This window comes from Ptychodera flava, chromosome 15 (assembly GCF_041260155.1).
Source record: "Ptychodera flava strain L36383 chromosome 15, AS_Pfla_20210202, whole genome shotgun sequence".
Classification (NCBI taxonomy): Eukaryota; Metazoa; Hemichordata; class Enteropneusta; family Ptychoderidae; genus Ptychodera; species Ptychodera flava.
In genome coordinates, this window is record NC_091942.1 from 25,149,668 (window position 1) to 25,293,846 (window position 144,179).

The window sequence follows — 144,179 nt, forward strand, 5'->3', positions numbered from 1 at the left end:
CAACAGACAGAGTGTGCACCCGTTAATCACATTCCGCCCACACCATAACGACTGTACACTGATAGCTATACTTCCTGGCGCATCTGTAAAAAGTGTGTACGTGCACATTTTTCATTCCTGACGGATCTAATTGTTACTTGATATAGTTTCGATATCGATGTAACGCAAACATGACAGCCTTAGGGGCAACGTCAAAAGATCGATGTTTGAAAAAAAACTTAATTGCTTAAGTTTGGGGGTGGGGGTTTTTGGCCAAATTAATTTATGTGCAGTCAAAAACGATTTAACGTCTTTTTGGCAAGTTTTACGATTTTAAGGCTGTTTTTTCACGCTAAAACCGATCCAGTCACCTGTATTTTTGTTACTTTATAATGATTTTCAATTTTTATTTAATTCAATGTGTCATTGGAACGTCGTTTGAAAGAATTAGTACAGGGTATGAGTCTGCGATGTTTTTCAATTTTAGGTCAGTTAAGTTAGAAGGGGGGGTGGGGGGTCTGAGGCCAAACTTAAGCAATTAAGTTAGATTTATTATATTGAACTTTTGATGTTGCCCCTAATACTGCGAAGGCACAAATATATCTCGTTCACTTTCGAAATAAAAGGGGAAAGCTGCTAACGTAAATGTCTTGTCTACCTCTATGCGCATGTTTAGTTTGCTAAAGTGTGTTGACTCTGTTTTGATTTCAGCACGGATACCGAAAGACAGTTTTGTGAAACTATAATTGGAATAGCAAAGTTCCGAACCGCAACTCCGGAACAATGACGTCATGGCGAGAGTTATAGAGGATTGTGTAGCAGATTTTATCGTTAGATTTTTTTCTTACAAATACTTACTCATATAACTAATAGTTGTCTGAGGAATAGCGGAAGGATAGGCTTTTAGAGTGGTTTGGTGATGTTAAAATCACAAGTCGATGTATAAATTTTAAACGCCTCATATCGATAAAAATGCATATTCGTTCCACAATAGGACCGAAATTCTTAGTTAAAGTGTAATAAATTGAGAGCGGCTACTCGCAGAGTGACAAGAGCTATTTGGAATCTAAAATGATTTGGTAACCAGAGCATCATGCATGTGCAATGTACACTGATGGATATCCCTGCATTACTACGTACGGTCTCTCAAAAATGTGCCTTTAATACAAAGTTTTATGTGCAAGTAAATGGGCCGATACGGAGACATACATACATACATACATACATACATACATACATACATACATACATACATACATACATACATACATACATACATACATACACACACATACATACACACATACATACATACATACATACATACATACATACATACATACATACATACATACATACATACATACATACATACATACATACATACATACATACATACATACCGTGAGACAGACAGACAGAAAGACACCCGGATAGACAATCAGAAAGACAGAGACACAGATTCGCAGACTCACAGACAGGGTGACGGACGGATAGACACACAGTAGTTAAAGTTTTGATATTAGGGGCATAAATAAAATGGCCTATCAGTCTTCATTCTTTTAAGACAATGTTACCACAAAGAAAAGCTGGAGTTCGAAAATTCCCAGGTGAACGCTGTATACTGCGTGCAAACCTTGGTTCATTACAGGGAGATATTCTAACATTAGCGTGGCACGTACGTCTTGAATATTGCAACGATAAACAGAACTTTCGAAATTTCTCACACGAAAAGTCAAATATCAATAAACGTCATGGAATGAGCCAAACAGCAAAAAAAAAAAAGAGTTTGTTGTGAAAATGAACTAATTCTCTTGAATAAATGTAAAATTGTCACTGAGCGCGACATCATATATAAGGCTATGACTTCAAATCAGACATAACTCAGTTTTATATTGCAGAGGGTTACTCCATTTCTTATCGGGTGAAGCGTTAAACGTAATTTTTTTTTGTTGTACGGAAACTTTTGCGTGGATATTACTTGTATAAATTAGAATCGCTTTCAACTGTACGACAATAAAGGCTGCTGATTGTAAAACTATCTGGAAAATTGATGATGTTCATCAGCAATCTATACTGGCATAGCTAGACCTCTGTGTGGCATCAAACAATATTTTTCTCTCGTACACGTTCGATGTGCATAAGTACTTCTGGTAGCGACTGTCTGCGGAAAACGTCGACGATGAACTTTGAAAGAATTTTAAAGTTTAAATCAGAGTCCCCGACTCAAATTGTAGCTAACCCTTGTAGACTTCGCTACAGGCAAATTGAAAAGACGGTGGAAAGTCTAACTTGAGGTGTTCTCCAGTAGTCTTATATAAACTAAAACTCTGACATCGAGTGCTGGCAAGATAGAGACGGTTGTAGATATGTTTAGAAGCTATGGTGAACAGTGCGATTGGAAGAAGTTCCCCTCGAATATATGATATATAAGGTCTTTAGTCAGTGATTTTAGGCCATCGGCCCAACACTTTTTAAAATTACAATGAAGAAGTCTGGAAAGTTATAAATTGACAGGTACACAGTACAAAACACATACTCCACATTCTCAGACCTGTTCACTTGTCTACTTTCTAAATCACACAGCAAGTAATGTATATGCTGCCAAATTTATAAGAGCTCCGACATTCTAGACCGTATCCGTTTGCAAGTGCCTTCTCGCTCTTTGCGCTCAAAACAGCAGTTTAAACCTAAGGTATCAAGAGTCAATGCTCATTCTTCAGCATTATTTACAAAGAACTATGAAAAAATTTAATATTATTTTAAACAATGAGACTTTTGATATTTTCATTTGGAACTATGGGAAATTTCGCAGAATTTTATTTAATAATGTTTATTCGTTTTAGTTCTGTTTTCACAAATGATTATTGTTTTAAGGCTATGTTGCTACTGTCCTTGTTTCTTCGTTGTGCTTTTTGTTCCAGCAAAAGACAAAATAAATAAATAAATAAATAAATAAATAAATAAATAAATAAATAAATAAATAAATAAATGAATGAATGAATGAATGAATAAATAAATAAATGATATTCGAATTAGTCGATTTCGTAAGAGAAATAGCTGTTCTCTTTGCCGGAGGAGGAAAATAAAACTTTGGGGTCAAAGGTCTCTGAAAGCCAGTATTGGTGTACTTAATTGAGCTTTAAAGTGTTCGGCTATGACACAACATCGACGTCGAAATTTTGGTGAAGGCACTTCATATGTTGATGTCGCCTTGCAGAATCACTCGGCGGCCTGCCCCAATCTAGCGTTCGTGGCTGGTCGGGGGTAGGGTGTGGCGTGGGTGGATGTAGGCTATCTAGCTCGACGTTTGCCATACCAAGCGGAGAAATTACAGACAGAACCAGCTGTCACACGTCTGAGACAAAGTAGGATAGCAGTCGGTAGCCATGGTAGAACCAACAGGACAAAGTGCCATGTGTGTAAACAGAGTAGCAGTGTAGGAACTTTTGTTTGTTTTTCCTGTTGTTAAATACTTTCATATTATGCTGTAGATATGCATAAATAGAGGATCAGTTGAGTGGTTCAGTACCAGTCTGACCATCGTTGAAAATACTTTCCGAGAGAAAAACACACTGTGGTCTGCTGAAGATGAAGCAACATACTCTCCAACTGATCGTCATTCTCAGTCTGAGTGTAAACCTTGTGCTGACAGAGGATAGCAATGTGAGTATACTCTGTACTTTGAGGTGGATTGCTACCCACGACTTTTGTGGAAAGGAGAATACCAATACGATAATTTTCGATTCTCCCCAGACGTCTTTATGAATATGCAATTTATTTACTTTTTTCTTTGGGTTACAGAGATCATCAACTATGCATATGTGAAGCTTCTTTTGGTTTGTTTATCTTTTCAAGAACTTCATTATTCTCTTTCAAGCAGTATTTTATGTACCTTTTTTGAATGAACAGATAGATAACACATTGTGTTTTGTTACGTGCAGAGAAAACGAACAAAAGGGTGAACTCAGCAGTTTCCGTTTAAACAAAATTTATTACGAAAACAAAACTAATTGCTAAGTTAGGGACAGAGTACAAGCTTTAAAAGTGTACAGACTACTTATCTCAGCTGGGACGGCAAAGCTCCAGTCTCAGAGTTGTAACAGTCAGTCGGATGAATGAACAGTCCTTTGGCTTGCAGGCTTGAAGCTGCACAAAGACCACAGTATAAATCCAGCGTTGACAGTGAAGGTCTTGAAAGTCTTGAGAATGACTACTGCTGGAGTTTAGTAACACACAAGAGACACGATCCCAAAAGTCTGACTGGAAGCTGAGCACGTCCCTTTTATAAAGGCATATAAGAACAATCTAGAACTTTTATTGACATGCTAATTACTGTTCTAAAATTATCTCCCTTACACAACTAATCAACTTTCCAGAACATTCCAAACATGACTAATTGAATTCAAGGTTGTGAGGTCATTGAGAGTAGTGACCTTGAGAATGTTCTAGACTAATTGAACTCAGGTCATGATGAGTGTGGGGGAAATGACCTACATAACACACCCCCTCTTCAAAAAAGAAAATTTTTCAAAGAAAAATCTTTCTTTTACAAATGTAATCTTAAAAGTGTGAACAACAATAAGTTCTAAATACGAGAGAGACAGTCTGCAATTAAATTGTCTCTGCCTTTGATATGTCTAATGTCAAGATTAAACTCCTGTAACATTAAACTCCATCTTAGCAATCTCTGATTTTTGCCTTTAAATTTCTGCAGAAAAACAAGGGGTTGTGATCAATATAAACCACTATTGGCTGATTTGAAGAAGTAACATAAACTTCAAAATGCTGTAAAGCTAATATCAAAGATAAACACTCTTTTCAATTGTAGAGTAGTTTCTCTGAGATTTGTTAAATTTGTGTGAAAAGTAGCAAACAAGATGTCCCATGACTATCTTCTTGCAATTTGTTGTTGGAAAACTTGAAATGGCACTGAATTTGGCATAAAGTATGCACGGCAAAGTCCGGTTATTTTACTGAGTTCGATAAAGTCATTGTTCGGCAAATACTTGGCTTCCTCCTGGAGATATTCCGCTTTCGCAGGATTCAGTCCGTCTGGATGTTGTTCCACTGGATTACTGTCGCAGACATCTTCGGTGTGATAGATGATGTTTGTCCTCGTTGAATATCTTGGAACAAATGTTCATGGATTGGTTCTTTCAGCTGTTGTTGTTGTTCTGGCTGGAGGTGTGCCAACTTTGTAGACTCCAGCTTCTCCAGGATTTCTGAGTTCTGAAGCTTGACCGAGCCCAGCTTTGAGTTTAGAGTATTTTCACTCAAGTCAGTTTCAGTATCACTATCTTCATAATGGCCAGAACTGACTGCACTGACAGGCTGAGTTATAGTAGGATTATCCCTATCCAAATATGGCTTAAGCATATTTATGTGACATAGCTGTTTTTGTTTTCGCCTGTCAGGTGTTATTATGATGTAATTAAATCACTCAATTTCTTATCAATTAGGTATGGCCCAAGTAACGAGCATGGAGTGGTTTGCCAAGAATTGGAAGTAGAACAAGAACCTTTTGACCTGGTTCAAACTTCCGTTTTGAGGTGCTTTTATCATATTTGGTTTTCATTGACTGCTGAGATGACTCAAGATTTTCTCTGGCTAATTCACATGCTTTAGAGAGTTTTGTACGAAAATCTGACACATATTGCAAAATATTCAGACAATCATCATCAGTCTGATAGGAATTTCTCTTTAACGAGCTTAAGTGGGCCACGGACTGTATGTCCAAATACAAGCTCAAATGGGCTAAAACCAAGAGACTCCTGAATTGACTCTCTAACAGCAAAGAGCAGGAAATGAATTCCTTCATCCCACTGCTTCTCGTGTCAAAACAGTAGGTCCTAATCATGTTTTTCAAAGTTTGATGAAATCGCTCAAGAGCACCCTGACTTTCTGGATGATAGGCGGATGACCTATACTGTTTAATGCCTAGCTGATCCATTACTTGTTGAAAAATTCCAGACATAAAGTTGGAGCCTTGATCGGACTGGACACATTTGGGGAGGCCAAATAAAGTGAAAAATTTGACTAAAGCTTTCACTATAGTCTTTGTCTTTATATTTCTCAGTGGTATGGCTTCTGGGAACCGAGTTGATGTACACATTATTGTCAGCATGTACTCATTTCCTGATCTTGTTTTTGGTAGGGGCCCAACACAGTCTATTAGTATCCTACTAAATGGTTCTTGAAATGCAGGAATTGGCTGTAAAGGGGCCTTTGGAATGGTCTGATTTGGCTTTCCTACCATTTGACATGTGTGACAAGTTTTACAGAAATGTGCTACATCCTGCCTGAGATTAGGCCAATAAAAGTGACTGAGAATTTTATGATAAGTTTTCCTGACTCCTAAGTGACCAGCCCAGGGCGTTTCATGGGCCAGGCGCAATATTTCAGCACGGTAGGGTTTTGGAACCACAATTTGATGTTTTATAGCCCAATCGTCATCAACCAAAACGTCTGGAGGTCTCCATTTACGCATGAGAATACCAGATTTTGTATAATAGGAAACAGAGCTATCTGAAGTTTTATCTTCATCATCTACCCTGTCAAACAAAGACAAAATATCTGGGTCTTTGTGTTGTTCTGCAATGAGATTTGATCTAGAAAATGTCTGACTTTGGTCAGCAGAAGTTTTACTGGAAGTTTCAAATCCACGAGGGATAACGGAATGATCCGTGTCAAACACCTGACTGAGAAAGGTGTCATTTAAGTCAACATCTGTGACATTATTTTTGAGAGTATTTTGATTCTCGGAAGTTTTCTTTGACATGGCTCGAGTAATGCACACGAAGGAAATAAATCGGGTATCTCTTGTTCAATTGGCTCTGGATCCTGATCTAAACTAGGATTATCAGTCACAAGTGGATTAGTAATGACCTTGTCCCCAGCAAGGTCGTTTCCAAGAAGAAGGTGAATCCCTTCAAAAGGCAAAAAAGGCCTAATACCTAAAGTCACAGGTCCAGAAACAAAGTCCGAAGACAAATAGACATTATGGAGAGGAACAGGAATGTAGTCATTACAATCTACCCCCTTAATAAGAACTTTAGAACCTGAAAATGACTTTTCAGAAAACGGCAGGGTATCTGCCAACAAAAGAGACTGGGAAGCCCCGGTATCTCTTAAAATTTTGACAGGGGTAGCGGAAGAAAAATCACTAGAAAGTGATATAAAACCATTATGAATAAATGGTTCGAAAATACCCATAATGCTATCTTGTGAAGAATTGACCTTGACCTCATTAATTGGGGATGAGAGGGGTTTAACCTCAGAAAATGCGTTGCACACATTATTAGACTCTAATTGAGTTGATGAAGAAATAAAGCCGGTGGGCTTAGATCACTTTGACCACTTTGACCTTCACGTTTTCTTTTCAATTTGAAACAATCTGACATTAAATGGCCGTCTTTCTTGCAATAATTACAAGAAAGTGTACCGAACTGTTTGTCAGAAGGAGATTGAGACTTGGGATTTGATGATGTGGAAGTGTTACTTGAACTCTGTGAACTGTTGTCATTTGATTTTCTACTGTCCTTTGAAAAATTCTTGGATGAAAAGGAGGAGTTAAATTTACCTGCATTGTTTCTGTATGAAAAGGACTGGGATGGTTTGCTGAGAAATGAAGATTTGTGGGTCAATGAATAATCATCGGCCAAACGTGCAGCAACCTCTAATGTATCTGCCTTTTGTTCATTGATAAATGTCTTGATGTCACTCCGAATGCACCTTTTAAATTCCTCAATCAAAACAAGTTGTCGTAATTTGTCATAATTCTGACTGACCTTTTCCGAAGAACACCATCGATCAAACAGTTGTTCTTTTGTTCGAGCAAATTCAACATAAGTTTGATCTTTCACCTTCTCACAATCCCTAAATTTCTGACGGTAAGCTTCAGGCACCAACTCATAGCCCTTGAGAATTAATTCCTTCAGAGAATCAAAATCTGAAGCTTGCACTACTGACAACTGAATGTAAATTTCTCTGGCTTTACCCATCAAAGCACTTGGCAAAAGCATAGACCAGGACTCCTAGGTCAATTCAGACTCTGAGCAATTTTCTCAAAATGAAGGAAATATTTATCAACATCCTTTTCTTGGAAAGGGGAACTAACCTGAAATGCTTAGTGATGTCAAACTTGTCTGAAGGGAAGAATTTTCCTGACTGTCCAAGCTCTAAACGTTTTATTTCTAACTGCATCGGTGTTCTGCTAATTCTCTTTCCTTTTCTTTTTCCTCTCTTTCTTTCTCCCTTTGTCTTTCTTCCATTTGCAATTCTTTTTCTTTCATTTCCAATTCCCTCTCTTTCTGTCTTTCTTCCATTTCTAACTGCATTTGTATTTTTTCTTTTTCTAATGCCTGTCTCTCCTTTTCCATTTGTAATTCTTTTTCTTTCATTTGTAATTCTTTTTCTTTTTCTAATGCCAATTTTTTTAGCTCGAAATCTGCCTGTATTTCTAATTCCAATTTTTTGAGTTCGAAGGAAGACTCAGGCTCATAATCTTTTAAGGCAGACTCCTCAAAATGGCCAGAATTAACTAAATGTTTTGCAATCTTGAACTGTATTTCTCGCTTGCGCATAGATCTTTTGACATCTACTTTAAGGAAATTGGCCAGTGCTATGAGGTTGTCTTTTCTGAGGGAATTAAATGTGTCCTGATCAAGGTCATCCATAAATTCGTCTGGCTTGAATTCCGCCATGATTGAATTTCGCTGAGTTCACAGTATACAGTAGTTTTGAAAAGGCTGTCAAAATGTTGTCAAACGGCTCAAAATATTCGTATCCCGGACGAGCCCCCAATTTGTTACGTGCAGAGAAAACGAACAAAAGGGTGAACTCAGCAGTTTCCGTTTAAACAAAATTTATTACGAAAACAAAACTAATTGCTAAGTTAGGGACAGAGTACAAGCTTAAAAGTGTACAGACTACTTATCTCAGCTGGGACGGCAAAGCTCCAGTCTCAGAGTTGTAACAGTCAGTCGGATGAATGAACAGTCCTTTGGCTTGCAGGCTTGAAGCTGCACAAAGTCCACAGTATAAATCCAGCGTTGACAGTGAAGGTCTTGAAAAGTCTTGAGAATGACTACTGCTGGAGTTTAGTAACACACAAGAGACACGATCCCAAAAGTCTGACTGGAAGCTGAGCACGTCCCTTTTATAAAGGCATATAAGAACAATCTAGAACTTTTATTGACATGCTAATTACTGTTCTAAAATTATCTCCCTTACACAACTAATCAACTTTCCAGACATTCCAAACATGACTAATTGAATTCAAGGTTGTGAGGTCATTGAGAGTAGTGACCTTGAGAATGTTCTAGACTAATTGAACTCAGGTCATGATGGAGTGTGGGGGAAATGACCTACATAACACATTGTGTTTCTAGATCTTGTGGCGGAGCTCAGAAACCAATATCTGCGCGAAGAGCCATATTCTCCCAGTACTTGTACACCGTGACATGTTTTTAAAAACGCTATCAACATTTCTTTTATTACTTTGCAGCAAGTCTCCAGTGATTTAAGCGTGAAGAAAAGAGGTGGGTTTCATTTCAACTAAATTAAAAAACAAGTTCTTGCTTTGCTGTACCCTTTATCCGCCACGTTCATAAAAAAAAAATTGCCAAGTGTGACTTGTCGGTGTAAAATACAGTAGTTGAGATATTGAGACACAAGCCACTTGTCTTCCCGTGAATGCTTTTAGCGTGACGGCGTGGAGAGTTTCATTCAGTTAATCGTCCGGCAGGCTAACACTCATTCTTAGCCTTATATTATCGATTGACACATTTTATTGTCATCATAAAAAATAAAAACTGGAGGATTATATTGTGGTAACCTTACACTGAAGATAAAGAAATGAAACTGACGGCTTTATAACGATAAACTTATAAATAAAATAAGCGAGGCACTGCGGGTAAACCGCAACCGTACGTAACTTGGTGTGTCGAAATAAAAGAATTGCAGCGTTTCAGTTGCCTGTGTCTGTTTTGACTGTTTCCGGTCGAAGATGCCATCCTTGAAGACTGCAATCCCGAATATTTTGGTTCGAGATGTATTATCGACTGCCCAACACAAAACGTCGTCCCTGGTGAATGTCCGCTTGGAAAGTGTTGCAAACCACCAGAAAGTAAGTTATCAGGACCGAAGTCTTCACGGTAACTGTTATCAAGTGTTGGTACCCTGCATTATCTGAGGAAGAGAGAGAGAGAGAGAGAGAGAGAGAGAGAGAGAGAGAGAGAGAGAGAGAGAGAGAGAGAGAGAGAGAGAGAGTTTGCCCGTGGTAGGTGTCCAAGAAGAGATTGACTGACGGTTAGACCATATGACTTAAAAGAATAGAACAGATTATATCAAAACGAACAAACGATAGTGGAAGCTTTGTCAAATGGTAGACGCAGTACCGCAGCCATTTATTCCGGTTCGAATTCTGTCGATTCTTATCAACACGAGACTGGTGAGTTGTGGGCGCATTACCTCTCTTGTCCATGACCGGGATACTAGTTATTGAAATACTGTGATAGATCAACGCCTTTTATTTTAGACGACAGTGGATGCACTGTCTACGATGGAGATTGCACACACCCAGCCGATTGCCGAGGTCGTTCATACACTTTACCATGGCTATGTACTGGCGGCTTAGTCTGTTGTATCCCGAGGACAGGTATGTTGTACGTTACCAACTATACTGTTCTTTTTTCAGTCAATAGAGAAAATACTATTTCGCTCGAATGTCATCGCCTAACGACTGACCTGGCACATGGCTTCATCTACATTAGTTTTCGAGTTCAAATATCAATTATGGATTCATCTGAAATTTCATTGGCACACAATGATGTGTTTTCGCGTCGTCTTTCCTTGCAACTAACCGACTACGTGAATCTCGTCTAACTATATGGTGTCACGGGGTCCAGTACAACCAGGTTGTTCTGTGCGTCAACATTTGCAGTGTTATAAAGAAGCGGTTTCATCTCAGTAGAATGTATATCAAGCAGATACAAGAAATTACATCATCTCATTTTTTATCTGTTCTGGGCTTGACTGCAAGCAAGGCGAAAAGCATATTTCAAGGTGTTATAATATGTACCTGCAAATAATGCATAATTCGCAAGACCTCTCCCTAGAGACACCGCTAAAAGTACTTTTGAAGGGGTGAAAAAAGAACCTGGTGCAAAAAGAACCTGAATTCATGTATGGTTCCACGTTTCTTACAGCCCAGCCTCAATGCGGCGACGGCGGAAGGTGCATTGTTGATTGTCCAAAGGAGAACAGGATTGATGGAGATTGTCCTGGGAATAGGAGACATTGCTGCAAATCACCAACAAGTGAACAAAAATTTCATTTTCTTCTTAGCACAAAATGTGTGGTTATGACAGCTCAACAAACAACGGAATACCTTTGACTCTAAAATTGTCAATTAAACTTTCTGCATCTCGTTATATTTATTTATTTATTTATTTATTTATTTATTTATTTATTTATCTATTTATTTGCGAAGCGTGAAGCAGCAGGTTACGCTAATTACAGAAAGAAAAATATAATTAAGTTCGAAAATAGAAACATATCTATAAAACCAAGCTATGAAAAGTACAAACAGAGATCAGGATTTGTATTAATCGAACAATACCTGATATAATCCATATCTGACATTACTAATAGAACGGCTCTTTAAAAGTTAAAAAAATATTTGACTTCGTGATAAAAAATGAAAATTTTAATAAGTTCATTCTTGAAGAAGTTGGTACAGAAAAGTCTGCGACGCCGAGCTATCGAGAGAACATCGAAATGAGTCCGTGCGAGCATCAGACATGTAATAAAATGACTATTTTAGGCTAAGAAAAATAAAAAGTTTGTTTCTCATCGTAGACATATTTCAAAAATGATGCGGTTACGCGTTTTTTTACTATCAATTATTTTATTCTTCAATCAACAAGAATGCGGAAAAAACATGAATTAAACATAGGAATGCACGCAGAGATAAATAGACAACAGTGTTGCTTTATTAGTTTTGTTGGCAACAGTTCTTCGGTTTGACTTTGAATGCAGCAATGCACTGTTTTGATAACGTAGTACAAGAGTGACATATGTATACAGTTCTGAATGGAATTTTAGTGTTCAGTATTTTGTTTAAGGTTCTGTTTTATACAGCACTGTGTTATGCACTATCATCGCTTATTTTTGCGTTTATTTTTTATTTTTTTTTATTTATTCATAAGCAGGAAAAAAACGGTTGGCGCGGCGGGTCTGAATTGACGCGCACGAGGATGAGAAACAAACTCTTTTATTTTTCTTGGCCTTAAACAGGAATACAGCGTCTAAAATTGCCGCCTGATCCCTAGTGTGGGAAGGATGGACTCTCCTTCAAATACAATTGCTGTGAATCTGTGATCGGCATAAACCTGTTTCCTTTCTCTTCCCACAAGCTAACATACCAACGATCACATCACCGCCTATCTGTTCTATTCTTTCAGGTGACGTGGCGTGCAACAAGGAATTTGGAAATTGTGTGGATCGCGATGACTGCTTAGGCCCCCCGGAATACTCCCTGCCTTGGCGGTGTGAGGGAGACAACAACCGTGTCTGCTGTCATGATCCACGTTAGTGAATCTCTCTCTCTCTCTCTCTCTCTCTCTCTCTCTCTCTCTCTCTCTCCTCTCTCTCTCTCTCTCCTCTCTCTCTCTCTCTCTCTCTCTCTCTCTCTCTCTCTCTCTCTCTCTCTCTCGTTTTCCTCTTGTATTTCGCTGTTTTTCTGTTTTTTCCCTGCTTTTATTTACTGGATTGGTGTAAAATTCGCCGTACTCTTTATTTCGAAGGTTTCGTGATGGTAATACACTGGGTAGACTGTCTTTGGCGAAAAATCAAGGCAACCTTCTACTGTCTCTCGGACAGACCTATAAGAATCACTTGCGTACTCCGCTTCTACTCGAATGGCACGGAGATAACTCGAGAAACCACACTGATACTGCCCGGTGAACCGTTCATAATGAAGGAGTTTACGGTGCCAAGCTGCTACGAAGACTACATACTTGAATGGAGAGTAAATACGAGTCCTCCCCACAGCGGCTATGTCGTCCTTTACCGATGTAAGTTATTAATTAATCAATCAATTAATTTATTGATTCATTAATCATTACCGGTATTTATTTGTTGCGATGTATGTATGTATGTATGTATGTATGTATGTATGTATGTATGTATGTATGTATGTGTCTATCTGTCTCCCATCCATGTATTGTAAAGTTGTGAATAATAATAAAAATGCCGTAACTCCACAAATTGTTTATGTTCCTACCCTCTAATTGTACAATCTGCAAGTGATAGCCAGATCGACCAATGAAAGTTTTCTATCGAGCAAAGGGGTACCTAAGCGATGGAGCACACTATAGACTCATGTTGGCAATAGCCGGGTATACGTGCTTTGCATGAGTATTTCATGATTAAATTTTTTTTTTCTTCTCAGGTGTCAACGGAGGTGGCAAGAAAGATCCACACATGCTGACATTCAGCGGAGTGAAGTACAACTTCCAGGGCTACTGTAGCTACACCTTGGTGAAGGACTGCAGGTCGAAGAGCCCTGCCTTCGACATAACCGCCGATTTCCGCGGACGCTACGAGCCCATGGAGCCACCGACGAGGATGGTCGCCGTCAGTACAACAGTGAACGGCCATGACACCTACACTTTCCGTGATGATCATTCTGTCCTGGTGAGTTTGAAGCTCTGTCTTTTGAAAGTATTGTCCCTCCCCTCAGTTTATTCCTGATATCCCGTTTCCAGACCGAGAAGGTAACCCAAAATCAGCCGTTATTTACTAACAGGGAATCTGTCAACAGTTTTGTGATTCGTGACAAATAAGTCAATTTGGAAGAAATATGTCGTCGCTCGATGCTGTTGCGCGCGCGGTGTGTTTAGTTTGTTGTTTCAGAATATTGATGTTATTACGAATATATGTATTAGAATATAAATGATTTATTGCTTGTTCTGACTTCGTCCGGCTGAACTGCTGTGTCTTGCTCACAACCTCGTATACGCTTCTGGCTCTACGTGCTTCACCGTCTTACACGCCCCGAATGTGAATAAGATTGCAAAACGCGCATCATTGAAGGAGCTAACGAAAACGAGATTTCGGGCGAAATAACACCCCCAACCTCCGGAGGTGTAGACGCCCTTTGATTAATGTTTTCGTACACACTATCAACAACAACAGAGAACGCTTGAAATTACACACATGAACAATAACAGGTATATGCTTCGATTTAGTTCCTGATTTTCACCTCAATTATGCATCTTCTCTTGATAAGCTTTATACAAGATAGATGGATGATATTGGACTGTATGTGATGAACATTTGGTCGTGTACATATTGTTCGAATAATGGTCATGTTAAAGGGGCAACATTTTCATCAGCCCCGTCTCTAAACAAGCTCATGTACTAGACATAACTTTCAACACAGGAAACTCTGGCTCCCTGTTTGCTTGTTCATAGTTGTCTATTTATTATTTAGGCATCATTATTTCCATATACAATAAAGAGTTAAGGGTGGGTATCAAGATAGGATGGTGATCGTGCAAGACATGAGTGTTTCACTTGCTCCTCATGGCAAAGATGGGGTATGCTGTATTTCATATAATGTTCTATTAAAAATTGTTTAGAGTATCATTGATGGACTTGTGAACAATTTGTATGTCACGTTCATCACACGCGAAGTTATGTAAGAAAAACGTGACATTTAATATCTGAGTGCTCATCAATGATCTCAGCTCCGTTTCATCATCACAAGACTGCCTTCTGAGTTGTTATTCTTTCTGACCGCAGCGCAACGGAAAGCTGGTACTTGAACGAGAACTCACCATCGCCGGCGGCGTGGGGCGCATAAAGGTTGAAGACGACAAAGTAGAACTCTCCCTCGGAAAGGAACAAGTTTCTCTGGCATGGGTCGCAAAGGACCACGCAGCCTCCGTCACCATCGGGAGCAACGAATTTGCCGGCAAGCTATGTGGAATGCTGGGAGATGGGAGCCGTTTAATGGGACACGATCTGGTCAAATCAGATGGTAGTAGGACCTTCAACACGACGGCGTTTGCCGAAAGTTGGATGATCCCTGGCAGGTGAGTTTTTGAATTATCTTTCAATATGGTATACAGCCTCATTTGTTATTATTGACATATTCGCCTCCTGGAATTCTAGTGACCATTACTCTGGCATGATATCAAGGGGGACGGTCCATGGAGGTCCATGGAAAACGTGAGCAAATAAAGTTTGTAATGATTTCCAGTTTTGAGAGAGTCGACTTTCAGTGTGCAATTGTTCGGAAGAAGTAATTTACTACCCAGACCAGGAAGAATAATAAAATGTTCCTTGGAATCGCCGCTTCTACTTTAGCCAATTTGTAAATATCTTATTTTACATGGTGGCAAATGTAGTGCATTTTTGTGGTGCACATTTTACACTTTTTTGGTTTTTGGGTGGCCTGGAGCATGTGGAAAATGCGCAGAATTTGTTCTATCAACACTGCCTGTATATGTAATGCCTCTATTATTGTGGACAGTTTGTAAAACCTAGAATCCATGTCATCAGTAACTATGTAACTAGTGGGAGATTTTGCTGGTTCTTAAAGAAATACAAAAATCGCTGGCCGCCTCTGTAGCTTTGCTAAAAGAATCTGATGAATAGTAATCGTTTTTCTCTAGCTCTATCCCTAGTATATTCAACAAATCGTCATACGAAGGAAATGAAGGCAACTTCACACATCCTTGCTACCTTTGTCAGTGATATACGATAGACCTTGAGTGAATCGATCAAGGAAGTTTCATGATAGCGAGACACCGGTGAATCTATAGTGCTTTGATCCTGGTCATGTGATCTGGGTAAAATCGTGTATATATTTGAGTGATTCGTCTTAATAGTGTGTCGAAACCAAAGTTTGGTCCCTTCATCAGTCGCTCGAATGGTTTCGTTTTCCAAAAAGAGAAGTTTTCTGTTTACCAAAAAGAGACGCTAGTATCGTTACGTTGTTGTCTGACTGTTGTGTGGTTTGTTTCTTAGACCGTTCGTGTTCGTCTGTTTCCTCGTGTTTGATTTTCGCTTGAACGGATTTTTGCTCTATGGGCTTATTTTTCCTGTTATATGATATTATCGGTTTTTCTGGAAAAGTTGTGACGAGTGTTTGGTCGCCCTCTTATATTTTCCAGTTTCTGAATAAGCATTGTTTAATAAGGCTGGTTTTGATGTACGGACTAAATGTCGTTGTATAGACAAATTTTGTCGTGATGTGAAAGAAAGAAGCACCATGAAACTGTGTGAAGCCTGTAAAACCCTGTGAAACGTGTGTATCGTGTTGGATCGTGATCGTTGACTGCTGAAACTGAACCAAAATCTGTCAGATTCTTCCATTTACATTGATAAGTAGACTTGCATCATGTAGTCCAGCATGTTAGTATTTCTGATAAGCTTCCCTTGTTCAAAGGTTCAACCTCGTCCCACCCATTTAAACTACAAAAACACTGCCATGTTTTGTACTTAGTATTTCTGATAAGCTTTCCCTTTCGGCTGATTTTGTTCGCAAGGTTTTCTAATTCTGTTGTTTCTCTATTCTTTATTTCAGTTGTCCGTAAAATGTGGAACTACTTGACCAACGGCACTGATTTCGTTCTGACCAGCACTGTTGAATGGAAAAATATAATTATGCCTGCAATCTTATAGCTATCCATCAATTTCATACGCTATGCCCTTGGTAAATTAAATAACGAGTAGTTGATATTATTCATTTCCCTGGTAATTCCAAACAGATTGTGTCAAATTTTGTGGCAATCTGTGAAGTTCTTCATTTTTGTTCATCTAATTGTCAAGAAATTCGTTAAAATTCACTGGTGGCTGCACAGGGCATACATCTCTTCCCGTAAGTGATCCAATTACATGTTTATCTGACTGAGTTTGATTTAAATCTGCACCAATTCTGTCTTGGGAAATATATGCATTGATTCTTCCTTGGGCAATAAAAATAAAATGGTGATTAAAAACAATTTTGCGTGATCGATATGTTCTAAATTGTATGTAAGTCGGCAGATGAATATATGTATATATATATATATATATATATATATATATATATATATATATATATATATATATATATACACACACACATATATATATATATATATATATATATATATATATATATATACATATACACACATAGTATTTGTAAGGTTTTGTACGTTATACTACTGTCTATCTGCATGTATGCGTCTTTGTCATGAAAAAAAATCAATTTTCACCAACTCTATCACACACTGTTCTTCACTTCTAACCAAGTTATTTTAGTACAACGTTTGAGGGGGCTGAACTCCACTTCATCGGGATAAAAACTAGAATAAACGAACAGAACGAACAAAACCCTGCATAAGCGCCAAAAATAAAAACGTGCGGGACTAAACGCCATCATGGCCGATAATAAAAGTACGGCCTCGGAATGGATATGCCTGTAAAATGAAGCATGATGGGAAGAGTTGACTTTGCACCTTGAAGCTTATTTACTCCCTTACAAAAGGATGAGTGAACGCTACATGCAAATTGTACAGTACAACGAAAGTCAACCTTGAATATGTTAATAAGACTAATGGGCAACAGGGGATTGGAAGATTGGAACCGTAGCTATTCTGAAGCAAAAAAAAATTGTTGACGAATTTTAATAAAAATCTAAGCGTGCTAAGAAAAAATCGGGGATTAATGAATAACAGTGAAGAAAATAAAAGTTTAGAAAACGATGGAGTAAAAATGTAGAGTTCGATGAGGAAAAGCAAACGTCTGGTTTCACAAATATATAGTTTTATTACTAAAACTTCGATGACCAACCTTTCGATCCTCATTGTGGATCTTGAATAGGGATTGAAAATGAGCAAAATAATAGTTGAAAATAAAAGAGAAATTAAAAGTGTTTTTACCTGATTTTTATCACAACGATTTTATGACTCGTCATTTGTATTAGTTTTTAAATGTAACTATTGGGTTACAAATCAAGTCATAATTTGCACTGATTGTCTCGTGCTGCAGAAAAAAGAGACAAGATTAGAGGTAAGAAAGAAAACCATTAAACACTTTGAAATAATCGAACGGAATAAATTTCACCAGTAATGACACTGTTCATTTTGTCGAGGCGATGACATTTTATGATAAAATTGAACACATTAATTTAACCAGCATGTTCATATGAAAGGCCAGTCAATTCTGACCAGTGGCGGCGCCCTAACCAAATGGGGTTTAGACTGTCCTACACAGTACAGTAGACAGTGGGCTGACGTGCAGCAGCAGTGGACAGTAGAGAAACCGTCTATGATAGTGTTGATATTCTTTGCTCAGTCAGTGGGTAACTTTGTCCCACTGAGCACAATGGACGCTGAGTGTGTATAAGAGTCGATTCTGTCAGTCATTGTGTCACGCCGTCAAGAGAATAGACACAAATGAGCAACTGAACACATCGAAAGAGTGGAATACTGTAAGTATGAAAAAATCATGATCGATGCATCATCGTCATGTCCGTTGATCGATCGGAGATCGCTCGTGCTAACCTATGTTTACGATGAGTGAGATACGGATACACTAGGGGGAGTTTGATGTCGATGTTAACACGACGGAAGAGGCGACTGTCGATGACGATTGAATTTTGGTTCTGCGCCAGAGTGAGCTAACTAACGGGGTATTTCTTGTACACTTGAAAGCAAAAATACTGCTAGACAATCAAATAAAAACGAAAGTAGCGTTTACTTTTTATACTGAGGGCAGAATTGTGACGACACTGGAAACAGTATCGTTGGCCAGCACTACATCGTAGGTAGTTAACATGTGACGAATACTTCTTTGAGGAGTTTGAAGATTACCACAACAGTGAATACATTTCGCTGTGCGGGCACAAACGTAAGAAATATCCTAAAAATATATATACAATTTGAGTAAGATGAATTGACGTGGAAATGCCCACTTAAATATACCAATTGCCTTCCACTTGACCGCTAATGCGATTCAAGGGGAGAGAAAGTCACGATTGTTGTATTGGTTGCTCCAAATGGAGAAATTTTCGGGCTGCTCACTGCACTTCCATATCTTTTGTTGAAAGGTGAGCATATCCTGAACATTTTCATCACAAACACCACATCAGGTCTTCCTTCCTCGATTTTGACTCACTTTGTTGTATATTTTTTGGAGGGGGGGGGGGGGGGTTTGCCACACTCTTTTACTAACTTCGAGTTATTCGTTTTATTCATGGATGGGACAACAACTGTAACTTTCGATATTTTCATCAGTTTTTTCATTATTTTTGTTTCTTCTTTTCCATGAGGTATGCTGTACAGATTTGCTAGCATATAACATCGTGTACATTACGCAATGCTATCGTTGACAAATGAATTCTTGCCCGGACCGAAATTAAGATAATTAACATAATTAATTTTGGATATTACAAAAACAAGGTTGTGTCCACAAGGTGAATACTAGGTATTTCAACAGGAGTTTAGAAATAGGACAATAAACTCTATTTACCCAACAACACAAAATTAATGACCGGAAAATAGAGCTTTTATAAGTCTTTTCTATGCAATACCCATCTGTCCTCTGCCATAAATTGTACTGTGAGGATAATATGGAGAAATAAAACTTAGCTGAATGTAAATATAAACAGCAAAATAAGTACATCTTTGCGAACTGAGAGGAACGATTAGCAATGTATAGCCACAATCGATCCGCGATATTCAAGGAAGTAGTATTTGTAAAGCTGGCCACTTCACCTCGTGATGTCCGGGGAGGGGTTATTGACTGTCGACAACGATTGAGTTCCACAGAAATGATGTCTTCCGCCCAGTTTAAGCGTTGTATTCATTGCTTCGCTTCGATAAACTTTGTGTGAGATGTATGATAGTGAGTGTACTAGCGTGAGTGCTTCACGAACTCTACGGCGAGTGGAGAGGGCGCAGTCATAATTGTAACATCCTTAGCTCGGTTACTGAACCAATATTTTTGAGATTGGGGATTTGGCCAAGCGGTTTTGTCTGTGGCCTCTGCGCTAGGTGATTGGGTACCGTGCGTTGTGGGTTCGAGCCCGATTGAAAGCATCGTATTCTTTATTGGATGGAAGCCGTGCTTGGACTAAAAGTTACAGGAAATTACTTGTACAGACCATGTGACAATCACATGACTACAACAATATCATCACATCTCTTCAACTTTGCATAAAAACTTCCAAGTTTCTGCATCTCCTCAACTTAGAACGAAACTCATACCTTAGTTTACAATTCACTTAGGAAAATATGAAATTTGCCAACATTGTATTAGGAAAAATTTTAAATTGTTAAATTGTTATGCTCTGTGGATAATCATGTTTTAACAAACAAACAACTTTCAAGATTACCTGAATCAGAAATTTACCACTACCAGGTAAATATCAGATATAACAGTATGTAACTCTGAACTAGGAACAGGAACTTGAAACTTTAGAATTAGAAAAGTACATAACTCCAAAAAAAAGTTCGCTTTACAGAAATTCAGTCCATAGTGTTCGTGAATAGTCTTATATCGATACAATCTATCCCTCTGGCATGAAATAGTCCTTTTGCCAAGGGAGTTAAGGTTTTACTCTAGTTGAGCGTCTCACATCAGTACTGTTGGAGTTTACATTTGTCTTAGGTGTATTTGTCCTTGGCATTGTAGTAGGAATATTTACACCAGGACGTACACCTGTTTCAACTGGTATTGTACTAGCAGGTGAAACAGAACTAGAACACACTGATATTGTTGATTTCTGACTAGGATAGACAGACTCTACTGACGAATTGTCCAGGTTGCTAGGAGTAGATAACTCTCAGAAATTGGGATCAAAGGATGGAACATCATTTTGTATTCCGGTTGGAATTTGAGGTTCCCCATACATCAATTCTTTGAAGTTCCATCCAGTGCCCTGGCAGGGAAATTCCGGACTTTCCTGAACATATTCCTTTACATGTCCCGTAGACCTTCTTTTGACACCTTTGGAATTTTCCAAGACTAAAGCAACCCCATCTTTCTGAATGACTCTATATGGTTCTGTCTCAAAATAGGGAGTAAGTTTGTTTTGCCTAAATGCTTGCTGGAGCAAAACCATATCACCTTCCCTAATATCAGAGGAAAATGCATTGTTACGTTGAAGAAAACGAACAAAAGGTGATCTCAGCAGTTTCCGTATAAAACGAAATTTATTACGAAAAATAAAACTAATTGTTGAGTCAGGGATAGAATACAAACTGTAAAGTGTACAGGCTACTTATCTCAGCTGGGACGGCAAAGCTCCAGTCTCAGAGTTGTAACAGTCAGTCGGATGAATGAACAGTCCTTTGGCTTGCAGGCTTGAAATTGCACAAAGTCAACAGTATAAATCCAGCGTTGCTGTGATAAGGTCTCGAAAAGTCTTGAAATTAATACTGCTGGAGTTTTCAAAGTCTTGAAGTAACACGCAAGAGACACGATCCCAAATGTCTGACTGCAAGCTGTACCGTCCCCTATTTATACTCATGCGGTTATGTAAGAGCATATAAGGGCAATCTGGAACTTTTATTGACATGCTAATTACTGCTCTAAAATTATTTCTCTTACACAACTAATTAAATTCCCAGAACATTCCAAACACGATTAATTGAATTCAAGGTCGTGAGGTCATAAAGGACGGTGACCTTGAGAATGTTCTAGACTTGTTCTAGGTCATGAGTGTGGGGGAAAATTGCCACATAACAGCATGTCTCCTGCTATCTGCATAGAACTTCTGTCTTGATTTTATTCTATTATCTCTTTCTCTCATTTGATCTGCCGATCAGACTCATTGATAGTCTTGGATGTAATTCTCAACCTAGGAGTCTTGTCCCTAAACTCTCTTCCCATAAGAGCCATAGCAGATGATACGCCTGTCACAATATGGGGTGTATTTCTATATTCAAACAGAAAATGAGTAAAATCCTTGTACCAACTTTTCTTTTGCAATTAAGCAATTCTTACAGATTTTAAAATCACTTCGTTCAGCCTTTCCACGCTCCCATTACTCTGAGGCCAGTATGGGATAGAATATTCATGATCAATACCTAAGTAATCAAGAAACCCCTAAAACTCGGCTGAGGTGAAAGGTGGTCCACTGTCAGTCTTAACGCAGTAAGGTAATCCATGTGTTAAAACATGGCTTCCATGGCTTTTTTGACATGACCAGCATCTGTTTCCTTTAACAAAACTACTTCTGGCCATCTAGAATATACATCAGTTACCACAAGCAACTTTTCACCATCACATACTTCTAAAAGATCAACAGCTAAATAGAACCATGGTCCTTCAGGCAACCGTGGGGATGATATCGGCTCTGGGTTTGTCCTGGCACTAACCAATTAACATGGATGACAGGATCGTATCAGCTTTTCTACCTCCCTGTCCATCGCAGGCCATCAAAATCTGTCACATAAGAGAGCCTTAGTCCCCAAAATTCCCTGATGACCCTGGTGTGCAATTTTCAAAATTTTTCTTTGCAAAACCTCTTGCACGACCAATCTGTTACCAGGCATGATCAACCTGCCATACAACCATAACTCGTCTTTCACATGCCAATAAGGTGAAGACTTCAATTTTGACCAATTTTCAGAGGTAATACACTTTTCAACCAGTTGTAAGCTCTGATCTTTTGCAGATACTCTCTCAATATCACATGCAGTGATAGCAGATGGCCTAGCCTCTAAAATAACACTGTATGCAAAAATTTCAGTTTCTCGACAACACTTACCAGATGGTTCATCCATAGTCAACCTACTCAACATATCTGCTAATTATTCTTCCCCTTGATATGGGTGATATAATTATCAAACTGCTGCATATACAACAACCATCTCTCAATTCTAGCTGAGGGGGGCCTGGAGTTGGGGTGAACACTTTCAATAAAGGCTTATGATCAGTTCTGATCTCAAAACGACTACCTAACAGAAACTGCTGAACTTTCTCAAATGCCCATTTAACTCCAAGTGCCTCCCGCTAGAACTGAGAGTACCTAGACACAACGTGTGTAAGCTTTCTGCTGATATAGTATACTGGTTGGTATGAACCATTACTTTGCATTTGTTCAAGGATAGCTCCAACACCGACAGGTGACGCATCAGATGTGACTCGAGTTTAGCGCCCTGCTTGAAGTAAGCTATGAACGGACTTGTGGTCAACTAATGTTTGATGAGGTTGAATACCTGCTTATGCTTGGGAAGCCATTCCCATTTCACATACTTGCGAGTCAAAGCCCATAGTGGGCTAGTCACTGTAGCAAACTTATCGACATACCTTGAGCAAAATCGTGATAGCCATTCTGATTTCTCAGTTGGCGTTCGAGCTTTTACAATAGCTTTGACTTTCTCATCAGTGAGTTTCATACCCTGGGCTGTCATCAAGTGACCCATGAATGTCATACTGTCTCCTATGTTGCACTTTGTTAAGTTCAATGTTAAACCATGCTCACTAAATGGCTTGACCACTTTCTCAACTCTGGCACACAGCTGCTCATAACTCTCAGCTAATACTCTAATGTCATCAGGCATGTTATGGGCACCTTCACAACCTTTTAAGACCTGGCTAATTAAATTTTGAAACTTTTCAGTCACCATGTTCACACAAAAAAACAAACGCCTGTAATGATACAAAGAGTTCGGCCCTGAGAAAGTTGTAATATCCCTGTTACTTCCATCGAGTTTAATTTGATGAAAGGCCATATTCATATCAAGCTTGCAGAAAACCTTGTCCCTGATATTTCTTCTAGCATTTCATCCATGGTGGGAACAGGTTGTCTTTCCCTTATAATGGCTTGATTTGCTTTTCTCATGTCAAGACAAAGTCTAACATCTCCACAAGGCTTTTGAACTGTTACAAGAGGGTTGACTCAAGAGATCAGATCTGAAACCTTTTCATATCACTCCTAGTCTTTCAAGTTCGCTAAGTTTAACAACTTTAGCACGGCAGTTGAAAGGAATTCGCCTGTACTGGACTGTAGGTTTGACATTTATTAATATGCAAATGGAGCTGGTAGCCTTTTAACTTACCCAACCAAGTGAATACCTCAGGATATTTCCTCCACAATTCTGCAAGAATTGGCGAAGGATTATCAGCAGAAACTGAATTCATTGTGCAAAGGTTTACATTTCCAACTCTCAGCATGTCCAAGTTCTCAGAAGTACTACGACCCAGTAAAATCGGCTGATCAGCCTTGATCACTATGAAATCAGCAAATACACTTCTTTTTAGTAGGTGCTTTGACATGTATAGCACATTTGCCCACTATTTCTAACGATTTACTAGAACCATAAGGAAACACTTTGTTATTGTAATTTCTAACTTTTACAACACGCTTTTCATCAAGTTTGTGAAATTGTTTTTCACCGATGAGATTACACGTAGCACCACTGTCGATGAGAACTGGAACGTATTGATTCTCGATTTGAATACCTTTTTCGGTAAGATCCTTTCCACTTGAAGCACACAAAGCTTTCTCATCTTTTTCTCATCTCATCTTTCTCATGCTTTCTCATCGTCACTCTTGACTTCTGTATGGCTATCATAGGCGTTTGCATCAGTCGTCTGAGCTACTTTGTGTTTACAGTGACCGCCACCATGGCTATGCCCAAGCCCACGTGTACTGTGGCTACCACCACGGCCTCGACTACTGCTATTATCACTGTCTTTGGACGGACAGTCTTCCCACTTAGCACGACAGTCTGCAGCCCTGTGTCCCAGCTTTTAACATCGGAAACACCGGTTGGATTTTTGCTTGGCTTTGCGAGTACTACTGCCAGTACTGGCTTGACATTCACATTACATGTGACCTTCCTTTCCACAATGGAAACAGATCAAGTCCACCATTCTGCCTTTAGTACATATACGCTCACCGCTGACGTTGACTGCATTTGCAGTGTGAGTACTGGGAACCAGAACTAGTGCATCCTTATCATGATAGGACCGTATGATTTGTAGCAGTTTAATAGTGTTCAAATCGTTTTCACGCTAAGGACACGGTGTCTTATCTGGTTATCTTATTCCATCTCGGGATAGTCACAGTCTTTTAATAAAGTCTTGAGACGTATTACGTACTTGTCGACCATCTCCCCTGACACGGGAGTTTCACTGTAAAACTTCTGTCTCGCCAAAGGAATTTTTTTTTGTAGTTGGAAGTGTTTATTCAGACACTCTATCAACTTTGCACAGTTAGTGACGTCACCAGTTTCATCAGCAGATTTATGCAAATAATTTCTTTGATACCAGTTCCAGCCATGTGTAAAAGTAAGGCATGCTTCTGCGCATTATTTGAAACACCAGACGCTGCCACAAACAGTTCAAAATCCTGAAGCCAACGCTCCCACCTTTGTTGAAGAGCCTCCGGTTCACCTTCACAGTCAAATCCCGCCACTCCTGGCAGTCAGGACAAGGTCACGGGTGTAGATTCCGTTTCTGGCATTTTCATACACTCAAAACACGGCTATAAAGTCACCAAATCTTGCAAAAGTTACTTGCGTACGTTCTTTTCATAGTTATATTAGATAACTATATCCTCGTCGCCATTGTGTGATGATCGGGAGGGGTTATTGACAGTCGACAACTACAGAGTTCCACGGAAATGTTCTTTATTGGACGGCAGCCATGCTGGAACTAAAAGTTACAGGAAATTACGTGTACAGACCATTGGACAATCATGTGACTACAACAATATCATCACACACCTGAGCAACCTAGTTCGGTTATGGGGGAATACAGCCAAGGATGTTCGCTACACACAATTTCACCATTATCAAATCAACGCAGATTACTAAATACTTTTTTCTTTCTGTTCGAGGAGGTATTGAATATATCAGCCATCAGGTTGTCCGTGTTAAGTGCCTCTAAATTAGAGGAAAGAAAATCGCAACCGATGAAACGTACAAGCTGTTCGTTTCTAAGCTTTTCAGGAGAATTCAAGTAGAATACCTTCACGGCGAGCTGTGCTACGGATTTCTTCCTCTCTAACAAAGAAGTGAAATGAAATGAATCCATCTTGCTAAAATGTTTATTCACCTTTGTATTCAAAATGGCCGCTGACAGAAAACGTCAGGCTGTGACATGGCTGACACTTTTTATGATCTCAATAGTTAGTCTGGTACCCTGTCCCATTTCGACCGCTAGCTGCGATACTCACGATAATAGGGTCCATGTTTTCGTGCAGCGCAGCCAGCAGTAGAAATTGGGCAGGGGACCAGACTACTTAATCGTAACTCGACCATTTCCACGATAGTGAAGAATTTGGTCGAACAAATTTATCCTGTCATCTTTTCTTTGATTTGCGTAACTTAAAAAAGAATGCACAGCTGAGTCAATTTATTTCAAATGTATTATAGTTGTTGCAAAAACCTACCCGATCCGTCTCTTCTTTGTCTTTGATATTGCTTGGCCAAGCTCTGCGTTCTTGTTGAAGTAGTCGAGTCACGTTTTAGGTCATAAAACGTTTAAGCCAATCACAGCCTTACGTTTTTCTGTCAGTGGCCATCTTGAAAAAATGGATCGAAAAGCACTTTGACCAGACTCTCATATCCGGACGGAGTGCAATCGCACGGCGCCTGCAGTCAGAGTGATTTGGTGAGCAAAGACTGATCCGAGGAATGAGGGATGCTTGGACAGTTTAAGTGCACAGTATGCGCTTGGATAGGAAGTTCCCACTTTCGTGGTATTTGCTAACCCATTGAAACCTTGCCGTAGTTCTCGTCTTTTAATAGTGGTAGACGTAGAGTGGATGGACTTTTTCTGCAGAGGGCTTGACAGTGGTTGTTTTGGTGAAATGCATTATAAATAATTGTCTTTTCATAAGAGAAAGGATCAGAATATTTAAGATATCAGTTTTAAAGTGGATACAAGTCCCGTTACAGGAGAATTACACTATATTCAAATTCCAAAATGACAGTCACCTTGGATCTGGTTGTAGGTAAAGTGTAGGAATCCTTGATTTCCTATAATAGAAAAAAATGATAAGTGGGGAATCTATCGATCATAATCACAATGTCTGTGTTCATATCGATTAAGCGAGTGAATCACCATCATCTTCATCACCATCATCATCATCATCATCATCATCATCATCATCATCATCATCATCATCATCATAAACTGCAACTGCCAAGCACATGAGGGCGCTCTTGGTGTTCTGCTCAATGATCGGAGAAAGATGGTTGCTGCCGAACAGGGAGGCTTTTTGGTACAAACACTGTTACATCATCACACCAGCAAAACATGTTTGGGCTTTCGCGTCAGCAATCCAGACAGTATTTATTTTCCCTTGCTACGTTTCAGATTTTGCATGTTTATGCAACAGGATTTTCATGACTTGTTTTATAGAAAGCGAAAATCTGAAGTGACTTAATACTAACTTATTTCAAATAACTTGAACTACTTTGATTATAGTTGATATAAAACAACGAACCTAAATCAGAGTAACCATGAATAAAACAAACCCAAAACGCAATTTGGAGGATTTCATTGAAGATTTAGGGGACTTCATGAGATGAAAGGTTTTATTTTAGTTTGTTAAGAAACTACTTGGCCCGTAAGGTAATAGACATTCGCTATGATAAAAAAACATGTCAAACATACAGATCATCCCCAGGAACCTTTATACTAAAATCAAATCGATCGAAAATGATAAAAACTAGTGAAGATTTGTTACAAAGAATAGTAAAAGTGTTAAAAAATATACTATTGCATATATCACGAAACATTGTAGCAACCTTCCTAGGAACCTATATACGAAATGTCAAATCAATCCGACGAGCGGATTCTGAGAAGATTTATTTTATCAAAAAATAAAAGAAAATGACCAAAAATGCAATATTGCAGATTTCGTCACGATTCGAACATATCTGACTAACTTCATCCCTACTGACCTGCACAGAGAATACCAAAGCTTTGTGACCTATGGTTTCTCGGAACAAGTCAATTGTTGGCGAACGACAGACGGGCCAATGGATGATAACGGACGATCAGCCTGATACACTGCATGTCTCTGACAGCGGAGCCTGAAAATACGTTCTGCGGGTACATCGACTGTAGAATTCAGTACATACCATTATAAATGGTTAATGCTAAGATGAACATCTTGTCCAAAATTGAGTACGGGAAACTTGGCGAGGATTATATTTTATAAAGCAACTATAAAACACAAATCTACATTTTCTGTGTATGACTTTTCATAGTTTATTTTAATGAAACAAAACTAACCTGACAAGGCTGGTGACAATTTCAAAGATTTCATATCAATGTAACTTTAAATTTATACTTTTTTCGAGACTCATAAGCTCGTTAGGGTCTATCACTGGATCGTGTCACATAATTGGTAGTGGAATGTCTATCATCATTCTCCATTGGTAGATGCTACTCTCTCCTACAGATTTTTTCCAACATGGTCATATGAGAATCCATGCCACCAATTTCTAGACAAGACATATAAAATCTTTGGAAACTATTGAGGAAATATGTAAGTCACATTTTATGAAAGAATGAATCTCGGGTGAAATTTCTGGACGAAATACATTGCCAACTGCTTGCCTAATAATGAAAAGGTGTTCTACTATTGGCATGAACACAACCCAAGACAATTACATAAGCACAAATACTTGAGTTGATGGGGCCTTCAAAGAAAGTTTACATTTGCATGCTTGAGCCTAACAGCTTCAACATCGCCATAAACGACTGGCCTCTTTGCAGCAGCCGGATAGCCTAATTTACGCTCCACGAAGTGGATAGTGGCAACTAAAGACGGTATATATTTATTACTGTTGCAATGCCACATGTGCCAGATGCTCTATCATTGCATATTGTAGTCAATGGCTAAAATAGCTTTTTTAATTAAATTGGATAACCTGGAAAATAGGTTTATTAAAAAACTGTTTGCTCTTCTACTCAGTGTGACATCGTGCAGAAGAAAAAAATAAAGCCCTGGCTCGAGAGCATGGTTTCAACCGAACAATCCGTTTGCAATTGGTGGGGTGAATCAACCTCCTTTAGGGCCTTGTCAGAATAGCATCATTGTCTGTGATGCCACCTGTGCTAGACGGTCCATAACTGCATATAACAATCATTCGCTAGAAGACAGCCATTTCAATTATTCGAGAAAACCAGAGAAACTATTTTCAAGTACTGTACGCTTTCCCATTTACTGTGATATCTTGTTGATTAGCATCGAGTAAAAAATGGAGTTCCCTTACTGTTCTCTGGAATTTTCAACCCTCCCCTGATTGCCCTTTTTGCCACGCCCACACTAATTTCTCTCCCGTCCATGCCCTTAATTGTGCTCGACTCTTAAAAACAAGAATTTACCAAATTATGATTAATATATTAATTGATAAATAAAAAAGACGGTCCCGACCTATCTCCCTCATTATTCGGAGTTATAGTGTTTTACATTCCTTTGGTCGAAACTAATAGCAAAACTCATCGAAACCTCTTTTGGGGCACCAGGACCAAACATTCACAGCGTAAATCATACAATCATATCACTACAAATGAAATCATAAGTCCAAAGATTCTTTTTGGTATCCTCGACTGTTTTGGCTTTTTTTTGCATTTTACTGACCATGATTAACCATCTGAAATTCCTATTTTGGAGCATTTTGGAGATAAATCCCTCTGAAGGACGCCCTCAAACCGCTGAACTATTTCATGTTTTGATATGCAGTGGTCTGGTAGGGTCGTTTCAGGAAAGACAATTTACCAAGGTATATGTAACCTGTGAACAGTTGACAATTTGTGGGGTAAAGATTGTTATCTTGTTTCTGGTATGCGTTTTAGGGAAAAGGTTCCAAGAGCACTGTTGTTCCCTGTTCTATATAATTTGGCAACTTTGATCTGAAAGAGTAGGAAAATAAAATTGGCTAAGGTTAAATTAATTGTATTCCTGTAAAATCAAATCAACGTACGTTCATATGTAACAGCAATTCTCGAATAAACAGTCGAACGTATTTTACTCGACCTCCTAATTGAGTCCGTCAGCTTTGATTCCAGAAAAATGCGTCACTTTTTACTGTCATGATTTTTATCACTTCTTTTATTTAAAGGGAAAAAATGAATTTCGAATAAGTTGAACTACTTTGATTACAGTTGATGTAACACAACGAACCTCAATCTGATGTCCCTGGATATAAAACAAACCAAAGCACAGAGGATTTAATGGCACGGGATTTTGGCGAAAGGTCTTATTCATTTTGTTAAGAAATGATTTGGCACAAGAACTGAACTTTATGTTTTCGAATCTTTTCTTATTATCAACCAAGGTGGCCGGAGGAGAGGGAAGGGTCAGATTTAGAAACACCACAACTACACTTATATTTCAAGATTTGCTTATTTAATTTTTAACGAGTCACAAACTTTCACATCTAATTAAAGACAGAAATTTTAACACAAGGCGGCCCAGCCTGATACGCTCCAGCCTTACATAATGTTCTGCTGGTACATCGAATGCAGTTAGTGTTAAGATGAACATCTTGACCAAATTGAGTTAAGGAAACTTTGTCAGGATCACATTTTAGAAAGAAATTACAAAACATAAGTCTACATTTTGCTTGTGCTATCCAAACAATGTGACTTAACAAGGCTGGTGACAATATCAAAAATTTCATATAACCGTGATTTTAAATGTACTCCTTTTTCGACTCTCTGGCTCTAGCTTAAGGGTTTATCACCGGATTGCATCACATCATTGACCATTGTGACAAACTTCACTGAAGCTGTCCATACATGTGGATGGAACTTTTAGCAAATTCAATGCTTTATTCTATAGTGTCCCCAAACCAGAGTGTCACCGTAGAAACCATGGTCCCAAACAAGCATGTAGAAACCCTCGTTCGACGTTCGATGGCTGGTTTGACGAGTGTCGAAATGCCAGGAACAAAATCTTTGCCAAATTAAACATCTATAGACTTACACATTGTCAGCAAGATCTTTTAAGTTCAAAATTGTAAACTATAGAAAATTTATTAAAGAAAGAAAAGAAATTATATTAAAGAAAGAAAAGAAATTATACAGTTGAGCTGAATCAACGAAATCAAGTCTCTGTTAGAGGTCAACGATTCGTCCAAATTTTGGTCCTTTTCCAAGCTTCACAGAGTTCTCCCCAAACTCAATTACAAACAAAGACTGGTTCGAGTATTTTTATACATTTTTCAGTCCGGAACAGACTGATCAAAGTGATACATATCATCAACTTTGGGAAGAAATGAATAACGTTGATCAGGGTGTTATGAATGGAGATGCACCGTATACTCCGATGAGTGATTCTGATAACGTCATCGGTGATATCATTAACCAACCCATTTCACAAGAAGAATTAGTGAAAGTATTATGTGTCTGGAAAACAACAAATCTCCTTGTATTAATGGTATTTCAGCAGGAATTACAAACAATGTAGTGATGTTATTGTTCCGAGTCCCCTATTACATACTTTGTTTAAGCATCTTTGCAGTAACGGTATATTCCGAGTTTCATGGTGCCAGGGTGTTATTTTTCCTATTTGCAAGAATGGCGATGAACCTCTGGGTAAAAATGTTCAAGGTATAACTTTTTTACCTGTCATTTGGAAAATCTATACAGGTGTTTTGTATGACGGTAAATTTTTCGGGAAGAAAACGCCGCTCCACTTAGAGAAGAACAGGCTGGATTAAGGGAAGGGCATAACCGTTGATAATATTTTCCTTTTGTATACTTTTATTCAGAAATATTTAAGCAGTAAAGAATTGCGTTTTTACCGTGCTTTTATGGATTTTGAGAGGGCCTTCGACAGAGTGCACAGAACGGCCTTGTTCTTTAAATTGGGTAAATCAGGACTCCAGGCTAGGATGTTTAAAGCCTAGATGGTAGTGTATACTCAAGGTAAAGCATGTATACTTGGTAACGTTGATTGTCCCTTAGGTGTTAGGCAAAGCTGTATCCTTTCACCCTTAATTTCTTTCTTTTTAAATGATATCTATGAAGAGTTTAGTAGCTCTATTGGGATCGTTAAACTTTTTTCATATTATTTGCTTTCGATTTGGACCTCCTGGCTGAAATTGTAATTAAGTAACAGATATTGATAAACCAATTGTCGATGTATTGCAAAAAGTAAAGACGAAGGTCAATGTCGACAAAACAAAAATTGTAGTTTTCAGAAATGGTGGTCCACTTCGTAGCTACGAAAGGTGGTACTATGAAGGAAAAACAGTAGCTGTTGTTTCCTGTTTTAAATATTTGCATGTTGTCTTTTCTTGTAGCGGTATGTGGAGCAAAACGAAAGAGGTATTGGTAGATCATGCATCTAAAGCCCTCTTCCCACTTAACTCAGAATTAAATGCATAATTGAAGAGACAGTGCAATCGCTATATGTTGCAAAATATTCTAAACAAAAAATACTACCTATGTTAAGTTACAGCAGTGAGATTTAGGGTTATATTGAAGGCAAACGTTTAGAAAAAGTACACGTTAAGTTTTGTACGCATTTATTACGCATTACGCCAAAGAAAGAATGACTTAGATGTAGCAGCCAGAGTTGAGCTTGGCAGACCATTCGGACACAGGCTAGCTATAGAACAAGGGAGACACGAAAATTTACCAAGAGTACAAAGAGTGTGCTTATGTGACCAAAGGACTGCGTAGGACGAATTTCATTTTTTATTGGTTTGTCCCTTATATGATAATTTAAGAGTGAAATATATAACCCGCGTTTATCGAAATCCTCCAAGTTTACCTAAATTTACACGCTTGTTACAAGTTTGAGACTATTGAGATTATTCGCAATATCAGCAAATTTCTATTTTTCGCTTTCAAAGCACGAAATGAACTTCAAATGAATACTGTACAAACGTAAATATCTATATGAACATATTTTCACTTGTTCCTTTGACTGAAATGTATTATTGTGTAATTACTTTTATCATATAGGGCTAGAGGCGATACTGCAAATAAACTTCATCATTATTATTTACACTAAAATCAAAGCAATCGGAAATGATAAAATGAAGATTTGTTGCAAAGAATGGCCAAAATTGTCAAACAAATTATAATATTGGATATATCGCGAAAGATTGCAGTAATCGAATTATCACCCTTCCTAGGAACCTGCATACAAAATGTTGAAATCAATACGACGAGCGGATTCGGAGAAAAAGATTTATTTTATCAAATATTAAAAGAAAATGATCAAAAATGCAGTATTGCAGATTTCGTCACAAATCGAACAAATCTGACTAAGGTCATCCATACTGACCTGCACACAAAATTGTTTGACCAGTGGTTTCTTGGAACATGTTTGCGGACGATGGATGGACCAATGGACGATGACGGGCGATCAGCCTGATACGCTCCATGTCGCTGACAGCGGAGCCTAAAACAACGTTCTGCGGGTGTATCGATTGCAGAGTTCAGTAAATACCATTATAGATGGTTAGTGTTAAGGCGAACATCTTGGCCAAAATTGAGTAAGAGAAACTTGGTGAAGATCACATTTTAGAAAAAAATTATAAACATAACTCTACATTTTTGTTTGTGCTATCTAAAAAATGTGACTTAACGAGGCTAGTGAAAACTTCAAAGATTTCATATCACCGTGATTTTTAATGTTCTCTTTTTTCAAGACTCTCTAGCTCTGAACGATTTATCACTGGATCGCATCACGTCATTGACAGTGAACTGGCTACCATCAATCTCCATCGCGACTCTCTCCTACAGACTACATCCCGACAAGGTCATCTGAGAATACATGTCACTAATCTTAAGACAAGGCATTTTAAGCGAAACTATTGAGGAAAAGTATGTCAAATTTTATGAAAGAATGATTCCCGGAAAAGAGTGCAATTTCTAGACAAAATACATTGTCCACTGCTTTTCTAATAATGGTAACGTGTTTTAGTAAACAGGCGTGAACATAACCCAAGACAATTACCAAAGCACAAATACTTGAGTTGTTAGTGCCTTCAACGAACGTGCATATTTGCTCGCGTGGGCCTACTAGTTTCTACAATCGACATATATGACTGGCCTCTTTGCAGCAGTCGGAGAGCCTTATTTACGCTCCACGACGTGGATAGTGGAAACTAAAGAAGGTAAATACTTATTACTGCCACGATGCCACATGTGCTACATGCTCTATTATTGCATATTGTAGTCAATGACTAGAATAGCTTTTTCAATTAAATGGGATAACCTGGGGAAATAGGTTTACTAAAGAATTGTTTGCTTTCCAATTCACTGTGACATCGTGCAGAAGAAAAAAAACAAAACCCTAGCTCGTGAGAATGGTTTCAGCCGGCAGATCCGTTTGCAATGATGGGGGTGAATCACCGTCTTAGGGGCTTGTCAGAATAGCATCATTGTCTGTGATGCCACCTGTGCTGGACGCTCCATTATTGTATATAACAATCAATCGCTAAAATGCAGCCCTTTCAATAACATGGGATAACCAGAGAAAGCATTTTAATGAAATAACTGCACGCTTTCCGATTTACTGTGATGTCTGTTTCTTATTATCACGGAGTATAATATGGAGTTCCCTCACTGTTCTCTAGAATTTTCAACCCTCCCCTGACTATCATTCTCTTTTTCACGCCCACGCTAGTTACTTTCCTGGTCCATGTCTGTAATTGTGCTCGTTTCTTAAAATAGAAATTACCAAATTGAGATTAATTAATACATTGATAAATTAACAAGCAGTCCCGACCTAAGCTTATATTCCTCATTTCTCGAAGTTATGGTGTTTTATGTATATTTTTCATCGAAAGTAATTGTAATTGCGAAAATCATCGAAACTTATGTGAGATACAATCGAAATAAGTTGATCGAATTTTCTTGATAGAAAATCTAGAATAAACCAACAAAGATTACTCTATCTTGTGCCGTCAGCGTTCATTCTTCGTAAGTCTACGTTTATTTCAAGGTTTTCCATGAAGTCTTCTTGTACTGAAGAAGAAAGTAAACAGCTTGAATGTCTCTTCTCAAACCTCTTCGATTGATATATGACATTAGAATATATATAGCCAATTCAGTCTCACACCGATCAGCATTTTACAGATACCAATGGTTCTAGTGGGAGCTAGGCTTTGAGTATCTTATTTAGACACAGCTAGTAACACTCTTAATATCACCATATTTCAACATTATCTGAACAATATTAACGAAGATCATTTTAAGGAACCGACACGGGTAATGCAAAACAATAAGGCCTGTTGTTTCTTAGATAATATTTTTACCAACAAACTTAAAATATCAATTAATTAATTATTTCATTATTATTTCATTATTCCAATAGATGTACATGGGAAAAGCTGTAGGAACCTGCAACCAAATTTGAAGCAATCCAACGACTTGTTATGAAATTTGCCATCCAATCCGACCATCCAATCCAATCAATCCATACATCCATCCATCCATACATCCTTCCATCTACGCATGCACACGCATACATACAAACATACATACACACATACATACATACATACATACATACATACATACATACATACATACATACATACATACACACATACACACACACATACATACATACATACATACATACATACATACATACATACATACATACATACATACATACATACACACACACACACACACACACACACATACATACATACATACATACATACATACATACATACATACATACATACATACATACATATACATACATACGTGCGCTTATGCATACATTTTGTAAAGGACTGTTAAACAGACTTGCCGATTATACAGGCACGGCAGTTTGATGTTTGATATTCCGAAATGCTTTAAGAACCTATCAAGGCGTTTTTGTTTCTTAAATCAACGTCTTGAGAACAAAGATGAGCTTAAAATTTCCAAATGAAGGCTTTACTATATCTCAGCGCTTGAGCTTTTATGCAAACTTTAACGCACCGACTCTTTGATTAGTTACAGTGAACACACACACCCGCACGGGGCCGCTCTGTCTAGACCGAGAAATGATCAGTTGATTACAAAGTAGTTGTTTTTACAGTTTCAGTTAAAAGCTAAAACACACACAGGAAGTGCTAAATTACTTATCAAGTTGATCATAGACACCGAAGTTAATTAGGACAGCGCTCTGGCTAAACAAACCATAATCAACGTATACTTACTGATGCCAATCTGTTTTTATAGACACACAAGGATAAACAGTGGAGTGGAGTGTCGCCTGATAAGTATTTCGGTACCTCGGTTGTGTGATTTATCCAAACACTCAAATGTGTCGGTTCTTTTTATCTACAATATTATCTATAGAACTTGTGTGCGGCGTACAAAAAAAGTAAACGTAATGTATATGAGACTGTCCAGCCATCCTGTTTTTGCTGTAGTTTCAGCTGAGAAAACATCTTTATCTCTTCAACTCTCAGCTCAACTGTTTATCTCTTAGTCCAGACAGAGCAGCTGCCCAATGCTGGTTTACTGTAATTAATCCACGAGTCGGTTACTTTAAAATGTGTCTTGATACCCAAACGTATCGTTCGTTTTGTACATAGTATGTGCCCGTCTCATACACCGAGTTGTGGCACCGAAGTGAAATGCACTGTAACAGTGCGTTGTAGTTACTGTTCGGCGTGTTACAACATCAGGGGGTGGGAGTGGGGTCCAACCCGAGGTTTACCCTACGGGGAAAACCCAGACAGTGCGAGCTGTCACACATAAGACACAAATTAGAACATATAGAACTGTTGTCGGTTGCTATGGTAGAATCAACAGTACGCTGTACCATATGTGCAAAAAGGGAGTATAAGAACTTTTGTTTTTTAATGAATTTATCATACTTCAATATTATGCTGCAGATATGCATAAATAGAGGATCATTTGAGTGGTTCAGTACCAGTTTGACAATCGTTGAAGATACTGTCCGAGAGACTCACACTGTGGTCTATTGAAGATGAAGCAACATACTGTCCAACTGATCGTCATTCTCAGTCTGAGTGTAAACCTTGTGTTGACAAAGAATATCAACGTGAGTATATCGTGTATTTTGAGGTTGACTATTACGATGAGTCGGATTTTATCAAAAGGACTATTCCAATACGATCATTCTTCACTTCGTCACCGACTTCGTATCTTAAATCAGCGATTTATATGATTTTTTTCTGTTGGGGTAACATCTATTTCTATGAGAAGCTTCGTAAGTTTTGTTATCTTACCTTCTCAAGAACCACCAGTCTTTGTTGCATACCACCATTCTTTAAATATTCATTGCCATGGTATGTTCTACCTTCTTCAGGTAAACAGAATAGAATGACACCACTCGGCAAATTGTTTCTTGGACGAAAAGCGGTGCTCAGAAACGTTTTTTTTTTACATCATAGCCTAAACGTATGTGTACGTATGTACACATCTTGACACGATTGTAAAATTTTGTCAACAGTTTCATTTCTTTGCAGCAAGTCTCAAGTGATTTAAGTGTGGAGAAAAGAGGTGGGTTTTATTACAACTAAATGAAATGCTAGTTTTCTTACTTTGCTGGACCACTGCACTACCGCGTTACTACGATAAATCGAATATTGAGTAATTGTTAGTTTAAGATAAAGGAACGGTACAAGCCATTTTGAGCGTGCGCAACAGGGAGATTTTAGTTTCACCATTACGTACTAGAACTTAGCAACCGGCCTACGATCAATTGACTATATTAGCCATTTGAAGTCATACATTACCTATTATCACATCTTGTTATTGTGGAAACTTGAGGAACGCGTCAGATTTTCACTTTGAAAACTTTCTCTGTTTTTCGCTGTTTTAATCGAAGATGCCATACTCGTGGACTGCAACCCCGACTCACCGGGCTCGAGATGTATTCTCGGGTGCCCAAGAGAGAACAAGATACCTGGTTACTGTCCGGTTGGAAAATGTTGCAGACAACCACCAAGTGAGTTCGGGACCTACAGGGTATAACAGTAAACATGTACAGGTTTTGGTACAGAGAGAGAGAGAGAGAGAGAGAGAGAGAGAGAGAGAGAGAGAGAGAGAGAGAGAGAGAGAGAGAACTTCAACCATTTGCTCTAAGTTAAATGAAAACAACGCTAATGAGATAATGACAGAAAAGGATTCACTACTGTTGGTCTTTGCCTTGAAAGAGACAGACGAATAGATAACTTGGCTGAGAAGGATAGGCAAAACAGATGTTGCGATGTACTGTGAATCTGAATGTTCCAAACATATGCCAAATGTGGTACCGCTGATTTTTGTCCGTGTCAAATTTCGTCACCGACATGCATTGTTACCCACGCTGTTACTACTCTCCATCCCGTCACTGGGACACAATGATTGAAACACTTCTGTGACCCTCCACATCGCCACATACACAAGCTCACTTACCCTCCTCTTCACTATAGATGACTTAGCTTGCACTAAATACGGTGGAGATTGCATAGACCCAGCCAATTGCCAAAGTCCCGGATACACCTTACCGTGGCGATGTGCTGGCGGCAATGATAGGGTCTGCTGCATCACTCCAGGTTTGTAGTATTTTGCAAGTACTCTTGTCTTTCTTTAAGCCAATTATAAAACCTGTTCTACGATTCCCTTGATTGGCCACAATCTGATCTGCATAAGTTTCAAGTTTAATCGATGGAAATTTCAAACCGAAGTTTCAGTTTTTTCCATGTTTGTTTTATATTGTGTGAAATAAACATGTAATCCACTTGTAATCCACTATGGATCTTGTCTAAATGTATGATATGATTGGGGTCTAGTACAATCCAGTAGAACTGTACCCCATCGTTTGCAATTGCAGATAGGTAAAGCAGTTGTGAGCTCAATAGAATGTATATCAGGCAGATATCGAAACCATATCATCGATGCTTCATCTATTCTAAGTTTAATCAAAGCCTAATGCATATTTCACTATGTTGAACGATATAAAGCAGAATATAATGCATAATTCAGATGACATAGCTTTAAAGTCATTGCTTTTTACACTTTCGGTTAACTTTTCATAAGAGGGGAACAAAGAACCTGTCTCCATACATATGGTTACGTGTTTCTTTCAGAGATTGAATGCGGCGATGGTGGACATTGTATAGTCGATTGCCCACGATTGAATAGGATTGAAGGAACCTGTCCGAGGAACAGTGGGAAATGCTGCAAACCACCAACAAGTAAGAATATCTCATTTACTTATCTATACAAAAAATGTTGTTCTGTATGCTCGACTGCGAGTATCTTCAGTATTGCATCTTTATTATTTCATGCTGTGAAACACCTGTGCTGCCTTCAGCTTGGTTGTTGACAAAGGAAGCGAATATCCGTTCATTCCTTATTGTAAACCAATGTCTGCACAAACATTTTATTATTTTCTCAAATTAACACATTAAAGATCACATCAACTCTCTGTTCTCTTCCTGCAGGCGACGTGGCATGCTACAAAGAGTTTGGAGAATGTGTGGATCGTTCTGATTGTGCGCCACCTCCGAAATACTCCTTACCTTGGCGGTGTGCCGGTGACGAGGACCGCGTTTGCTGTCATGATCCACGTTAGTGCATTTTCCCGAGACGTGCATGCGATTGGGTCCCCTAATTTCCATGGATGATAGGACGTGTACTTCCATATTTGGCTTTGTTCTGTTGTTAGTCGCGAGCAATAGGCTCAACAGATGTAGTATGACTTGAACTGTACACATGGTAGCGTCTTCCAATTTCTTTATTGTTTTCGATGATCTTTGAAATCAGCAGCAAGTATTACCCGTTTTCATGTCTTTTTTATTACATAGTCAAGACATCTTCTCGAAAATAATATTTACTGTGTTGTTTCCTTCCAATGGCAATGAATGAGTGTTGAATATAATAATAATTAATGTTACAGATTCTAAAAATGCATACCAATTAGTCACATACTGCTTCAATTGTCTTACTAAAAAAATCTTAGTATTATGTTTCTGGCCTCATGACAGATTTCTAAGTCGTACTCTGGATTGGTGTAAATTGCATCATGCCGTTTATTTTGAAGGTTTCGTGTTGGTAATATACTGGGTAGACTGCCTTTGGCGAAAAATCGAGGCAACCTTCTACTGTCTCTCGGACGTACCTGTAAGAATCACTTGCGTACTCTACTTCTACTCGAATGGCACTGAGGTAGGTCGAGAAACCGTACTGTTGCCGGCCGGTCAACCGTACATAACGAAGAATTTTACGGTGCCAAGCTGTTACGAAGACTACCTGCTTGAATGGATAGTTCATTCGGATCCCGAACACACAGGATATGTCGTCCTCTACCGATGTAAGTTGCTTATTAAATAATTAGTCATTATTTGTCTGTTGCTATGTATGTATGTATGTATGTATGTATGTATGTATGTATGTATGTATGTATGTATGTATGCCTAACTATATATATATATTATTTTCTATCTATGTGCCTTTGTTTTATCAGATATCGTAAAGTAGAATAAAATATATCTCAACTTTACAAATTGTTATCTTATCGTATATCACATTTTACGTTATATACAATCACTCAGATCTTTGTGTTTTGATCAAAATGATATATATATATATATATATATATATATATATATATATATATATATATATTTATATTTATATTAGCTAGTCGGTCACTCGGCTGATTTAGTAATTTTTGTACATAACAACAAGGTACCTCAAATGCACAAAAGCATTATTGATTAAACCTGTGTATACGAGCTTTGCAATTAGCTTTGATAATTTGTTGTTTGACTCTATAATATGCTGTTCTCTGTAGTTATCTAATGTTCACCTTATCACTGTCACTTACCGTAATGTGACGTGCTTCTTCCCAGGTTCCAATGCATGGGGCAAGAAGGATCCACACATGGTGACCTTCAGTGGACATAAGTACAGCTACCAAGGCTATTGTAGCTACACCTTGGTAAAGGACTGCAGGTCGAACAGCCCTGCCTTCGACATAACCGCCGACTTCCGCGGAAAGTACAATCCAATGGAACCACCGACGAGGATGGTCGCCGTCAGTACAACATTGAACGGCTATGACACCTACACTTTCCGTGATGATCATTCTGTCCTGGTGAGTTGATGCACTCTTTTGAAGATACAGTCCTTCTTCCCCTGTGTATACCCTGTAATCACGTTCCCTGGCCCTCAAACCCTGTCCAGCGCAATCAGCCAAACAACATGTGAAATTATGCCAAAATTGTTTTTTCATGTTTTGTGATATATGGTGAATAAACTAGAAGATATATTTGTGGCTAATGTTGTCAATGGTTAGAGTTGTCCAAAACAAACAGACTGTTTCGAGGCGACTTTCATTCCCTCGGGAAACAAATGTGTGTATGCTGTTACCCTTATGGCTAGTCAATAGTTAACACTTGTTTATTGCACTAAAGTTTCAATGAAAGAGAACTTAGCGATCTGACCATTGTTTGTGTTTATATTATCATTTGTAATTAAATCGAATAATCATTTATTGTTGCTGTTGAAAAGAAACACAAGTTGCACAATGATTCGGCTACTAAATGATACAATATAGGACCGAACGTAACTCTCCCTCCCATACGTTGGTCCAGTGGTTAGTGCAGATTTGAAGTTTCAATTCTAATGTTTCGAACCCTTTTGAATAAACGCGACATCATCTGAGATCGATCATCACCGATCACCGTTTCATTCTCAAAAGATTGTCCTTTGGATTTGATTTTTCACGACCACAGCACAACGGACAACTGGTACTTGAACGAGAACTCTCCATCGCCGGCGGCTTGGGGCGCATTAAGGTGGAGGACGACAGCGTAGCACTCTCTCTCGGAAAGGATGGAGTTTCACTGGAATGGATCTCAAAGGAACACGAAGCCTCTGTCACCATCGGGAACGACGACTTAGCCGGCAAGCTGTGTGGAATGTTGGGAGATGGGAGCCGTTTCAACGATCTGGTCAAGTCAGATGGTACTAGAACAACAAATGTAACGGAGTTTGCCAAAAGTTGGGAAATCCCGGGCAGGTAGGTATCCAAGGCTTTGTCTAATACAAAAACAAGGATTATATTACCATGCCCTGTCCATCGCGTTTTGATTGGTCGAGCTGAGCCACGTGACTGCCCACAAATACACAGTAATGGTTTGTTTTCTTGCCCGTGAATATGAATAATATCGTAAACATAAGAACTTTAAAGCTAAAACGAAAATTGCGATTTGTACTAAATTCATAATCAACCACAAAATAAAATGGAGCATTTGTCGATCAAGTTTAGACGCTTTTTTACAAAAAATTCTCCGGATTTGCAAAATTTTGGCAGCGCGCAGTACCCACTGTCAGGTTCTCGGGCCCCGTTGGCGTTCACACGGGAAATTTTGTAAATTTTGACGGTTTTTCGGCGTTTGTTGATAATATAATGGAAATAACAGACTCCGCGCTGACCATTGACGTTTATTTATAGGCGCGGGCGAGAAGAAAGCCAAATAAACGGGCTCGGCAAACCTCGCCCATTAATTTTTGGCTTTCCTCTCGCCCTTGCCCATAAATAAACGCTAATGGTCAGCGCGTCGTCCGTTATTTCTTCAATAACTAGTGTCTATGACACAGTATGATGTGCTTTTACAGACACATTTTAAAGTTATGAAATAGTTGTAGCAGAAACATTACATACCATTACTCGTATACGACAAGGGATATGGTTAAGATAGGAAAACCTAAGCAACAACATGTAGAACATCAATTTTTATTTTTTAATTATATATATATATATATATATATATATATATATATATAGAGAGAGAGAGAGAGAGAGAGAGAGAGGAGAGAGAGAGAGAGAGAGAGAGAGAGAGAGAGAGACAGACAGACAGACAGACAGACAGACAGAGAGACAGACAGACAGACAGACAGAGAGACAGACAGACAGAGAATGAGAGAGAGAGAGAGAGAGAGAGAGAGAGAGAGAGAGAGAGAAATTTTGCATATTTTTGAATGAAACATGTCAACTGGTTAATTATGCAGAGTTCCTTCAATAAAACTTTCGTTCACGCGTGTGAAACAATATCAAACAGTAGTGCGACACTTCATATCATACAGTGATGTGATTCTTTGTATAAGGTCGTTGACTGATGAAATTTAGGTTGTGGTCCATCACATAAATTAGTAGAATTCATTCATGTTATTTAACATTTAGTATTTCTTATAATTTTGCCACTTTATTGAACTCTTTTGTGGATAGGATTGCTCATTTTTTCTCTATTCTATATTTCAGCTGTCCGTAAAATGTGGAACGGTTTGACAAATGGCACTGATTTCGTTTTCACCAGGAAAAGGATTAAGTGGAAACGGAGCATGCCCAAAACTTTTAGCCATTCATCGAGTTCATGCTAACGGATATTGCTTACTAATTAGCTAGGTTGAGGATCTATTCAATTCAATGGTATGTTCACATAAATAACAGCTTCTATAAAATTTTATGGTAATATGAAAATTGTTCATCAACGTGACAGTCAGCTGAATTAAAATTTTGCTGGTGATGGACAGGACATTTTTTCTCTTATTGGTTTAATCAAAAGTTGTAAATGAGAGCAATTTGAATGGATTCGTTAACTTGTTTATTTAGAAATAAAATGGCGTAGACAAGTTGTACAGGTGTATTGCTTGGACTGTCCTGATTGTAAGTATGTTAACACATGTCAGGCTCCTCTAACAGTGGCGATCATACAGACACCACCACTACCACTACTTTACCTAAAGCCAACACTGTATATCTGACGATATTATTAATTTTTGGGATGATTTTGGAAAGTCCTAAAGGTTATTTAGCACAAGGTTTCTGAAACTGTCTACAAATCTCTTTATCACCACCCGGTTGAGGTACCATCCGTTTGCCCACTAAGAGGATTGAAATCATTTAATGAAAGTTTAGCTCGTGCCACCTGTAGAAATTCTGAGTGAATAGTTCCATAGGATATATATATATATATATATATATATATATATATATATATATATATATTATATATATATATATATATATATATATATATATATTTATTATTATATATATGCATAAGCATATTACAAGAAACTCAACTTGTAGCAAAAGAGACTCTCTCTCTCTCCCATACATACACATACATATGTTTACATTTACGTATGTTTGAGTACAAGTGACCCTTATAATGAACGTCGTTATGCATACATGCATCTTCAACTTGATCGAATTCGATGGTCAGGCTTCTTGCTTGAGTGAACCAACTGAAAACCTACCTATATGTAATAAGTAATGAAATCCTTTAAAGAAAGTGTAGCTTGTGTTCTGTGAAGAAGTTCTTAGAGAGTAGTTCCATAGGAAAAAGATATGGGTGTATGTTACACGAATATTTTAGGCATTTGACAGGTAATTCAGGCATCGATCATAGCAAAGATGTTTTTAAATGTATAGTACCAGAATAGCAATAGCAATTTAAGAATGGACCATGCGAACTGTTCAGTTCAGATTTTTAAATTTGAGTCTCTTTGGGTACATGTCGTGGTGTCTTCTCTCTCTCTCTCTCTCTCTCTCTCTCTCTCTCTCTCTCTCTCTCTCTCTCTCTCTCTCTCGTACATGCACATACATGTTAAAATATGTGTGTAAGTCAAGTCGTCTTATAGTGAACGTCGTCATGCACGCTGCATCTTGAAATCTCTTACATTGAAAATAATTTGGCCCTTTCATCATATTGATAATTACGAAATCCGACTTCGATGGTCAGGCCTCTTGCTTGAATGCAACAACTGAAAACCTACTTATATGTGTCAGGGACGGGATGTGAACGTTGTGAACACACAGATGATGTTCTATTGCCATAAATTATGTACAGTTAACCTAATATGCAATAAGCGTACATGTTACATTGAAGCCATTGCAAAAGTATCACTTATTGGATTAACGTATATAACTGATGATATAAACAGTGAAGTTGTTTTTCGACAATTATAACATGTAAAATCGGAAAATCTGAGACATTAAAAGCTCACTGACTCGTACAGTGAGTGACATGCCCGGAATAAATTCCGTACCAAATTGTACCAAATTTCCGACGACACCCTATGGACCTGTAAGGTAAAATGACAGCAACATTATCCGGGATACTAAAAATGTTACGAGAACAGCTTGTCAATCTCAACGAGCCGAATCCCTTGCCCGTACGCGACACTATATCCTGATATTTTGGTGGTATGTCGTATTGGCATGTTGAGGGAAAGACCTATCATTCTCTGCAATTTTCATAAAGCTTAGCCATTCTGTCGAGATTACTTGGCTTCTGTTCATAAATATACATTCACAAATGGAACGCAAGTCTATGGCAATCTTCCAAATGCCCGAACCAAGTTAATCTGAATTGGAATATATAGTGTTACTATTGGAAATAGATACAAAATCTTTTTGAAACGATGTCATTTGATACGGGATATCCTGTGCTATGCTATAGATTGAAACATAAAAGAAGGATGCAACAAAGGAAAACAATAAGCACTCAAATTTGGTACATGTCATTTAACACTTCATTTTCTTACCCATTTTTGAAGAGGTCGCGCCAAATAAAATTTCTGTCAAAACCAAATAAGAATGAAAAATGAAATTGATTTAAATGTTATCACACTTGTGTTATTGTTTGTAAAGTTTTTCTAATTTGCCTCAAAATTTAAGCTGACTTGTTGTAACTGCGGTGAAAATCAAAGAGCTTTTACGGACTCATTATAAACACACACTAAGGAGTACACTTTTCGGTGCACTTCATATATACGGAATCATATTACATCCCTTTACCACCCTGAGTTACAGTGTATCACAGCTTGGTCAGCGTCAAGTTATTCTAAGACTCTTGTCCTTGTCTGTGTATGGTTTAAGGTTATTTGAGAAAAAACTCCGTACGAAAGAGGTGTACTTTAACCAGAAGCTATAGGGAAGAAAGTTGTCACAATGTACATGGGCTATCTGCTAACGGTTTGTGAACACTGAAGGTGAAGTGACATGCAGGAATTAAGGGTACATAGCTATATCTAAAAATATCATTGGAAGCCTACAGTGAAACAATACGATCATCCATCTGTTGTTTGCCGCAACTTAAGAACAAGTACTGATATTGCAGTAAATTTTGGAAACACTTTACAAACAAATTACACAAGTGTGGTAAAATTTAGATCAATGACAGTGCCCATTCTTATCCGTTTTCGACAATAAAGGTACAAAAAAGGTGATCATGTGTACTCATAGATAGTAGACGCAACTTCTGGTGATGTGCCATTGCCGTCACTTTGCAGGATCTACCCGAACAAAAACTGACATTACCAAAGTTACCTAGGTTGACAAACCTGAGAAGTTGTCTACATTATTTCTGGTGGTCTTCAAGCAGAACATGCTTCTATTACTCCCAAAATAGCCCGTGAAGGGTGCCTGCAAAAGGTACCCTCCCCTTTTCTTTTCAATAACACTATCAAACTCCTGCATCACTTTCTTCGGGGAATCTCTGGCTTCATCATGATCCAAGCATATTTTTTTTGGCGTTGATCTCTGCCTTTTCTTTAGTTTTACTTTATACCATTTCTAATGTCTGCCAATGTGGAGAACTTCTCATATGGGGTACAGATAATTTGACTGGCATGAAAGATTTTATGAGTGCCGAAATCTCTGAAGGACGACACAAATTATCCGACATCTGTAGAAAGATGGTTTTCTTGTCATTGTCTCGTTGACAAATTCTGAAATGTCATGAACAATCTTGTTTCACCTAAACGTATTTCTGTATAGTTGCCTCACTTTGATGATGGGACTTTATGAGCAGGAAATTCAGCTCCAGGTGTTGGGTGATCTATCCATTATTTTTACAGAGAATATAGAGTACAGATTTTGTTGCCTCAAAGCGTGCACTAGAACCGCATGCATCTAATCTCAGGGGAAAAGATCGCTATTGGGGTTGAGTTTAGTAGATACATGCTTGGTCGTTGTACCTTAGAATAATGTGAATCTTCTGGCTGAAAAAGTTGTGGCCCAGCAACTTAATTAAGAGCGGATGTACCGGTATAGTTGGCACTGTACAAATATTCTGACTATCGCAGATGTGTGGAAATGTGGCCTATATTAAATGTCGACTCAAAGGTTTGGTTATACTGTGTAGTTGTTCATCTGGTTACGTTTTGTTACACACACTGTCAATGCGTAATCATATGTGTGTCAACGGCATACACATCCTTGATAGGGTCTGGTTCTGTGTTGTAACGGCCATAGGCGCACGGCGGATTTTAAAATCACTTGTCAGTAATGTAAATGTTAATGGTGAAATATACATTTCAGTAATAACTGTGCTAACGGAAATCGTGCGGGCAGCTTGTACATATTATATCCCAGTTTTGTTTGGGAGTGAGCCCTCGATTTTTTTAGAGCCAACAAGAGGTAGCATTACTATGAGCATCCTTTGTAGGGGGAAATGATAGTACTCAAAACCAGAGTACATCGGCAAAAGGCGTTATTTTTCATAGGAAAGTGTAAAATTGTTTATGTTATTAGTAAAATCATAAATATGAACATTATTATTGATGAAAACACGATGTTTCTGTCATTATCATACATGCTATGCCCGTATTGCCATTCTTCTATTGTTCAGACGGTACTGATATGAGCCCATATTTTAACTAGTGAAAATACGAATTATATTTTCACTGTAACCGAACTACTTACAGCGACGCGGACGCGTGACCTTCGCTGTATGCATGACCTTCGTTGGTATATACATATAAAACAGCTGAGCGAATAAGACAAATGACAATCCGAAACGTCATTATGATTATATGGTCAAAATTTTGTTGTTTGCAGTCACTTCATGGGCATTGCCCTTAGGCACAAGTACAGTTGTACCAAAAACATACAAACAAACGTATTGAAAATTTGTATAATTTGCCGACCCTGTCAATTCACGGCCGGTCCTGCGGCGGTGCAGTGTTTTCGTGTCATCTACGCTGCTGAAGATTACACCATGGAAGTATCATTACAAGTAAAGATATCGGTTGACAGAGCATCATGATAGAATCGGTTTACGACAAGTTCCTGTTGATGAGCTTAAAGTATCTGGATTACATCGTTTACAGTCGTAAATGAGCCATGAAAATCCAACCGCACTGAAAATACTCGCGACAGACAAGGTTGAAGGTGCACATGATATTTCCGATTTGTACCTGTCAGTTCACATGTCATGATCGTGTCTGGTGGCCGGTGGCACCGATGCGGTGCGGGTTTCAGATACAATGTGCCATCTAGGGAAAGTCAAACTTTCGCTTCGGTTGTTAAAGGAAGTTTAGTTCTATTTAGGCAAGCCAGGAAGGAAAATATACGAGCAGAAGACGGAAAAACCTTTGAAATGTACTTTTTCGTACAGCAACAAAATCACGAACGAGTAACGACACTACAGCTTATACAGTGTACTCACTTCATGTTTTCACTAATCCGCCTACTGAGATGGTAAATTCGGCATATTTGACGTCTGGGAACATGTATAATTCTTCGAGATAAACTGACTGGTAGTGGTACGGGTATTATATCCACTGTATGTGCATTCATAGATGTCGTAGAGCTTCTGCTCTGTGCTCTAAGCTGTTCATACTCGATAAGAGTTTGAGCGTGGCGCGAGTGTTTTGACCCGATTTGGCGGCCTCATAACTTTTACGCAGGGATGAGGTTATGTATTAAAAACAGAAACACACCCATTTTGTGAACTTCCGCCTATGTTTTACATCCACCGTCATTTTAAACTAAAGATAAATCTTCTTCAAATTGTGAAAACCTGTGTCGACATCGTAATATTTAAATTGTTTGCTGTAAAAGTGCTCCATAAACCCTCCTTTGCAGTGGAATGGCCCAATAGCGGAATAATATCAAGAAGTGATACGGTTGTCATCACTCCTTAGCAACCAACTTTTTATAAGTACAGCCTGGAGGAAGCAAGGTCGATTTCAAGTTGATTTCGTTGCTAATTTCGGAGCGTCTGTAGGAAAACAGTCATAACCAAAGCATGCATGTATGATAAAGGGGTTATTACACGAAGTTAGGGCGATACCGCGTCGTATTCGAGTGATGTGTCCGTATTTTGACTCGTTGCTGCGCAACTCGTCAAAATACGGACACATCACTCGCCCAAACTTCGTGTAATAACCCCTAAATATTACATACTTTTATAAGCACCTACAAATGCACTGTAATCCTGACTGATGTTCAGAATTTATACCAAAATCGCGCGGTTGTAGGGCAGACTATAGGAGAGTCTATAGTTGCAGCATGGCACTGTAATGGGCGATGACTGTAGTACTGCCTTGGCAGTAGCTGTCTACGATATATAAAGGGGTGGGGCGTTCCTATATCTGAGGTTCTGAAAAGCCATTTAACTTCATTCATGGCACATCGTAAGCCAACTATTACGACACAAACACTTGCGTTGTTGGTGCGCTTTCTGCCGGGTGCATGCACGGCTACATATGTCAGTCCTTTTCGGCAAGAGTTGGACGATTTTGTTTTCGCTGTACGATGTTCTACATCGTACAGCATAAATCAATCTCTGTCTCCTGAGAACGGTTTTACTTACCTGAATCGTTTTCATTTACGGTAGAAAATCCCGTTTTAATGGCGTTGTCAGCATAACATCATGTTCTGTGACGTCAATCTGTGGTATTTCAAAGAACAGAAGACATTATGTTGTTGGTTTGTATAATTGTCTTACAGAACAGTTATGTAGGCACACCTCCACCACGACTGTGCATCGATCAACCCATCTTTTGAAAGACATATTTATGTCCACAATTCTCATCCCAGAGAGAATTAATTTTTATGGTTTAGTTTTGATATGTATGTAACGCACAGATGATAGCAATTACTGCAAAGAAACAAAGACTAAATGACATCTGACGTTCTACGATTTAAATGTTTTCGATGACATGCATAGCATTTCATTCCTCCATGTATACAAATACTGTGACAGGTTCAGACAGAAAACCGTTCACTTTGTATACTTCCCATTAATATATATATATATATATATATATATATATATATATATATATATATATATATATATAATACATATATATATATATATATATATATATATATATATATAATATATATATATATATATATATATATATATATATATATATATATACATACAATATACACCTTAGCATCTGCTATCTAGCTACCAATCTTTCTTGCGCACGGCACTTGACCTAATCCTTGCTGCAAGCTTCTGGTCCAAGTTCATTCATTCTAGGCCATCAGGCTGTCTGCCAAGCTATTACAACACTCCCTGCTGCTCGTTTCTAGTCACTCCCGGTCTCCTTTCACTGCCGTATCTACCGGACCACAGCGCCAACAATGCCTCCTCGAAAACGAACCAAGAAGTCTACGCCGCACGTAACGCCGTACTTCGTCCATGACCCGTGCACGACCAGGGACGTGAGGGCGAGGGGCGTCCCTCCTCGCTGCCGAACAAGGTCAGACCGCTCCAACTGCACCGGCCACCGTAGCGACGGCTGCCACGGTCTCCCACAACCTCAATCAGTTGCCGTTACCAAACCGCAAAGCGAAACTCCAGTATCAACAAATCAAGTACCACCTCAATCGGGAGTCGTGACGATGGAAATGTTTTCCACCCTGCAGACTTCGATGGACAACATGGCTGCCAACATGGTCAACATTGCAAATCTACTGCAACAACGCCCTCCCACCGACCTGCGGGGAGAAGCCTTCACTTCCGGCAACAACAGCACCCCCAGCAGAACCAAGATGGCGGCGCCCAGGCAGCTCATGATCCGCCCGTTCAAGCAACCCCCCATGGGTAAACACGGTCGCGCTTGCCTCCAACTTTTCTCCCAACAACCTCCTCCAGGGCGCGGTATACCATCCGAAAGACTGCCAAACGTCGAACTGGTTTCACCTGCTATTCACCGCGAAATTCTTTCAGGTAAGGATATCAATCTTGCCTGCTTACTCACACCCGACTACAATTACCACAATGGCGAACGACATATCATCATCGGCAATGAAGCCCTGTCCAACCTTTGCAACGTCTGCAATAGCGCAGTGCATACCACCGATGTCTGCCCGTACCTTGAGAGTAAGAGACCAAACAGCAATCCATATTAGGTTCCAATCGCCTTCATCGACCATCGATAGAAGCGGGAGAAGACGCGTCACCTACCAGGGTAAGGGAATCTGCAATAACTTCAACTCCCAGCCTGGTTGCAAACGAAGTAACTGTGGTTTTTCCCACGTGTGTTTGGTATGCTATCATCCGATCACTCATCAGAACAAGGAAAATGTCGACCTAAAGACCAAGCTAACAGAGCCTGACTGCACGATACGCCATCCACATTTAACGCTGACACTTTTGCACCATCAACACCAATTAATATTGGCACCCTTGCTCCGATCTTTCAAATCACCCCGACAAAGGATTCGTCAAGTACCTGCTTACAGGACTTTCGAAGGATTTAACACAGGCCTACGCTGTCAACTTTCCTCATCGCTCATCTGTCGCAACCTTCTCTCAGCCCAACAAGATCCGGATTTTGTGTTGCACCAAATTAACTCTGAACTGCAAAAGGGCTATCTTATCGGCCCTTTCACCACACCACCATACGCCAATTATCGCTGTAGCCCGCTAGGTATCGCAGAAAAGAAATACTCAGCCAAAAAAGCGTCTAATCGTCGATTTGTCATCCCCTCACAACAATGAAGACACACCCAGCGTCAATGACTTCATCGACAAACAGGAATTTTCGCTCTCCTACGTAAAGATAGACGATGCCATCGCAGCCATTCAAAGGGCGGGCCGAGGAGCATGGCTGTGCAAGACTGACATTGTCGATGCTTTCAAGCTCATCCCTATTCACCCCTCGCTATGGCATTTTTACGGCATCCACTGGAAAAAACATTTCTATTTCTTCACCCGACTGCCCTTTGGGTCACGCTCCAGCCCTAAGATCTTCAATCAGCTTTCCAAGGCCATCTGCTGGATTGCTCAAGAAAAATTACGGTATCGAGATAATTTTCCACCTGCTAGATGACTTCCTAACAGTTGACAAACCATCATTTGATGCGGACCGCACTATGGCCTTAATTACCCACATCTTCAGGAGACTCTGTGTACCCATCGCGCCACACAAGACTGTAAGGCCCCGTTATTATACTAGAATACCTTGGAATAGCGCTTGACACTGTGAAGATGGAAGCGCGGCTCCCTCACGATAAACTGTCTAGAATAGCCGCCCTCAGCCAGTCCTTCTTATCTCGCCCACGTGTACACACGAGAACTGCTAAGCCTCCTAGGGCACCTCAACTTTGCATGCCGTGTCATTATACCCGGGCGAGCTTTCATATCACGCCTAATCAAAATCTCAAAAGGAGCACGGAAACTCCACTACCACATCCATTTGACCGCCGACAGCAGACTTGACCTTCGAATGTGGCACGTCCGCTTTCTCTCCAGCTGGAACGGAGTATCAATGTTCCTCGACTCCCACGCTACAAGGGCCTCAGCAATACAGCTTTTACAGATGCCAGTGGTATTGGTTTTGGCGGGTATTTCCAAGGGCAATGTGTTAATGCACGCTAGCCCCCCATCTCAAGCTTGACGCCAACCGTGAGCTCTCCATTGCTTTTCAGGAACTCTACTCAATCGTCATCGCAGCTCTACTTTGGGGCCAATCATGGACCCGCAAACGCTTGGTGTTCAACTGCGACAACATGGCCACGGTCCATATTCTCAATAAAGGCCGTTCCAAGTCACCAATCAATCATGAAACTGATGCGCACCCTCGTGCTTTGCGCTGCCTCCCATAATTTCATGTTCCATGCCGACCACATACCAGGCAAACATAACTTAATTGCTGATTCTCTTTCTCGTTTCCAGATGACACGCTTCCGCCAAGGGGCTCCCTTGGCAATGCGACACCCTGCCAACTACCCTCCAACATCATGTTCAACTGAATAGGGCGGCCACCACCTTCAAGCAAGCTGCACTGGGCACCCGGACAATTGAATCTTATGCAACCGGAGTTCGCTCGTTGGTACATTCTCTGCAAGGTACGGCACTCATGTACAGATGTCTCATTATCCACCCATCTCCGAAGACCTGCTAATCTACTTCATCGTCCACTGCGCAACCCACCTTCACCTCAAGTACTCCACCATCAAGGTTTATCTCGCCGGCATCCGTCATCACTACATAATGGCGGGTCTGCCAAACCCAGTCACCTCAATTAACAACCAGCCACAGCTTCGTCTCCAGTACACCTTATGGGAATTCAACGGCGCACGGACCATCGTCACGTCCCCGGCTACCATAACATTTGATATCCTGCAACAACTGTGCTTGCTGCTCCACTCGACTGTGTATGGACCATATCTAGACCTCCTGCTGGAATCTGTGTTCGTCTTAGCCTTCTTAGCATGTAACCTGTGTGTTCGCGACCTCAACGTCCAAACAGACACTCAGGGCTATCCGGATGCTCTTTCCGTGAACATTAAGGCATCCAAAACAGATCAAATGCGCCGTGGTTTTAAGCTTCGTCTATTCGCCACCAAGTCAACGATATGCCCAGTCACAACAATCCACCGTTTCCTCAGAGTCCACCGACAAATGTGTTCTTTGCCTCAGGAACTACTCTTCATCCTTCCAGAAAGAGTACCGCTAAACCGCGAGACATTCATTGCGCTGCTTCGTTCCTTACTTTCGCGCCTTGGCTTCCAGCCCCACCTGTAAGCTGGACATTCATTTTGCATTGGGGCAGCCACCACGGCCGCACACGCCCACCTTCCAGACCACCTTATCGAAACTCTCGGCAGGTGGTCCAGTGACTGTTACCGTACTTATATTCGGACACCAGAAAGCCTTCTGCGTCATGCATCTCAATCAATGTCTATGCCATAGGGCCTTTTTAGAGATACTAGCCACTCGGTAGCCACTTTCTTTTCGGTCTCGCACGTACACCACATTTCGGACCTGTCGGGACCGCGCAGGGCCACCTGCAACCTCCATCCCATGCAGGGCCACCTGCCACCCACACACCACTTCATGCTGGGTCGCACAGGGGCACCTGTCCCCCCAGATCATTACTCCCCCCGAGCCTTGCTGCCAGCCCCTCGGGACCGGAGTCCATTGAGCTTCACCCACATTTCACCCCTCATGCTGGGGCCGCACAGGGGCACCTGTCCCCCCAGCTGCAGCTCCTTGGGCGGGAGCCATAGCTCCCCCGATCCGTGCTGCTGGCCCTCAGGGCTCGTATCCCATACTTTATTACACACGCACCAGCCGCCATTGCACCCCTCTTGCTGGGGCCGCACAGGGGCACCTGTCCCCCCAGCTGCAGCTCCTCGGGCCGGGAGCCCATACTCCCCCCGAGCCTGCTGCCGCCCCTCGGGGCTCTTATCCCATACTCTTATCTTGAACCAAGCGAGTCAAAATGGTCTCGAGCGTCACCACCCATTGCACAAGCACCAAACATCATTGCACCCTTATGCTGGGGCCGCACAGGGGCACCTGTCCCCCCAAATCATAACTTCCCCTGAGCCATGCTGCAGCCCCTCGGGCCATGAGCCCACGACTCCCCCGAGCCGTGTTGTTGCCCCTTGGGCCGCGAGTCACATACTTTCATATCCAACCAAGCGAGTCAACTTGGTTTTGAGCATCACCAACCCATACTTCCTACAAACATACACTCATACATACACTTTCATGGGGTCTCTCCGTCCAGTCTGTTTGACTGTCCTCCGCTTGGGCCATCCATTGCATGTACCCCCACTCAAGAAGGTGGTCTCCACCGGCCCGGTGGAACCACTTTCACTTTCGGCTTTCCAAAGGTCTGCAAACACAACTTTGCAACCCAAACCTTTGCCAAGGAAGGAGACTGGCGGAGACCCCTCACCCAAATCTTTGAGTTATTTTGTGCTTAGTTTTGAAATGGTTTTTGCCTAGATTTATACTTTCGTAGTTTTTGCTTGACATTGTATTTTCCGTAGTTAGGTTATCACTGCTTTGTATTTGTCCACTGTTGCTTATTAAATTCTTTTAACACCATATCCTGCTTAGCGGTGCGTGCTTACAAAATAAGGAATTGTGTGTTAACACAAATCCAGTTGTAAGTCCACGGAGCTAGGCTGCCTGCAGAACAACATGTCCTGAAGTCATTTTGCATTGCTGACGTAGACATCTTATACTGGTTATCTAACTACTCATCTGCTGACATAGACACCTTAGCATCTGCTATCTAGCTACCATCTTTCTTGCGCACGGCACTTGACCTAATCCTTGCTGCAAGCTTCTGGTCCAAGTTCATTCATTCTAGGCCATCAGGCTGTCTGCCAAGCTATCCTGCCACCAACCCCATCTCCTCCTAGGTTCTACTAGTCTGCTTCCCACTGTGGGCCGTCCCATTGCATGTACCCCCACTCAAGAAGGTGGTCTCCACCGGCCCGGTGGAACCACTTTCACTTTCGGCTTTCCAAAGGTTCTGCAAACACAACTTTGCAACCCAAACCTTTGCAAAGGAAGCAGACTGGCGGAGACCCCTCACCCAAATCTTTGAGTTATTTTGTGCTTAGTTTTGAAATGGTTTTGCCTAGATTTTACTTTCGTAGTTTTTGCTTGACATTGTATTTTCCGTAGTTAGGTTATCACTGCTTTGTATTTGTCCACTGTCGCTTATTAAATTATTTTAACACCATATATTGCGTAGTGGTGTGTGCTTTGTGTGTGGGAAGTTACAGTGCTCGATGCTAAAGCAGAGCGTTATAAACAAATAATAATAACGTTCTTTAACTGGCAAGTAATACTTAAATAATAACACATGAGAGCGAGGGCAATATCACGATTTATTGCCTGCCCAAGGGATGGTGGTCATGATCGAAATACTGATGATGCCCGAGCCGTAGGCGAGGGCATCATCAGTATTTCGATCATGACCACCAGCCCGAGGGTAGGCAAAAATCGTGATTTCGCCCTAGCTCTCATGCGTTATTATTTTTATTACACCGAACAAGCAAACATGCAAAGAAACAAAAACACGAAGACTTCTTCGAGTACAGTTAGCTTCTGAGTCCGGACCTCAGCGTAAAATGTTGTCAGTGCCTAGTCTAGGGTTGCCGCTAAAGTTTGCCGATCTCCTCGGTGGCGTATCCAAATTGTTGCTTGCGTAGTCGCTGAACACAGAAATTGCATTCCTTGTTGCCATTTTCGTTCGTTTGCTGTTTACTTGCATCAAAATATCGTCTAACTGTGCTGGTGACAGCTCTGAATGACGTTTCACAGCCATAAGTTGCCAACTGCAAAGTACAACAAGCGAACGACAATTTGTTTTGCGCAGAAAGGATGCGCAGTAAGTAAAATGACGTCATCCATATAATATCAAATGCAGAGGGTGTCATCACATTCGCAGAGCGCATCATCACGTTCTTTTACATGTCACGTGAGTCGTGTTTAACCAATGGCAGTGCACGCTGAATGAGTGAGGTGTAATAATATCTGTTACTTAAGTTTCATGTACCCTGCAATCATAGACCCTCGCTTCTCGAGGGTCTATCCTGCAATCACCTCATTTGTCCAATAATTGAATGAAGCATGAAACTTAAGTAACAAATATTATTGCTTTGCACTTGAAGTAATTTGTAATATATATATATATATATATATATATATAATATATATATATATATATATATATATATATATATATATATATATATAATTTTAATGTAATTGCATAAGAACAGTTGTACAAAAAAAAGTCAAAGCAAATCTTGAATCAATTTCTGACAAAAGATTTTATCCTCTGAAATGGAGAGAAATTCGCTGAAATACAAAATTTGTAGTATTGCTATGAAACGAAAGTGTACACTGACTTTAGATATTTATCTGCCTATAGTATATAAAGTAAATATTAGAGCAGTCTGACCCGTGATTTTAAAACTAATTTGAATTAATTTGAATTAATTAACTTTGGAGTGTTACATGCAGCGGTCTCCGAGTTTAGATAAATAGATACATAGATGCATACATAGATACAAAGACACACGGACAGACAGACAGACAAACAGACAGACAAACAGACAGACACTGGATATTCGATCTTTCAGAGAAACCCGCTTATTATATACGTGTGGCAATACGGAAGCGAAAATCTAACTCAACGACTTTGTGATTTATATTTACAACATTAGTATCAGTAAAACTGACTACTTGGTCGAACCTGATTAAAACTAAATACGTCAGAGCGATCGAAAAGCAACGTAGTCCGGCTGATCAGAGATCAGATGGCACAATGATATTTGACAGCGCATTAGAGCACTCTCGGAGAAAAGTACCCTTTGTTGCTGTTTGAATGACTAATATGTTTGGGGTATTTTTCTAATATTCCCGTTTCACACAAGACATGTGAAATCTGGAGACTTTTAGCTATTACGAGATGAGGTAGGCCTTTTGCATATTTAAACAGAATCATCTGCATCAAATCACAATTGTTTGTAACGCCATCTAAGGAATTTTAAAGAAAGCAAAAACAATCACTTTTCTCTCTGCTGCTATAGTTGGCAGTGTATCAACTGGTCACAGTCCCTCCCCCACGACTGTCTGAGCAACGTCTGAGAAAATGGTTGACAATTAAAATTGGAGGCGTGGTTTAACAAATTTGCTTTTGCAGGTGAAACTTTTCTATTTCGCGCCACTATTTAATGTGACAGTTGGTGTTTTACTTGACAAATTTAGTGACAGCTAGGAATGACTTACAGTGAGACGCGCTGGTGGTTGGGCCCTTGTTTTGACGTTTCTAACACACCATCAGTGATTTCAGTGTGTACGTTACAGCCCCACTGTAACTCTCGAAATTTGTTGACCTATACAAGACTTCCTATTTTCTCCGGTTTTCTTTAAATGTTACCTATTTGAAGGATATAGTCTTTTTACTACTTTACAAAACGATTCTGTACTGAAAAATTAAATAATTTAATTTTAACCGTTATTTTGATTTTCCGCCAATTTTTAAAAAAACTGGTACTATTACAAAGAAACAAAGCATATGATGTCCCAGTGGAAATCATTCAGCACTGTGCATTACATTAGACTAATATGTTGTTTCCGTGAAGATTCCGATGCACATAATGCATGATGTGCACTATTTTCGCTATATTTGCATGGGGCGCCATTTTACGTTAGGGCACATATTTATTATTTATTTTGTTCAAAATTGCACATGCAGTCCCACTGGGCATTATATTTGTATACATATCCCTCAAGTACAAAATTCCAAAGAACTTGTTTTAGTTATGGAAGTAAAATCACAAAAAATGCTAAAAGATAAGCTAGATTTGTCTATAAACCAAGGCTACTTCCTGCCACTTCTACACCCAGATATGAGCTGAATATGCTCACGTGTTTAACAACAGGTTCATTAATAGTCAGTATACAGACTAGAAATTTTAGCATCTACTCAGCAGAACAAATGTGACCCCTGAATGGAAGGAATTACTTTAATTTTGAAAAAACTTACAAACTTAGTTATCAAGCATTGAAATTGACTGCTGATGGCTCGACATGTAGTGACATTTATCAGACACTACTGGACGCATGAAATAATACAATATGACAAGAATTACAGCATACTTTTTGACTGTTATGAACTTGTGTAAATTAATTGTACCTTTGGCCTGTATTATATGAAAGTGACAAATCAAACGAGAAAGGAGATGTTACGCAACATTTGCAGACCTCATGATAATCACTAACCAAAACACGAGAACAGAGACAGACATTGTATATTCTGACAGCAGTTCAATTGAGCACACGACGCAGGGTGGAAGACAGATTTCTGATAAGACTAGACGTGCATACGGTCTAGTGATATAGTAACTATCTCTGACGAGGATTTATTGTATTATGTTCTTATCTGTAAATACCAAATTGACTGTCAATAACCAAATTCATACCAATATAATCTACACCCGTGTGAGGCGTGTAATAAGAACAATCACATATCTGTTATATCATTATATGTAGAAGGTTTCATCAATTTTCGCACAGTACTCTCAGAGTTAAATCACTAACTACCAAACTTTATTTAATTATGTAAATGAGCGAATTATTAACTTGACACACCAAATGCTTCTCAGTACAAATAAATATATATCAGATCAATATCTGTAGCAAGTTTCATCAAATGTGATGCTGTAAATTTTGGAGTAATAATCACTAATTACAAAGTTCATTGAATATGCAAATGATCCCTTACTTAACTCCACACAACTAAATGCTTTACACCACAATAAGCTTTTTTCGGATCAGTATCTCACGTAGATTTCATCACATTTGGTCTAGGTGTTACGACCACAGGAAGTCGGCAAGGCAAATGGAAATGGCTGTCTAAAATTGTCTTTAGCAAAGTGGTACAATTCCAAGCGGACCCGCTGGCCGCAACAAAAGATGGTCAAATAAAGGAAACTACACGCAAGTTATTGAGAACATTTCCTTATTCTTATTGAAGAACGTCATGTAGTGACAGCAAGAAAATAACTTTACAATATTGAAATTATCTCTACTCTAAGCGTGACCAAAAACGTATTAGTTTTAGCTTTTAAATAAATAACAGAAAGTGTCCACAGGCGCGACGACGAGAGCTCTCTAAACATGAAACACGCTGGTCCACAGTGCCAACTCCGTCCGGACGCATCAGTCCAACGAGAACAGCCACGTAGCAGCTCGACGCACAAGTACAATAATCCTCGTAGAAAGTCACAGCATGAAACTCCTACCACTAGGACGTTTCCAAATAACTGTAATGTACTCACAGGAACTCTGATACCAGAACTTCCTCAAGCGTCAACAGGCACACAAAGTTTCTAGACTGCAGTCACAATTTTGGCACCAGCGGGAAAAGTCCGTAAAGTCGGCCTCGGTCTTCAAAACTGGGAAACTCAGTGGACGTGGACTTCCGACGATCCCAGCACTTGCGGAAGTCAAAGTGACGTGGAAATGAACACGTTTATATACGACAAAAACACATTATTCATAAACCACCTGGTCACGCAAAATAAGCAATCGAAAACAAAAGGGATTCAAACTATGTTACCTGGTCACTAGAAAAATGATAGAGGGCGTTTATCTCGTAAACACAGTTATTTCGAGTTATATGACTAATTACAAAACTTCATAAAATATTCAAATGAGCTATTTGTTAACTTAACACTGCCAAATGCTTGTCAGTTCAATTAGATATTTATCAGATCAATATCTGTACCCGATTTCACTGACCTGGGTGCCGTAATTTCAGAGTTATATACCTAATTACAAAGTTCATTGAATATGCAAATGAACCCATAATTAACTTTACACTACTAAATGCTTTACACCATAGTTAGATATCAGTCGGATCAGTATCTGCAGCAGATTTCATCACATTTGGTGCAGTTATATCGGAGTTATATGACTAATTACAAAACTTCATAAAATATGCAAATAAGCTATTTATTAACTTGACACAGCCCAATGCTTCTAAGTATAATTAGATATATATCAGATCAATATTTGTTGTAAGTATTATCAAATTTCCTGCAGGAATTTCAGAGTTATGTCACTAATAACCAAAGTTCATTACATATGCAAATGAGTAGATAATTGACATGACACTCACAGTATCATGATAATGTTCTGAGATTGTCATCTGTGAAAAAGTTTCATGAAAATTTTGTGCAGTGTTTCTTTGATATATGTCTTCACTGTCATTACCGTCTCCATAGGGAAACCATCGTACGGAAAAAGCGATATTGCATAACTTCATTAATATGAAGCCACACTAACCAAAATCTAATAAGTTCTTGCAAGGAGCATATGGTACCTGTCTACCAAATCCGATATGAATCCATTCAGGCGTTTTTGAGTTATCGTGTAAACAGACAGACAGACAGACACACACACACACACACACACACACACACACGGACAGACAGACATCGCTATGACATTAGACCATGTGTTCACACACGTGAGCTAAAAATATCTATGAGCACAGATTTCACTTTTACACCAATTACTGGTAATCCTTCGATGATAAAGTTACGATATCGATGTTTCTCATGGGCTCTGGCAATAATGCGAGGACACTAATACTCAATGATGCATACAGTTTCATTTTTCTACAAACAAAGACGTTTCCTGCAAATGAATTGTCTCCTGTAAACTAGTTTACTGTACTATAGTGTGAGGTGATTGTTTTTATTTGAGCAAGGGCGTCGAAAAAGATCGTTTGGTTAGGAGGGTTCGCATAGCTTAGACCGTCAACTCTTCAACATGTTACGTCATAGCACTTGTTGTAGCGGATAGCGTCGCAGGTTCCTGTCATGCAGATTGCGATGTCTTCCCGATTAAAAACAAGAAGTTACAACTACAAAAGAAGAAAATCACCGTTAAAACTGAGGATATCGCCAATTTATTATTTGTAGTTTCCTAAATTGAGTATTTTTCCATTTTGTTTAATTTAAATCATTCTGAAATTGACGTTTCATCTCTTCGAGTGGGGACCACTGATGGACCACGTCTAAATCCATCCACGATCTTGGTGTTTATTTAAATCGCTCTGCAGATATGAGTACTCACATGCTCCCCATTGAATTGGTCGACTTAGAAATGTTTGTAACAGATCGCACAAACACTGAAAGACTCGTTCATGCATTTGTAACATCACGTCTCCATAATTGCAATATCTTGCTGTTCTGTATCGAAGGTAAGCGTCTCTATAAACTCCGTTTACTTCAAAATTATGCTACACGTCTTGTCATACGTACAAAAATGCATGAGCACATCACACCTGTAAGGTGGGAGCTATACTGGCTACCTACCCACGTTAGAATTGACTTCAAAATTCTTCTTTATTCTAGAAAAATCTTGCACAATCAAGCACTTGGTTATCTTTCTGATCTGATCACAGTTCGCATTAATAAACATTTGACACGCTCAGCGTTCGCACCCGCTTTGGAGCCAGTAAAATGGAAACAGAAACATTTCGGCTATCGTTCTTTCTCCAAAGCAGCTCCGATTCTGTGGAATGTCTTACCAAAAGAAATTAGGTTGTTCTTATCTGTTGCTTCTTTTAAAAAAGTTCTTAAAACACATCTCTTCAGTAAGCACTATGACTATGTCACCATTTTGTTTTTCCTTTGTATTTTTTATCACTTTGCCTTGTCGAGTGTGCCTTCTTATCAGTGCGTTTTTATTATTGTACTCTTGTAAAAATTGTAATTTTTATTATTGTAAAGCGGTTTGATATTTTATCGTTGGTAATCGCTTTGGAACAATAAATTAGTATTAAATATACGAGGGTTTAATTACTGCGCGGCTGCCACGACTGCATCATCAATTGCATACCCCGTACTTCAGAAGGGAGGAGATTGGGATTCATGATGCTATTCATGTCAAAGAGGACAATTTGAGGGCAACGATCTAAAAGAGGCTATTAATAGGTTGACACACAGAACACTTGAACGACAAACTTTAAGAACGCATTGCTTATGGCAAAATCAAATATCGATGTACAGATTTGAAACGCCAAAATTGTGAAGCAAAAACATTCTTTTTAATATAGAGTCGAAATCCCTTGTCAGAAACTAATAAAGTGAGATGCCTCCTAACGGAATGAAACATAGTAAGATATTTAAATATTGAGTAACAGTACCGCTTTGCACTAAACGCGCCACTATAAACATGCATGCCAGCATGCATGCGTACACACGTATATAGATACATACGTACGTACGTACGTACATACGTACATACATACATACATACATACATACATACATACATACATACATACATACATACATACATACATACATACATACATACATACATATAACACCGAAAGTTTTAGCAGCCCGACATCGAACTATGCGGGGAATGTTAGAGATAATAGACAGGTTTGGCTACACATTTAATGTGCACGTGAACGCGTAACGTCACGAACATCTGCGATGATGTCATCGACTTGTGGGTATGTTCTCCACGTTCACAGAGAGGGCATCGCGTATTTACGTGGAGACAACTGTTTTCACGCTATTTGTGAACGTGTAAATTCATTGTCATCTTTAGGTGTCAAAACATCATAGAACTGTGAATCATTCATGCACATGGTTAGTTAGATATATGATAGTGACATCCTTAAAGAAATTTCTGAATTTTTTGCGAATTTCCTCGTCGATTCGCAGCATACCGGGTAACCTTTGAGCCATCTCAGAAACAGACTACGGGAACTCGAGCCGAACAGAATCATTTCTTGCGCGTGCCACACGAACGGGTTACCTAACGCGTAGCCAAACTGATTTTTGTACGTGAACGTTTACGCCAACGCCAACGTGGATTCTACGCATTCACGTTCACGTAAAAGGTGTAGCCAAACCTGTCTAATGCACTATTCACGGCATCCATTCCCATCATAACTTTAAATTACTCAAAAAAAATAACAAAAGTTAAAGCAATAGACCCTTTTCATAAGTCTAGCGCCCTCCTGTCGCCTTAATAAATTTGAAGTCAAAGCGAGGCCACTGGGGAAAACCCTCCAGGCCCTGCCCAGTGGCCTCCAGGCCCTGCCCAGGGTTTTCCCCAGTGGCCTCGCTTTGACTTCAAATTCACAGTGGCCACAGGAGGACGCTAGACTTATGATAAGGGTCAATTGTCTCTTTAAATAGGGTTACTTTATTCCTTTTTCCTGTACTGAAAACGGAACAATATTATAGACAGCATTGATGAATGGTTTTTTTCTGCTTGTACAGTCTATTACAAATGCATGTGATAAATGAGTAGGGATTTTGATTACGCGGTACTTCTCGTTCTGTAAGAGGCAAAAGGGGTACATATTGTGTGTGGGTAGAGGTGGATATGAAAGGGGGTGTCCCGGCTGCTTCTGCGGAATTGTTTTGAAATTTTGAGTCAAAATGGTGTTGTTTGTGCATTATGGGACGGATGCCGGTACAATTTTAAGTTCGCCTTACTAACTTAGTATTTCGATACCACCCAGGCATAGCCTCAAACCTTTTTCAAATCTCTCATGGTCAATTTTTTCTCCATCAAGAGGTGTTCGGGGAAAGAATTTCATCATTCTTGAAATGAACGAGTTTAAGTCGATGTTTTTCCCCCATTGTGGTGTATTGTATAGTAGTATCGTCACTGACTGATGACATAACGAGGAGTATTTTATTGAATCATATAAAATCGTACGTAAAAGTGTGCCAGTCAGCACTCTAACAAATTAGAAAGGTGAAGTCTTTCAAATTGCTTTGTCAATAACTTTTGGACCAGTATTATTAATTGCTCACTCAGCATGTGTGGTGTCTGCAGACTAAAACATGTACAGCTTATCATAAATATCATCCAGTGCGGATATTATTAAAATCATCGCCATTAAAACACCACAGAATGGCCTAGTATATATGTAAGACATTAATAAGGATCGCTTTTCTCTGATCTTTGCTACATTGTTGATAGCAAAATGTAGGCAATCTGTTGCAAGACTCCCTAGTACCTGTGCAAAATTTAACGATTATTGTCTGTTTCCTAAATTGATTTCTGAATATACAAAAACGAATTTGAATTAGTCATCATAAAGACAACACCAAATTCGAAAATTGCGTCAGATTCTAATTGGTGAGTACAAGAACATAAAATATCTGAATTAAAGTAGCCCCAAAAATTGAAACTACGCTAAGGCCGCGTTCAAAAAGATGGCGAGGGGGGCTGTAGGAATTCAGGGGGGATTCGAAAATTTTGGGGTAATCGAAGAGAGACTTGAAAGTTTTGCTCTGCCTATAAGGGGGACCTAAAAATATTTTGATTCCCAACACTTTGATTTCGTGCGATGGTTCTAATGTTAGTAATAATTGAACAAACTGTAGAACCGTTTTGTTGCATTTTTTGTCTTTAATTTCGAAAAAATCTAAAAATGTATGAATGCCATTAAATTTTCGTAAAACAAGTTGGCCTTGTAATGGGACAGGAGCTGCAACTGTTAATAACTTTTTGAATATTTCTTTGCAATGTATCAAACACAGTTTCTTTGTGTCTCTGTGCAGCATGCTGGGAAACACAATATTCAGTTTGTCAACAAAGTCCGTTTGTCTAAATATTGGTGATAATTAAATGATACAAATGCACTTTACACGTAAGCTGTAATAGCAAGCTGAATACTGGACAGCTCAACATGCTGTAGGGAGTACACCAAGAATGCAATTGTATATACTGAAAAAAACTATTGTCAAAATAAAAAGTTAATACAACTACTACACTGCTACTACATACTGGCAGTGACAGTGATACACGTAGCTCTGACTTTGATGTAGTTTACGAAGATTTTCGGTCATAGGACACTCAATTGACAGTGAAACATACATCTACTTGTACACAAGATCCAGCCAGAAACCAACACATAGAAGACTAGGGGACTAACAGTTACCATGGATTTTTGAATTCTGGCATATGAGAACAATCAAATATTAGAGAAAAGAAATGGGGTCACCATACTTGATCTTATACAAATGTACGATGAAAAGTCAGTTTTTCTAAAATCACTTAAAATCAATATATAAAGCCATTTATTTCAAGTTCATGCAGTGAACGAAATTTTCACAACTCGAAGAACAATAACACAAAAGTAAAACGTTCAACCGTAAAGACTGTAATTTAAATGGAAAAATGTATGACTAAATGAAATCGTTTATTTTTAATCAAATTGCCATTATAACACCAAAAATTTTTGAGATTAAAACATTCATTTGATGGGATATTCTAACCTTCCAGGATTGTCAATTTTGTAAAACATTTATGAGTGGCATCTAAGTTGTATATGTCTTGTACTTTTGAAAAAAAATCATTAGGTCACTGTGTTCATTTTTCACAATTTGGTAAAACGTAGCAAGGAATACAAAATTTTCACACTCTCGCATGATTGTCATTTTATGTGCTTTTCACCTTGTGCCATTGACTTGGCCAGAGTTGGATAAACTCAAGTCGGCTAGACAGAGAAATCCAAACGTCCAATGATGCATTTAAAAATGAATCAGTTAAGAACTTGCCCTAGGTATATGGCTCTACAACCTGCTGATAAGAGGTAGTGTTTCAACATCTGCATGCAGAACTACACAACACATGTTTATTTTCACTCTGCGTTCATTCCTAAGAAATATGCGGCTATATGGTAATAAGGGGGGGGGCTCGAAATTTTGAGGTTATTAAGAGGGGGGCCTGAAAATTTGTGAGTGTATTGAGGGGGATTTGAAAAATAATACGATTTCAATCGCGATTCCTCCAGCCCCCCCCCCCTCACCATTTTTGAACGTAGCCTAAAAACGGATTCGTCGATGCAAGAAAACCACATAGAATAGAATTTGACTTGGCCGTCAGCAATAGACCGGGATGGGGGTTAGCACGACGCTTCCTTTTCAGAAACGTCAGACAGTGCCAGCAGTCACAAGTCAGAAACAAAGTAGGTATATGGCTCTACAACCTACAACTGTACGGATCTTTCATTTCTTCGAGTAGGGACCATTGATGTTACTACGTCTAAATCCATCCATGATCTTGGTATTTATTTAAATCGCTGTGCAGATATGAGTACTCAATGCTCTCCATTAAATAGGTTGACGTAGAAATATTTAATATATCGCACAAACACTGAAAGACTTGTGCACGCTTTTGTAACATCACGTCTCCATAACTGCAATATCTTACTGTTCTGTATCGAAGGTAAGCGTCTCTATAAACTCCGTTTAGGCTACGTTCACAAATAACGATTAGGGGGGGGGGATGGGTGGAGGAATTGCGATTGAAATCTTATTTTTTTCAGACCCCCCCCCAATTAATACCCTTAAAATTTTGGAATGCCCCACTCTATATGATCAAAAATTTTCAAGTCCCCCCTCAACTATCACAGACCAACATATTTGTAAAGGATGTGCACGCAGAAAAAAATAAACTCGTATTGCGCCGTTCCGCTCACAGGTGTTCAAGACTACCTATTATTAGCACTTTGTAAATCATATTCCTAAGGCAAGTTCTTAAATTGATTCATTTTTAAACGCATCAGTGAACTTTTTGGATTTATCAGTCTAAGCCAACTTGAGTTAATCCAACTCTGGCCAGGTCAATGCTCCTGCCGAAGAGCACACAAAATGACGATCATGAGAGCCTAGGCAAATTGTGAATTCCGGCTAATTGCCATATTGTAAAAAGCTAACCACAGTGACCCAACAAAAATTTGTTTCACAAGTACAATACATATATGGATTAGATGCTATTCAAAATTGCCGATACTGGAAAGTTACAATATTCCATCAACTAAATGTTTCAATCTAAGAAATATTGGGTGTAATAATGAAAAATTTTATTAAAAAATAAATAATTCAATTGAGTCACATATTCTTTATTTCGTCTTTACTGTTCAAAGTTTTACTTTTGTATTATTTATGACGAGAATTTGAAAATTTAGAAAACAAGCATGCCTATCTTTTTTCTTTAATATTTGATTATTTTCATATGCCAGAATTCAAAAATCACTGGTCTTCCATGTGTTGTCCTCTGGCCTAATCTTGGGAACAAGTATTTTTCACGGTCATGAATGTCATTTGACCCAAATTCTTATTCAACAACCATGTACATCAGAGTCAGAGCTATCTCTATCACTGCTCAGGTATGCAGTGACAGTGCAGTAGCAGGGCAGTATGTAAGAGTGATACTGCCCGTAGGAGTAGCTGTATTAACTTTGATAATTTTGACAATATTTTAGTTCAGTTTATACAACTGTGTTCTTGTTCTACTCCCTACAGTATGTTGAGCTGTCAGCTTGCTATCACAGCCTGTGTATGTGCACCATGCATTTGTATCACTGACAACTGACTGTCAGTCTGGACTCTAATAAACTATCACCTAATACATATTTATATATACAGACTTAGTCGACAAACTGAATATTGTGTGTTTGAGCATGCCTTAGGGAGACAACAAGAAACTGCGTTTATTACATAGAAATATTGCAAAAATCATCAACAGTTGCAGCTTCTGCCTTACTAGGCTCAAATTTGGTTTTTTATGACAAATCACACAAGTTTAGATTTTTTCGAGATAAAAGTCATGAAATGTGACAAAATGGTTCTAAATTTTGTTCAATTATTACTAACATTACAACAATTGGATGACATAAAATGGCATTCGTTTTTCATGGAATTAGGTACAAAAACTTTGAAAATGTAAAACACAAAGGGAACCGAACAATTTTTAAGTCCCCCTACTACCCCAAAAATCTTCGAATCCCCCTTGTATTCCTCCAGCCCCCTAACCTTTTTTTGTGAATGCAGCCTTACTTCAAAATTATGCTGCACGTCTTTTCATACGTACAAAAATGCGTGAGCACATCACACCTGTAAGGCGGAGCTATACTGGCTACCTACCCATGTAGGAATTGACTACGAAATTCTTCTTTTATTGTATAAAAATCTTGCACAAACAAGCACTTGGTTATCTTTCTGATCTGATCACAGTTCGCGTTCCTAAACGTTTGACACGCTCAGCGTTCGCATCCGCTTTGGAGCCAGTGAACTGGGAACAGAAACACTTCAGCTATCGTCCTTTCTCTGATGCAGTTCCCATTCTATGGAATGTCTTACGAAAAGAAATTAGGCTGTTCTCATCTGTTGCTTCTTTTAAAACAGTTTTTAAAAACACATATCTTCACTATGACTATGTCACCGTTTTGTTTTTTGTTGTATTTTTTTATCACATTGCCTTGTCGTGTGCGCCTTCTTATCAGTGCACTTTTTATTATTGTACTCTTATAAACATTGTAATTTTTATTATCGTTGTATTTTTATTGTAAAGCGGTTTGATATTTTATCGTTGGTAATCGCTCTGGGACAATCAATCATTATTGAATTTTTGACCGTTTAATTACTGCGCGGCTGGCACGACTGCATCATCAATTGCATACCCTGTACCTCAGAAGGGAAGAGATTGGGATTCATGATGCTATTCGTGTCAAAGCATAGATATATACATAGATACATACATAGATACATACATGGATACATAGATAGATACATAGATACATACATACATACATACATACATACATACATACATACATACATACATACATACATACATACATACATACATACATACATACTTGTGTACATACATATGTACATACAACCTACATACATACATGTACTTGTGTACATACATATGTACATATACGTAACGGCCAAAATTTGGGAGTGCGTGTGTCTGTCCTCGAGGCGTATTTTACCTTAATCAAGACTTTCAATTTTAAAGTCGACTCTCTAAGTTTAGTACACTGCGAAGACCTCGGTCCTATTTCTGAGGATAGTGTATTGCATTCCCAATTAAAGGACCATATATTTGTCACACAATTAATTACATTACTTTCTGATTTTGCAATGCATGCTACACATTAACCCTTCAAGTGCCAAAGTCAATTTTGTCACCTTTTGTAAAATAAACAGAATGCAGACATTGTTTTTCAGATCCAGGCCATTTATTTTCAGTTTTCCCAAAAATTTTGATAAAAAACAGTATGAAAGAAACGTTTGTCCTTCTGGTCAAAAATTATCAACACAATTACAGGAAAATTTATAAAAAATTGTAAAATGTTGCTCTAAAATTTAGGTGGGAAAAATTACAGCACTCAGACGGTTAATTGCCTCATGATGACAACCTATGAGAGGTTGCCATTGGCCTCTCCCACTGATGACATGCAAGAACCACCGTTCCCAATTCCTCGTTTCGAAAGACAAGATGGCCTAATCCCGGGACCCAAGCAAGGCGATCGAATATCTCTGATTTAAAATCATATAAAAATACACACAAATTCTAAATTTACGCAACTGCACACCTTACATGAGCATTGACTTCGGTTCGGACAATCACATTCTTATTTTATAGGTTGTAATTTGTCATTTGTGTAAGAAATAACTAGTGTGAACAACACGAACGTATGCAACAACCCAAGCGATAGCATTTCGTTCTATAGTAACGGTCTAAAACGTTGCTGCTTGAAGATTCAACCCAAATACCTAAATACACCAGTGGTCCACTCAGTTCAATGAAAATAATATTTTGCCACAACCTAGCATGTTATACGTACACATGAGGAAGAAAAGAGACGATGCATGGTATCTGCACTTTGCAGGAAGCGAAACTGCAGGATGTGATCGTATCATTAATGCTATTACCCTATAGGCAGAGCTTCGGCAACTTAGCAAAAGAAATTCAGATGTCAAGGAAGTGTCTAAATTGTAAAAATCTGAATTATTGTGACTGCGACAAAATAGACTAATTTTGCCGCATAAAGTACATTACAATCTTGACCTGATTCCACATCAAGTAGAGTTTAGTCTTTGGGTCGAATACGATATATTTTCACATTAGCTACAGTAGTAGACACTCTATAAAGTCCACGGTATATGTAGATGTTTGCTCTGCACCTAAGGACAGTCTACGACCCTAAGCTTATATCACTCTTAAGCCCGGCCCTCCGTATTGGATTTACATAGGCAAATGGAAAAGAATTTAAGGTCTGGAGTGAATATATAATTTGCAAATTTTGCAGTTTTTCAAGTAGTCTGATAACAACCAAAACTCTGACATAGTGTGCAGGAAGTATAGAGATTGTCGTGAGAAGATTTGGAATACATAGTGTTGCAGCGGACCGAAGAAAAACACTCATAAGATTATTATACCTGAAAGCCCTGATATCTGACTGCATATCTGACTAAGTTCCAGAGGAAACGGATTTTGATGCAAATTTTAGATACATTTGGTGATGTCACTAAGTATCTTAATATCACCGAACCGTGCATTGCAGTTATCATTCCGTATGCCCCGATTTCAGACTTTGGGTGTGGAGGTTTTCCTGGCGGAGAAACGACAGACAGTACCAGCTGTCACACGCTAGAGACAACGTAAAACCATTGTCGGTTTAGATATGCTGGAACCAGCAGTGCATGGTGCCATATGTGAAAGCAGAGTGGGAGTTTTGGGACTGTTCAGTTTTTACGGCCGGGGGGTGGCAAAATCCAGGGGGTCATCGTAATTTTGTAATCCGCAAAGGGGGGGGGGGAGTTCATCGCTTTTTCACTGGTAGGAAGGGAGGGTCACCACATATTCAAAAACATAATACCTACAATAAAGTTCACTTTATGCCATGGCCATGATCGACCCCCTTTACCGGCGGGCCGGCTTCGGCGGCCCACTACAATAAATTGACTTTATGTAATGCCCCATGACCCTCTTAACGGGCAGACGCCTTTGGTGCCCCACTCCAATTAGGTTTAATTCATGCAATTGCCATGATCGACCCTCTTTACCGGCGGGCCGTCTTCGGTGGCACACTACAATAAATAGGTTTACTTCATGCAATGGCCATGATCGACGTGTGGCCCATGACCCTCTTTACCGGCAGGCCCGGACTTTGCCAACCCACTACAATAAGCAGCAGGCTGCCTTCGGTGGCCAACTCATATTACAGTAGTATCTGGTTAAGTGCCTATCTCATCTTTGAAAGACCATTTACATGCTCACGACCCTGAATGGTAGCACTGAGACAAAAAGGGGAATTTGCATAACAGTGTGATGGACATAAGTTGTCTATGGAAATGAAGTTAAAAATTGCCTTACAGTTGTCCTAATTAACAGACATTTGCATGGATGTGGCTGAGAAGTTTGTGCACTGGCATCTCTGCTACACGGATAAAGTGCGCTGCATACCGGAGTTCAAATCCAAACCGTGCGGGTATTTGACATATGGGTTTTGGTTATTTTCAGCTGGGGGGGGGGGGGGTCATCAAATTTTTTTAGTCTGACAAAGGGGTGGTCATCTTTTTTCACAAAAAAGCAGGGGGTCTATATTTTTTGAAAACCAGCGACAAGATTTTACCCGCCCCCAGGCCGTAAAAACTGAACGGTCCCTCAGCAGGTTTTGTTTTGTTTATTCTTGTTTTAATAGTATTATATTATATTGTAGATATACGTACATAGAAGATCAGTTGCGTGTGAATCAGTACACAGTACCAGTCTGACCACCGTTGAAGATACTTTCCGAGAGACTCACACTGTGGTCTGCTGAAATGAAGCAACATACTGTCCAACTGATCGTCATTCTAAGTCTGAGTGTAAGCCTTGTGCTGACAGACGATAGCAATGTGAGTATACTCTGTACTTTGAAATGGAGTGCGACTGCTTTTATGAAAAGGAGTGTGCTATAGTCCAATCTGATATTCTTCGTATGGCGATAGATTTTTCAAAGAAAATCGTCGATTTATTTACTTTTTCAATATATGGGTAATAACACAGAAAGTAAAAAATTAACATGTGAATCTTCGTGATTTTGATGTGTTACCTTTTCAAAAACTAAACATAATCTTATTTTTACACCATTACTCTTAATATTCATTTATTTAAAATTTACTCTACAATATTATTTTTCTGCCTGTAAGTAAAAAACGCTGCGCTCAGATTTGTTCTTCAATAGCATCACAAACGGGATTTTCCTAATGAGCGGTATAGTTCGATCTGGCGACCGATTCATCTGTTTTCTTTCACCCTATGTGGAAATGAGTAGACTCGACGGGTACGTCCCCCACCCATCCGTGAACTGCAATGTAAGGCTCTGTATGTTGAAGGTTATAAAATATTTTGAGAGAAGTGCAACTTTTAATTATCGTTACATGTCATTTTTAATGTGATGGTTTCCCTACCATCCGCAAAATATTAAAATTGATGATCACCACCTTCCTCAAAGTTTGACCATACATGCAACGTTATGAATGGCCTCGGGGAAACCAGACCAGTTCGCCAAGTACCAACATGTACCCTGACATGTGTGTTACTAGATGTAAACCGAATGTCCTCACGTGTTTTACAACAGGTTCATTAATAGTAGTGCGCTTCACAAAAAAGCAGATATCTGTTATATCATTATGTGTAGCAGGTTTCAGTAGCAGTTAAATCACTAATTACAAAACATAATTTAATATGCAAATGAACTATTTATTATTTTGACACTTCTCAATGCTTCAAGGGACAATTACATATCTCTCAGATCAACATATGTGTTGAGAAACGTTATACAAAGATAGCTACGTTTCTAAATTCCTTGACAATGAAGACAATATATATAATATGTTGCACGTTTCATCAAATCTACAGTAATAATGTAATTTTGGAGTAATATCACAAATTCATAAAATATGCAAATAAACCCTTAATTAACTTGACACTGCTCGCTGTTTCATAGCACAATATCATATCAATATCAGTGGCAGGTTTCACCAAATTTTGGTGTCGTAATTTCAGAGTTATATACCTAATTACAAAGTTCATTTAAATATGTAAATGAACCCTAATTAACTTTATACTACTAGCTGCACTACTCGCTGCTTTACAACACAGACAGACAGATACACACATACACATTCACACGGACAGACAGACAGACATCGCGACGTTAGCTCACATGTTGGAACACGTGAGCTAAAAATGTTAACATTTATGCTACTTAATTTTACAGCAAGTGTCCGGCAATTTCAGCGTGGAAAAAAGAGGTGGGTAACATTTAAACTAGACGAAGCGGTAGCCTGCTTACTTTGCTGCGACCCTGAACTGTTGCATTAATACAACAAGTCTTCATGTGCACGTATTACTTGTGCAAAATACAGGAAAATACAAACCACTTTCCTTCCTTTTGATGCTTTTAGCGCGAACGTATCGGAGATTTATCATAGAGTATGCAGCATAAATACTTATATATTCTACCAACGTGGGATCCCTTGATAACATTGGCAATTTGAAACCTTTAAGGTTGTATTATCGATTCAGATTCACTATGAACACTCGAAGATTAAGGCTTATAAATTGCAGAGATAAAGAATGAATAAATTTGCGATCATACGTTTTATTCTAATTGCTGAATATATGCTGAAGCCATATTGTAACGATAGCAAACGTCTCAGCAGTACAGCAGCACCGTTTTTGAAAAAAACTCAGCTTTTATAGTGAACCCTACGGACTTCCCACACTGAGTCATATTGAGGCTATTCAGATGTTACCATGACCAGCGCTCTCACGCAAATACTCACAAAACTTTTTTTTGCCACTGAATGAATAAATTTACGATCATACATTATATTCTAAAGACGTCTAATTGACAAAACGAGATATAACGGTAAACAGAAATCATTCTAGACTCTGCAGGTAAACTGCAACTGTACACAACTTGGTGTGGAAAATGAAAGAAAGCGTTTAAATTAACCATTTCTGCTATAAAGAGTTTTCGGGGAAAGATGCCATTGTCCAGGACTGCAACGCCACGTCACCAGGTTCGAGGTGTATTGTCGGATGCCCAATAGGTCAACATGTCGAGTCTAGTGACTGTACTTTTGGAACGTGCTGCAAGCAACCAAAAAGTGAGTTATTAAGACTAAATGTTATAAAAGTAACCATTATCAAGTGTTGGTACCCCGTAAATAACAGAGAAGGAAGGCAGAGAGAGACAGACAGGCAGGCAGACAGACAGACAAGGAATTTCCACTAGAGAAAGTTTTAAAGAGAGCTTACCAATGTCAGTTGTCAAAGAGCACTGAGAAAGATAGACAGAAGTTACAGACACACGACTACCAAGTAAATATTTATAAATAAAATACGTAATAGACGAAGTACCTCTCATGTTTTCTCTGATCAAAATCTGAAATTCTGTGTTGTCATGTCGCTCATAACCAACCACTCCATGACTGGGACACCATTATTAAAATACTGTCATCCTTAAAACCCTGCTGTTTGCATCAGATGACGGACCTTGTACTAAGTTTAGTGGAAAATGTGTAGAGCCAGAGAACTGCCAAAGCCCAGGATACACCTTACCTTGGCGATGTACTGACACGTATAACATGGTCTGCTGCATCGCGAAGCCAGGTATAGTACTCTTTAAGTGATACTGAAGAGTGCATATTCAGTCAATTTCAAAAACACTTGTGCTCTATCTTTTGCTTGCACGTCCTTTACCTAACGAATAATCTGGTGTACAACCTGGTCAGTGTACGTTTCAAGTTTAATAGATTGAAATTTCAAACTGTAATGTCAGATTTTTTTGTTTTGTATGTCGACGTCATTTATTCTTGTAACCAAATATAGACCTCGTCTAAATGTATGATATCTTAGGTTAACTATAGCCGTGCTGCACCTTACGCCATCATTTGCATCTAGGTTATTGCAACAATTGCTAGCTCAACAGGATATACTTTGGGGGGATATTACATTATCATGTATTTTCATGTATTCTGACTATAAGCAAGGATACATGCATATTTCAAAATGTAAAATAATAGTAAAAAAGCAAATAATGGATAAATAACATAATATCATATTAAACAACAGCGCCTTCGCCACTTTAATCTCATTGTCTATGAAGAGATGAACAAGAACCTGTCCTGATTCATACACTTACTTGTTTCTTACAGGAGATAGATGCGGCGAAGGCGGAAATTGCATAGTTGGTTGTCCAAACAAGAATGTTATTGCTGGACTCTGTCCTAGAGCCACTGGGAAATGCTGCCGACCACCAATAGGTATAGAAGTATTCCACTTAGACCTCTTTTCACAAATATATTATTTTGACTGCTCATCTACGAGTATCTACTTTAAACTTTCATGCCTTGTTCCTTCATGCCTTGTTCTTGTAAATACGTTTCTTCATAAAATCGATGTTCGGTACTAACTTTCTTTTTCGTTACATAAACTAACACATTAACAATCTCATGGGATCCCTGTCTTTTGTCCTGCAGACGACGAGGTGTGCAATATCGGGCCTGGAAATTGTGTAAGTCGCAAAAAGTGCTCGCCACTTCCGAAATACTCCTGGCCGTGGCGGTGTGCCGGCGGCGATGACAGTGTTTGCTGTTATGATCCCGGTTAGTGCATCTCTCTCTCTCTCTTTCTCTCTCTCTCTCTCTCTCTCTCTCTCTCTCTCTCTCTCTCTCTCTCTCTCTCATATATGCATGCATTTATGCATGTATGTATGTATGTATGTATGTATGTATGTATGTATATGTATGTATGTATGTATGTATGTATGTATGTATGTATGTATGTATGTATGTATGTGCATCGACAAATGACTTAGTACATTAAAATATCTCAGTCTTAAAAATAATAATCATACCGTAAATCACAGGTTTTCTTATGTACGCTAATTTATCTTCTTTATGTTTTGTTGTTTTGCCCAATATGAACTCTCTGATAACTAGTTAATATAGCGACTGGCAGATTTTTTTTCAAACCATCGAGATACAGTGAATCTTGTGAAAACACGAAACTCTTCTTGATTATACAAGTGCTTTGGCATCAGATGAAGAGCAAACAAAATGACAATCATGACAGAATATGAACATTAACAATTCCTCGCTACATTTTGACATATTGTGAAAAACTGATCACTTTGATCTACCGAAAAATATTTTTTTCAAAAGTACAAGACATATACGACATGCTACGTATAATTATTTTACAAAATTGACAATAGTAAAAGGTTAAAATTTTCCATCTAATTAAACGTTTTAATCTTAGAAATTTTCAGTGCAATAATTGAAAAATTTTGTAAACAGTTATTGATTCCATAATCACATATTCAAAATAGAGTCTTTACTTTTCAAAGTTTACCTTTGTGTTATTGCACAATGAGATGTGAAAATTTCATTCACTGTATGAACTTGCAGTTTGGTTTTATGTTGTTACCACCATAGAACTCATTCTTGACTATTAAGCCCCGTCTGTGTCGTAGTATTTTTAATCACAGACCTAATATTGAAGGATGGCCAATCCTCTCCAATGACTTGTAATTAAATTACCCATTAACAAGTTGGGACTGTGTCATCAATGATAACTTGTTCACTCTAAAATGAGCGTCTTGCGACCCAAACTCTTCTTCAATTACATCAGAGTCAGAGCTATCACTCTCACTGCCGGTAGTTAGTAGCAGGGCAGTAGCTGTATTAGCTTTGTGTTTTGACAATTTTTGTTCAGTTTATACTACTGCATTCTCGTTTTACTCCCGACAGCATGTTGAGCTTTCCAGTATTCAGCTGGCAATCACAACCTGTGAACTTTTATCGTGCATTGCATTATTGCATTATTGACAAACACTTTCTATCTCTACTCAATTCAATATAACCAATATTAAGACATACAGGCTTTGTTGACAAACTAAATGTGTTTCAAGCATGCTGAAGACACACCAAGGAAATGTATTGGACGTATTGCATAGAAATGTAGAAAAAAATTATCAACAGTTGGAGCTTCTGCCACGATACAAGGTCAACTTGTTGTTTTTACGAAAATTTAATGGCATTCATTCACTGGTGTGTTAATACTAGAAATCTTCATCTGCACGTATAACTAGTGTAAAATACAGGAAAATACGAGCCAATCCCCTTCCATTTAATGCTTTTAGCGCGAAAGTACGGAGATTTATCATAGAGTATGCAGCTTAAACAGCTATATATTCTACCAGCGTGGGATCCCTTGATTACATTGAAAATTTGAAGCCTTTAAGCTTGTATTATCGATTCAGATTCACTATGAAAGTCGAGGATTTAGGCTTATAAATTGCACGGATAAAGAATTGTAACACAGATATTGCAATAGACTGACGTTTATTACGGCAGCTAACTTCTCAGCAGTACAGCAGCACCGTTTTTGAAAAATAAAACAGCTTTTATAGTGAACCCTATGACTATCCCAAACTGAGTCATATTGAGGCTATCCAGCTGTTACCATGACCAGCGCCCTCATGCAAATACCCACACAAACTTTTGTTTGACATATTATTTCCCCACAGAGAGGAAGTGTCCTCCAGGACACTTTAGAAAAATATACAACTTTTTGTTTGAAAATTTGTAATAAAAACGAAAGCCTCTGAATTGTTTATAAAGTTAAGATCAATGCATTTTGCCCATTTCGTCTGGAAAAGTTAAAGTTCATCAAAAGCTAATGTTCCAATTTTCATGAAAGGTCACTGAGTTCACAATATCAAAAACACAAAACATCGATTTTCTAAAGGCGAACTTTTTTTTTATTCTGCATATCTAACTTGCACTTTTATAACTCGACCGGATCTTGTTACCTGAGAGCGTAATAATGGTTCAGTTTCTGTCAACACAATGTCCTGCTTTTCCTGTACACTGTCAATGTCACTCTCATGGCTTTCCAGTGATGCGATATCCTCCAATCCCTGGGCAACGAATTCAACATCCTCCTCAGATTTTCAGTACCAGAAATTATAAATCCCTCGCGTTGCAGAGGGAATTGCTCATCCATTTGTTTCTGGGTATTGCGATGATCTGTTTGTAAACTTCAAATTGGCCTTGACTGCTGACTGCTAGTTGCATACAAAGTCTGACCTTGATTACCATGACACAACGTCAGTCGACTGTGATGCACCCCCAGTCTTCTGAATTTTGATCCCCCCTCCTGGATATGTACACGGCCTGAGGGTTTCATCTGGTCCCAGAATTCGTTTCTTTGCCAAATATGGCCAAGTCCATGGTAAACCAACTCTATGCGCTCGACCCATCCTTGTTCTTAGATCATATAACAAGACTCTACCACCCTCACTATATGGGTGATGGTGAACCCAAGTATCATATCCAGCCTTTTGTCTTCGCTGAGATTTGTCTAGTGTTTGACGAGTTTGTCTGAAAGCACTTCTCAAGTTATCCTCAATTTATCTGGCATAATAAGTGGAAGGTGTCTGAGCATTATCTGATGGTGTATTACCATAAATGATATCTAGGGGTAAACAAACTTCCATGCACAAGGAAATACGGAGTCTGCCCCTTGCTTTCATAACCACTGGTATTGTAGACTACTGCAACTTGGATAAATGTTCATCCCTATCACCTCCACACTGTTCTGCACACTGTGCCAAAATTTCCTCCAAACAGAGATTAAACCTCTATACCATTCCATCTGACTGAAGATGATATGCAGAGGTATGAGACTTGTTAATCTGAAATATGTCGCAGTTTCTTAACCAGATTAGCCTCAAAATTACGTCCCTGATCAGTATGCAATCGTTCAAAGACTCAATGCTCCATTATAATTTCATGTCACGTCCGGAAGAGCATAAATATCAACATACTTTGTGAAGGAGCATACCTATTATCTCTTTTGGAACGAGGTAACTCAATAATGTCTGCGGCAACCATCTCACCTTGTCGAGCCACCGGTACATTTTACAATGGTGCCCTGACTTTTGGTGCTGGCGATTTTCTTCTTTTGCATAATTGACAATATTTCTCCCAGTTTTTCACATCTTGCGTCTTACCTGGCCAATAGAATCTCTCTCTACATCTTTCAAGTGTTCTCTTGACTCCCATGTGACCAGCTACGATACCATTATGCAGGCCTTCTAACACATCAGCGACCATTGCATGAGTCATCAGTTTCAGGTAAGTCATTTAGTTTCTGCCGAGGGATGGGGAATGCCAATGTCCCTACAATATACCATAACTAATTATTAATTTCCTGTAGTTGTGCCACAAAACTTTCAATTGCCAACTTGTTCCTCTAAGAGTTTGCTTCTCAGGTTTCTTGCCTAATTGCATCCATGAGAGAACTGCTGTTAATATAGAATATTCCCGCTGTTTTTGTGTCAGTTCACTCATAATACTGTCATCACAGAGTTTTGTTCCGTTTTGGGTATCAGCTCTAACATGAGCTTTAATCATATGTACATCACAGGATTTCTTGGAAGTTTCAGGTCGCAATTGTTCAGTCCTACCGAAATGTACTTCATCCTCATCTTCCTCATTTAATGTGTCATCTTTTGGTTTGAAGCACGGCTGCAATCGTAACATAGTATCAGCATTCAAGTCCATTTGCCCTGATTTATATGACACAATAAAATCGTACATACTCAGCTAAACAGCCCATTTTTCCCTGCGTCCTGTTGGGTCATTTCCAGCCTTAATTTCTTTCAAACCTACCAAGGGTTTTATGGTCTGTAATTACCTTAAATTTGGTTCCACACAAGTACGGACGAAAGTATCTGGTACCCGACAAAATTGCAAAACAATTCTTTGTCATATGTAGCCAATTTCCTTCGTGTTTTATTCAAACTATGACTTCCATAGCCGACTACCTTCCCTCCATCTGGCCAAGTTTTTGACAAAACCACTCCAACTGCCGAATGAGAAGCATCAGCATGTAGCAGGAATGATTTTTCAAAGTCAGGGTATGCCAATATAGGATGACTTACTAAAGCAGTTGTTAAAATGCAGAAAGCAATTCTGCATTCTTCTGACCAGTTAAATTTTACATCTCTTTCACATAAATGATTTAACGGTGCAGCGATAAATGAAAATACCTTCACAGTTTTTCGATAGTATGAAGCTAAACCCACAAACTATCATACTTCCGTTGCACAGGTTGGTGTTGGATAGGAATATATCCGTTCAATAATACCTGGATCAGGTGATAGCCCATCCTTGAAACCTGTTGTCCAAGGAAAATAACATTACCCCTGCACAGTTTACACTTACAAGGCTGAAATTTAAGTCCACCTTCTTCAATGTCGGAATACTTCTTCAAGACTTTGCAAATGCTCTTGAAAAGTTCTACTGAAATAATCGCTATCATACCAATCCATAATCCAATAACACTAGGTCAGAATTGTAAGACAATAGTTGTAAACATAGACACAAAACAGCACAGAACAGACAGTAAATAGACGGTACACAAACAAAGTCATCTAAATATACCAAGCAGGTACGCAAGTCAAAACCTGCCAGAACTAGCTCCATCAGTCTGTGAAAAGTTGGTGGTGCATTAGTTAAGCCAAATTGCATTACTTTAAAGTTGTACAGGCCGACACCTGTAGTAAAAGCAGTCTTGTGTCTCTCATCCAGATAAACCTCTTCTTGCCAATATCCAGACGCTAGGTCGAATTGAAAATAAGGTTGATCCGGACATTGCATCAATGTACCATCAACTCTTAGAAGCGGACGTGCGTTACCAAGTGTCAGAGCGTTAAGTTGGCGATAGTTTACAAAAAAAACGAATTTCGCCATTCCTTTCTTGCTAATACCATCAGAGAGGCCCATGGCGGAGAGACTTTCTTATATGACATTACTGTCCAACTTATATTTTACCTAACATTGTACTTCTGCCTGTAAATGCACGTCTGGGCAGTTGCTTTATTGGCACCGCATTGCCCGTTGGTATTCGGTGATGGATGGGGTGTGTTCGCCCTCTGTCATTAGAATGTTTACTAAATATGTTATTATACCTGTTCAAAAGTTCTGTAACCTCAGTCTTCTGTGACTCAGAATCCTCAGTAATCCCGCATCATGAAGTGATACATCAGGCATAATTTTACTGTCAGTAAACACCATATTAGGCTTTGCGTCAATTTCCAAAACTGTCACAGGCTTTGGTATCTCACCAAGTTCATAAGTATGTATGCGAGATACTGTACAAGTCTCTTCCCCAGATGTGACAGCTACAAACCTTCCTAGTCACGTATCTTTGCAAAGGTATATTGGCTGTTCAGTAATTTTCATAACCAGAACAAATTCAATGTCACTATTCACCTTTGAAATAGTTCTCGCCACAGATAACCCTCTAGGATCCTTAAAAGAGTCATCAGGGTCAAGAATCCCTGCGTAGCCATGTGGTTTTTCCCCAGTAGTAGGCTCGAGCTCAATCCAAACCTTCACTGGCATTTTAGTGCAAGCTGGTATGGTGATGTTATCGTTCATGACTGCACCACATACATCTGGTACCAACTGACTTTTGCGTAGTAAAGGTGTTGACTGGCAATAGATCGACAACATACCATGTTCAGTATCTACATAACCGGCATGTTCCATAACGAAATTCCAACCAGGAATTACTGGGTAAATCATCCCTCCAACAACAAACATAGTGGGATATAGTTGATTATCATATACCCATGCCCATATTGTCACATCCTAGTGACGTTCAACGTAAAATATCAGCCGTGATATTTCACGGTAAACGTCGAGATATGCACGATGAACGTCATCAGTTTTAGAGTTTTCCCGAACTACATTAGCAGTTTGTTGGTAAACAACGTAAACAACAAAATGGCTGCCGCTCCCCGCCTGCGAAGCGATATCGCCGACGTAAAAACTTGAAGGGCTTCGAAGAACACGGGTATTTCTGGTTGCAAAATACGGAAATATTACGTTTAGTCTTGAAATGTTTTCCCATGGTATTTTTTGGGTCAAGTTCTAGCAAACATTCTGCCGTTCGCACGGCGCCGGCACTGTGCACGGTCTCCACCGAACAGGTAGTGAGCGCGTGGCATGACAGCAATGACGCGCGGGCGACGACTGTTGACATGGCAACTCTATAAAGGTAAACTAACAAAATGGCGTCCTCTCCGCGCGAGCTCCGTGCCATACGACAATCGAAATCAGGATAGATTTAAAGCTGTGCAGTTTTTGATCGGTTATAGTTGTAATAGCATATTGCACCTTAAAATGTTCCTTCTGTATGATGATTTTTGTATCCTGGTGTCTTTCTTCTTGGGTTTCATTGAGATATGGACGACTTGCAGCGATGTCGCGCGTGATGTTGACATCTTCGTCATATACTTTATGAATGAAGCCTGTTCACATAAACATTCTGATATTTATGCGCAAGGCGTAATAAAGTAAAGCCTCAAAATTAAAGGTTTTTCGTTCTTAGTAAAAATTCCCTAAAATTATGGGCATGGGTATATGATAAATCGGTTATTACCCAATATCGCCTGTTCCTTGTGTCGTATCAGCATTCGTGTCATTTTTGCTGCGTCAGACACTCGACTTCGTCTCGTGTCTGACGCAGCACAAATGACACTCATGCTGATACGACACAGGAACAGGCGATATTGGGTAATAACCTCTAATTACTACCTACACGCACTCTTGTTTGTAATGTTCCGACAATGTCCAATTTTTGGCCTTGAACTTAAGTTGGAACAATGTTCACAGAAGAATTTAAATTTCTCTTCTTGAAATAAGAACTCTTCTTTCTAAAATCCTCATGAATAAATGAAATTCCAGAACCTGTGTCAACCTGAGCTCTGAAATCTTTGTCTCAAACAACTATCATTACCGTATTTATAAAGTCTGTTGGTTGAAGAGGTCTCATAGTCTCTCCTTGTATTTGGGCGGTTTCTTCTGCTGCCGATGACTGGCCCTCAACATCAGCAGCTAGTAATTTGCTTGTTTTTGATGTTGCTGATTCAGTTGTGACTGCCATGTTATCATCGGCGTATACTGCATTTGTCCTTTTTGAGTTCTCCCATCATGAACATAAGTATGTTACATATCACTTTTGGTCTTTTTCGATATTGTGACAAAGTGTATGAAACGAGAGGGTTGAATCAAATTTGGATACTAAAAAAAGTCAAAGGAATTGTTGCTTGATTTAAGAGTCAAGAAAAACAAGTACAGGTCAATCCGAACATTTGACTTTTCCATACTATACACCACGATGCTCCACGATAAATTTAAAACAAGGTTGTCATCTCTTGTTCAACAATCTTTATTGCATAAAAACTGCAGTAGAAGGTATCTATACATTACCATCAAACATAGGTCAGGCTTTTTTAGTAACAACATGGATACTCTGCACAAATACACAGATGAAGAAATTATTAACATGCTTAATTTCTTAATCGACAACATATTTGTTAGGTTTGGTGGTGTGACCTTTCAACAAACTATCGGCATACCAATGGGTTAAAAATTGTGCAGCACTTCTTGCTGAATTATTTCTATATTCATATGAAGCAGAGTTCCTACAATTTCTCTACAAAGCAGAGTCTAAAAAACTTGAAAGTCTTTTTAAGAACACGCGTGCACAGATATATTGATGATCTGATTAGTCTAGTCAATCAAGACATATCAAATTACTTACATCATATTTATCCTGATGAGTTGGAAATCAACGAAACAACTGAGGGTAAGAACTAAGCTTCATACCCAGTCTTTATCTGGTCTTACAAGTGGGCTACACACCAAGCTGTAAAAGGGATGATTTCCATCTTAAAATCATACATTATCCCCATTTATCAAGTAATATTCCATCTGCACCTGCTTATGGTGTGTACGTGTCTCAACTTTTCAGATATTGTAGAGCTTGCGATTCCCATGCTGATTTTCAAATGAGACACAGCTTATTGGTGTCAAAACTAATGAGACAGGGATACACATCCTAAAGATTCGTGCGGACTTTCAAAACGTTATGACGACATTGTGGCCGAATATGACACCTCGGTCACTCAAATGATAAGCGATAGCATTCCTGGCTTTGCCTTATTACAGTGATTCATATACTTCATCGTAAGATGCATTAGAATCAGAACTTACATTCCCGAATTTCATCTCTTCTATTTTCTGCAACAGTCTTTTCAAATTTTTCGAATCGCTTATCAATCAGTCCATTCACACTAACAGCATCAATCTCATTACACCTTGTGAATAGTCAGTTTTTCTCACTGCAGAACTTTCAGGAGTAGACATCGTTTTAACAGCCTTACTAGCTGCCTCTATCTTGCTCACAAACAACACTACTTCATCGATTGTCTTTTTATCAGCATTCAAAATTTTCACCTACAAGGATTTATCTTGAAGTCCAGAAATAAACTGGTCCATTATCAGGTCTGATTGAAAACCAACGTCTAATGTTGGGTAAGCAATATCAGCCAACCATGCAAGTTCTGTCTGGTACTCATCAGGAGACTCACCTTCTCGACGTGTACGGTCTCTAAATTGCAAGCGATATAAACTTAGATAAATAATCGCAACTATACCAATCCATAATCCAATAACACTAGGTCAGAATTCGTAATACAATAGCTGTAAACATAGACACAAAACAGCACAGAACAGACAGCAAATAGGCAGTACACAAACAAAGTCAAATTTATGAAAGAAAGATATATGTACCTCTGGCCAAAAGACCAAGAAGTGATGTCAGGTGTTTCAAAAATAGTAAGCACATCCTGCCCCACATATAGCACCCATCATATATCAATCTGTTAGTCAGATAGCTAGTGGTCACTAACTAAGGCCCAATGTCACCGATGCCATCAGTGATCATTTGTCGAAGAGAGATATTGTATTTATCTAACAGCTTGTGATACCTGTCAAAAAAACGTTCACCAGTCTTGCTCTGGTGTAAGCTTGATTTAACAGTTTGTAAAGAGAGATGCCATGTCTCTCTACAAAATCACTATATGAACTGCATGCTCTTGCATGTCGAATATGCTGGGAAATGTATACTTCATAAGCTGGTGGGAGTGGAATATTACTGATGAGGTGTGAAAATTGATTGGACTAAAGTTGAAATCATCTCTCTTGTCATAGCCTCGTAGAAAGGTGACCATAAGGGTCAAATGCAAGTAAAATGTCCAGATATGAAGCAGAAGAGGCCTTTCTGTAGTTTCTTAATCTCCAATTCTGGAGGATAAATCATAGCGAGATGGTCACTAAATTCGGAGTTATTCATTGAAATAACATCGTCTATGTATCTATTAAAATGTTCGATGGAATGTTCTAGCTACAGAGACCTTTTTCTGTAAGATTAGGTTCTGGATAAATTCTGCCTCGTATGAGAACAGAAATAAGTCGGCAATCATGGGAGTACAGTTAGTACCCATAGGAAGTCCTATACACTGTTGGAAAATGTGTCCTCCAAAGTCAACAGATATGTTGTCAACGGGGAAATCAAGCATACTGATAACGTCTTTCTCGGTACAAAAAAATTAGCGTTAGTAATATTTTAACAAAATATTTAGAATTATACCCTAATACTACATATTTGTAACGGTGTGAACCGTTTTTGTAGAAAAATGCTTGGTTGATGATGTTTTTCAAGCGTTTTTTTCAATTTATCATGTGGTGTTGTGGTATACAATGTGGAAAAATCGAAAGTTTTAAAAGATGTTATCAAATTTTCCGAGAGTTCCTTTTTTTAATATATCCACATTTGATTTATACTACTCCGATAAAAGACAACATCACGGTATGCTTGAAGTCCCCGTTTAACAGTACAAAGAACAGAAGTCAGTGTCTTCGATAACTCTGTTGTTGAACATTTGAAAATCCTGCGATAAACCTAGCTTTGTAAGGTGTTTTGTGGAGCTTTGGTATCCAGTATAAGCTAGGCAACTTATTATGGTCTTCCTTTGTTGTAATATTAAAATTATCCATGAATGACCTATAGGTTGCCAAAATTTCAGATTTGTTGAACATTGATTGTCTGTAAGTGGAGTTGGTAGAGGTCTTAGTTACACCAAGTTCGTCTATAAGACATAAGATTTTTAAAAAAGTAAATAGTAAAATTGCTTTGCTCAGGAGAATAAGACAGTTTTTACCTATGAATATTAAAAAACTTTTTTTATAATAGCTATACTTTACAACACTTGGATTACTGTTGTCATTTATGGGAGCATCACCGTTTATGAAAGGATTGCATAAGATTTAGAAACGTACTATCAGAGTGATATGTGATGCAAGGTACAAGGCTTCGACCAAGCATTAATTCAAAACAATGCATATAATGCCATAACCAGAAAGAATAGTATATAAAAATGTTAGTATGGTTTCTAAATGTTTAAATAATCTTGCACCGCAATAAATGACAAGAAGTCTTTTTACCGAAATTGATCATTAAAGAGTTACAAGATCTAAGATGCAAATATTGTTAGTGGTTCCTGCAACAAATAAGGATTTTTTATCGAAAAGGGTTACTGTAAATAGTACCAATCAGTGGAATAATGTCGATTTAAATATAATATCTAGTAACTCATTGAGCACTTTAAAAACTGCTTACCTTAAATCTTATTGGGAATAATGTTGTGTTTGTGAGTTTTAGTTTTCTTTTCAAATTGTTTTTGTCGTCTAGTATGATGTGCATTTATTTTCTCTTATGTGCAGGCTCACTCCTGGCCACTTTTTTCTGTGCATTGTACTGTGCTAGCTTTATTTGTCATGTTTCATGTTGTTCTGCTTTGTATCAGTTTGTATGTTCATCTGAGAGGCATGGGGGAAAGTAAGGCTTCTTAACTGAAGCTTACCAGGCTACCCTCGTTAAACAAGGTTTAATAAAATAAATAAAAAACTTTCAGTCTATCGTAATCATCTTTGTCATTATCATGTAACTGTTCATACACTTGTAAAGGATTTCAATCAAGCAAAGCCAATAACAGCCCAAGTTTTGCTTCTTTCGTAGTTAAATCTTTCGTAGACTTTGCTAAAACTTCAAATTTTCTCGACCATTCATGACAATCTTCACTTGCTGTTCCACAAAATTTATTCGGTAGGTGAACATATACTGAAGCCATGTTGTAACGATAACAAACTTCTCAGCAGTACAGCAGCACCGTTTTTGAAAGATAACAACAACTTTTATAGTGAACCCTACAGGTTTCCTACACTGATTCATATTGAGCTATTCAGATGTTACCGACCAGCGCCCTCACGCAAATACTCACAAAAACTTCTGTTTTCCGCGGAATGAATACATTTACGATCATACATTTTATCCTAAAGACGTCTTATTGACAATATGAGCTATAATGGTAAATAGAAGTCATTCTAGACTCTGCAGGTAAACAGTAACTGTACACAACTTCGTGTGAAAATGACAGAAAGCGTTTAAATTCACCGTTTCTTCTATAAAGAGTTTTCAGGGGAAGATGCCATCGTCCAGGACTGCAACGCCACGTCACCAGGTTCGAGGTGTATTGTCGGATGCCCAATAGGTCAACATGTCGAGTCTAGTGACTGTACGTTTGGAACGTGCTGCAAGCAACCAAAAAGTAAGTTATTAAGACTAAATGTTATAACAGTAACCATTATCAAGTGTTGGTACCCCATATATAAATGACAGAGAAGAAAGGCGGAGAGAAACAGACAGGCAGGCAGACAGACAGACAAGGAATTTCCACTAGTGAATCGGAGCTGGAATAGACGAGAAAAAGAAAGTGTTAGAGAGAGCTTACCAATGTCAGTTGTCATACAGGAGGAAAGACAACATCACTGAGAAGGCTATAGACAGAATTTACAGACAGATGATTGCAAAGTAAATATTTATAAATAAATAAATAAAATGAATTAAATTCTGTAAATTCTGTGTTGTCGCTCACAACTAACCACTCCATGACTGGGACACCATAATTGAAATACTGTGATCCTAAAAACTCTGCTGTTTACATTAGATGACAGACCTTGTACTAAGTTTAGTGGAAAATGCGTAAAGCCAGAGAACTGCCCAAGCCCAGGATACACCTTACCATGGCGTTGTCCTGACACATATAATATGGTCTGTTGCATCGCTAAGCCAGGTACGTAGTACTCTTTCAGTGATACTGAGCGTACATTTTCAGTCAATTTCAAAAACACTTGTGCTCTATCGTTTGCTTGCACGTCCTTTGCCTTACAAATAATCTGGTATACGACCTGGTCAGTGCACGTTTCAAGTTTAATAGATCGACATTTCAAACTGTAATGTCAGACTTTTATGTTTTTATATATCGACGTCATTCATTCGTATAATCAAATATAGACCTCGTCTAAATGTATGGTATCTTTGGGTTTACTATAACCGTGCTGCACTTTACGCCATCGTTTGCAGTTAGGTTATTGCAACAATTGCTAGCTCAACAGGATATATATCAGAAGGATATTACATTATCATGTATTTTTCATCTATTCTGACTATAAGCAAGGATACATGCATATTACAAAATGTAAAACAATAGTTAAAATCAATGGATAAATCACATAATATTATATTAAACAACAGCGCCTTCGCCACGTTAGTCTGACTGTCTATGAAGAGATGAACAAGAACCTGTCCTGATACATACAGTTACTTGTTTCTTACAGGAGATAGATGCGGCGAAGGCGGAAATTGTATAGTTGGTTGTCCAAACAAGAATGTTATTGATGGACTCTGTCCTACAGCCACTGGAAAATGCTGCCGACCACCAATAGGTACAAAAGTATTCCACTTAGACCTCTTTTCACAATATATAATTTTGACTGCTCATCCACGAGTATCTCCAAATTATTGATTCTTTATTCTTTCATTCTGTGAAACACCTGTGACGCCTTGTTCTTGTAAATACGTTCTTCGTAAAATCGACGTTCACTTCTAACCTTTATTTTTCGTTTCACAACTAACACATCAACAATCTCATAGGATCCATGTTTTTTCCCTGCAGACGACGAGGTGTGCAAAAACGGGCCAGGAAATTGTGTAAGTCGCAAAAAGTGCTCGCCACTTCCAAAATACTCCTGGCCGTGGCGGTGTGCCGACGGCGATGACCGTATTTGCTGTTATGATCCCGGTTAGTCTCTCTCTCTCTCTCTCTCTCTCTCTCTCTCTCTCTCTCTCTCTCTCACACACTCTCTGTATGTATGTATGTATGTATGCATGTCTGTCTGTCAGTATGTATATGTATGTATGTATGTATGTAATGTATGTATGTATGTATGTATGTATGTATGTATGTATGTATGTATGTATGTATGTATGTATGTATGTGCATCGACAAGTGACTTAGCATATTAAAATATCTGAGTCGTACCAAATCATCATTCCGTAAATCACAGGCTTTGTTATGTACGCTAATTTTTATTCTTTATGTTTTGTTGTTTTGCCCAAATTGAAACCACTGACAACTAGTTAATAAACCGACTGGTCGATTTTTCGACAAACCACTGGGATACAATGAATCTGGTGAATATACGAAACTCTTCTTGATAATGCAAGTGCTTGGCATCAAATGAAGAACAAACAAAATAACAATCACGAGAAAGTATGCAAATTGTGAATTCCTTGCTAAATTTTGCCAAATTTTGAAAAACTGATCACACTGACCTACCAAAAAAAAATTTTTTCAAAATGAACAAGACATAAACGATTTGTAATTGTTTTACAAAATTGACAATGCTTAAAGTTTAAATTTTCAATTTATGGACGTTTTAAATTGTAAGTGCAATAATTGTAAATGATGTAAAAGATAATTGATTCCGTAGTCACATATTTAAATTAGAGTTTCAAAGTTTTACTTTTGTTTATTGTACGATGAGATGTGAAAATTTCATTTAATGTACGAACTTGAAATAAATGGTCTTATAAATTGATTTTAAGTGATTTTTGAGAAAAACTGTGACTTTTCATCGTACATTTGTAGAAACCCAAGCATTTTGACCCTATCTTTTTTCTATAATATTTGATTATTCTCCTAAGCGAAAATTCAAAATCCCTGGTAATTGTTAAGTCTCCTACACTGTAAAGTTAAGTGTTCAAGGATAGAACACCAATTAAACGCCTTTTTGTAACACTTTTTGAACGCCTCTAGACGTTCAGAAATTTAACACTACGTGTTCAACCAACGTTCAATTTTTGAACACACGTGTGCAGATTTTGAACGCTACGTTTTCATCAGACAGTATATTGAACACCATGGTGTTCCATATCTGAACACTCGTTGCACAGGGAATATGTTCAAAAACTTGAACGCTTTTACGCGTTCAAAGGGCTGTAACACTTTTTGAACGCATGGACGCCGTTCAACGATAAGTGTGTTAAAGGCTAGAACACATGATGCGCGCTTGTTGAACACCTTAAATTTTGGGCGTTCAGGGGGTGTTCAAGCCTTAAAATAACATTACAGACAATTGATATATAGTAAAATTATTTTATTCTAAAAATACACGATATATTTCTGGAGTAAAATACAATAATTTACTGTAAAATGGGCAAATAAACATTGCAACTTTGTATGTAAAGTTTGTCAGAGGAAAAAAAACCAATAGTGTCAACACCTTCCTATCAAAACATAAGCAATAAAAATCACGTTTTATGTTCATACTTGTTTAAAACGTACAAAAATCATCTGAAAAGCTCAAAATTTGGCATACCTATTGTGTTGAAAAGATGTATATCTATGAAATGCATACTCCATTTTGTAAGATGGTTTCTTGAAGACATTTCCTCTTGTATAGACAATTGTAAATTTTGAAGAAAAAAGAAGTTGGTCAAGGCTTCTCTGGTGCACATGGTATATAGTTGTCCACACTAAAGTAAACACAACATGTCAAGTTGTCAAAGTGTCACAGTAAGGCACAACATGCAGAAAGTGGGGAAAGTGGGTCCTTGGCAGGGTAAAACCTATTTCCTTGTCCAACAAAGTCCTTCATAAACAAAGGTTTGTTTGTTTGTAATATCTTTAAATAAACCTTGAAATAAATGGGTGACATTTCAAAACTCTACTTCTCAGAAATTAAAAATACATTAACTAGTTTGACTTCGTTTGAAGTTTTTCTGTGTGTTAATAAGCATTTGCTGTTGAACTGGAAAATTCAGTCCTTACTAAAATTCACTTATAAAAGGAAACTTCAGTCTGAAACCAATGGCAACAACCTAGTAGCCATTCCAACACCAATATAGCAATATTTCTGCATAATTTGATCAATCTGAAAAAAGCTATACGCAGAAACTTATGTCCCGAATATCAAAGCTGTTCAATTAGCAGTTTTGAAGAAGATTGTTAAAGATTTTTTGACCAAAAAACAAAAATTGCCATTAAAAAAACTTGAATATTTCATCACAACTAGCACAATTTTGACGAAGGTCATTCTTAGGGACATGTTTACAGAATATCGAAGACGTCAAACCACCAGTAAAGGAGAAGAAGATTTTTGCAAAACAAATAGCATAATTAGCCTCAAAAATACAATTTTGCGTATTTCATAATAACTTGAACATATATAATTAGGGTAATCCCTGGGAGCCTGTACTCCAAATATTAGAGGAATCGCAAAGGTGGTTTTGAAGAAAAAGCTTGGGATGTAAAACTTTGAGAACGATGCCACACATTCATCTATTTGATAAGCTCTTCGCGTCGCTAACGGCAAAGCTAAAAACAGTAACAAATCGAGAACAAAGACGTGTTGATCTACAATACAAGTAATGTAAGATTTGGTAGTAGGCTATGATCAACTAAATATTACGAGAGCATAAGCCTTCAAAGACGTGAAGTCTTCTTCATCAGATGCAAGGGTGGAATGATGAATTGAAGCAGAAAGCGACAGAAAAGTCAGAGTGAAAATTTTCACTCTGAATTTTCTGTCGCTTGCGGCTTTAATTCTTCATTCCAACCTTGCATCTGATGAAGAAGACTTAACGTATTTGAAAGCTTATTCTCCGGTAACATTTAATTGACCATAGCGTTCTACCAAAGCTTAGATAAATTCAGAACAAAAATACAGAAACTTATCAAAATTCAGTTACTGACCCTCGAAAGTTTAAATCTACATTAGAGATGAACTGAGGTTCTCAAGCTTGTTTTCTTCGATTACCAGGTAAATCCAACTTTTTACATCCTGAAAATAATGCAACAATAGGTAATATGGCGACATGAGACTTTAAATAAAAAACAAGGTAGCCTTAGTAGATTAAGGAAAGGGGTGACTTTGGTATACAGTGCCTCTCTTCGATACTGTTACAAAATATTGGCTTGTTCTTGTTATCAACTTATGAAAAGTAAAAATTAAAGCGAACTCTCACATACTGAAACAATAGAGTGTACACTCTGCTATGTTTAACTAATGTTTTACATGCGATTGTGATTACTAAAAGACATGTGTTAGCTGTGATTACGCAGCGGTAATGTGGCATATCGATCGCTCTCGGATCAAGGATCATCGATCGCGACACAGTTGTGTGGTGATAACCCTTGACCCGAGTGCGATCGATACGCCATCGCCCAAAAACAACGCTGCGTATTCACAGCCAGTGCATGGTATACCTGCCACTGAAAGAAAAACAGGTTTCTTCACGTATTTTAGCTATTCCAAATTACTTTATAAATAATTTCAAAGGATAATAATACAGATGCTTCAAAATTTGACACCTTTTACTATTTTGGAGAGAAAACTTACCCTTTCTGGTCTAGTTTCCGCACGATCACGACTTCAGCGTGCGTTTACAAGAAAAATGTCGCAACTTCCGTTTAGATGCATGACGGGATAAGAAAAGGCACCAAACTTGAACACCAAGTGTTCAGAAGTAGAACGCCTCTTGCACGCCGATGTTAAAATTAAAGCGTTCAGGGTGGTTATCTGATTTTCTTTTCAAAATTTCAAAATTTTAACCCGTAATAAACGTGTAAAATTATTTTGTATACTTCCTTTTTTAGAACAAACATACTTTCAATAATTTTAGACCGGAGATATTTTTCACTAAGTGGGAAATTCGTTACATCAAAATCAGTGTACGTTTGCCGGACAACAATGCAGTAGTAAATTTAATATTGCCATAGTAAAGTGAAAAACACTAAAGATTGTCAATTGTTTTGTAGTATTGTAAAATTTCTGTATTACTGAGTTTTTGAACACTTGAAGGAGATGGTTGTTAACACTCCGTGTTCAGGTTAGAACATCACTGTTAATAATATGAACACTAGTGTTCACAATATGAAGACTAGAAGTTCAAATTTGAACACCGACGTCTACATTTTGAACGCGTAAAGACGCGTCTGGCGTCCGCTATTTTTACAGTGTAGTCTTCAATGTATTGCTCTCTGCCCTGATCTTGTGTACAAGTATTTTTAGTACCCACACCGTACGGGGAAACTTATAGGTATGCTCATGTCCGTTCACGCAGATAACTGAGAAATGCCTGGAGTGATTTCATTCAAACTTTGTACAAGGATTACTTCATATGTCATACATATGCACGTCGATTTTTTGTGATACGATCCAATATGGCCGCCGTGCGGCCGTTTTTTTACGATATTTCCATGAACGGAGCCATAACTCAGGCACATCTCTACTGATTGTCTTCTACTTGGTACAAGGACATGACCCATGTCATACATATGCAGGTCAATTTGTTTCATGATATGATCCAATATGGCCGCATGGCGGCCATTTTAATACAATTTCTTCATGTCCTTAGGCATAACTCAGGCACGTCTCCACTGGTTTTATTCAAAGTTGGTAAAAGGACATCGACATATGTCATATATTCATATGCAGGTTGATTTTTAGACGGTAAAATAAGGCTGTGTGGCGGCCATTATGTTACAATTTTTTCATGACCGCTGCCACCACCAAGACATGTATCAATCGATTTTATTCAAAATTGGCACAAGAACATTGACTTGTGTCATAAACATACATATACATTTGTTTCAAAATCCGATGCAATATGACTGCCTGGTGGCTATTTTGTTATGTGTTTTTTTTCATGTCAGGAGCTATAACTCAGAGAGGTATCAACCGATTTTATTAAAATTTGGTACAAGGACATTGACCTATATGCGTGACAAAAATATGCATGTCTATTGGTTTCACAATCTAGTGTAACATGGCTGCCTGGTGACCATTTTTGTAATTTTTTTCATGTACAGAGCCATAACTCAGACATATTTCCACCAACATCATTCAAAGTTGGTACAAGGACATTGACCTATGTAATACATTTACCCATCAATTTGTTTCACGACATGTTGCAGTATTATGTAAATAATTATATTTTCGTAAGTAGGCTGATATCTCAAAAATACTGCATCAAATTTCATGAAACTTGGTACAGATGTTAAGCTCACATTGCTTTAACAGCGAGTAAAGACATTTATCAGTGTCATGTTAATCAATTTGTAATTGCATATGTAATGAACTTTCCTAATTAGAGTGATATATCCACAAATGCTGCATCAAATTTGATGAAACTTGGTACAGATGATGATCTCATGGTGTTGTTAATACAATTTAATGGTATTTAGCGGTATCATTTACATTTATTGCCAATTTGCATTTACATAATGAATTTTTGTTTTTAGGGCGAATGTCGAGAAGTACTGCATCAAACTTTATAAAATATAGTTCCGGTGATAATCTGTCAGTGTTATGATAGGATGCAAAAATGTTTGGCAACATTCTGTCCATAAATTACTAATTCATTTAATGACCTTTTGTAATTAGGATGGCGGCCTACATTGGTTTTATGGTTTCATCACCATGAAACTTATTCTTGACTATTAAGCCCAATCTGTATCGTAGTATTTTTAATCACAGGCCTAATTAATGAAGGGCGGTCTATCCTCTCCGAGGACTTGTAATTAATTACCCATTAATAAGTGTGGACTGTGTCATCAACGATGTCTTGTTCACTGTCAAATGAGCGTCTTGCGACCTAAACTCTTTTTCAGCTACATCAGAGTCAGAGCTATCACTGTCACTGACGGTATGCAGTGATAGTAGCAGGGCAGTAGCTGTATTAGCTTTGTATTTTGACAATTTATTGTTCAGGTTACACTAATGCGTTTTCGTTCTACTCCTACAGTATGTTGAGCTGTCTAGTACTCAGCTTGTCAACACAACCTGTGTACTTGTACCATGCATCGCATTATTGACAAACACTTTCTTTTACTCAATTCAATTATCATCAACATTAAGATATACGGGCTTTGTTGACAAACTAAATATTGCGTGTTTCAAGCATGCTGTAGACACACCAAGAAAATGCATTGGACATATTGCATAGAAATGTAGAAAAAATTATCAACAGTTGTAGCTTCTGCCGTGATACAAAGTCAACTTGTTGTTTAAAATTTAATGGCATTAATACATTTTTAGATTTTTTTTCGATTTTTTCATAAAATGCGTCAAAACGTTTCTCTATTTTGTTTAATTATTACTAACATTTGAAACGTTGGATGACATGAGATATTTTCAGCTCCGCTCTTATAGGCAGAGCAAACGTTTGAAGTCCCCCTCGAATCCCCCTTAACTCTTCTAGACCCCACACCATTTTCTTGTGAACGCAGCCTTACTGTCATGCGGCATGTTCCTTTTCAGTTGCCCACGGAGGCGGTGAAAAGGATCCGCACATGCTGACATTCAGCGGAGTGAAGTACAACTTCCAGGGCTACTGTAGCTACACCTTAGTGAAGGACTGCAGGTCGAACAGCCCTGCCTTCGACATAACCGCCGACTTCCGCGGACGCTACGAGCCCATGGAGCCACCGACGAGGATGGTCGCCGTCAGTGCAACAGTGAATGGTTATGACACCTACACTTTCCGTGATGATCATTCTGTCCTGGTGAGTTGCAAGAACTATAAAGTACTACACTTGGGTTACTTGAGTTGAAACCACTGTGCTATGAAGGCACTGTCCCAATACTTCGTTGTATCCCTGATATTCTCTTTCCAGACGCTGCGACTTCAACCTTGAAGTAACTAGCCAAACGACAGACTTGGTTTTATATATGGAATTTATCAATATTTTTTTCACTTGTAGTAAATACACTCGAACATACATTTGTTGTTACTGATGCCGTTGTGTATTGTTCTTGTTTCAGCATTGTCGCCGTTACGAATACATGAATTCTACTCACTGTTCAGATTTTCAACAATGCGTGTTTACACATAAAATGCACGTCTTTTACATTTGAATTATAGTCCACAGCTGAATTCATTTAACAATGTTTATTCAGTTAATTCTGTTTTCACCAATGATTTATTCTTCTTAGCTCTGTTTTTGCTGTCCTTGTTTCTCTGCTGTGCTTTATGTTAGTTCTTTTTAGCTCCGCTGTCAGCGACGCGAAGCTTATAAAGTACGTTAATTTTCCGTCGTCGTCTGTCGTCCGTCGTCAATCGTCGTCCTTCGTCCGTCAACAATTGCCTTCTCCTCTGAAACCGCAAGTACGATTGCTTTGAAATTTTATATGCAGCTCACTTGGGATGACCTCACTTAAGTTTGTTCAAATAGTGGTAAAATTTGCATATTTCTATTTTGGGGACATTTTTTGCTGTTTTTGGTAAAAAAATCTTCTTCTCTGAAAATTGCTTTGAAATTTGATACGCAGTTTATTTAGGGTGACTTCAGTTAGATTTGTTCAAATCGTTGTGAAATTTGCATATTTGTATTTTTCTGGCAATTTTTGTCGTTTTTGGTAAAAAATCTTTAAAAATCTTCTTTTGCCGCTGTCACGAATACATGAAATACCCACTGTTCAGATTTTCAACAATGCGTGTTTACACATAAAATGCACGTCTTTACATTTGAATTCTAGTCCACAGCTGAATTCAATTGTCAATACAGGCTGAGGCGCAACCGAACACTATCTCAAAATGCTTTGGGGAATACAGCAAGATATTGAAGTTGACCTTAAATGACAATCAGAATTAAAAATATAGTGGAAGACGTCATCGAAAATTACAGGTACTGGTCCCTCAATGTATATTTTAGTTGCCGTGACTGCGTCCAGTTAGGTTACCGTTATTCTCACACTCTGAAACTCTGTAAGATTCATCTTCATGCTTTGCTCTCGGCTCTTTCTCCGAGCGTGTGAATAAGAGTGGAAATTGTTTATCAATGAAAGTGCTATCTAATGCGATATTGCGGAATAAGCTTATTCGTGGCCAAGTTCATTCTATTTACCTTGATTTCAGCAAAGACTTCGACTCAGTCAATCATAGACCTCTACAGTAACTGCATAAACTCTCACACTTTGGCATTCATGGTAACATTTTGAATTGGTTCCACTCAGATCTTAGTGATAGAGTGCAGCCTGTGACCTTCAAGGTCACTTCTCCTGCTGGAGTTAAATTTCTACTGGTGTACCTCAAAGGTCTCAGTTAGATCCGTGGATATTTATTCTCTATGTTTATGATATCAGTTCTTCAGTTTCAAGTTCCATACTATGTAGATGACTCAAAACTGTATCAGCAAATTTTTCACATATCAGATTGCAGCTCTCTTCAACAAGAACTAACCACGTTGAGAGATGGTGCACGACATGAAAATTTAAACTGAACTTTAAAAAGTGTATGGTTATTTCCTTTACAAACAAGAAAACTCCGGTTCTGTATGATTATAGTTTTAATGGTAACAATTTATGCTGAGTAACATCAGTAAAAGACCCGGGCACTCTTGTCACCCCAAATCTGAACTACTCTGTTCATATTAATGTGGTTACTGTTAAAGCTTTCAAGCTACTAGCTTTTATATAACGTATCTCTCGTAGTTTTAGCAATATGAACACTCTCCAAACCATTTACATTACACTAGTCCAGATCCAGTTTAAGTATGCCAGAGTCAAGTACGGTCTTCACACCGGCTGTATCTTATTCATCGTATTGAAAGAGTTCTGTTTGAATTTCTTCAATACATCTGTAGTCAAATTGGCATAACCTATTCTTCTGGTAATTACAACCCACTCTGTACCTTTCTCAACATCACACCTAAAAAGAGCTTACTGAGTTTCTGGATGCGACCATCTATATATGTTCGTCTCCTTTTATAACAGCTCCAAAATTCTAGAGCGTATCTGTTTTCATGTGCCTGCTCGCTCTTTGCCTTCAAAACAGCAATTTGAGCCTAATGTATTTACAGTCAATGCTCATTCTTCAGAATTTTTACAGAGAACTATGAAAAATTTGAATATTGTTTTAAACAATGATCGATCTTGATATTTTTAATTGTAACTATGGGCAATTTCGCAAATTTTATTTAACAATGTTTATTCAGTTTAATTCTGCTTTTACCAATAATTTATTCTTCTTAGCTCTGTTTTTGCTGTCCTTGTTTCTCTGCTGTGCTTTATGTTAGTTCTTTTTAGCTCCGCTGTCAGCGACGCGGAGCTTATAAAATACGTTCATTTTCCGTTGTCGTCTGTCGTCCGTCATGTGTCGTCAGTCGTAGTCCGTCGTCGTCCGTCGTCCGTCAACAATTGCCTTCTCCACTGAAACCGCAAGTCCGATTGCTTTGAATTTTTATATTCAGTTCACTAGGGATGACCTCACTTAAGTTTGTTCAAATCGTTGTGAAATTTGCATATTTCTATTTTGGGGGCATTTTTTGCCGTTTTTGGTAAAAAAATCTTCTTCTGAAACCACTTGTCCGATTGCTTTGAAATTTGATATGCAGTTTATTTATAGGTGACTTCAGTAAATTTTTTTAATCGTGGTGAAATTTACATATTTGTGTTATTCAGGCAATTTTTTTCGGTTTTAGTGAAAAAATCTTTAAAATCTCCTTTCAAAACTACGAGTCAGATGGCTTTGATATTTGGTACATAGGTCCCTAGCGATGATCGTTTTCAGATTTGTCCAAATTGTGCAGAAATATGCAAATTTTGCATTTTTCAGGCAATTTGTGCCATTTTTGGTCGAAAAATGTGTTTCTCAAAAAGTACTGGTCTGATAGCTCTAAAATTTGGTATACAGGTTTCTATAGCTGAAGAAAAGTAATATATTGAATTTTTGATGAAATTCGTGATTTTGAATTTTTGAGGCAATTTTTGCCATTTTTGGTAAAAAAATGTGTATTTCCAAAACTACTCATCTGTAGCTTTGAAATTTGTATGCAGGTTTCTATAGATAAACTAAATGATATTTATTGAAATTATTATGAAACTTGCAATTTTGTATTTTTTTGGCAATTTTTGCCATTTTTGGTCAACAAATGTGTTTCTCAAAAAAAGTACAGGTCTGATAGCTTTGAAATTTGGTATACAGGTTTTTACAGATGAACTTAGCATATATTGAGTTTCTTATGATATCTGTAATTTTGTATTTTTGGTGCATTTTTGCCATTTTTGGTCAAAAAATGTGCATCAGAAACTAGTCATCTGATAGCTTTCAAATTTGGTATACAGGTTCCTACAGATGATCTTAATGATATTTATTGACATAATGATGAAATCTGCAATTTTGTATTTTTTGGGCATTTTTTTCCATTTTTGGTCAAAAAATGTGTTTCTTAAAATGTACTGGTCTGATAGCTTTGAAATTCGATATGCAGGTTCCTACAGATGAACTAAATGTGATATTTTGAAATTATGATGAAATCTGTAATTTTGTATTTTGGGGGCAATTTTTACCATTTTGGTCAAAAATTTGTTTCTCAAAAACTGCAAGTTGATAGCTTTGATATTTGGTACACAGGTTCCAAGGGATTATTTTAATATTATGATATATTGAAATTACGGTGAAATCTGCAATTTTTATTTTAAGGGGCAATTTTTGCCACTTTTGGTCAGAAAATTTCATTCTAAAAAACTACTCGTCAGATAGCTTTGGTTTACATGTTCTTAGGGATGATCCAATGTGATATATTCAAATTATGATGAAATCTTCAATTGTGTATTTTTGCAGCTATTTTAGCCACTTTTTTCTGGCCACTGAAATGAGCTATCAAAGATTTCCACCTTCTTCATCAACATGTGTTAAAAATAGTTATTCTCTACATAAACACAGCAGAGCTATATCGGCCCTCAGGTCGCTTGTTTTGTCTTTTGCTGGAGCTGTAATGTGGCAAAAGCCCGTTCTTCCAGGCCAGTAAATAATAAATAATAATAACAAATAGCAATTCAATCCAGGACGTATGTTCGCACGTACTCTGATCGGGAGAAAAGTATTTCAAAAAGCACACGAACAAACACAATGTTAGCTTCAATTCATTTCTTAAATCCACCAAAATTTTGCACCTTAAGCTTTAAGTTATTGTATCACATGCATGTTTTTGTGGTATAGTTCTAATGATGGTGACGTTAAAAACTTTGAATTATTCCTCTGATTTTTTGGTCAACCTCAGGATCACAGACAAAGAAAATGCCAGTAAATGTAAGGCTATCCGGCACAATCAGCGGAAAATATTGTAAACCTAAGTTGTGCATGTTTCGTTGGGGAAGATTATGTTCGTTCATTACACGCAATGACATGAAAAAGTATGACATTGTCCGAGATCGGTCAGCCATGATCGCTGTTCAATTTTAACATGATTGTTTACGGGTTCTTTTATTCTTCCCGACTACAGCACAACGGACAACTGGTACTTGAACGAGAACTCACAATCGCAGGCGGCGTGGGGCACATCTACGTCGAGGACGACAGAGTAGCACTTTTCCTCAACATAGAAGGGATTTCTCTGGAATGGGTCGCAAAGGATCACGCAGCCTCTGTCACATTAGGGCACAACGAATTGGCTGGCAAGCTGTGTGGGATGCTGGGAGATGGTACCCGTTTGAAAGGACACGATCTGGTTAAGTTAGATGGTACTAGGACCTTCAATACAACGGAGTTTGCCGAAAGCTGGGTGATCCCGGGAAGGTGGGTTTAATTGGCTATTTCAAAATGGTAGTGATTTCAGTTTCGATTAAGGATAAGCCGTTAAGGAACTTACCAAATATAGTAGATTAGGATTTTTACTATATATATAGTAATTTTTCATCAATATGAGGCTATGACCTCTGCCATAAGTTCGATCTAGGCTGTTGCTAATCGACCGGTACTAACCGTACGCGTCAGTGTGAAAGGGAGGCTCATGTAAAACGTGATTTTCTGTTGATTTCCATCACTAAATTAAGTTAATCTGTTTTCTATTCGTGCTCTGAACCTTACAAAAGTTGCTTTTCTTATGCATCGTCACATGCAGATATTTACTATATTTACTGAGACCCGGAACTGACAACTAGTATCTCTGATACAGCCTGTTTTGCTATTATAGACATATTCGCCTCCTTGAATTTGAGTAACCATTACCCTTGTATGAATAGCATCTGATTCAATGGGTACGGTTTTGCAAAGGTCCATGGAAAATATGAGCAACAAAGACTAAAAAATGGTTGTGTTTGAACGAAATACTTCTCCACTTTCCTTGGTCATTTCAATAAATATTCTTCTGTAAGGGATTAGGCAGAAATTACAAGGGGCGGTGTTTTTAAGAATGACGCTGCGCGAAAAAGAGTGAGCCTTCAAAGGTGTTTGCAAGAAAAAGTGACCCTCCCGTATATAATTTCTCGTTTGATTTTTGAACTTTCAGTAAATAATTTTTATAAATCATCACTTTTATTCAAGGTTTGAAGTAGTTCGATGACAAAAGATAACATTTCATAAAAGGTAATTCTATTAAGAACTTGCAGTAGTCTACAGTTGGCTACTCAAAGTCAAAAGGGACAATGGTTATGCTATAGTTTTGCTTGTAATTGTACAGAGAGTACTATTATTGTTTGTCTAGAAATTTATTACAGCTTATAAGTCGCTATTGAACAACATTTAACTATAAATTCACAGATATAACAAGTTTTGTCGAGGAAATGTTCAATAGTTTACCCCTAGACTATCATGAGAAGTAAATTGATATTTTTGGGTAAATTCCAACATCATTTGTTGTTCATATCTGCACCTTCAAACACCATATTCTGATCAAGCACATTTGTATCAATTGTCAAACACTTATAAAAGGTACAGATTTAGTTAGTTAAGTTTGGTAAAACATATTCGTAGATTTCTCATAGACTCCAATGTATAGTGAATCAACATTTTCAGTGAAATTATTTCAAAATCAAAGTTCTTGATTTTGTACACATGTGCACTTGCAACCATCCTTTTCTAATCAAGGGCATAGATATCAATTATCCAAAGTGTATTATGCACAGATATTGTTGGTTGAAAAAATGTTCAGGTTTGTGATATGTCATACCCACATTTTTGGCGAAATTCCGAAATCAAATGTCTTATACACATATGAACTTATGAATATGAACATATAATGATCCTATTCTAATCAAGTTCGTTTAGATCAATTATCCAATGCAAATAAATGAGCAAATATTGCTAGTATTATTTTGGAACAATATTGTTCGTAGTTTTCTCATTGACTACCATGTAAAGTAAATGAACATTTTTGGATGAAATCTAATTTCTTGTGTTACCTCCTACTTCAAGCAAAATACATTTGCATAAATTATCAAAAATATATAAAAAGTACAGATATTACATGTTTAATAGTTGAAAATTGTTATTTGTTCAACGTTAGTTCGCCCAATAGATTCCCACTATTATATGATTTGACATTTATGGACGAAGCACCATAAGTTCACATCTAGACTTTATTAATGTTTTACGTGAAAATAGCGACCAACCTCCGAAAATTACCGGCCTCCCCTCCGTTATTTCTGTCCAGTCCCAAAATGTGAAAGAATGAAGCATACAGCCGTGTGAAACTTCGATGTCGAACATACCCTTGTGAAATTATGAGTATACTATCGGGTCGTATCGTGGTCGTTGATTACTTACACGGAACTAATTTAGGAGAATAAGATATTATAGTAATGTTTGTTAAATCAGCAAATATAAGCTCATCTATTTTCCTCTTTCTCTCTTTCTTTCTTTTTTTCTATATTTCTTTCTTTCTTTCTTTTTTTCTTTCTTTACTTACACTTTTTATGAGCGACCGATATACTCTAATGAGTAATATCCTTCGGGGCTCACGCCAATAAATACAGCAAACATAAGTTGAAAGCTAAGGATACAAAAAAATAAAATAACACAAAAACAAAAATACAATTCTATTACAACGAAAGGTATGTCATAACAAAGTCTTTCAATAAATTGTTTAAACTTATTTTCATTACATGCGAATTTTACGTCAACTGGTAGTCAATTCCACGCTTCTGTCGCTCTATAATGGAATCTTCTTTTGCCAACATTTGAAATACAATGGACCGCAGAAATTTAACTTTGAAGCTGACCATGTGGGACACCCATTTACGTGACTTTGCGGAATAAAAACATTACAGAGCTAAGGTGGAGCAGTATTTGAAATACATTTGTACACTGTGAGGGAGAGGTAGTACGCTGAGGGCGAGGTAATACGCTGCCTTACTGACAACATATCAAACGTAGAAAAGAGGTCTGCAGACTGATAAACATAGGGTATAAACAAGACATGCATAGCTCTCTTTAGTAAAATGAAAACCTTATCCAAATTATATTCTGTAGTGTTTCCCCAAACAATGATACAGTAATCAATCGAACTTTGGATTAAACCATAATAAAAAATGGACGAAATCTGCGACTTAGACCAATCCGATGGCTTAGTTTCTTACGTAAATTATCGACAAGATAGCTACAGGATAAATTGTCATCAAGAACCACTCCTAATACAGGGGAACCATATCGTACACTAGAGATTTCACAACCTCCCATCATTACAGATAAAGAATTGACATTTCTGATACGACCTAACTTATGAGGAGTTGTTATAATAAGACACTTGGTTTTAAAAATATTAATACGCATAGAATTTGAGGTTATCCAGTTAGAAATTGGACGAATTTCAATATATATTGAATCATTGACTTCTGTAATATTTTGACCTGTAGCAAGAAATGTTTGATCGTCTTTATACATGTGTAAACTTGAACAGTGGACAGAAAAGGGCTCATCATTGATAAAAATAATAAACAAGAGAGGTCCCAAAATTGAACCTTGCGGTACACCAGTATTGACGTTAAATCTCTTTGAGTTACAGCCCATATAATTTACAAACTGCTCTCGATTTGAGAGGTAGGATTTGATAAACTATACATTGACAACTTATCCAATAAAATATTATAATTGATGAGATCAAACGCTTTCGACAAATCTAGAAGAAGAGCATCATTTATATAATCATTATCAATATTGAATAAAATCTCATCAGTTAAACGAATCAAGGCAGTTTGACAAGAAAATTATTTTCTGAAACCAGATTGATTGTAGAGAAGCAGACCCATACCAGGAAAATAACTAGATACAGCATCGTGGATATGTCCAGTATTTTTGAAAGTGCTGGTAGCACTGAAAGTGGATGATATTAGACATGTCATTAATATTACCCGTACCTTTGTAAAGTGAAATAACCCTGGCACATTTGAAGGCAGCAGGAAAGACAGAATAAGTAATGTACATATTAAATAAGGATGTCAAAATATCAGAAATCAAATATGCTCCAATTCTTAAAAGTTTACTATTCACTTTATCTGCAGCAATAGATTTTGCTTGTAACAATGAATTGTATACAAATTCTTTTCTTATAGGAGGAATTTCAAAGAAAGGGAATCCTTCAAAGTGACTCTCTGTAAATTGCCACAGTAAATCAAATTATCAGCCCAACTGGAAGGTAAAAACAATCAGTACAACGTGTGAAAAGGCGTATAAATATCACCATGTTTTGTATAGGTAATATTTTCGTGGGTAAAAGCTGGCTTCTCGAGTTATTTGAGTTTATCACACTATTGTAGACCCTCCAAATTTTAGCAGATTTAGATTTATTACTGGTCAACATATCATGAAAGTGTCACTGTCTAGCCTTTGTGATGAGATGCACTACATAGTTACGGTTCCGTTTATAATCTTTCCACAAAACTGGTGATGATGACGTCTTGGCGTATCGAGGAGACGAATCTCTTCGATTTGCAATTCACTTGTTTTATAGGTACTTTGTAATATTTAATCTTTCAGCTATAGGGCACCTGACACTTTTTATTGCTGGCGCAAATAAACTTGGAACACCGAAGTCCCTATATACATAGGAAAACCGCTGGCGATATCCCTATATCGCCAAGTGATTAGCCAAAGCGGTATCGCTAGTGAGTTAGATCATCTTACAGTTTGTTTATCGAAAACACTGCGGGGTGCCCATACTGCATGTGTTTCATAGACAAAAAGCCATAGCAGAGGCCGTTCAATTTGCGTGAATGATGGTACAAGAAAGGATTGACGTTTTGAGTAAAGTTACTTGGGTAAATTTCGATGAGCAGGGAACCTGTAGAAGCAACCGTTTTGACAGACTTCCCTCAAAATGAAGAAAGAGTGTAGGTGAGAAACAGTAGGTGTTGTCATTGAGCTCGCTATCGTTTGGCTTCGTTTCGTTGTGCAGGCGTGTCATCATAAATGCCGTCATTTCCACTATCTCACAAAAATTGTAAATTACGCCCGGTATTGTGGTTAAATCTGTATTTTTAACTTTCATTTTTATAAAGTGATCAGCTTACGTTGAGGTTTACAATGTGCGTCTCTTTCTTATATGTTGTACATGGACCTTTATTCACGTTTTACACCCATCGAGCGATGTATTATATCTCGAGCATGTACTTCGACAATATCCATTCAAAGCGACAGTGTTTCCTTGAGTGAAATTCAAAGTCGCTAAATTTCTAATTTCGTTTCGAAGAAACCGGTTTGTCCATAGACCCTCGTTTCTCGAGGATCTATGGTTTGTCGACCGGTGTAAAGTAGATGCGTATTCTAAGTGAGGAATAGACGGTTGTGAACATAACCAATGGTACCGGTACGTTACCGGTACGTTATCGGCCGTGCGAGTTGCTGGGTAAAACTTCCTGGCTTTGACGTTTTTTTATCCGACATGTCGTAGCGAAATTCTGTGAGAACTAATACTGGCAAGGTTTCGGTTTTCGGAGAATTTCAGTGTATCAGCTGATTATCAAAGTTGAAGTAAAGCGCGAGCGTGGATGGTCCGACTTGTTGCTGCTGGCGCACGGCGTGGTGTGGCGGGGAATCTCTGTTACAAGCATCCAACTGTCGGCCATAACCTCTACGGTCGCCATCGACGGCTTTCGTGATTTTGAAGAATAAACTAAACCGTAGATAAAGCTAGACCTTTTCTCGGCTTTGTTTCTGAAAACCTCTCCTCAGAGGCAAAGGCGACGTAAACCGTGTCCGAGTCTCGGCCTTGACATGACACAAGAAAGTCATAGGTCAATCACATTTATTGCGTGCGTCATACAGATGATATCATTATTCATAGGGGTATCCGATTGAAGTGGGTACATACTATTCTCAAGAAACGTACGATGAAAAAGGACAGGCTAAATAAAAATGTTTCAATCATATCATCAATTGCAAAGAACGCCGAAATGCTGCAGATTTTAATCGCTATGGCAAAGTTTGTTTTTTGACCTCAACGTTATCCGATCGAGAACGTAAACTTAGTTTGACCCAAAGTTTGAAAATGTATTTTCTGATCTCCCGCGGCATGGCCAGCAGCCAGTGACGTCGACGTTTCGTACTTCGAATTCTGAGAGCTACATCAAATCGCCACGGTCAGCGGACAAGAAATTACTATTTTCAAATCGCTATCACCAAAAAATTACAGAGAAATGAGACAACACGGTGAGAAAAAAGGCATATCATCAATGATGTTGATAACCTACATTTTGCTTCAAAACGGGTACCTTTTCAAACCACCCAGATTCCCGATACCAACTCGCCCGAATTCATTGACAATTTGTTGGGCGAGCCAACGATATATTTTTCCTGCAAACGTAAACAGATTGCACTGAGCACTGAAAGGAATAGTTGGCGATATCTTTACCGAAACTGAAAAAAATAGCTGAAGAAGTAGCCACCTCTCAGGCAGTACACGGCCAAGGTAAACCTGAGCGTTCATATTCGACTAATGCCAAATGGAGCATTTTCAACGAAAACGGCGATGTCTAGGCGATGACTTATTTTTAAAGTTGAAGAAAAATGCTTAAAATTTTGTTTGTGTTAGTCAATCTATCGAAATATTTTTGTTCCAACTGATAAAATCATAGACAGTCTCGATTATACCATCCATAATTAATATCTACAGACTATATCGGCAGGGGGGATGTGATTTTTGACACAAGGAACGCGGTACGAACGAACGTGTAATCTCAAACAACGGGCGAGCGCGAGTTGGTTTCGGGCCAATATGACTAAAATCAGATGTAGGTTCCCTGGTCATTGAAATTTACCAACGTAACTTTACTCAAAACGTCAATTCTTTATTGTACAATCGTTCACGCAAAATGAACGGCCTCTGCTAAGGCGTTTTGTCTATGAGACACAGCATGGGCACCCCGCAGTGTTTTCGATAAACAAAGTGTAAGATGACCCAATGCATTAGCGATACCGCTGTTGGCTGATTACTTGGCGATATAGGGATATTCCCAACGGTTTTCCTATGTATATAGGGACTTCGGTGTTCCAAGTTTATTTGCGCCAGCAATAACAATTAATAGAGCCTATATTTATTGGACAAAAACCGCTGAGTTCTTCAAACATTAACTAGTATTGCATCGTGTAATCTAACATGTTATTATTTCTGATAAGCTCTTTTGGGGATTGGTTTTATTCGTAGGGTTTGCTTATTCTCTTGTTTCTTTATTCTGTGTTTCAGTTGTCCATAAAATGTAGAACGACTGGACCGACGGCACTGATTTCGTTCTGACAAGCATGGTTGAAGGGAGGAAAAAATTATGCATGTAATCTTAGCTATTCATCAAGTTCATGCGCACTGCCATTGATAATGAAATAACGAGAAGGTTGAATGTATAAAATTTGTTCATCAAAGTGACAGTCAACAAATTCGTTAAAATTAACAGGTGGCTGGACAGGGCGTTTATTTATTCTCCTGAGTGATGTCTGCATTAATTCGTCATTAGGAAATTAAAATAAAAATGGAAATTAAAAGTAGCCTTGCGTAATGTGTTCTAGATTTTATGTAAGTTCGCATATTATAGGAGAGAGAGAGAGAGAGAGAGAGAGAGAGAGAGAGAGAGAGAGAGAGAGGAGACATTTCTATGATAGTACGACGTATTCTTTGCTCAGTCAGCGTGTAACTTTGTTCCATTGAGCACAATGGAGGTTGTGTAGGCCATAAGGACAGACTGGTATGCATGTCGTGTGGTCAAATGTGTCTTGATTCTGTCAGTTACCTATGTCTCACGCCGTCAAGTGAATACATACACAGGAGTAACTGAACGCATTGGAAGAGTGGAATACTGTAATTATGAAAAAAGAAACACACTAGCGAGGCATCATCGTCATGTCCGTTGATCGATCGGAGGTCGCTCGTGCTAACCTATGTTTACGGTGAGTGAGATGCAGATGCAATAGGTTGGAGTTAGATGTCGATGTTAACACGAAGGAACTGGCGACTGTTGATAACGATTTGAATTTTGGTTCTGCGCCAGAGTGACGCAAACGAACGGGATATTCCTGGTATTTAAGATAGGTTCAGCTGAAAGTAAAAAGACCTGCTAGACAATCAAATAAAAAACGAAAGATATCGTCCGTGTTTTTTTTTACTGAGGGCAGAATTGTGACGACACTGGACGTTGGCCAGCACTACACTGTAGGGAGGCTACTTTGATGAACTTAAACGCATCATGCAGCAAATGTATTTAACATGAGACGAATACTAATTTGAAGATATTGAAAATCATAGCTACAGTGAAAATACTTTTCGTTGGATATCCTAAAAATATATACAAGCTGAGTAACATGAATTGACGTGGAAATGCCCTCTTAAAGATACCCTTTGCCTTTCACTTGACCGCTAATGACCATCCGATGAGAACACAAATGGATCCCAGAGGAGAGAAAGTCACGACGGTTGTATTGGTTTTTTTAACTGGAGACGTTTTCGGGCTGCTTACTGCATTCTCCTGTCTTTTGTTGAAAAGGTGAGCATGTCTTGAACATCTTCATCAAAGACATCACATCAGGTCTTCCTCGAGTGTCACTTGCACTCGCAAGGTCGAGTTATTCTTTTTCGTGGAAGGGACATTACCTGTAACTTTTGATATTTTCATTATTTTTTCATTATTTTTGTGCAAGACAACACATACTTTCTTCTTTTCCATGAGGTACATATTTTCTAGCAGATAACATTGTGTATAGTATGCAATGCTATTGTTGACAAATTAATTCGTGCCCGGACCGAAATTTAGATAATTAAAACATAATTAGCATAAGATATTACAAATACAACGTTGTGTCCACAAGGTAAATATTAGGTATTTCGGCAAGTTGGAGTTTGGCAGTAGGACAAGAAACTGTATTTAACCAACAGCATAGAATTAATGGCTGGAAAATGGAGCTTTAATTAGTCTATTCTACACAATATCCAACTGTCCTCTGCTATATTACTTGTACTGTGAGGACAATATGGTGCAATAAAACTTGGCTGAACCTAAATATAAACAGCCAAATTAGTACATCTTTGCGAACTGAGAGGAAAGATTAGTAATGTATAGCAACAATCGATCCGCTATATTCAAGGAAGTAATATTTGTAAAGCTGGCCACATCACCTGAACAATATAGTTCTGTTGAGGAGGAATAAAGCCAAAGATTTTCGCTACACATAATACCACTGTAGATTACTACGAGGATGTATTGGAAACCAGCCATCAGGTTTGCCGTGTTAAGTAAGTCAAGGTTGAGAGTGACTTAACATTTTAGTTGAAAGACAAATCACATCAAGTGAAACCTATAAGCTGTTCGTTTCTAAGTTTTTTCAGGAAAATTCAGGTAATGCCTTCACGGCGAGTTGTGCTTCGTATTTCTTCCTCTCTGACAAAGAAGCAATTGAAATGAATGCATGTTGCTACAAATGGTCGGAAACGTTGCTGGCGATCACGCTAGGAATCCTTGTCGACTATACCCCAAGGTTGGGCTTCCTATCGTCCGAAATATGACTGTCTGGCGAGACACAAACTGGACTAACGGGAAGAAATATCAGTTTGAAACCAACGAATGAAGATATGGTTCACTCGTTTCAAGGGTGAGGGATTTAGCCGATCGGTTTTGAATGTGTTTTCTTCACTAGGTAAATTGATGCCAAACGTTGTGAGTTGGAATTCCATCGAAAATTGAATTTGCTGAATTATCGTGATTTAAACGTTAATGAAATTTATCCAACCTTCCGAGCTATACCGAGAATGTAAAAGCTACGCTGTGGAAATCATCGCACCACTGATGCGAATGGTCAACAGAAGAAAACAAATTTTCTAAAAACCATTCATTCAAGATATATTTTCAATCACCATGCAGATCGCAGCGAAGAAATGTGAATTGAACAATAGCTCAATCCCTTTCTTGCTGTTCAAATATTTTCATCGCCTTTGTTTTCAAGATGGCCGCTGACAGAAAACGTCAGGCTGTGAGAGGCTGAAACTTTTCGACCTCAATAGTTAGTCTGGTAACCTACCCCATTTTTACCGCTGGCTGCGCTGCTCACGAAAACAGGGACCCTACTTTCGTGAGCAGCGCAGCCAGTGATATAAATGGGGCAGGGGACCAGAATACTAAATCTAACTTAATCGTAACTCGACCACTTACACAATAGCGAAGAACTTGGTCGAGCAAATTTATCCTGTCGTCTTTACTTTTCAACAAGAACAAAGGGCTTGTCCAGCAATATTTAGAATTTGTTATACTTGTTGGAAAAACTCGTGGAGACTATGGCGCAAACGTTGTTACGTCATCACACCAGCAATGCTCTTTGGGGTTTCCCTATAGCAATCACGACAGTATTTACCCCTCGCTCCCTTTCCGATGTTTCATGTTTTACAACAGGATCCGCTGAGACCAAACAGATATGACCATGGAACCAACGCGGTTTTTGTACGATTCAGCCCGTCTATGACGGACGGGGGTCACTGTCGAGCCGTTGGATGTTGTTGTCGATGAATGCATCACGACATAAAGGGGAAACAGGGGACCTAACAGATATTATAGAAATAACGGACGACGCGCTGACCCTTAACGTTTATTTATGGGCAAGGGCGAGAGGAAAGCCAAAAATTAATGGGCGAGGCTTGCCGATCCCGTTAATTTGGCTTTCCTCTCGCCCGGGCGGAGTCTGTTATTTCGATTATATTATCAACGAACCCCCGAGAAGCCAGCAAAATTGACGAAAATTTCCCGTGCGAACGACAACGGGGCCCCAGAACCTGTCAGTGAATAGTGCGCGCTGCAAAAATTTCGCAAATCCGGAGATTTTTTGAAATAAAAAGTCTAAACTTGGCCCACAAATACTCCATTTTATTTTGTGGTTGATTATGATATTTGTACAAATCACAATATTCGTTTTAGCCGTAAAGTTACTATTTTTACGATATTATTCATTTTCACGGGCAAGAAAACAAACCATTACTGGGTATTTGTGGGCAGTCATGTGGTTCAGCTCGACCAATTAAAACGCAATGGACAGGGCAGGGTAATATAATTCCCAATATTGCATTCGTATTTATAAAATGGATGTGTTCGTGTAACAGATATATGTATCTATGCTACACTATTGCACACATACATCAAGAAATAAAACAGACACGTTGTACATTGAAGACATAGTAAACATGCAGATATAGTATGTGCCCATGTTCCCAATGACAAGTCCAGAGGCATAGGCTGTAGCTTTAGAATGATAAGTTCATTTCTGTAAATGTGAAAAAGTGAATATGTGCAGCATAAGCAAGGAGTAGTACGAACCTAAAAATTGTTTTGTTTCGGCCAGTAAGCAGAAATTTTTAAGCAACGAAAAAACCCATTGTAATTACCGGAAGGCACTTTCGTGATGTGACGACGTTTGGTGATAAATCGCACTAAATGACGCCTTTAAACCTGTTAACTTGTTCATGTTTTGATGCAGTGTCGACGTGAATACGTGTGTTGACATTTACCTCGGTACATGTAACTTGTGAATAATTGACAATTTGTGGGGTTAAGATTGCTCGAGACTCTTGTTTCTCGTATGCATTTTAGTAAAAAGGTACCGAGAACTATGGAAAGCCATGACTGACTTATGTGGTCTAATATCATGAGTATTATCATGTTGTAATGGTCATTAAACATATTGTTTAAAGCATTTCAAACGTTGTCCTAGAAATTAACAATGTTGCTCTGGGCAATTATCATGTTTTCCTAAGCAATAAATATGTTTTCTTATAGGTATCGATATGCTGTCCTATAGGCATTTCATATGTTGTCCTAGGCATTTAGAATATTGTCCTAGGCATTTGATATGTTGTACATGGAATTCAATATATTCTCCTAGGCATTTAATATGTTGTCCTAGGCATTTGATATGTTGTCGTAGGCATTCAATATGTTGTCATTGGCATTCAATATATTGTCCTATCAAATGCCTAGGACAAAATATCAAATGCCAAGGACAATACTCTTAACGCCTAGGACACCATATCAGATCTCTAGGACATATGTCAAATGCCTAGGACAATATATTAAATTCCCATGATAGCATATGAAATGGCTAGGACAACATATCGAATGCCTAGGACAACATTTAAAATGCCTATGACAACATGCTAAATGTCTACGGCAACATTGTAATTCCTAGGAAATGCTTTAAACAATTTGTTAAATGTGCATCACAACATAATACTCATGGCAACATAATATTAGACCACTTAAGTCAGTCATGGCTTTCGTTAGAGGACACTGTTGTTCCTTGTTTTATATAATTTGGCAGGTTCAATCTGAAAATGTATGGAAGGTAAAATGGTCTGAGTTTAAATTAAGTTTATTTCTGTAAAATCAAATCAATCTACGTTAAATTCTAGGATAAACAGCTGGACATAATTAATTCGACCTTCTGAATGGAGTCTGTCAGATTTGATTTAGCAAAAATGCGTCATTTGCCGTGTCATGATTGTCAACACTTCGTTATGGAAAGCGATAAATGGTGTTAATTAATATTGACAGTATTATTTTTTTATAACTTGAACCACTTTAATAATAGTTGATATGACACAACAAACTTAAACCAGATTTACCCAGAATAAAACAAACCAAAACGCAATTTGGAGGATTTCATTGAATATTAAGGGGATTTCGTGAGGTGGAAGGTTTTATTTTAGTTTCAAATTGTTAAGAAATTATTTGGCACGTAAAAGGTAACAGACATTTGCTGTGATAACAAAGGAAAAACAAACATATATTTCCTTCTCCTTGTATCCTAATATAATCATCCCAAAATATTTCCTATGATGTTCCACTGAGACATCATAAACCAAACATTTCGCTGATAACTGCAGTTGTGTCAGTTTAATGCTTGTTTATCTTTCACTTTTGGTGCATATTCTGGGATCTCTTTTTTTTGTAGAATTCAGATTTTCGTTCTGCGAAAGAAATCATGTCAAAGTGAATAGTGCAGTGTTCAAATGTCCAAAGAGGCAGAGTGTCTTTAATAATCCATATATTTGCCGACAATTATATTTTAGCCCAGACAAGAATTCACCTGTCAACAACAACTATGCATAATTGTCACAATGTATGAAAATATCGTCAAAAGGTTACAGCTTTTGTCCGCTTGAGATGTGCATTAGCTTTTTAGTGTGCGCAGTCCTTTTTGTATGTCTGAAAATTACGCATGTATAATGGAAAACTACGTGTCTGCAATCTGGTTAATACATTCATCTGTATGGGTTGTATGGCTTTCATTTTTCAAACCACAGGGCCTTAACTTGTATCGCCTTTTTATGCTTTAGAATCTTCTCTTGGTATCATCCAGGCGCATCAGAGGAGAGGGAAGGATCAGACTGAGAAATACCACAAATGCCCATCTATTCTGTAATTTGCTAATTTAAATTTTTGTCGAGTCAAAAAACTTTTACATCTGATTAAATAAATAAATTTTAATACAGTCGACCTAGCAGTCGATAGAGTCTCGCTTTGATATTGAATATCAATAAGGGATATTTAAAGCTAAGTGAGACGGGTAGTTTTTCAGAGACTAACTTCTTGTATGGATGAGTCACTGGAATAGGTGAAAACATGGATTTCGTTTGAATAAAATAATAAATAAAACATATGCGCTTACATACACACACACACACACACACACACACACACGCACACACATATATATACACATATATATATATATATATATATATATATATATATATATATATATATATATATATTATATATATATATATATATATACGAAAATGGTTTGCTTGTCAATACAGGCAAAGTATAGTGCTCAATGCATTTCTGCAGGGCGGTAATACTGAGAATCTAGGAACTTGTAGTTGTCACTCTACAGGCTGTTTCATGCAGTAAGCAATCATCAGTCCTGATGATTGCTTACCGCATGAAACAGCCTGTAGAGTGACAACTACAAGTTCCTAGATTCTCAGTATATATATATAATATATATATATATATATATATATATATATATATATATATATATATATATATATATATATACATATAATGATGTATATATATTATTTGCAGTATATATATGTATATAATGATGTATATCATATATATGTATTTTATATATAATGTTTATATTATATATTTTATATATAATATGTGTGGGGGGCCTGCTGCATGCGTGCGTGCCTCTGTGTAATATTTATCATGTGGTACTTTGACCAAAGTTGGCGTAAATGCCAAAAATACGAAATTGTAGAGTTCATTAAAATGTCAGCAAATGTGATTGCACTTGCATTCTACATACCATTGCTATCATACAAGAAGCCTTTGATACGCTTTATTGACCAAAACCTGCAAAATTTCCCTCATATACAATGTTGTATATTTCACAATTTGAACACTTCAAAAATACAGGTCATCCATAGGAACCGTTATACTAAAATTCAAGCAATTGAAAACGATATAATTGAGATTTTTGGATAAAATACGAAATGCTAAATACTTAAAAAGTTCTATAATTGCATATATCGCTAAACATATTATTGCAATGTGATTGAGACCCTTCCCAGGAACCTGACAGGTTGGACACAGCGTACAAAATATCAATCCGACGAGCTAATTCGGGGAAGAAAATAATACCAAAAGTTAAAAGAAAATGGTACCAAAACACAATAATGCAGATTTCGTCACAATTCAAACAAATCTGACTAAGACAATCCCTGCTGATCTACACACAGAATATCAAAGATGTACGACCGGTGCCTTCTCGGAAGAAGTCTATTGTTGGTGGACGATGGATGGACCGATGGACGATGACGGGCGATCAGGTTGATACGCTCCATGTCGCTGACAGCGGAGCCTTAAACTACGTTCTGCGAGTACATCGACAGTAGAGTTCAGTACATTTTATTATAAATGGTTACTGTTAAGATGAACATCTTGTTCGAAATTGAGTTAGAGAAACTTCGTGAAGATCGTATTAAAGCAATTATAAAACAAAATTTTACATTTTGTTTGTGTGTAACTTTTCAGAGTCGATCTAAATCTAAAAAGCTGTGACTTAACATGGCTGGTGACATATACTCTGTTTTCGAGACTCTCAAGGGTTTATCATTGGATCGCATCGCATCATTGTCACTGAACTGAATACGATCACTCTCCATCCTTAGCCACGACTAGATTTTGTCCGGCATGGTCATATGAGAATTCATACCACCAATTTCGTGACAAGACATATTTAAAATCTAAGGACGCTATTGAGCAAAAGTAAGTCACATTTTATGAAAGAACGAATCTTGGTACAGCGTACACATTCTGGACAAAAGGCATGACTTTCGCTTTCATAATAATAATAATTGTAGTATTTTGCCATAGGCATGAACACAACCCCAGACAGTTACCATGGCACAAATACTTGAGTTCTTTTGGGCCCTAAAAATACGCGCACATTTGCCCACGTGAGCCTACCAATTTCAACCATAGTAGTAAACGACTGGCCCCTCTGCGACATGTGGAGAGCATCATTTACGCTCCACAAACTGGACAGTGGCAACTAAAGAAGGTAAATATTTATTACTGTCGCGATGGAACATGCGCTAGACACAAATTAATTGCATATTCTAGTCAGTTCCTAAAATACAGCCTTTCCAATTAAATAGAATAACTTGGGAAAATAGGTTTATTAAAGGATCGTTTGCCTTCCTATTCAGTGTGACATTGTGCAGAAGAAAAATAAAAACCTGGCTAGTGCGAATGGTTTCAACTGGCCGATCAGTTTGCAATTGCTAGGGTGAATCAAAGTCCTTAAGGGCCTTGTCAGAATAGCATCATTGTCTGTGATACCAACTGTGCTGGACGCTCCTTTATTGCATATAACAATCAATCTTTAGATTGCATCCGTTTCAATTAAATAGGATAACCAGAAATATTATATTTATGAAAGAACTGTACGTTTTCCCATTTAATGCGATATCTGTTTATAAGAATGGAGTAAAGAAGTAAATATTACAGAAAAAAGATTTGGTTGTCATGCATGATTTTCTAAATTTTCTCATTCTCATTGTAAAATAACACAAGAGTAAAACTGTTTACATTAAAGACCCTTATGAAAAAATGTGAGACCAAATGGAATTATCTATTTTACCAAACTTGTCATTCTTACACCAAACATATCAGAGATTCAAACGTTTATTTGATGGAATATTTTAACCTTCAGTATTGTCAATTTTGTAAAACTTTTATAACTAGCATCTAATGTAGCCAGGAATTCATAATTTGCATACTCTTTTATACTCTCTGCATACTTACTATTTCGGGTAATTCCGAGCGGTGGACACATATGGGTGCTTAATATTCCTCATGGCAAGTGTTGGGCATTCAGAAAAATTATAACAAGTTAGCTTTGTTAATGAGCCAATCTTTTTGAGGTCGAGAATTTGGTGGAGCGGTTTTGTCTTTTTCTTCTCCGCTAGGTGTGGGATGTTAGAAACTATTGAAAGTGAAATTTATTGACTTTATTTGCAAACAAACAAACACCGTTCTTTATTGACAAATATGAACACAAATAAACATATAAACGAACAAACAAACAAACAAATGACGAAAACGACGAGCCTGAGTCCCCTGAGTGTGCTCATTTTTGTGTTGTATGAAATTACGCATGTAAATTGCACAAATGGGTGCCTGCAACCTGGATGTTATATTCATCTGTATCGGTTGCATTACTTTTATTTTTCAAACCACATGGACTTCACTTGGATAGACTTTTTTTGAAATCTTCTCTTATAATCACCACAGGTGCGCCAGAGGAGAAGGAAGGGTCAGATTGATAAATACCACAACCTCACACATCTCTTGTGTATTTTGCTTATTTAGTTTTATTGCCTTGTCATAAACTTTCATTACTGGTTAAAAAGAGAAATTTAATACAAGCCATAAAGTAGCCCTAGAGTCTCGCTGTGATATTGATATACAACACGCGGCAATCGTTTGTGAAGAATGCCAATAACAAATATTAAGAGCTCACTGAGAAAGAGGATACTCTTTCAGATACTAGACTAAGTTTACTTAGTGTTTGGATGAATCACTCGAACTGATGAAAACGTGGTTTCATTTAAATATAATAATAATAAATACAGCATATCCATATCGTATGCCAATCCATTTTATATATACATATTTCATATATATCTGTAATAATCATCGTCTGGTAGGCCTACTTAGACCAAAATTGGCATAGACGTAAAAAAACTCGAAATTTCTTGCAGAATTGTTCACAATTTCAGGAAATCTGACCTACTCTATCCCGATGGACCTATATTCTAAGATACATAAAGGTTATCGGACAAGAAGTCTTTTTGAAGTGTGAAAAAATAGTAAAATTTCCCTCCAAATACAATATTGTATATTTCGTCACAATTTGAACACTTCACTAGGAGATCATCCCGAAAGATCAGTATACTAAATCATAGCAATCGCAAGAAGGATGTAATGACGACTCTTTGCCAAGAATGGCAATTGTTTTCCGTTTCGCAAAAAAACTTATAGAAATCAGATGAAGATCGTTCCTAGGAACCCGTATGGAAATTTTCACTCAATCCGACGACCGGATACTGAGATTTATCTTATCAAAAATTAAAAGAAAATGGCACGTATACACAATATTGCAGATTTCGTGATAATTCGAACAAATCTGACTAAGATAATACCCACTTACCTGCACATAGAATATCAAACTGCTGTATGATCAGTGCTTTCTTGGAGCAAGTCAATAGTTGTTCAGACGATGGATGGACCGACGGACGATGACGGACGATCAGCCTGACAAGCTCCATGTCGCCGACAGCAGAGCTTAAAATTAATGTCCCCCTGTACATCGACTATAGATGTCAGTACTTACAAATGTAAAAGGTTGCTCGTAAGATTAAAGTCTTGGTCAAAATTGAGTAAGGGAAAATAATCGCAATCATACCAATCAGGTCAGAATTCGTAAGACAATAGTTGTAAACATAGACACAAAACAGCACAGAACAGACAGTAAACAGACGGTAACAAACACAGTCATATTCATGAAAGAAAGATATATGGACCTCTGGCCAGAGGACCAAGAAGTGAAACTTGTTGAGGATCATATATTTTAAATCAATTATAAAACACAATACTACACTTTTTTGTGCTAAACTTAAGAGTTAATCTAAATCTCAACAATGTGACTTAACGAAGCTGATGACAATTTCAAACATATCATAACCGATAAATTGATTCTTTTTTCGAGACTTTCTAGCAGTGTACCAGGATTTATCACGTGATTTCATCATATCATTGCCGGTGGAATGAGTACCATATTTCTCCATCAGTAGCTGCAACTGTCTCCGACGTTTTTGTCCGACGTGGTCATTTGAGAATTTATGCCACAAATTTCAGGAAAAGACATTTTTTAAATCTAGGAAAGCTATTGAGCAAAATTGCAAGTCGCATTTTAGAAAAGAATGAATGGGGAACAGTGTACACATTCTGGACGAAAAGCAGGACTTTTGCTTTTATTTTATTTTTTATTTTATTTTATTAATCTCGAACCAACAGGTTGCCCCAATAACAGGTTCGTTTGAAAATAAAAATATAATACAAAAACGAAAAATATATAACAGTTACAACGTAAACAAACAGACAGGAGAATTCACATAAGAAATAACCAAAAAACAGCAACACAGCGAAAGACACACAGAAAAACATCCAGATAAAAGTAATCATTCAGAAAAAAGGATCTTACATAATCCATGACGAAAATTACTTAAGTTATTAAAAATATCTAAATTTTGCTTGTTACAGATAGAATTAAAATATGTCTGAGATCGTGATAAAAATGAGGTGTTTTAAGATATTCGTACGTGCTGACACTGGTCTAAAAAGAACAGCACGACGCAATGTAAAAGAAGGAACGTTAAAATGAATCTGTGCAAGGACATCTGGTACACTATAAACTGAGTGAAGGATTTTATAAAGAAAAAGAGTGTCTAAAAATTTTCGCCTAAAATAATAGCGTGTTTTACCATAGGCATGAACACAACCAAAGACAGTTACAACAGCACAAATACTTGGGTTCTTTTGGGTCCTCAAAATACGTGCAGATTTGCCTGCGTGGGCCTACAAGTTTTCATCGTCGAAAACGACAAGCCCATTTGCGGCAGCTGGAGAGCCTCATCTATTCTCCACGACATGCACAGTGGCAACTCAACAAGGCAAATATTTATTATTGTCACGATGCCATATGCGCTTGACATGATTTTTTTGCATATTCTAGTCAGTTGCTAAAATGCAGCCTTTCCAATTAAATTGGATAACCCAGGGAAATAGGTTTATTAAAGAATAGTTTGCTTTCCTATTCAGTGTGAAATCGTGCAGAAGAAAAAAAAGACCTGGCTCGTGAGAATGGTTTCAACCGGTAGATCAGTTTACAATTGCTGGGGTGAATCAACGTCTTTATGAGCCTTGTCAGAATAGCATCATTGTCTGTGACGCCACCTGTGCTAGACGCTCCTTTATTGCATATAACAATCAATCACTAAAATGGAGCCGTTTCAATTATATAGGATGACAAGAGAATTGATATTATGAAAGAATCGTACTCTTTCCCATTCACTGTGATATATTTTGATTAGCAGGGAGGAAAAAAGTAAATATTAAACAAATAGATTAGGTCATCATGCCTACATTTTCCCACTATCATAATCGTAACATAACATAAAAACAAAACTTTGTACTGTAAAGATCCTTCAGAAAACATTTGAGACAGAATGGAATTATTTTTATTTTACCAAATTTGCCATTATTACACCAAAAATTTCAGATATTAAAACGTTTATTTGATGGAATATTTTAACCTTCAGTATTGTCAGTTTTGCAAAACTTTTATAACTAGCATTTAATGTAGTCAGGAATTCATAATTTGCTTACTCTTTTATACCTCTCTGAATTCCCACGCTTTCGAGTAGTTCCGAGTTGGGGACACACATGAGTGCTAGTAAACCTCATGGCAAAGACGGGGTATGATTTATTTCATATTTGGGATTGTATAAGAAACTTTTGAAAGTATCAATTATTGACTATTTTGTAAACAAACAAACACCATTCTTTATTGACAAATATAAACACAAATACAACTCTTTATTGGTTCTTTGTGGTTTACGCAAATAATAATGGCTAACAAATAAACAAACACATATATAAACAGGCAAACAAACGCGTAAAAAAACAAACAAAAAAACAAGTAAGGAGCCTGAGTCCCTTGTATTAGAATTTGAGTGTGCGCATATTTTTATTGCATGAAATTACGCATGTAAAATGCAAATTTGCGTGCCTGCAATCTGGTTGATATAGTCATCTGTGTGGGTTGTGTGACTTGCATTTTTGCAACCACAAGGACTTAACTTGTATCGACTTTTTTGAAATCTTCTCATAATCGCCACAGGTGCGCCAGAGGAGAGGGAAGGGTCAGATTGAGAAATACCACAACTACACACATCTCTTGTGTATTTTGCTTATTTAGTTTTATTGCCTTGTCATAAACTTTCATAACTTAATAAAAGAAAAATTTTGATACAAGCGATCAGCCAAAGAGTCTCGCTGTGATATTGATATACATCACGCGGCAACCATTTGTGAAGAATGTCAATAACAAATATTAAAACCGCACTGAGAAAGAGGATACTCTTTCAGATACTTCTTTACTTAGTGTATTGATGAGCCACTCGATTAAAACATGGCTTCATTTAAACAAAATAATAATACATAAAGCCAATCGAGTGTAACTATCCATTTTATATATACATAATCATCGTCTGGTAGGCCTAGTGAGACCATACAAAAGGCCACGAAATTCAGTGCAGAATTGGTAAAAATTCCAGTAAATCTGACCTACTCCATGCCGATGGATCTATATTCCAAATATATAGAAACGACATTTGGATCGGTCACGTGATTTGGCCGCCATCTTGGATTTTACGAAAATCGCAATTTAATCATTAAAATCTTCTTCTCCAGAAGCAACACACCGATTGAACTGAAATTTTACTCATATCATCCTTAGAGTGATCTCTTTCAAGTTTGCGAAAGACATTTCGATCGGTCTCGTGATCTGGCCGCCATATTGGATTTTCGAAAAAATACCAATTTAATCTTCAAAAATCTTCTTCTGCAGATCTAAAACACCGATTGAGCTGAAATTTTACTCATGTCATCCTGAGAGTTATCTCTTTCAAGTTTGCGAAAGACATTTGGATCGGTCACGTGACTTGTCTGCCATGTAAAATTATATGTGATAATCAGAGATATTATGTTTTGAAGAACTGTACGCTTTCCCATGTACTGTGATATCCGTTTATTAGCATGGAGTAACAAAAGTAAACATTAAAGAAAAAAAAATTGTTTTTTCTAAATTTTTACATTCTTATCTTTAAATAACACAGGAGTAAATCTTTGTACTCTAAAGACCCTTAGGAAAAATATGAGACTAAATGGTAATATTTCAATTTTCACCAAATTTGCCATCATTACCACAACAATTTCAAAGATTAAAACGCTTACTTGATAGAATATTTCAACCTTCCAGTATTGTCAATTTTGTAAAACTTTTATAACTAGCATCTAATGTAGTCAGGAATTCATAGTATGCATACTCTTTTATAACTCTCTGAATACTCACTCTTCCGAGTACCTCCGAGTGGTGGACTTGCATGGGTGCTTAATGCTCCTCGTGGCAAAGGCAGGGTATGATTTATTTCATATGTGGGATTGTATTATAAACTTTTGAAAGTATCATTTATTGACTATATTGTCAACAAACAAACATCGGTCTTTATTAACAAATAAACAAATATAACTTTATGGATTCGATATTGTATATGCAAATAATTATACTTAACAAATAAACAAAAAAACAAACGCATAAACAAATAAACAAACAAGAAAAACAAAGAGCCTGAGTCCCTTGTGTTGGTATTTGAGTATGCTTATATTTTTGTTGCATGAAATTGCACATATGAAATGCGAAATTGCGTACCTGCAATCTGGTTGATATAGTCATCTGTGTGGGTTGTGTGACTTGCATTTTTGCAACCACAAGGACTTAACTTGTATCGACTTTTTTGAAATCTTCTCATAATCGCCACAGGTGCGCCAGAGGAGAGGGAAGGGTCAGATTGAGAAATACCACAACTACACACATCTCTTGTGTATTTTGCTTATTTAGTTTTATTGCCTTGTCATAAACTTTCATAACTTAAAAAGAGAAAATTTCATACAAGCGACCAAGCTGCCCATAGAGTCTCGCTCTGCTATCGATATACAACACGGTTGTGAAGAATTTCAATAACAAATATTAAAAGCTGACTAGGAAAGATGATACTCTCTCAGATACTAGTTTACTTAGTGTATAGATGAGTCACTCGAACTGATGAAAATGTGGCTTAATTTAAACAAAATAATAATAAATAAAGCATATCGAGTATGCCTATCCATTTCATATATACATATTTCTTATATATCATATCTGTAATAATCATCGTTTGTAGGCCTACTGAGACCAAATTGGCATACATGCACAAAAACACGAAATTTAGTGCAGAATTGATTACAATTTTAAAGAATATGCCCTACTCCATCCCGATGAACCTATATTCTAAATATGAAAGTAATCGGACAATAAGTCTTTACGAAGTTTGAAAAAAATATTAAAATTTCTTCCCACTCAGAGATCATCCCGAGGAATCGGTATACGAATCAAAGCAATCGCAAGAATGATGTAATGAAGATTTTTTGCCAAGAATGGCAATTGTTGTCCATTTAGCAAAAAAAATTATAGAAATCAGATGAAGATCGTTCCTAGGAACCCGTATGCAAAGTTTCAATCAATCCAACGACCGGATGCTGAGATTTACAATTATTAAAAATTATAAGAAAATGGCAAAAAAACACAATATTGCATATTTCGTAACTATTCGAACAAATCTGACTGAGATAATCCCTACTTACCTGTACACAGAATATCAAAGCTGTAAGATCAGTGCTTTCTCGGAGCAAGTCAATTTTTGTTTGGACGATGGATGGTCGGATGGACGATGACTGACGACCAGCCTGACAAGCTCCATGTCGCTGACAGCTAAAGTAACGTCTGCCGGTACACCGACTGCAGATATCAGTACATAATAAAGTAAAAGCTTACTCTTAGATCAAAATCTTGGCCAAAATTGAGTTTGGGAAATTTGGTGAGGATCACATATTAGAAATCAATTATAATTATTATTTTGTTTGTGTATTACTTTAGAGTTAATCTAAATCTCAACAATGTGACTTAACGACGCTGGTGACAATTTCAAACATATCATATCACCGATGAATTGACTCTTTTTTCGAGACTCTCTAGCAGTGTTCCAGGATTTATCACGTGATCTCATCATATCATTGGCGGTGGAATAACTTCCATCATTCTCCTTCGGTAGTTGCAACTGTCTCCAACGTTTTTGTCCGGCATGGCCATCTGACAATTCATGCCACCAATTTCAAGAAAATACATATTTAAACTCCAGGGAAGCTATTGAGCAAAAGGATAAAAGGATATGAAAGAATAAATCTGGTAACATAGTACAAATTCTGGACGAAAGGCATGGCCTATTGCTTTCCTAATAATATTTATAATAGTGTGTTTTACCATAGGAATGAACAACAACCCTGACCGTGATGAGATTGCCTATTGCTTTCCTAATAATATTTATAATAGTGTGTTTTACCATAGGAATGAACAAAACCCCTGATACCACGGACAAATACTTGAGTTTTTATGGGCCCTAAAAATACGTGCATATTTGCCCGCGTGAGCCCACCACTTTCCATCGTCGTAAGCGACTAGTGCCTTGGTGGCAGCTACAGGGCCTCACTTACGCTTCACGACGTGGAGAGTAGAAACTTAGTAAGGTAAATGTTTATTACTTCTCCATGATACCACCTGTGCTAAGCGCGCCATTATTTCACATAATAGCAATGGCTAAACTACAGCATTTCCAATTAATGGGATATCCTGGAAAATAGGTTTATTAAAACGTTGTTTGCGTTCCTATACAGTGCAATGCGATATCGTGCAGAAGAAAAATAAAACCCTAACTTGTGAGGCTCGTTTCAACTGGCATAACCGGTTGCAATTGTGGGGGTGAATCACCGTCTTTAAGGGTCTTGTCACAATAGAATTATTGTCTGTGATGCCACCTGTGCTAGACGATCCATTATTGCATAGAACAATCAATCGCCAGAATACAGCCGTTTCAATTACATAGGATAACCAGAGAAATTGTATTCATAAAAAGAACTGTACGCTCTATTAGTCACTGTGATATCTGTTTCTGATTAGCATGGAGTGAAATATGAAGTCCCCTCACTGTTCTGTAGAATTTCCAACCCTCCTCCACATTACCTTTCCTTTTTTACGCCATCGCTAGTATCTTTCTCCATGTCAATGTCTTCAATTGAGCTAGTTTCATAAACTCAAATTTACAAAATCTCGATTAATTCATAATTTAGTTGATAAATGAACAAGAACATTACATACGTATCTACCTTATCTTTCAGAGTTATAGTGTTTTAAATTATTTTGGGCAAAATAACAACAAAAATTGTTGAAACCGCTTGTGAGGCACCAGGACTAGAACATTCACAGCTAAAATCATGGTTTTATATCAAAACGAATTTGAACTATTTGTGTAAATAATCGTTTTTGCATCCTGGCTTTGTTTATTTTTACTTTTTCCTGACCATGATGACATATCTAAAATTACTATTCACTCAGTTTGTTTTAAATTTTATAGTTCAAAAATTAGAATCGATGTCTCTGCTTGCAGCTATACGGGAAGAATCCTGACATATGAACAGAAAGTATTCGTGTCTTCTTTTTATTTTCACGACACGTCTCATTCGAGTCATATATTATGGCAACCTGAAATGCTAACGATCCAAAGAGGTCGTCCACTTACATTTTCCTCCTTGGCAGAAATGTTCCCTGTGTTTTTTCTGCTCTAAGCGACTGTCGATATCAGTGGCAAACTATGCAAGCCTTGTATTGGCCAAAGGACTGACAACAATTTTACATTTTTCAAATTCACACAGGCGAAATGTAAAACAACAACGGAAGTTAAAACTTTCACTCCATAGTTTCGACTCAACGTTATTTTGTCCGTATTCTAAATATGTAGTACAAACTAAGCAGTTTGATTTTTGCTATTATTAAAAAAGTGTAAGGTCCTATTCTTAAATTAAAAGTTTCCAAAAGAAAGAGAGATCGATTTGAATTTCCAGATCTACACTGAATTGTATCTCGGGACAGGGGCTTTGATGTAAACTTTTATGGATTTCATCAGATACAACGAACCGCACGTTGCAAATGTCGTTCAGCGTGTTGCGATCTCAGACTCGGGGCGGGGTTGGGTCCTAGCTTGAGGTTTACCCATGCCAAGCGGAGCAGCGACAGAGAGTGCCAGCTGTCACATGCGTCACAGACAAAGAAGAACATGTAGAACTGTAATCGGTAACTATGGCAGAACCAACAGGACGCTGTACCATATGTGCTGACAGAATAGGAGTGCAATATAAGAGCTTTTGTTTGTATTTTTAATGAAATTTTCATACTTTTAGATTATACTGTTGTTAAATACATAAATAGAGGATCAGTTGAGTGGCTCAGTACCAGTCTGACCATCGTTGAAGATACTTTCCGAGAGAGAAACACTGTGGTCTGCTGAAGATGAAGCAACATACTCTCCAACTGATCGTCATTCTCAGTCTGAGTGTAAGCCTTGTGTTGACAGAGGATAGCAATGTGAGTATTCCGTGTATTTTAAGTTTGATTATTACGATGAGACAGATTTTATCAATGTGAGTCAAGGATTATTCCAATACGATCATTATTCGCTTCGTCACCGATTTCGTATCTTAATTCAGCGATTTATATCATTTTTTTCTATTGGGGTAACATCTATTTTTATGAGAAGCTTCGTAAGTTTTGTTAACTTTGTTATGTTATCTTCTCAGGAATCACCAGTCTTGGTTTCACACCACCATTCTTTATATACTCATTGATTAAATACAACTATTGTACATGGTATGTTCTACCATAGACCCCGGAGAGAATGGTTTTACCTTCTTCAGGTATACAGAATAGAATTACATCACTCGGCAAATTGTTACTCGGACGAAAAGAGGGGCTCAGAATCGATTCTTTTCGTCACAGCCTAAAACGGATTTTCCTAAGATGCGATGAAATGCGCATAGGCCACTGACTCCTACATTTCATTTTACCCGGTATGAAGATGAATGGACTCGACTACATATCTATCCTCCCCCAAAAAATACGACATTGCGCAAAAATACAATGCAAGGTAGAGTTTTCTAAACGTGACGAAACACTTAGGGACATGCGTGTATCGAATCACCGGTATATGTCCCTTATGATGCGATGGTGATCCTACCAATTGGAAAATATAATAATCACCACTTTCTCATCCTTGTTAAAGCACCTTGAAATTAAACAGACACGCGTGCTATACTATACTCTCCCAATACGTACATATCATGACTCGATTGTGAAAATATTGTCAAAAGTTTTATTTTTTTGCAGCAAGTCTCCAGTGATTTAAGTGTGGACAAAAGAGGTGGGTTTCATTACAACTAAATGAAATACTACTTTTTCTGCACTGTCGTGTTAGTACGATAAATCGCACATTTGAGTTTTGTGAGTTTAAAACAAGGAAAAGTACACGCACTCGTCTTCCCCATAATTCTTTAAGCATAATGACAAGATTTTTCACTCAGTGTGCACTATAAAAATCTGTATCTTTCCTACGGGCTTGCGGTCATTTTACTATATTGGCCATTTGAAGCCATGCATTACCGATTATTAAATGTTACTATTGTGGAAACGAGGATTCTGACTCGCAAATTACAGAAACAAAGAATTGACACATGAGATGTGTGGCGATACATTTCGAAATGAAAGTTACAGAGAGAATGTGACGATACGATAAACCAGTAAACCGATTACATTCGAGGCACCGGTGGAAAACTCAAACCGTCATAGCTTGATTTAAAAAATAATGAGTTTAAGTTGGCAATGTCTGTTTTTCACTGTTATGGTCGAAGATGCCATACTCCGGGACTGCAACCCCACCTCATCGGGCTCGAGATGTATCATCGGGTGCCCAAGAGAGAACAGGATACCTGGTAACTGTCCGGTCGGAAAGTGTTGCAGACAACCACCAAGTGAGTCATTGGGACGTATAGGGTATAACAGTTATAACAGTTAAGCCATTGACTAGTATCGGTAATTTGTGGGAAAAAAATATTATATATATAGATGTGTATATTGTGTATATATTATATATATATATATATATATATATATATATATATATATATATATATATATATCGAAGTATACAGCCGTCGTCGTGGGAAATTACAGTGCTCGATGCTAAAGCAGAGCGTCATAAACAATAACACAAATTACTTTAAGTACAAAGTAATGATATCTGTTACTTAAGTTTCATGCATCGTGCAATCTTCAGAAATAAGAAGAGAAAGGATTCTTAGATCAACAGTCCTGCATATGTAAGATTGAGACGTACCAATGTATTTGTAAGTGGTGTCAAAATTTGATATTTAATATTTCTTTTGTTGGCAACATTTTGAAACCAACTCAAAGCGTTTGTTTAACAGCGGAGATATGTAAGCACACACACACAAACATATATATATATATATATATATATATATATATATATATATATATACATGTATCTTTGTGTGTTTGTGTGTGTATGTATGTATATAAAGCAAAGCGTTATAAATAACAATATATTATAATATATATATATATATATATATATATATATATATATATATATATACACATATATATAAGAGTGAGACAGACAGAAAAGAACTTCAAACATTTACTCTTAGATTAAACGAGAAACAAAGCTTATGAGAAGAAGGATTTAGTACAAGTGGTAGTTGTCTTGGAGAGAAAGCTAGATGAGTAGATAACGTGGCTGAGAAGAATGGATAAAACGGAGGTTGATCCGGACTCTGAATATGAATGTTATGATCACATGCTGGACGTGGTAATTCTACTATTTGTCCGAGTCGAATTTCGTCAATTCGTCACCGACATGCGTTGATGGCCTTAGCCACCCCAAATTGTTGAAATACTGTAAAGCTATGAAAGCCGCAAAACACACGCGCATACTCACACCTTTTCTCTCCACTTTAGATAGCAATGCCTGCACTAAATACCAGGGAACATGCATAGATCCTGCCGACTGCAAAGACCCTGGCTATGCCTTACCATGGCGATGTCCTGGCGGAAATTTCAATGTCTGCTGCATCGCCGTTGGAGGTATGTAGTACCCCATGAGTGAGATCAATAGTATTTTTTCAGTTAATCGAAAAACATATGCTCAATGTTTCACTTGAACATCGTTTGCCTAACGAGCAATTTGGCGTACGACCTAACCTGCAGAGGTTTCAATTTGAAGATTATCAAGTCGATGGAAGTATCAAATTAAAAGTTTAAATGGCAGTTTTTCCCGCCATATTTTTTAAAAACTTCATCTTTCTATGTAATCTACAGTCCATCTCATCTAAATGTGATATCATAGCGGTCTAGTACAACATTGCGCACGCCATCGTTTGCACTTTAGTAAAGAGGCGGTTAGCTCAACAGAATGTACAACCTACTGTAGATATCATCTTAATGTATGATATCTTTTGAGTCCGTACAACCTTGCTGTACAAATACTCTACCCCATTATTTTTCAGGTGGGTAAAGCATTGGTTTGCTCGATAGGATGGATATTTAGTAGACTATATCAGGCAGATTTAGTCACACATTTTTGTATTTAAATTAGAATCTTTACTGTTCAAAGTTTTACTTTTGTGTTATTGTACGATGAGGTGTGAAAAATCCATTCACTGTACTAACTTTAAATCAATGGTTTTATTTTAAAGTGATTTTCGAGAAAAACAGTGACTTTTCGTCGTACATTGATAGAAAATAAAGCATGGCTACCCCATCTTTCTAACATTTGATTCTTCTCATATGACAGAATTCTAAAATCCCTGGCAAAAGCCTCCTAGTATTCCATGCGTTGCTCTCTGGCTTGACCTTGTGTACAAATATGTTTCACTGTCATGAGCGTCCTATGACCCAAACTCATCTTCAACTACATCAGAGTCAGAGCTATCACTGTCACTGACGGTATGCAGTGACAATGACACTTCTCGTATAGGTAGTAGCAAGGCAGTAGCTGTATTGACGTTGTATTTTGACAATATTTTTGTTCAGTTTGTAGAGTTGTCCAGTATTCAGCTTGCCAACACTGCCTGTGTATGTGTACCATGCATTAGTATCATTGACAAATAACTTACAGTCTAGCCTCTAATTCACTTATCACCAATATTTAGATATGAAGGCCTTGTTGACAGACTTAATATTGTGTGTTTTGGCATGCCGTAGAGAGACACCAAGAAACTGCATTTGATACATTGCAAAGAAATTTTGAAACATTATCAACAGTTGCAGCTTCTGCCTCGTCACTAGGCTAACTTATTGTTTTTAATAAAAATTTAATGGTATTCATACATTTTTTTTAGATTTTTTGAAATTAAAGACATGAAACGTGACAAAACTGTTCTATATTTTTCAAATCATTACTAACATAAGAACGATTTGATGACACAAAATGTTGGGAACCATATTTTCAGGTGCCCCTATAGGCAGAGCAAAATTTTCAAGCCCCCCCTCGACGACCCTAAGAATATTCGAAACCCCTACTCCCCGAATTCCTCCAGCTCCTCACCATTTTTGTGAACGCAGCCGTAATACATATAATTTCATTTTTCTCAAAGCGATTGCATGCGGCAACGGTGGAAGGTGTATAGTTGATTGCCCACGCCACAATAGGGTCATTCCAGGAGAATGTCCGAGGAAGACAGGGAAATGCTGCAAACCACCAACAGGTAACAGAATATTTCACAAACCTATTAACAAAATTGTTTTTCTGACTGTTTAGGTACGATTACCTGCATCAATGCATCTTTATTCTTTAACACTGCAAGTGAAACACAAATGGCGCCTTGTTTTTTCATATATGTCAATGCGTTATTATAAATCATGGTGCCAATGTTCTGTCCCAACGTTTTTATTATCCACAAACTAACATCAACGATCACATCACTTTTCTGTTCTTCTCCTGTAGACGACGTAGCGTGCAACAAAGAATTTGGAAACTGTGTACAGCGTGCTCAATGCGCGCCGCCTCCGAAATACTACTTACCTTGGCGGTGTCGCGGTGATGAGGACCGCGTTTGCTGTCATGATCCACATTAGTGCATCTCTCTCTCTCTCTCTCTCTCTCTCTCTCTCTCTCTCTCTCTCTCTCTCTCTCTCTCTCTCTCTCTCTCTCTCTCTCTCTCTCTCTCTTTCTCTCTCTCTCTCTCTTGTCTTTTGCTATTGATCTGTTTTCGCCCGACTCGACCCCATATTGGCCAATGCATGCAATAGGACCTTCTTCCCTCCATAACATCCTCCAGTAAAATTTTTAGGTGTATAGTGGCGACTTGAACTGTACAAGGTGAAGTCAAAGAATTCTTCCAATTTTGATTGTTTTCGATGACCTTTAAATTTAGCCGCAAGTGTTACCCGTTTTCAAATTGTGTTTTTATTACATCGTGAATACATCTTCAAAATAATATTGAGTGCTCGTTACCTTCCAATTACAATGACTGAGCATTGCATATAATAATCATTAATGTTATAACAGCATGTTAATAACAGCAACAATCAGTCAAACTCTGCTTAAATTGTCTTACTAAGAAAATCTTAAAAACAATATATTTCTGTTACTGGCCTTACGACAGAGTATTACGTCGTACACTGGATTGGTGTAAATTGCGTTGCATTGTTTATTTTCAAGGTTTCGTGTTGATAATAAAGTGGCTAGACTGCCTTTGGCGAAAAATCGAGGCAACTTTCTACTGTCTGTCGAATGTACGTGTGAGAGTCAGTTGCATACTCTACTTCTACTCGAATGACACTGAGGTAAGTCGAGAAACCATAGAGTTGCAGCCTGGTCAACCGTTCATAACGAAGAACTTTACGGTGCCAAGCTGCTACGAAGACTACCTGCTCGTATGGACAGTTCATTCGGATCCCGAACACACGGGCTATGTCGTCCTCTACCGATGTAAGTTGTTTATTAATTAATTAATCGTTATTTGTCTGTTGCTGAGTATGTATGTATGTATGTATGTATGTATGTATGTATGTATGTATGTATGTATGTATGTATGTATGTATGTATGTATGTATGTATGTATGTATGTCTATTTCCCTATATCTACCTCTCTATATAATTATCTATCATCAACCTATCATGTGCCTATGTGTTATCATATATCGTAAAGTAGAATAAAATAGTTATCGACTTTACAAATTGTTATCATGCCGAATATCACATTCTTTGTTACATACACTTACTCAGATCTTAAATTGTGTTTTCATTAATATGAAGTTTTTATCAGCTAGTTGGCTGCTGGGCTGATTAAGGTATTTTTCTATCTAGCAACAAGATAACTTGAATGCGCAAAACCGTTATTGATAAAACAACAAGCTTTGCAATGAGCTTTCATAATTGATTGTTTGACTCTCTAATATGTTCTCTGTAGTCAACTCCCTCTCACCTTATCACTGCCACTTACCGTAATGTGACGTGCTTCTTCCTAGGTGCCAATGCATGGGGCAAGAAGGATCCACACATGGTGACCTTCAGTGGACATAAGTACAGCTACCAAGGCTATTGTAGCTACACCTTGGTAAAGGACTGCAGGTCGAACAGCCCTGCCTTCGACATAACCGCCGACTTCCGCGGAAAGTACAATCCTATGGAGCCACCGACGAGGATGGTCGCCGTCAGTACAACAGTGAATGGCTATGACACCTACACTTTCCGTGATGATCATTCTGTCCTGGTGAGTTGATGTACTCTTATGAAGACACGGTCCTTCTTCCCCTGAGTATACCGTATATCACGTTCCCTGGCCCTCAAACGTTGTCCAGAGCAATCAGCCAAACACAAGATGAAATTATGCCAAAATACAAATTTCATATTTCGTTATTCGTGGTGAACATAATAATATACGAGATATAAATAAGATATGTTTGTGGTTAATATGGTGTTTGTGTTTATTGTTTTAACATTGTTACCAGTACCAGAATATGTACTGGAACAGAATTATTGTAACACGCCTTGTCCAAATTTTCCATCTGCTGTGATCTTTAAGTTACAGTCAAGTAGTACGCATCAAATTGCACACTGATACGTGCCAAGAGGAAATTACAGGTCAACAGTTTCCAAAAATATCAACCGTTAACAGTTCGCAACAACTAGCAGCTGTCGACTGGAGAGGCTTGAAAGTGTCGCCTACACGTACACTCATTTTGGAATGCGTAAAAAATGTTGCAGTGTCGTCTGCGACCAAGTTAATCGCCATGACAGCTGAGGAACTTCTAGATTTTTTGGCAAGAAATTGTATGAAGTGTCTTACAAAACACAGATTGACTGGCCGTGTTCAGGCAACAGCATACGTGTGCTTTTCCTCAAGAGTTGTCCAGATCAATTTGATTTCCTCGGCCCTTCGGCCTTGTGAAACAGACTGTTTCGAGGCGACTTTCAGTCCCTCGGGAAACAAATGTGTGAATGTTGTTACCCTTATGGCCAGTCAACATGTGTTTATTGCACTAAAGATTCAATGAAAAAGAACTTAACGATGTGATCATTGTTCGTGTATATATTATCATTTGTAATTAAATCGAATACTTATTCATTGTTGCTGTTGAAAAGAAGCACCAGTGGCACAATGATTAGGCTACTAAATGATACAATATAGGATCGAACGTAGCTCTCCTTTCCATACGTCGGTCCTGTGTTTCGTGCAGATTTGAAGGTCCAATTATTATGTTTCTCCATATTGGAATATACGTCACATAATCTGAGATCGGTCATCAGTGATCACCGTTCCATTCTCACAAGATTGTCCTTTGGATTTGATTTTTCACGACCGCAGCACAACGGCCAACTGGTACTGGAACGAGAACTCACCATCGCCGGCGGCATGGGACACATAACGGTGGAGGACGACAGCGTAGCACTCACCCTCGGAAAGGATGGAGTTTCACTGGAATGGATCTCAAAGGAACACGAAGCCTCTGTCACCATCGGGAACGACGACTTAGCCGGCAAGCTGTGTGGAATGTTGGGAGATGGGAGCCCTGTTAACGATCTGGTGAAGTCAGATGGTACTCCGACATCCAATGTAACCGAGTTTGCTAAAAGTTGGGAAATCCCGGGCAGGTAGGTATCCAAACCTCTGTCTAATACAAAAACAAGGAAAAACTAGTGTCTATGACAGTGTATGATGTGCCATTACAGACACATTTGACATGTATGAAATATTTGAGCAGAAACATGACACGCCAATACTCGTATACGACAAAGGATAGGGTAAAGCAATAACATGTACAACATTAATTTTTATTTTTAATTAATCACACACACACACACACACACACACACACATATATATATATATATATATATAGATATAGAGAGAGAGAGAGAGAGAGAGAGAGAGAGAGAGAGAGAGAGAGAGATCAATTGTGCATTCGTATGAATGAAATATGTCAGCTGGTTAATTCAATAAATCGTTCGTTCACGAGTGTGAAACAATATCAAACAGTGGGACACTTCATATTATACAGTGATGTGAATGTATGTATAAGATCGTTGACTGATAAAATTGAATGCTAGTTTCTCCATGACATAAATTAGTAGAATTCATTAATGTTATTTAAATTTAATATTTCTGATAATTTTGCCACTTTATTGATCTCTTTTGTAGATAGGGTTGCTCATTATTTCTCTATTGTATATTTCAGCTGTCCCTAAAATGTGGATTTGACAAATGGCACTGATTTCGTTTTCACCAGTAAAAAGGTTGAGTGGAAACGAAGCATGCCCCAAACTCTTAGCCATTCATCGAGTTCATGCTAACGGACATTGCATATTAATTAACGAGGTGGAGGATCTATTCAATTCAATGGTATTTTCACTTAATAACAGCTTCCGTCAAATGTTATGGCAATATGGGAATTCTTCGGCTTTTGTTCATCAACGTTACATGCAACTTAACTCCTAAAATTTTGCTTGGGATGGACAGGACATTTTTCCCTTATTGGTTTAATCAAAAGTTGTAAATTACAGCAATTTGAATTATCGTGGATTTATTAACTTGTTTATTTAGAAATAAAATGGCGTGGACAAGTAGTAAAGTTGTCTTGCGTGGACTGTCCTGATTATAAGTATCTTCACACATACAGATGTCTAGCTCCCCTAACAGTGTCGATCATACAAACACCACCACTACCACTACTTTACCTGAAGTCCACACTGTATATCTGACGATATCATTGATTTTTGCGATGATTTTGGAAAGTCTTAGAGGTTATCTAGCACAAGTTTTCTGAAACTGTCTAAAAATCTTTCTATCACCACCCTGTTGAGGCACCATCCGTTTGCCCACTACGAGGATTGAATCATTTAATGGAAGTGTAGCTCGTGCTAGCTGAAGAAATTCTGAGTGAATAGTTCCACACGAAATATATATACCGGTATATATATATATATATATATATATATATATATATATATATATATATATATATATAATATATATACCGGTATATATATATATAGGCAGGCATATTGCGAGGAATATTTGCCATTTGACAGGAAATCCATGCATCTCTCATGGCAAAGATTGTGTAAATATCGTACCATCCATGGTTATAGCGCTTAAAGAATGGATCATGCGTAAACCTGAGACACACATATACTCTCTCTCTCTCTCTCTCTCTCTCTCTCTCTCTCTCTCTCTCTCTCTCTCTCTCTCTCTCTCTCTCTCTCTCTCTCTTTCTCTCCGTATATACACCTGTCAGACATAATAAAAAAATATGTGTGTACGTCAAGTCACCTTATGGTGAACGTTGTCATGCTTACCGGTATCTTGAACCTTCGCACATTGAAAATAATTTGGCCTTTCATCATATTGATAGCAATTACGAAATCCGACTTCGATGGTCAGGCCCCTTGCTTGACTGCATCAGCTGAAAAGCTACTTATATGTGTCGGGGACGGGGTGTGAACGTAGTGAACACATAGAAGATGTTCTATTACTCTAAAATATGTACAGTTAACCTAATATGCAATAAGCGTACATATTACATTTAAGCCATTTCAAAATTATCACTTGATTGCAAAAGTGTCATTTGATACTGAATATCACCAAAATTAGATTAACGGTATATAACTGATGATATAAACAGTGAAGTTGTTCTTCGATAATTGCAATATGTGAAATCGTAAACTCTGAGAGATTAAAACACACTGACTCGTACAGTGAGTGACGTACTCGGAATAAATTCTTTTGATCAATATTTCCAACGACATCATATGGACCTGTTAAGTAAAATAATAGCCACATTATCCGGTATATAAAAATGTTAAGAGAACAGCTTGTCAATCTCATCGGGCCGAATCCCTGGCCCGTACGTGACGTTACATCATGATATTTTGGTGGTATGTCGTATTGGCATGTTGAGGGAAAGGCCTATCATTCTCTGCAATATTCATAAAGCTTAGCGATTCTGTCGAGATTATTTGGCTTCTGTTCATAAATGTACATTCGCAAATAGATCACAAGTCTGTGGCAATCTTCCAAATGCCCGAACCAAATTGATCTAAATTGGAATATACAGTGTTATTATTGCAGAAATGGCAAGATATTTAAGCATGGTTGACGCAAACAGAAATTATTTTTGAGTACTAAGTAAAACAGCACCTTACAATATCTATTTAACAAAGACGGTTGTATAGTCTACATGGAGTCGGCCAAAAACTGTAATGAAGAATGCGGCGCATTCGTTTTTTACTTTACCTTTTACAGAATGCAGAATTCAGATCAGAGAACCAACCAAGCAAGTCATGTCCAGTGTCGCTTTGTCCGCGTTTTACAATTAAATAACGCTAAAACCGTAAACGTAATTTCATTCTGCGTTACAAATGAACCTTCTTTTCCCTCTTCGGAACGATAGCAGATGTAGTTGGTGTTCTCCGTCGCAAAGATGATATTTGAATGAAAGAACGGTTGTTATGTCGATCATTCTGTGGTTTGTTAAGGTGATGGTGAGTGTTACGCCAAAAAGACTAGTGGTTATTTTTGCCGCTGTGTCCCTTTTCGTTTGTTACTTTTTACGCATACTGTCCGGTAAGAATGTAATGTTACAGTTTCCAAACATTACTGGTTACATGCGTCTCCGCTTATTTGGAAATTGTGGTGGGCTATTTTCTAGGTTTCACTATTTATTGTCCTATAATCGTGTTATTTTTTGCTTGAATCAGATTCTGTTTACTGAGTAGCAGTTCAGGTTATTTGCTGATATTGTGGGCTTTTTGCCATAAATTAAGATTCATTTTACACGCCAAAATTTTAAAAAATTGGCTGAAGGTCTCTTTCTTTCTGATATCGTACCGTTCACCTGAAGCAGTTCAAATATGCTCGTGTTTTGTGATATTTGACAATAGTTCTGGTGATTTGCTACCATTTGGGTCAGTTGCTGATATTTCATCCATTATTTGGGTTATTACTCAACCTTTCATTGTAATTTGCTTCTATACTTCGGCTTCTTTATCGACGATCGGATTAATTTTGAATGTTTGCGGGCACGTTATTTTTTCAGCTTTTAATTTGCAAATTTTTCCCGTAATTTCTCTGTGCCATCGAGAAACAAACAAAGCAATTTGGGGCATTCGAACCACCATTCATAATCACGGGGGATGTCTTATTCGTCCCCACTGTCACAGCCGTAACCAAGTTGTAGTTCCATACCTTTTCTGGTTGACGTGTAAAGTCGTCCAAGTCAAAATCCAAGTCAAAACCCTCCAGAAAACAGCAACCACATCTGTGGAACCACAGCCAGGTCGTACCACAGACTCGAAGAAAGGTGGTGCAATTCAGTCACGGTTTGAAAAGCACAAATACGTGCAAAAGTAAATGTGGTCAATATAGCTTTCGAAGCTACGATGAAATATTTTGATATTCCTTAATTCACTGTGGTTCTCTGAGAGAGAGAGAGAGAGAGAGAGAGAGAGAGAGAGAGAGAGAGAGAGAGAGAGAGAGAGAGAGAGTCTTCTGCTACATGTATGAGATATATGGAGTGATACTAGAGATCCCACATTTGACAAGAACAATGTATCTCACATTCCTGGCCGCTGGGAGTGCGGGATCGAGAGTGTGGGATAAATCGATCCCACACTCTCAGAAACCGTCCCACACTCTGCAGTAAATATTACACGACCTCTGATTGGATGATAAGCAGTCTGTTTGTTCCACGCTCAAAATGTTATCCAATGGCACGACGAGTAACACACGGACTAGAACTACAAAGTAAGCAGGTCAAAGTACAGCGGCAGACGACAGAGTTGTCACGATTTTTGATAATATTGTACGTGTCCAATATGAATTTAACGCATTTTTGTGGTCATGTGAGAAAAACAATCTCACACCCCCAAGGACCTGGGATCAGATTTCTCACACGAGTTGGGGATATTTTGTCTCACACGAGCCGCAGGCGAGTGTGAGACAAAATATCCCCAACTCGTGTGAGAAATCTGATCCCAGGTCCTTGGGGTGTGAGATTCTATTTATCTGCAGCTCTACAATTGTGCCAATTTTAGAACAGTAAAGTAAGCTCATACTTAAGGCACTAACGTTATATTTCAGGCATTGCAAGAGTTCCATATATCTGCGAGCAACATTGGGACACTAGCAACAACTCGAGCAGGTTCGATTTAAATATATCCGTCATCGGAGTCATATCAAGCCAGGCAGCTCTATAACGTTGCTGTTTCAGTCGTTTGGTTTCGCCTTCCCGAATCTAACTTATACTACATAAGTTTAATTGATTCAAGGCAATTGTAGAGTACGCCTAGATGATACATGGTCGACAGAAAATTAAAAAGTGTTCAAAGAGTTCTGACGAAAGTTGAGACTCACCGTCTAATGGCGCTTCGGGCAGCCATGGCGGTCAAAAAACTTTCCAATCGAGTTTTAGTGTTCGCCAGCAAACGGTCTAGCTCATCGGCTGAACCTCAACAAGACAAGCTATATTTTTGTCAAGAGGCTTACCAACTGGGACAAAGTTACCGTCCTTGGCAAAAACATGCTCTATAATTATAAATCGGCCCTCAGAGCGCCACAGTGGCCGCAGGGAAAGTAGTTTTTGCCAGGTATGAGGACATTGTTCCTAACCAAATGCTATAATCGTAACGAAGGTTTTAAGGTAGAACGCTTCTCGGGGACAAACATTCGGACTCTCAAAATTTTACAATTCTCTTCTGATATACCACATGTGGGGGTTCATTTTAAAGCTCTTGGTGAAAGAAAACTTTTCACCGGTTTAGTTTTTCGAAATTCGAAAATTTTTATTTTTCTCCATAGAGTTAACACAGAGATTGCGGCCATTTTGAATTTCTAATATCGGTAAATCTTGGATAATTTGTTTCTCTAGTACCAAAATTTGCACGTTGACCCCCTTTTTTATTCTTGATTCTGAAAGAGAATGACTGAAAGATTCCTTGAGGAAAGTTAGAGGAAAAGTTTAAGTCTTTCACTTTCGAGGTGCATACTACCTTAACCCAATTCCTCGCCCGGAATTCCTCGCCCGACCGGATGACGGAATGGGTTATGGCCTAGACCAAGGAAAGCCGATCTGTGTATTTCGGAACCACCCGCAACTCTACGCCCGTCGTAGAGCAATGGCACCGCCAACTTCCTATATGAACTGTGATGACATACAGAATAAGTTTTACCCGTTCATGAACGTATTCGGCTATGTCAACATTCTCTAAGATTCAGATCTGACAAATGAGGCTTTTAACTTTATTAGGGACTGGTTAGTTTCTTCAGCCTATGGCGATAGATCCATGGGAGATCAACTTATATGTTTTTTACTTTGGTGATGAGATTGCCATGTTTTTGGAATGCTCAAAAGGGAGTCAGTGTGTTTTTGAATTACAATACGGGCTCATACTTGCCTAAAATACATCGTATCAGCCACGAATGCACAATTTAGTTGCATTTTTCGGCGCACCCCAAGGGCGCTTAACTTTAGTGAACCAGATTTATATATAAGAGATATCTGGATATTTGCAAAGTGAAAGTCTGTTTTGTTAAGTGTAGTTCGTATGAAAAGCATGATATTTCTGATCCTTTTCTGTTTTCTAAATGAAAATTCAGTATAAGAAAGCAACAGGTACCAATATTCACAAGATATGGATACAGTGACATATGTTAGAGAGAAAAATGACAAGATAATTGTTATGTTTTCATTGATGCAACTATTTTCCTTCCTGTCACAGGTTTTCAAAGAAAGAGTATAATGATAGTAAACAATAGGCAGTTTTTGTCATTATTAGCTGTGCTTTTTTGGTTTCGACAATAAAAGAAAAGGTCCTCTCAGACGCTGTGCACATCATATTTGCCTACAACTCATAAAAAGCTCTCTGGGGCTTAATTCTCAGGAAATGCGATTAGATGATTGCATAAGTTTTTGATTTACTGATGTTCTCTCTATAATATTAGTGACTGACATCAATTTATGTACAACAGTTTTGAACATCTGGTTATACATATGTGTAGAAAGTATGAAACACATTCACAGCTCATTCAAAATATTGTATTTAAACAGTTTTCAAAATTTTCACAAAATTTTAACACCACCAAGCTTAAGGCACAGAATGGTACGTCACAACCATACAACCGTAATATTATATAGGGCTCAGCCCTTGGTGTCGCGCCAGGGGTTAAGATTGGCAATGTTATTTGTATTGATTCATGATAAAATGTAATTAATTGTTACTTCATAAACGTTTATATGACAACTATGCCCAGTTTCCCTCTGATGAAAGCAGTTCACGTACGTACACGACGTCAAACCCTGCAGCAGAGCAGGTATAGATTTTCTGTAACGTGTAAAAATTTTGGACAAAAATCGGCAATTTTTACAATGATAACAGCTATTGCGTTAAACAAGGGACGTATTATGCAATCATTATCATTGCAATGGTAACCGCACTGCCCACCTTCCACTTGCAAGCTGAAAACACGGTCCCTCGTGCTGAAAACTACAGCGTTCCGTCTAAAAACTGGCAATTTTTGAATCTAATTATTGACACAGGGGGCGCTTTTCTAAAATTAAATCCCAGCATTCTTTGCGTATGCCCCGTTCATATGCACGACAGTTTTCTCCCTTTATCTACATAAACGATATTTTGTATCGGCGACAAGGTGCATAATAACATTTACTGGCTAATAAAAGAGGTATATTTTATAAATGGCATGTTATATAATAGTAATTTGTTTCGTATTTGTTAATTTACGAGTACTCAAAAGAAAACATGGCGGCGCCCATGACAGAAGGGTACACTTCCGGTTAGTTGCATAGTATATTATGAATAAGCGCATGCGTAGTCAGTAAGCCGCTGGCGCGACTATTATCAGTATATGAGAACTTATGAGAATGATATATATATATATATATATTATATATATATATATATATATATATATTTCACCCTTTTTTACTTTCGTCTCGGGGGTTACCCTGTCTTAGAAAATTAGCATAGAGGGATCAGCCAGTGTTTGATGTTCCAAACCATTAGAATTAACAACAAGAATGAACACGGCACATGGTGAGACAACTACCACGACAAAAACACTTGCATTGTTGTGCTCTTTCTGCTGGATGCATGCACGGCCATACGATGCCAGCCGGTTTCAATCATCGAGGTAACTACCTCTTTACGGCCACAGCTGGACGGCCTCGTTTTCGCTCTAGGGATGTTCTACATCATGCGGCATAAATAAATCTCTGGCTCCTGAGAACGGTTCCGAATAGCCGAACTGTTTGCATTTACGGGTAGAAATCCCGTTTTAAAGGCGTTGTCAGCATTGCATCATGTTCTTTGAGTCATATCTGTGGAATTTCAAAGAATAGAAGACAGTTTGTTTGTTGGTTTGTATGATTGTCTTGCACAACAGACAAAGTGTGCCCGCGCTTCATTCACAGTCCCTCCACCACGACTGTGCGACGATTAACCCATCTCCTACAAAACGCATTTTCGTGCATAATACTCATAGCAGACAGATTAACCCTTTTTCGATTTACTTTCGATAATGATGTTACGCACGGGTGATGGCAATTACTGCAAAGAAACAGAGAATAAATGTCATCTGGCGTTCTACGATTTAATTGTTTTAGATAACATACATAGCATTTCATTTCATTCCTCCATGTATACAAATACTGTGCCAGGTTGTGACAGAATACAATTCATTTTAATATACTTCCAATTAATATATATATATATATATATATATATATATATATATATATATATATATATATATATATATATATATATATATATATATATGTGTGTCGTGTGTGTGTATATATATATATATTTATTTACAATATATAGAGATAGATTGATAGATATATAGACAGATAGATAGATAGATAGATAGATAGATAGATAGATATATAGATAGATTGATAGATTGATAGATAGATAGATAGATATCATTTGAATATAACTGCATGAGAACATTTTTAGGGACATATAAAACCATACGTCAAATCCAAGCTTAAAACAATTTCTGAAAAAATGTTTTTTCCTCTTCAACGGATCGAGAAAAATTCTCTAAAATACAAAATTGGTGATATCGCTATGAAAGGCAAAATCTACACTCACATCGGCTACTTTACTTGCCCATATAAAGTAAATGTTACTGTAACAGCATTCTGACCTGTGATTTTTCATGTTTAATTTCATATATGTATGCTAATTTGTATGTATGTTGGACTTGGATGTTCATTTATTGAACAGCGGGAGATCTTCAACTCTCGACTTTGAACCAATACATGCAGCGGTCTTCGAGATTTTGAAGTTGGCAGGCATAGGCAGATACATAGATGTGTACATAGATACTGACAGACAGACTGGCAGACACACATATACATACAGACAGGCTTAGACTGGATATTCGTCCTTTCAGAGAAACCCCGTCGTTATAACGTGGGCAATACGGAAGCTAAAACCTAACTCAACGACTGTGTGATTTTATATTTGCAATTTGTTTAGTATTACTAAACAATCTACTTGGAGAAAGAACCGATACTACACAGCGAAACAAAATATGGTCGAGCCTGAATGAAACTTCAGAAGGCAGGAGGATCGAGAAGCAACGTACATCAGGATGACACATTGCTATTTGAGAGTGCATTAGAGCACTCTCGAAGAAAAGTAACGTTTGTTGCTGTTTGAATGTCCAATATGTTTGGAGTATTTGTTCTAGTGATTTCCTACGTCGTACCAGACGGACTAAACTTTTCTCAACCTGTGAAGTCTAGAGGCTTTTAGCTATTACGAGACGAGGCAGGCCTTTTGCATTTACGAACAGAATCGTCTGCATCAAATCACTATAGTCTGTTACGCCATCTCAGGGATTATAAAAAAGCAAACGCAGTCACTTTTCTGCCTGCTGCTAGAGTTGGCAATGTACGCATGCGTCGATTACATCTCCCCCACCCCCCCACCACCCCCCAACCACGACTCTTTGTTTATAAACCTACTTCTGCCACATCTGCAAATATATCTTTGTGCACAGATTTCGCTTCAGCCCGATTACTGGTAATCTTTCGATGATAAGTTTCGATATAGATGTTTCGCACTGGTTCTGGCAATACTGGGAGGACATGAATATTTAATGACGCGAAGTAATTGTTTTCATTTGAGCAAGGTCGTCGAAAAATTCTGATAGGGTTAGCATAGCTCAGATCCTCAACTCTTCAACATGTAACGTCATAGCATGGGTTGGTTAAATCGGAGATAGCTTCCCATCCAGTCGTGCAACATGCGATGCCTTCCCGACTCAAAGTTAGAAGTTACCACGTACAAAAGAAGAAAATCATCAATCGAGCTGATGAAATTATCGCTAATTTAATATTTGCAGTATTCCAAACTGAGCATTTTTCTGTTTTGTGTGATATAAAAATTAAAAAATATATGAC

The 144,179-nt window shown here is 38.0% G+C and overlaps 4 protein-coding genes across 4 annotated transcripts; all 4 read left to right on the forward strand.

Annotated features, from left to right (window-relative positions):
• Positions 1-3,493: 3,493 nt before the first annotated feature.
• On the forward strand, positions 3,494-16,979 carry LOC139151656 (BMP-binding endothelial regulator protein-like). Its single transcript, XM_070724589.1, has 10 exons — positions 3,494-3,645; positions 9,488-9,521; positions 9,989-10,108; positions 10,520-10,639; positions 11,190-11,300; positions 12,447-12,572; positions 12,789-13,058; positions 13,436-13,680; positions 14,791-15,083; positions 16,580-16,979. The coding sequence occupies exons 1-10, from the start codon at positions 3,571-3,573 to the stop codon at positions 16,587-16,589; spliced, it is 1,404 nt and encodes a 467-aa protein (XP_070580690.1). The 5' UTR covers positions 3,494-3,570; the 3' UTR covers positions 16,590-16,979.
• Positions 16,980-36,835: 19,856 nt separating this feature from the next.
• On the forward strand, positions 36,836-43,586 carry LOC139151657 (uncharacterized). The gene is made up of 10 exons (XM_070724590.1): positions 36,836-36,991; positions 37,419-37,452; positions 37,781-37,900; positions 38,367-38,489; positions 39,024-39,131; positions 39,381-39,506; positions 39,980-40,249; positions 40,791-41,035; positions 41,676-41,962; positions 43,205-43,586. The coding sequence occupies exons 1-10, from the start codon at positions 36,917-36,919 to the stop codon at positions 43,212-43,214; spliced, it is 1,398 nt and encodes a 465-aa protein (XP_070580691.1). The 5' UTR covers positions 36,836-36,916; the 3' UTR covers positions 43,215-43,586.
• Positions 43,587-53,069: 9,483 nt separating this feature from the next.
• On the forward strand, positions 53,070-101,220 carry LOC139152319 (von Willebrand factor-like). Its single transcript, XM_070725462.1, has 12 exons — positions 53,070-53,651; positions 73,579-73,612; positions 74,336-74,473; positions 74,853-74,978; positions 75,524-75,631; positions 75,848-75,973; positions 87,760-87,897; positions 88,297-88,422; positions 88,967-89,074; positions 89,305-89,430; positions 95,954-96,198; positions 100,918-101,220. Exons 1-12 carry the CDS (start codon positions 53,070-53,072, stop codon positions 101,218-101,220), a joined length of 2,160 nt encoding a protein of 719 aa, XP_070581563.1.
• A 25,382-nt stretch (positions 101,221-126,602) lies between these two features.
• On the forward strand, positions 126,603-135,316 carry LOC139151655 (BMP-binding endothelial regulator protein-like). Its single transcript, XM_070724588.1, has 10 exons — positions 126,603-126,749; positions 127,548-127,581; positions 128,069-128,188; positions 129,201-129,326; positions 130,838-130,948; positions 131,188-131,313; positions 131,905-132,174; positions 132,714-132,958; positions 134,054-134,340; positions 134,925-135,316. The coding sequence occupies exons 1-10, from the start codon at positions 126,675-126,677 to the stop codon at positions 134,932-134,934; spliced, it is 1,404 nt and encodes a 467-aa protein (XP_070580689.1). The 5' UTR covers positions 126,603-126,674; the 3' UTR covers positions 134,935-135,316.
• Positions 135,317-144,179: the final 8,863 nt, after the last annotated feature.

Excerpts from the sequence above, each read along its gene's own strand:
- LOC139151656 (XM_070724589.1), top strand. The coding sequence starts at position 3,571 with ATGAAGCAACATACTCTCCAACTGATCGTCATTCTCAGTCTGAGTGTA. Across the intron at positions 9,522-9,988 it reads TTTAAGCGTGAAGAAAAGAG|ATGCCATCCTTGAAGACTGC; the intron begins GTGGGTTTCATT and ends TTCCGGTCGAAG. Across the intron at positions 10,109-10,519 it reads GTGTTGCAAACCACCAGAAA|ACGACAGTGGATGCACTGTC; the intron begins GTAAGTTATCAG and ends CTTTTATTTTAG.
- LOC139151657 (XM_070724590.1), top strand. The coding sequence starts at position 36,917 with ATGAAGCAACATACTGTCCAACTGATCGTCATTCTCAGTCTGAGTGTA. Across the intron at positions 38,490-39,023 it reads GGTCTGCTGCATCACTCCAG|AGATTGAATGCGGCGATGGT; the intron begins GTTTGTAGTATT and ends TGTTTCTTTCAG. Across the intron at positions 41,036-41,675 it reads GTGATGATCATTCTGTCCTG|CACAACGGACAACTGGTACT; the intron begins GTGAGTTGATGC and ends TCACGACCACAG.
- LOC139152319 (XM_070725462.1), top strand. The coding sequence starts at position 53,070 with ATGTCTCATTATCCACCCATCTCCGAAGACCTGCTAATCTACTTCATC. Across the intron at positions 74,979-75,523 it reads CTGCTGCATCGCGAAGCCAG|GAGATAGATGCGGCGAAGGC; the intron begins GTATAGTACTCT and ends TGTTTCTTACAG. Across the intron at positions 87,898-88,296 it reads GTGCTGCAAGCAACCAAAAA|ATGACAGACCTTGTACTAAG; the intron begins GTAAGTTATTAA and ends TGTTTACATTAG.
- LOC139151655 (XM_070724588.1), top strand. The coding sequence starts at position 126,675 with ATGAAGCAACATACTCTCCAACTGATCGTCATTCTCAGTCTGAGTGTA. Across the intron at positions 127,582-128,068 it reads TTTAAGTGTGGACAAAAGAG|ATGCCATACTCCGGGACTGC; the intron begins GTGGGTTTCATT and ends TTATGGTCGAAG. Across the intron at positions 129,327-130,837 it reads CTGCTGCATCGCCGTTGGAG|CGATTGCATGCGGCAACGGT; the intron begins GTATGTAGTACC and ends TTTTTCTCAAAG.